At 51.9% G+C, this 121,896-nt stretch overlaps 2 protein-coding genes across 7 annotated transcripts; one reads left to right on the top strand and one right to left on the bottom strand.

Moving 5' to 3' along the window:
• The first annotated feature begins 9,785 nt into the window (after positions 1 to 9,785).
• Positions 9,786 to 87,962, top strand: ABCG1 (ATP binding cassette subfamily G member 1). 6 transcript variants are annotated; one of them, XM_064380174.1, is made up of 15 exons: positions 9,786 to 9,931; positions 16,531 to 16,774; positions 63,693 to 63,810; positions 65,937 to 66,069; positions 69,625 to 69,675; positions 73,684 to 73,829; positions 75,260 to 75,383; positions 76,398 to 76,512; positions 78,391 to 78,575; positions 78,711 to 78,812; positions 80,507 to 80,675; positions 81,540 to 81,640; positions 82,831 to 82,989; positions 85,289 to 85,407; positions 86,888 to 87,962. In XM_064380174.1, exons 1-15 carry the CDS (start codon positions 9,890 to 9,892, stop codon positions 87,114 to 87,116), a joined length of 2,037 nt encoding a protein of 678 aa, XP_064236244.1. In that variant the 5' UTR covers positions 9,786 to 9,889; the 3' UTR covers positions 87,117 to 87,962. The 6 variants fall into 6 exon arrangements, with proteins under 6 accessions (XP_064236244.1, XP_064236245.1, XP_021525102.2 ...); XM_064380175.1 differs by having other exon boundaries at positions 78,391 to 78,539; XM_064380178.1 differs by lacking the exons at positions 9,786 to 9,931; positions 16,531 to 16,774 and adding exons at positions 45,795 to 45,824; positions 50,669 to 50,860.
• A 14,013-nt stretch (positions 87,963 to 101,975) lies between these two features.
• TFF3 (trefoil factor 3) lies at positions 101,976 to 105,646 on the bottom strand. The gene is made up of 3 exons (XM_012445001.3): positions 105,523 to 105,646; positions 103,439 to 103,585; positions 101,976 to 102,198 (listed from the first exon to the last, which is right to left on the bottom strand). The coding sequence occupies exons 1-3, from the start codon at positions 105,599 to 105,601 to the stop codon at positions 102,185 to 102,187; spliced, it is 240 nt and encodes a 79-aa protein (XP_012300424.2). The 5' UTR covers positions 105,602 to 105,646; the 3' UTR covers positions 101,976 to 102,184.
• Positions 105,647 to 121,896: the final 16,250 nt, after the last annotated feature.

Below are 121,896 nucleotides of genomic sequence, written 5' to 3' on the forward strand. Positions count from 1 at the left end.
TGGAAATCTAAGCTCGCTCCTCATTTATTTGCTGGCATGGGTGGATATTTGACCACAGCTTATTCCGGAATGTTTGGTTGAAGCAGAGAAGTCATTGTTGAAAAATTTTCTATCCTCCTAGGTTGCCCCTTTCCTGTTCTTTTGGCTAGAGAGAGCAGGCTTCTGTTGGGACTGTTTTTTTTTCTGTCTGTGCCCATTGGCATTTCCAGGATCTCAGCTTCTTCAACTCAAAATCTGGGATATAAGATGCAAAACAAAATCCCAGGGACCTCACCACAGTGTGGCTCCTTGGGTCCCCAAGATCCTTGGATGCTTTGCCTTCCTTTCCCCATTTTCTAGAGTCTCCTTATGTTTGTTTTGTATAATATCCAAGGTTTTTAACTGTGCTCAGAGGAAGAAGTAGGGAAAAACATGTCTATTCCATCTTCCCACAAGCCTGTCCTATGACTTTCAAAAGATTGAACTGTAGAAATTTGCCCGTTTGCAATAGGTTTGCCCTCTTCACCCAATAAATACTTGACAGAAGTGAAAACGTGGAAAAGACACTTAGCCAGGTGCCAGGAGACCTGGGTCTTTGTCTGGGCTTTATGGCCCCAAGCAGGTTACAAACCTCATGGAATCTCCATTTTCTTATTTTCATGTGGCAGGATAATTTACTGAGATAATTTCTGATATGAATTTTCCCTGCTCTAGAAAGTTTCCTCTCCTTTTAAAAAGTAGTCATGTCTTTTTTTTCTTTTTTCTTTTTAAAATGAGTTGTTTTTCTCCTAAAGCCTTTAGGGAGTTGCAGGGCCTTAGGCAGAAGTTTCCAGGCATGAGGAAGATAATCTCTCTAAACAAACTTTTGCTTTCGAAAGCTTGGGCTCCACAAGGTGACTACGGCAAGCCCTCCTGGAGGGGAGGAATGCAGAGCTGGGGCCCTGGGGGAGGGAGGCAGGAGGGTCAGGAGGAATGTCACAGAGCCTGAAGAGGGGAGCTGTGGAGTCTGCAGGCACCAGGAGAGCTCAGAGGTCTCAGGGAGGCAAGAGGACTTCTGCTCAGGCGATCAGGGCGCTGAGTCCACTGAAGACTTGAGCTGTGGCCTTTGGAGCCATAGAGAGTTGATCTAGGCCTGACCTGGGCATGGTTAGGAGGAGCTGCCTCTGAAGGACCAGGCACAGGTCATTTGACTGACAGAAATAACAAAATGTGGGCTGCCCAGCACCTGGTATGAAAGTGTAAAACCCATGAGGCTCCATCGATGGCACCTGTTCTCCTACCCCACAGGGCGTTCTGAGGCAAAATGCAATTACGCACATTACAGTCTTTTCCAAGGCTTTCAAGGTTGTCCAAACATAACTCGTGGTTCTTATTAAGCACCCACTCCAGCTAGGTTCCATCTGGGAATGATACTGGAGCAAAGAAACTTCAGTGAGATGCTGGAATTTATCATCTCTTTGGGGAGATAATACATGCACTGGGTGAGGAAGACGCTAAGGGTTAGAGGGTCAATCTAGAAATGACTTGTAAGGATTTTCTCAGAAACTGGCTTTGGGCCTCTGACTTTTAACTTCTTGTCAAACTGACGATCTTAATCAAAACTATTTAGCTGCAAGTGACTGAAATCTAATTCATACTAGTTCAAGGTCAGAAGGTAGAGCAGAGGATTCCATAAGAGAGAGTAATAGTAATGATCACCAGCATTTATAAGATGCACACTATGTGCCAGGCATAGTTTCAAATGCTGACTCCTCGAATCCTTGAAACAATCTCACGAGGCGAACAGGATCGATCATCAGCCCACCTAACAGCTGAGGTCACAGGGGCACTGAGAAGAATGAGCTTGTTTAAAGAGCTGCCATCTGGCTCTGGGACCTAGCACTTATCAAAGGTTAAAAGTGGTTACCCAGACGCTTGGGAAGGGCCAAGGATGGACAATGGGCATGAACTCAGGAGGGCAGGATGGAGGGGTTCCAGTGATGAAAGAGCTTTGTCACTGCCTCCATCTTCCTAGCCAGACAAACACTCTCCTTAGAACTTGTCAACACCAGTGGAACAGGGAAAGAAACCTCTGCCTCTTAGGGTCCAGGTCTCACAGCTCCCTGCGAGAACTCTGATGGTCCCACTGGGTTCGTGTGTCTTTTCCAGAACATCAGTAGTGGCCAGAGGGATGGGATGTTCTGGCTGGCTCTGGGTTGGGGTTGTGTTCTACAGTTGACTACATGGAGTCAGGGGCGGGAGGTTCCTTGGAAGAAAGGTGGGGTACACAGTGGCTCCAGTTAATTCCTAGCAGGGACCTGTTCTGAGAGTGATGGGAAGGTTTGAATTATGTGTGAGAAGGAGGCCTCTCGTCATTTTCCGGTGTCTGTCTTGAGACTGTCCTAATTTTCAACTTTGAAGGTCATCCTGTGGCCAGATGTTATTTACTCTTTCTTCGCTTGAAGCAATGGTTTCCCAGATCTTTCCCAGCCACTCTTGGCTCCATGCTAATGGAAGAAAGCAAAAGGAGTCTGTCCGTAATACTTAACGTCTTGTCCTAACTTAATCTATGAAATATCTACTTGCAGTGTTTCCCCTGAAACCATCCCTCATCATCTGTCTTGCCATCGTAGCCTCCAGGCCTCTGCTGCCTCCCTCCCTCTACCCTGCATCTCCCTCTCCTCTTTGGCTTCCCTCATCTCATGACCCCTCTTTGCACTGACCTCCTGGCAGGCTGTGTGTGTTTGGGGAAGAAGGGGTCCTCTCTGGAGCAGGGCTGGCTCACCAGAGGAATCGAAAGGGTGCATCTGGATACTGGAGACAGTACACCATTGAAGTCAACAGTGCCAGCAAAATAGGACACAAACAGTGGAGATGAAGCATTCCCATTTCTTTAAAATGAACCAACACAGAGTTCCTATATGGTGTATCCACCCTGCTGCCCTCCGTGATGACGTGGTCTCTGCATCTGACCCCCTTTCCCAGGCTTGCCCTTGAAGGGCTAAGGCATGGCTTTCCTCTGCACCTGTTCTCCCTCCTTTGTCCACTTGCCTTCCCCTTTCCTCTTTCCTTCCTTTCCCTGTCTCTACCTCTCTTATTTCCTTCCTTCCTTTCTTTCTCCCTGCTATGATCCAAATGTTTGTATCCTCCCCAAATTCATTTGTTAGAACCTAATACCCGTTGTGACAGCATAAAGAGATATGGTCCTTGGGAAGTGACTAGGCCATGATGAATGGGATCGATGCCCTTATTAAATGGTTTGAAACAGGTAGAAGGGAGCCCCTTTCCTTTCTACCATGGAGGGCACAGAAGGCACATCTAAGAGAAACAGGCCTCCAGACACTGAATTTTCTGGCGCCTTGAGTTTGGACTTCCCAGCCCCTAGAACTGTGAACAATAAATTTCTGTTGTTTATAAGTTACCCAGTCTAAGATATTTTGTTATAGGGGTTCAAATGGACTGAGACAGAAATTGGTACCAAGAAGCAGAGTACTGCAGAAACAAACAGCTGCGAATATGGAAGTGGCTCTGGAACTGGGTAATGGACAGACGCTGGAAGAGTTCAGAGGAGCAGGCTAAGAAAGCCTGGACTGCCAGGAATGGACGTAAAGAGTGATCCTGGTGAGGGCTCAGAGGAAGAGGAGACAGAGCCTCCGAGGTTTTGTAAGTGGCCGTGATCAGAATGCTGATGGAAATATGGATGGTAAAGGCCACTCTGTCGAGGTGTCAGACAGAAATGAGGAACGTGTTACTGGAAATGGGAGGAAAGGCCATCCTTGTGACAGATGGCAAAGGACTTGGCTGGATTGTTTGTGTCCTCGTGTTCTGTGAAAGTCAGAGTGGCAAGGGATGAACTCGAATATTTGGTGAAAGAAACACTCTAAACCGTGTGTTAAGGACACTGCATGGCTTCTCTCTGCTGCCCGTGGTAAAATGTGAGAAGGCAAGAAATCAAAGACAGAATTTATACTCAAAGGGAAGCAGACCTCATAGACTTAGCATATTCTCAGCCTGGACAAACTGTAAAGAAGAAAAACACATGTTTGGGAGATTGAGGGTGTAGCCAAACTAGTGTTTCCGGCAAGATTAGCATGGCCAGGCAGAAGCCAGGTGCTGTGCGTGAAGACAGCGAGGGCATCACCCTGAAGGCACTTCCGAGGTTATTAGTGTTGCCCTCCCCTCACAGGCCCAGAGTGCCAAGTTCTGGGGGACAGAACTATGCCCATAGAGGGGCCTCGGGTGCCTGCAGGACCTCGGCACTGCTGTCCAGCGCTGCCTCAAGCCTCAGCTCCCACATTCTGGTGCTGTGCTCATCAGTGGCCCTAGCTGTGGTGCGGGCTGCATGTGTCCCCTCAGAGGGCACCGTCAATCCTTGGGCGTCTGTGCAGGGCCATCTCCATGGGTGTGCACAGGGCAGGAGCTGTGGAGGCATGGCTAATCCATCTGGATTTTAGAGGAAGCTTTGGAGAGATTTGGGATCCAGGCAGAGAACTGCCACAGGGGCAAGGCCACTGCAGAGACCCCCCCCAAACCAGGACAATGCCCATTGGAGCTGTGGGGGCAGGGTCACCTGAAGCTCTCAGACAAGCAGAGCTACTGGCGTGCACCTCCAGCCTGAGAGAGCCACAGGTAGGGCGCTCCAGCCCGTGAGTGCTGCAGTGTGGGCTGTGCCTAGCAAATCCATGCGGTAGGTGCCACCCAGACCCCTGGGGGCCCAAGCCCCTCCTTAGAGTGTCAGGAAGGTGGGAACGTGAGTCAAAGAAGACATAATACTTTTTGCCCCGTTGGGTTCTGGGCTTACTTGAGACCTGTTATCCCTTTCTTCTTTCCTATTTTTCTCTTTTGGAATGGAAATGTCTGTCCTGTGCCTGCCCCATCCTTGCATTTTGGAAGCACATAACTTCTTCGACTTGACAAGTTCACAGCTGAAGGAATTTGCCCCAAGAGGCTGTGTACCTTGAGTCCCATTCACATCTGATTTTAATGATGGGCAGGTGGGACTCTGGACTTTTGACTTTTGATTTGGTGCTGGGAACAATTTAAGACTTTGGGCACTACTGAGATGGAATGAACACATTTGGCATGTGAGAAGAATGCGAATTCTGGAGGACCGGGGGAGGAACGCTATGGCATGAATGTGGGGTTCCCCCTGAACTTATGTGTTGAGACCTAATGCCCAGTATGATTACCACTCTGATAGTACTAAGAGGTTTGGCCTTTGGGAGGTGGTTAGGTCATGAAGGCTTTGCCTCATGAATAGGATGGAGCTCTCATAAGACAGGCTGTGGGGACCATTTCTTCCTCTTCCATCATGTGAGGACACAGACGCATCATCTATGAGGAACAGGCCCCCACCTGACAGCAGGGATGCTGGAGTCTGACCTTGGATCTCCCAGCTTCCAGTACCGTGAACAATACATTTCTGTAGTGTACAGATTTCCCAGTCTAAGATAATCTGTTACAACAGCCAGAATGAACTAAGACACACATACACTCTCTCCCTCCCTTGGTCAGAGAAGCCAACAGAGCAGGGGCCAGGCTGGCCAGAAGGTTCAGCCCAGGGCAAGTTCCCCACAGGGATGCCTCCCGATAATGAGCACCTGCTGTGTCGTCCTGCGCCTGGGATGCCACCGGTGCGGGGTTCACCCCTGTCGGCCAGGACAGCCATCAGCCCTGTTTCCTACTTATACTTGGGGCAGCCTCTTCTGTTCTTAACTGGCTGGGAATTTTTATCTCAGAGTCAGAGATTTGGGCTGTGAAAAGCAGGCAAGCAAACAAACACCTCTCTGCATCCTCCTCCCGCTTCTCTTACCCGGTTTCCAGGCTCTGGGGAAAGAAATCCCACGAACTGTCATACTTCATATCGCCATCAGACAGTGGTGGGCATGGCGCAGAGAGGAGCTGGGCAAAGGGGCAGAGGGACAGCCCTGAAACCGGGAGGCGTCAAGTGAGGGGGGTGTCCCGGCTACACAGTGAAGCACAGAGCGGCTGAGACACAGCAGGCAGGACGGGGCGTGTGCACACCGGCAGGCTGTACGCAGGCTGGCCTCGGCCCTGGTGGGGACATGGAGAGAACTTCGGGGGAACCAGGGATTCAGAGACCTATTGTTGGGGTCCTGCAGAAGATGCGGCAATTCCAGCCACCAAGCCAGTCTCACCCCAATGGCCCGGCTGGTTGCAGAAACTCACCAGGGGCAATGGGCCGGCCCAGCAGGCCCACCTGGACATGTGAGTCCACTGCAGCCGCCCTCACAAGCACCAAGTACAGGATCCTCACGCCAGAGGCCAAGTCCCCAGGGTGCCCCTTTCTCCCCTTCACGTTCAACCTCAGCAGCTGTAAGTCCACAGAAATAAATCAGACACTCCTAAAATGGGACATCAGAGGGGAGGCCAGATGGAATAAGAGTTCTCTTCCCACAGACCTAGACTTCCATGGACTCCACTCAGAGTCGACTGAACGATGCTGTTGACTGCAAGTCAAGGCCAACATGGGCTGTGCTAACAGATGCAGACCCTCCTGCGGGAAGGAGCACGTCACCTTACTGTTCTGTCCTGATCACACTGAATAGGTGTTCTGTGGTGGGCTCTGAATCTCACGAGAGACACTGAGGAAGGGGAAAGTGGGACGAAAGGGCGTCATCTAGGAAGCCACGCTGGAGAGACTGGGGCATTCGATCTAGAGAACAAGGGCCTGGAGATAACGTTGGTGCCATCATTGGCCGGCCAGGGCCTACCTGGGGAGTGACTCCATGTGCTGTGGAGTGCAGAGCAGTCAGGGTGACGGGGAGTCCAACCAGACACAGGTTCAGTTTGCTAATGGTGACAACACGTTAATGGAGCGGGTTGCCTGTTGAGGTAGTGATATGGTCTGGCTGTGTCCCCACCCAAATCTCATCTCGAATTGTAGCTCCCATAATTCCCACGTGTTGTGGGAAGGACTCAGTCAGAGATACTTGAATCATGGGGGCGAGTCTTCCCGTGCTATTCTTGTGATAGTGAATAAGTCTCATGAGATCTGATGGGTTTATAAAGGGGAGTTTCCCTGCACAAGCTCCCTCTCTTGTCTGCCACCACGCAAGACATGACTTTCACCTTCTGCCATGATCAGGAGGCTTCCCCAGCCACGTGGAACTGGGAGTCTATCAAACCTCTTTCCTCTGTAAATTGTCCAGTCTCAGGTATGTATTTATCAGCAGCGTGAAAATGGACTAATACAGACAGGAAGCAGCTCCCCACTGGAAATTCTCAGGCTCAGCCTGGCTCACCTGTCAGCAATGTCTTAGCAGAAATTTCTGTTGGGATTGGGACTAAGCTGGTCCTGTGAAGAGCGCCCCTTGCCCGGTTCACCCTCAGGGTTATACTCGGAGTGCCCTGAATGACCTTGGCTGCCCCGAAGCTGGGCACCCTCGCTTAGTCTTTCTGCAGGCTCCGTTGCGGTTAATTATCCCATGTGAGCCAGGCCAGGCCCACCATGGTTTGGCACCCCCACAGTGCACTGGTTGCTGCCAGCTGACAGGAGCAAGCCTACAGTTGCTGGGGGACTGTGCAGAGACAGCCTGCCAGAGGGGAGACCACCTGCAGAGGGCGGGGCCCTGGAGAGAGCAAGAGACCAGGGCTGAGGACAGAGTGGTACAGGTCCTTGGTTCCGGCAGGCCTGAAACAGGTGCACTCTGAACCTTTCTGTACTTAGCTTCAACCAGTTGGAGTTTCTGTTCCTTACAGCCAAGAGCCTTGATAGGAATGGCACGGATCTGTGCTATGCTGCCATTGGTTGGCTTCTTCCCTGCTCGGGCGCTGGAGGGTAACACAGCAGGGACTAGAGTGGGAAGCCTGCTCGGTGCCAGGCATGGTAGAAAGAGCTTGCCAGGCCTTATTTCCCACGTGGTGGGGATTTTGAACCCGCTGTACAGATGGGTAAGTGAGGACCCTTTCACTTGTCCTGCAACAGAAAATCCAGCAGCCAAAGCCAACAAGGATCTGGCATGGTATCTTCCCTCTCTGACTTCATCCTCATGCTCCACACACTGTCCCCCTGGCCGTTGCCACCAGCCTAGCAAGCACTGTTCTCACCTCCGGCTCCTGACCAGTCACTGCGGCCAGGCTGGATGGGGGCCATAAGCCCACTGAAGCCCATTGCCTATTCTTGAGCTGAAGGTCAGTCAATCCCGCATAAGTCTTGGGGCAGAGAACCGAGGGGAGGTAGAGGAGGGGGAATGTCTAGAAGGAAATTCTGGGCACATTCCTGGAAGTGAGGAGGATGGATATTGGACAGAAAGTAGGTACACATCGCTGCAGGCACCCAGACGTCTCTCACTTGCCCTGGCCACATGGACAGTTCCTCCCTGGCTGTGTCCATGCCTCCTCTCCTGCTCTAGGCCCTGTCTGTTCCTGGAGCAAGGTGGGTCCCAGGGCTGGGCACCAGTCCCCAGGTCCAGCCGTGAGGCACCTTCCTTCTGCATTTTGGCGCAAATGCTCCCCAGGTTTGTGGATCTGAATCCTCTTCCCAACACACTTCGGCTTTGCTGGCCTCCCTGTGGTGTATGTTTAAGGCACCACACGGCCTCCGCGGCCTGGCACCCGGGCAGTAGCACCTGGCAAACACAGCAGTCAGATTCCTTCATCTCAGCCAAGTATAAAATCGAGGTAACGAATCGACTCTTAAGACAACACCATTCAGACAAAGGCAGGGCCTTCTCCCCCTTAAACTCATAACCATGTCTCCTTTCTCTCCTTTGATTCGAGGGGGAGAATTTGGTTATGGTCATCTGACCGGTGGGTGTGAGGTGCACCTGCCTGACGTAAAAAGCCATGCCTCCTTTCTAGGTGAGGAGAAAGACAGAGACCTGCTCCTCTGAGGTGTGGTTGGAAGCGGGGGACCCAGGTGTGCTGGAAATGAAAAGAAATGCATTCCTGTTTTTCGTCCCAACATGCAAACAACTGCACAAAAGCATTCGGGCCCGAGACAGAGTAAAGAATGCCTTGTCACCATGGATACCAGGAAATGGCCCCACTTATATATAATAAGGGCTTTAGAGATGCTGGACCATCTGATATTCCAGCCTGGGGCCACATGGGAGGGTGACCTAGCGTCATTCCTTATGCAGTTCCATGAACACAGCTATGGCCAGGTTTTGAACTGTGCTCTGGAAACACCTCTGTCTGCAGAAAATGAGGCTTTTCTTTTTTGTTTGGGGGTGAGCAGAGGGCAGAGGCCTGGGCATCTTCCCTCAGCACCGCTTTGTAACCCAGCACTTAGCATCATGGCTGACACACAGCAATGTCACACGTGTGAGTGCACATGGTGCCTCACTGCCGGGGGTCGCCCCACACCAGTGCTGTTGCAGGTGCTGGAGTGGTCAGATCTTCTTTAGTCCTCAAGCTTCTACCTGGCAGAGAGCTGTCCAACAACGGGGGTGGGGGGGAAGCAGCAGCAGCAAGAAGGAAGCCCCCTGCCCCTCACCCTCCCTCCCTGGACGCCCCCTCTCTGGCCCCATCACACAGTCGCTTGCAGGCTTGGAGGCAGTGGATTTCCCAGTCTGGGAACCCCGATGCCTGTCGGGTGTCCCCGCAGCCTCACCCGGGCTGTGCTGGTCCAGCCCCCGCGAGTTCGAGACCCAGGGGTTCCGGGGTGGCAGGGGGCTCCCACGGCGCCTGCGAGGCCTCAGCCCGGGCGGCTCCCGGAAAGGCGCCGGGTCCACCGCCCCCCGCAGGAGCAAAACAAGAGCACGCGCACCTGCCGGCCCGCCCGCCCCCTCGGTGCCGGCCAATTGCGCGCGCGGGGCGGGGCCGGGCGCGCCGGAGCCGGAGCCAGAGCCGGATCCCTGCCTGAGCCGGAGCGCAGCCCGCACCCAGCGCATCGGCCGAGCCGGGAGCTAGCGCAGCCTCGGCCCCGCAGCCCAAGCCTCGTCCCCGCCGCCGCCGCCCCCGGGGCATGGCCTGTCTGATGGCCGCTTTCTCGGTCGGCACCGCCATGGTGAGTGAACGCATCCTTCGCCAGCCAGGCTCGGTTTTATTTTCAAGGAGAGCAGGAAACACACAAAGACTCGCACGCTCGACCTGACACCCTTCCCTGGAGCGCGTCCTCTGGGCGCTGACCCAGGGCACCCCATCGAGGCGCCCGGCTCCAATCGCTGCTTCCGCCTCTCCGCCCGGGCCACCTGGAGCCTTGGGATGCCCCTCGCGCTGGCCAGGAACACGGACAAGGTGGAGGAGCCGGGAGTGGGGCGAGGGCAGCGAGCAGCCCTACAAGTGGACCAATGGCCTTGACCTGATGGGCTCCGGGCGGGGGGCGTGCGGCCCTGGGGACCCAGAGCGCACTGGAGACTGGGGAGGGAGCGCAGCTTGGGCCGGAGGGAAGAGGGGGAGCCCCGCGCGCGCGCGCGGCTGTGGGCTTGGGGAGCGGGGAGTTCTCGCGCCATCCCCGGGAACGCCAGGCAAGGTCTAGGGGAACAAAAGAGGGAGCTGCCCCCGGAGAGCCGGAGCCCGCGCCTGCACTCTGGGGGACGCCTCTCCCGGACCCACTCGGGGAGGGGGCGGTGAAGGCCGGGGGACACCGAGAGGGGCGAGCCTGGATCCTGCCGGCCGCCTTTCCGTGCGCGCCGGAGAGAGAGACGCGGTGGCGACAAGGACGCGCATCTCACTTCCCCCCTCCCCGGCTCCGGAGAGGGATGTCGGGGTGTCGGCGAGTTCACTGCTGGACACGGTGACTGCAAGCGCTGTTCCCAGGAGTGGTCAGGAGTCTCCCGTTGCTGGTTTTCTGGCATTAGAAATAAACAACGAACCAAACATCAGGCCCCCAGCCACCCACCTCACCTTATCCTAGGGCCCTTCATGCCTACGCCCAGCACTCCAACATCGCAGAGGCAGCTAAAGAACAAATGGAAAGTCTTCCGTATTCCACGCCGTGTATCTGTGTAGTTACTACCCGGATAGTCACTTCCCCGGGGCTGCAAGCCCACAGTGCATGGCACGCTGCGGGGCTCACCCCGCCCCTCCCCTCTATTTCATTTTTAGCATCCTGTGTTTGAAGTCAGCAGGGCTCAGCAGGATTTGACCGACAGTTACCTCTTGCCTTGAGCGCAAGAGAAAAAAAAAAAAAAAAAAAAACGTAGCCAGGTTTCTGCGCATGCTCCGCTGTGACAACTGCATCCTATGATTCCAAACAGGTTACTGTAGAACATACGGAGCCTCGCCAGCTCATTATATAATGATTTTGTGTAAACGATAGAATGGGGCCGCAGACCCGTCCAGGCGGTGGGTGGAGGAGGGGAGAGCCGGGGCGGGAGACCCGCAGGCTGCCTCCGCTCTCTGGGCTGCCCTGCCGTCCCTGCGTGGCTTCTCCATAGAAGAGGCAGTGAATAAAACGGAAAAGCCATTTCCCTCCCGGTGACACTTGCTTTACTCTGGTTGAATCTTTGGGCCACAGTTGGAAATTCTGCCTTTTGCACTTGTTCATCTATTCAGATTCCTAAATGAGGTTGGCAATGGAAAAAACTAAGATTATTGATGTTAGCTGCAGGTAGAAAAAGTTATAGATCTTGTATTAGATGCTAGGTGATTCTTGAAATCCTTTTAGAGCTGCAAAGGTGGCTTGTACATATGGAAAAGTAATGAATCCGATATTTTAAGATCCAGATTTTTAATACCAAGATTTTTTTAATGGTATATTATGATTTGATACAGCCCCCACAGCTCAACTGTTTTGTTACGTGTAAACTCTAATGGCGGGGCTCATTGTTTTGGAGAACATTGTTTTGCTTTGAAAATTATTTTCCTCCCTGAAAACTTGGTACTTTAAAAAAGTTTCAGCATTTCTAACCATGCAGAGCTGTCCCACCCTGAAAGCACTAGTCTGATCTTAGAAGCTAAGCAGAGTTAGGCCCCAGCTGGTCCTTGAATGAGAGACCACCTGGGAATTCTGGAGGCTGTAGGGTTAAAGGAAAATAAATTTAAAATAAAATAAATTCTGTTCAAGTCATAAACAGCCGTTCAGAGATACCCAGGATCTGAAGCTTTGCTTTTCCTTCACTCCTGCTCTGGGGTCCATCCTGGTGTGGGCCCTCTGAGTTGTGAGTCAAAGGAGGTGCCTAGGACTGAGCCAGGCACTTGGGGGAGCATGCTGGGGTCAGTGGGCACACAAGGGGTGGCAAATGTTTCCAGTGGGAGGGTAATGTTTGGAGCTGTTCTGGGATTCCGAGGAACCCCTCCAGCACAATACAGCCTCTAGCTCAGTTAAGGGTGTGATGCCTTGTTTATTTTCCTCTGGGCTGTTGCCTTGAGGACTCTTGGTCAGTGCATTTTCCTCTTATGTGCTTAGGATGCTTAGGTGGGTACCCAGGCTGGCAGCAGTGAACCAAAGAGAGACGATAGAGAGCTGCATGCTGTGTGCTGCTGACTGGCTCCTCTTCCTGTTCCTGACTCCCTCATGAGGCTGGGAGAAAAAGTTTCTATCTCTGTGTCCCTGGTGCAAATGGAGTGAATGCAGCTCACCATGCCCTGGGGGTGGCTTACTGACCCTCCCCAGCTAAATAGGCATCTCTATCTGCCCAGGATTCAAACTGCAATCACGGGCCACTCTGCTCAGTGCCCAGGAAAATATTCCCATGAACAGCAGCCAGGAATGATCCAAACAGGGTCTCTGTGGCATTCCACATCTATGAATGAACTTACTATGACTTACAATGTATTGTGCCGCACAAATCGTACGTGGCCCGGTGCGGGCGTGGGGGAAGGTCAAAGACAACGCTTCGGTAGGATAGGGAAACAGAAGAGTGAGAGGAAAAAATGAGAGAAGAGGCATTTGCTTTAATTTTAATGAGCTCAGGAGGCTAAGGAGAAGCTCGCTGTAACCTACATTGCCGGCAGCTCTCATCGGAGGATGTGTTTCCAGAGAGCTGGTCTATTTCGGACTGACAGGCCACTGCCTCGCATCACACAGTTTCCATGATTTTATTAATTGGGTGAGGCTGCTGGAGCCGTGGAGGAAAGGTGGTCAGCTGTATGCATTGCTTTGCTGTTGGTTTATTTGGGCTGGGGCTGCATGATTTCTTTGGTGTGGATTTTCCTATAATGGACAAGGGCTGGGAAGACACCGAAACACCCACAACTCACCCAAGGAAGGCTAAGCAACAGTCAAGGGCTGCTACAGGGGCTTGTGGCCTCAGACTTGGAAGCCTCTCATAGCAGGGTCCAGCCTGGCCACACCCTGATCATGGGGTCCTGGGCAAGTCAGACAATGTCTCTGTGCTTTCTATGCCTCCTCTGAACCGGAGGTGGTCGTCCCACCCCGCAGCACCCCTGTCCCTGGTAGAGTTGTGGGGGTAATAAGAGGCATAATCTATACAGGCTACAGTTTGATAGGCACATGATAATTGCTGGGTCAATAGCCACCGTTGTTTATAATCACTTACCCAGCATGCACAAGCCATTATTAATTAATACTTTCAATTACAACTACTTGATTCTGGCTTATCTCTTTCTTACTCCCAGATCAGTTTAGCCACTCAGCTTTGTCCTCCTGGCCTGTCCCCTTGCCTTCAGCCCCACTACGCTTCATTTTCAGGCCAGCATTACCCCACCTGGTTCACAGCAGGAGACACTTCTGCCGTTCTGGTCCTGTCATTCCCTCAGGGCTCCCCAAAGAGCTCTAGATAAAATGCAAAACCCTTAATCAAGTCGGCAAGCCCTTCACCACGGGCACATTGTTTGCCCCTCTAGTCTCATCTTACTCTAAAGCCCCTGCCCTCGTGCCCAAATCCACAGTCCAGCCCCTGCGTTTCTTACAGGTCTCTGAATACCCCACTCTCTCGTGCTGCTGGGACTTTGTGTATGCTGTTCCCTAGCAGAGGCCACCAGGAGCCAGCACCCCTCCCTCTCGCCTTGTTAAACTTAGCTAAGATTCTATTTCTGCAGAAAGACGTCGTCCCGCGTCTCCCCATCTCGGGGTCTGTGTTGCATTAGATATCCCTTCTGAGTTACTCATATTCTGCTCTCAGCCTGGCTTTTGCCTTGACCTATTGTAATTAGCTGGTCTTCCTCAAAATGAAAGAAGCCAATCACAGGCACATACGGGGAAAATGCACTGACCGAGGGTCCTCAAGGCGACTGCCCAGAAGAAAATAACCAAGGCATCACAGAAGCACAGCGGAGCTTCTCAACGATCCGGAGGCACTCATGCTTTCCGCCTGGCTCCTGCCTTGGCCTAGTGTAATTAGTTGCCTGTTTTCTTGCCCGGGGCCAGATCTTGAACTTGAACTTGCTAGGTCAGGGGCCATCTCTGTCGGGCTGACTGCTGACCCCAGGGCTTTATCTGGTGCTCAGTTTGTCCAATGAATAAGTGAAAGAGTGAGTGAGTGAGCAGATAGTGAGTCTAGCAGAGAAAGTCAGGCCCTCATGATAACGTAGATGGGTGGCGTGGGGGTTGTTCACCCCCTATTAGCGTGGGCTTCAACCACAAGAAAGAAGCACCTGTCCCTGGGCTTCAGCAGGGGCCCCATACCTGCAGTGGGTGCCTGGAAAGAGGATGCGGATGGTACGTGGCAGCTGGGCTCCTGGGGTGGAGGTAGAGGGGGCCCATGATGGGGAAGGAGTTGCTCAATCCCCCTATGCTTTGCCCCAACTGCATACACAGCCATTGGGGGTCCCATGGCAGAGCCCGCGTCTGCCAGCGGGATTGGGTAGGACCCAGCACATGCTGTGTCTTCACTTGTGTGGCGAGGTGAGGATGGAAATGGACACTGGGGACCAGGCCTGGAGGGCACTGTCTTTCTCCACAGCTTTCTTGACATCCCCCCTTCAAAGCCCAGATTTGGTGCTTTTGGGGCTCTTTTGGAATCCCAGTGAGCTCTAAACACCTGGGGCAGCAGCACGGGGCCCCAGAGGTCAGGCTGAGGGGCACAGGGCAGCATGGGACCCCAGAGGGCAGGCTGAAAGGTATGGGGCAACGGCTCCTTCAAGAGGCCCTGCCGCAGGGGCAACAGGACCAGCTGGGAGGAGGCTTCAGGGCCGCTCCCTCAGGGTCTGCATCTTGTCATTGCTCCAGAGCCCTAAGAGTGAGGAGTCCCCTTGTCAGACACGCACAGACCCTCCCAGCTCTGCTCGGGAATGCGGTAACCCACATATGCTGGTATCCAATGTATCCTGCGTGTGCAGGGCCAGCAGACCAAGCTCAGCTTTGTCAGAGTTTCACTTGGCACCTGCAGTTTTATCCACACAATATTATAGCTCAGGAGCTAAGTTTTGATTCTGTGAAGGTCCTCAGAGGTAGGCGATGCCTGGGAGGGGTGTGTGTGCTTTTGGCACTGTGGGATGTTCTCTCTCGATTTGGAAGACAGCGAGAAAAAGCACAGCAATTTGCTCCCCAAGGCTGCTTCTGTGTTTTGGAGGTACCTGAGGCTTATTGATTTGCTCACGGTTGCCAGGCCATTAAAAAAGGATATTCCTTTCTTTGCATAGATACTTTTGGGTTCTTGGCAAGTGGTTACAGTTCATTTGACTCCCAATGGAAGCTTTAAAAGCCAATGCTAGCTACGAAAGATTAGGTACCCTCGTGATGCAGTGAAATGAACACCTACCTTTTTTTTGATGACTCAAATTCTGGGATCACTTCTGCTACTCACTTGATTGTGGGAATCCGAACAGGTTCCTTAAATTGTCTGTGTCTCAGTTTTCTTGTTTGTTTCACAGATTTAAAAATATTAACCATTTCAGCTTTACAGTGCTGTTATGAAGATGTAGCAGGAGAGTAGCGTTGTAAGTGATTTGGAAATTTTAAATGCAAGACACAAGGCCAACCCCACAAACCTCAGCTACTCAGGTGACATCATCGCTTCTGAGATACTTTTTATGAGAGTACACAAGAAAGGCGCAAAACAGCTCTGTGCAAATAAAACTTCTTCGGTTATTTATTTCTTAGGCACCTGGTGTGCCTTTATTGAGGTTTTTAAAGTGAGGGGACCGTAAATAGATCATTGCTTATGGTGGCCAGTGTATTCTTCTTTGAGGCAAGTGATAATTCATTTATTATAGTTTTGTGATTAGATTTTATGATTCCAGAGTAAGACTTGTAGCGTAACACTACCTTAAGTGTTTTTTTTTTTTTTTTTATTGGGGGATGGAGTCTCACTCTGTCGCCCAGGCTAGAGTAAAGTGGCACAATCTCAGCTCACCGCAACCTCTGCCTCCTGGGTTCAAGCGATTCTCCTGCCTCAGCCTCCCGAGTAGCTGGGACCACAGGCATGCGCCACCACACCCGGCTAATTTTTTTTTTTGGTAGAGACTGTGTTTCTCCACCTGAGCTCAGGTCATCCGCCCGCCGCCATTGCCTCCCAAAGTGCTGGGATTACAGACGTGAGCTACCATGCCCAGCAGCATTTTTGAATAGAAGAAAAAGTGTGACAGAGATAATAAATTCCTCTAGGTAGGCACGTTTCTCCTGGGGCTAAAGGCACTCTTGCAGTGAAAGAAGTGTTGCTATTAATAACCAATGACCCTGAGCCTGATGGTGAATCTCTCCATGTTCTTTCTCTTGATGCAGGTTATAACATGTCTTGATGCTTCCTCTGGTTTTTCTAGAATGCCAGCAGTTACGCTGCAGAGATGACAGAGCCCAAGTCGGTATGTGTCTCGGTGGATGAGGTGGTGTCTGGCAGCATGGAGGCCGCTGAGACGGACCTGCTGAATGGGCATCTGAAGAAAGTGGACAACATCCTCACGGAAGCCCAGCGCTTCTCCTCCTTGCCTCGGAGGGCAGCTGTGAACATTGAATTCAGGGACCTTTCCTACTCAGTTCCTGAAGGACCCTGGTGGAGGAAGAAAGGTAGGGAGGGTGGCTGCTTTGTGTATCAAGCTGGGTGGAGCCTCTGAAGGAGGCAACAGGTTGTTGGGGCAGAATTGGGGTTTGGAGGTTGGCAGGCTGAGCTTCTCTTCCCAGCGCCGTCCCTGCTGTGGTCAGTTTATTCTGTTGCTTTCTGCCTGAGTTTACCTCACCTATAAAATGAACAGGTTGGATTTGGTGATCTCAGAGTTCACGGTCGCTCTGAAATTCTACAATGTCACTATGGAGAATTTCACAAAGATTGACCGGTGTCCAAGTGTGCTTGTTCCTGGCATGTGCTCAGAGAGTCCTCTTTTGTGGCTTTCATTTATGTCCATCTTTCAAGTTGGAACTGTTTTTCAACCACCCGGAGCAAAATGGGAGACAGATGCCCCCTCCCAAGCATTAAAAAGTTTTAAAAAGTGGCCAGTGACCTAGACTGACCTCTCCAGAGACCCATCTTGAAAGGATTCTTTTGTGGGTGGTTGCGGTGGGCTAGAAAGAAAATTAAACTGTTGTAAAATGAGCTGTATCAATAAAAGTAGAGAAAACAGAGAGGATGGCGCTGAGGAGGTCTCTGAAACGCCACCAAATGCAGGAGTTTGCCACCAGCATACTGCGTGTTACAGGGAATTGATGAGCGGTGGTTTGAGTTTTCTCAGCAACCTTTTCTGGCTCTAGAGTTTGGAAGTTTGTGGGGTTAATGCCACCCTGGGTTGGTGTGTTTTTTTGCCAGCCTGATCTGTTTCTTCTTGTGGAATTTATCCTTCATCTCCTTCTGCTCCATGCACTCCTCGTCTGCTCCTAAGTGGATCGTACAGGTGGGTGGGGGAAGCTGATAGGGAGAGGACATGTCAGACTTCATCAATAAACTGTGGTCCCTAGTTTCTGCGAATCACGGAAAGCAACTTGAAAATCCATGAGGACTTTGGAATAATACAAATGACTGAGGTACCCCTGGAATATTCTAATTTTTTTAGGACTTTGAACTTAAAACTGGATTCGAATCTTCTTTCACTTTGAAGAGGACCAACCAAGACTCCTGTTTTAAATTTTCAGTTGTCTTTCTTCTTTTCCCTATTATATTTTGTTTTTCTACCTTCTTGAAGCTAAGTCTTTGAGACCCTTGGCATGGGCAGTCTAGTCTTCACTGCAATCACAATTTTAGAGCCTCGACAGAGTGGTCCCTGTTGGTGGACCAGTTGGTGGCTGGAAAACTGTATGTCTGTGTTTGCACAACCAGAAACAGATTCTTTACCTTCTCAACAGACAACGGTATAGCATTGTGATGCGATATCTGCATTTTCAGAGCACACCAGCCTGTTTTGTTAAGAAAGCAGCTCTGTGAAAGGCTCAGATGTGGGCCCACTCCTTTGATCCTATTGAAATTTCAGCATAGGGTTATAGCCTTCTCCTTCTCAACTTACAGAAAGATTTTATAGAAAAATGTATCAAGAAACCAGGACACCGTGCCATGTTTTGGCCTCATTTGTCTATAAAGACAAACTGGCAAAGCACTGAGCAACACAGAGCGACTTCTGTCTGTTATGCGTGGCCTTGGACATGTTATGATAGTGGAAAATGCTGGGGAGGGTGTCTTGTAAAATTAAGATGGGTTGTGATGCAGAAATGTAGGCATCTGAAAACTGGTGGCATCTGGGTTTGAAATGTGTTGGCATAAGCCTGGCACACAGGTGTAGCCAGTGTTTGCAAGTGAAGAGTATCACTCCCCTACCCAGTGTACTAATCTGTTTTCACACTGCTATAAAGAACCACCTGAGACTGGGTACTTCTAAAGAAAAGAGGTTTAATTGACTCACAGTTCTGCATGGCTGGGCAGGCCTCAGGAAACTTACAATCATGGAGGAAGGTGAAGGGGAAGCAAGGCACATCTTACATGATGGCATGAGAGAGAGAGAGAGAAAGAGAGAGAGAGAGAGAGAGACAGAGAGAGAGAAAGAACCCACACACTTTTAGACCATGAGGTCTCATGAGAACTCCCTCACTATCATAAGAACGGCGTGGGGAAACCGCCCCCATGATCCAATCACCTGCCACCCACTCCCTCCCTTGACATGTGGGGATCACAATTCAAGATGAGATTTGGGTGTGGACACAGAGCCAGACCACGTCACCCAGAATGTGACCTGTCACCCTTATATTCTCTACGTGTTTAAACTGATCACATGAATCATCACAGTTAGCCAGCAAGTAATGGCTCTTAGCTGGGAGGAGCCCTAACTGTCCATTCTTAGAAGCGCAGCCTGGGTGGGTGGCCACCAGATAGAGACTTGCCCTACAGTAACCTTGTGGGCCCAGGCAGGGGAGGAGCCCAAAATGGGCCCCCAGGGACCTGCCCATGAGTCGGAAATGGGTGGAGCCAGAGAGGTTGACAGGATGTGTCTGGTGTGTTCCAGCTGCTGGTTTCCACCGGGGCCAAGGGTAGTTTTGCTGTCTGGCTTCCTCCTCACTGCCCTCCTAGCCATAGCGGCACCTGCGTCTGTCTTCCCTCTCCCTGCTCCTCCTCCCCTGCATGCCCCATCCTTTCCTCTGTTCCTGGTGCCTGCAATTCGGTCTAGATAGTTTATCATTCCAGCACACAGACTAGAAAGGAAACTGATGCAAAGGGGATTAAGGGACTTGCCCATGCTCCTGGGCTCTAGAGGGGCAGGCCTAGGATGAAGGCAGCAATTTCTAGCTCTGCGCACTCCAACACGGTGGCCATGCCTTGCCTAGCGCAGGGCCTTATGGGGTGCCGGGTCCACAGCCAGCAGGGAAGCAGAGCTCTTCCTGGAGGCTCTGGTGCCCACAGGGTTCCTGCTGTTGGTGGTTTGGTTGCTGCTGCTGAAGAGTTTTTCCTGCCGAAGGGAGTTCGATGCCAAAGTCCTCTCTGTGCCCACTGTTCTCCCATCACCAGCCTGCTCTTGGGTGCTGCGTCCAGTTGGCTGCAAACTTGGGTTCCCCAACTAAAAGCCAGGACAATCAATAAAAGGGCACACTAAATGTGGATCTTGCGTTGGGGCTGCAGGAGAAGCTGCACCCCACTGGACCTCGCCCACACGGGTCGCCACCCTCCTGGTTCGCCTCTGTGTCTGCTGGTCCTCCAAGTCGGCCTCTTTTGCCCCTCCCATGCATGGGTTTCCCCCCTCTCCTGTTTTTGCCCCTCCGATTGCTGGTGGTGGTCTCAGTCCCCAGCTGTGATTAGGTTAGGCTGAGAGCCCAGCCACACTCTGCATTTCTCTCCTCTCATGGTGACAGAGTTTGTATTTGGCATCATCTCTGTGTGACGCTGGGGCAGGGGCTACTTCTCTGACTGCTCTCAGTGTATTCATTTTGCTGTCTGTATCAAGTCCATTGTTTTCAACTTTTAAAAATTCAGTTGGATGCATTGAGTGAATTGTAATGATCACACTGAGGCTGGACGTCCGAAGGTAAGAGGTGAAGGAGTTTTGAACGTGCCTGGTCCCATGCTTCACAATAGGGCAAAGGAGACAGGAGCTCAAGCACAGAGATGATTTGCTCAAAGGCAGAGCCTGGGCTGGGACCCAGCTGTTCTGACTGGCAGTCCAAGTTCCTTCCCATTACAAAGACACTGGACCACTTTAGTTGATTCCAGGAAAGACTCTTTCTCACACAATTTCTCCCAAAATGTGGTGCTGTGATACGAACTCAACATAGAGTGCCATAGCAAAGCTGGGCATTTAGACCAGAATAACTTTATGAACTCCTATGTAATGATTTTAAAGAGGACTTTACAATCCTTGCAAGAAAGGTGATGTGGGAAACAATAGTGGTATTTTTAAGGGGACGCCAAGCACTGATTCGTTAAAAGTTTTGAGCTTGATGATTACTAAACATCGAATATGGCGTTTAACAAAACATCTTGTATTTTCAATTGTAGTTACATTTTCACCATATGATTAATGATGTCTTTGGAGGAAAAACTACATCATATAATAGATTTCTAGCAGAGAACATAATTGTGAGAGGAACTATTCTCAGGAGAGAGAGGTACACCTCAAGGATAATTTCCCCGGCTTCTGATACAGTAATTACTCTCCCTCAAGGAATTCATTCACGTAGCTTGTGCTGATGGGACAAATGGCTCAGAACAATATCAGCTTGGGTGCTGTCACACAAAGTGTGCTGGGGACGGATCAGAGAGGCTTGGTTTAGTTGTTCCTCCTCACCGTTAGGTGTGACTCTTTTGAAAGGGCCTTTGCTTCCTACAGGGTAGACACTATGATGAGAACATTTAGGAAAGTGGTTAAGAGTAAATTCACAGAATAATTTTTTTTTTTTTTGAGACGGAGTATCACTCTGTAGCCCAGGCTGCAGTGAAATGGCATGGTCTCGGCTCACTGCAACCTCTGCCTCCTGCGTTCAAGCGATTCTCCTACCTCAGCCTCCCAAGTAGCTGGGAATACAGGCACCCAACATCATGCCCAGATAATTTTTGTATTTTTAGTAGACATGGGGTTTCACTATGTTGGCCAAGCCGGTCTCAAACTCCTGACCTTGTGATCCTCCTGCCTCGGCCTCCCAAAGTGCTGGGATTACAGACATGAGCCACCGCGCCCAGCCTAAAATTTTTCTTAGGTAAAGATGATGGGGATGAGTGGCTTTTATTGTAAGCTGCCTTCAGAGCACATTTATACAAGGATCTTATTTTATTAGGATATGATTGGCCACAATGAACACATGGAATGCTTGGGTTCTCATCCACTGCCCATCCCCTAGGAGATCCTGGTGGTTTCCATGTGTGGTTGACTGAATGAGAGCCGTTCTTCAATCCACTGGCTCATGGGCCCAATTCAGGAGGGATCTGTGCATTCTCCATGTGGAAAACTGTGATGTAAGGTTCAGAGGCGCGACCAGGGTTGTAGGAGTAGTGAGGAAGGGACTCAGAACCAGGTCTGTGGGATTTCAAGCCAAAAAGGAGCTTAGCAAGTGCTCAGCCCTGACGTGGGCACAAGACTGGACCACCAAGGCACAGCTGTTCCTAGCCCTGTGTTATGAAATGGTGTGGGGTTGCCTTGGCTGTAAACTAATGTATTTTCCTTTTAATTGGCCTGCTTGGATGTCAGCGGCCGTTGGCCATTTATAGGGATTTCCTGTCCCTCTGGAGAGGCTCTGGCTCCTGTTTCCCTACCAGGAAGGAGGCTGATGTGAGTGGCGTGCTTCCTCTCCAACAGCTGAAGCAATTCTCAGAAATTAAACTCACCCCCCAAGATTACCTTGAGGTAAAGTTCAGGTTGAGAACAAATAGAGCATTTTCTCTCCAACCTACAGTCAGGCTGTGGCCTCCACATGGTGACGCTCTGATGGAATGCAACATCGCCTCCTGCTTGAAACCCAACCCTCCAGCCTCATCCTTGCCAAAAACCAGGAAGAGGTTAAACATTCTGGGCAGTGCCAAGTCAGATTATCTGTATTGGTTTGCTTCTAAGCTATAAAAATATTCTGGACACCTTTCTCAAATTTAGGGTTGCTTTCTCTTAATTTCTATAGCCATTTCACAAGGCCTGTAATGACAGGCCAGCTAAAGTGCGTGGAAGGCACCATTAATAAATCCTTTCAGGAATTCCATTAAGGGAAGACTGGATTCCAACCAAGTGCTGGTGACTTGATCCAACCCGCTAGAATAGGGAGAGAAGGCAGCCCAGTTAAAGGCAGAGTGTGGAGACTCTGTTGCTAGGGCTTTTCAGAGGGCCAGGTGCTCAGGCTGAAGGGGGATTGATCATCCCCTAGCATGAATGAATGACTTTTGTGCTTCTTCGAGGCTATGACGCTAAGGTGGGCTTTCTTGTGGACCCATAGGACATTTCTTTTAGTCCTTTGCCTTTATTGGAGGCTATAGCTGATTCCTGGTGCAGTGTGGTGGCCCCAGGCCACTTGCAGGGGTGGCATGCTTGAGGCTGGGACATTTACAAAGAGGAGCTGAAGGCCCGAGTCTGCCTTGGGGAATTCAGAGGACTGGAGAACCCTTCTCTTCCCAGCCGGGGCCAGTTCCTAGGTTCTCAGTGGCCCCCAGGAGCAGGTGGGTGGGCTGCCACTCAGGCCCTGAGGGGCAGCACTTCTTTGATGATGAGGTCTTCTGGAACAGTTCTGACTCCTCTGCCTTATAGGGCCCCAAAGAGACTTTGAAAAAATGTCGAGAATGGACAGACTCAAGCAGCAGGTTCATGTGAGATGATTGTTTAGCAGCTATGTGCAAGACCAAAGGGGTTTGTTACTTTCCTGGACAGCCTTCACATCCAAGGGCTCTAGATGCCCCCCTCCAGCCAGCACATTCCTGTGAGCATGTTGCATGGGAAGCCAAACCCTCACCAGCTGGGATCTGGGATCTGGGTATGTGACTCCTAAGCATGGCATCGTTAGCTGCAGCAGCCTCCCGGAACAAGGCTCAGGCGGCTCTGCCAACATTGGCCTTGGGGTCTTCTTTTTTCTTTGCCACCCTCAGATTGGCAGGTTTTTTATTTGGACATGTTAATGCTTTTGTCGTTTTCCCAGAGAGTGCTCCTGTTCTCGAACCATCTGGCCCCTTCAGTTCGACTCTGTGGGACTGTGCTTTGCTCCATGGGGGTTGGCATCACTGTTTAACTGTTGGAGGACGTTCTTACCACGGTCATTATCACCTGTGTGGTGGGTGCCCGCCTGCTTTCCTCTACCTCCTCAAATAGGCTTGTATCTTGACAAGTTCACATTCTCAAATGGAGGCCCTCCCTGTAAACCAGAACCTAATCCACCAGTCCAAGAAATAACCAAAGGTGATATTTTGATGAACATGACACCGTTTCTTTTGTTTATAAATTGGCAGGGAAAAAATGTTTAGTAATCATACACCTGCTCTTTCTGAGTTCAGTTCTAGAATCAACAGATTAGCTTATGATCAAAGAAAACCATGTGGGTCAGATTAAATATATTGAAGGACTAAATTATAAAACTAGGAATTTGTCACGGAGGTGCATTCTCCATCAAAATCATGTTGATGAAGTTCCAGCACCTGCATAGGAAAGCTTACTCTCAAATAAAATGTACCAGTGCTGACTGTTTTTGCTCATGTTGTGAGAGAAGGCATCAAGATGGGTTTTCAGTCATGGGTGGTGGTGGGTGGGCCTCCAGGGATCCAGTCTGACCTGCAGCCAAGAGTTTCACTTCCCACTTTGTCAGCTGTGTGCTGTTTGTCACCTCCAAGCTCTGTGGGGTAAATGGCATTTGGTGTCAAAAGTAAGACATGCCATGGTGACTTCAGGGCTGTGATTACATCCAACTGAGACCTATATTTACAGTCCAAATCTTGGAGCCAAAAGGAGTCATAGTGTTGCAGTAGCCTGCCCTCCTGCCCCGTGGAGGGAGCCTTCTTGCACCGTTCCTGACAAGGGACAGCCAGCTTCTATCTGAGTACTTCCAGCAACTAGGAACTGACACCTCCCAGGCATCAGGCTATGTTTGCACAACTCTGGTTCTTAGAAAATGCTTGTCTGTTGAGCTGAAATCTGTATTTGGGCGATGTTCATTTGTGGATACAGGTTCTGCTTTTTGAAACTCTGCAGACCAAGTAATCTTGGTCTTGAAATGAACTCAAAAATCAAGGGGAAAAGCCCAGCCAAGTACAGAACAATAACCAAATGCATTACAATCCAGGCCTGCCTTGAGAGGAGGAAATAAGAAGCACATGGCCCTAGCAGGAAATGAGGTCAGAGTCCTGCTTGGGAGGTGAGCATCACAGCGGCAGCCGTAGGGGGCAGGGCAGTGGGCCGGCGCCCCTGCAGGAAGGTTCTTGCTGTCCGTAAACTGATAAGGGTGGAACTCGCTTGAAGGGCAGAACCTGAATCACGTTCTTTCTGTTCCTTTTACTGTTATAAGGCAACTTGGTGCCTTCCAACCAAAAAAGTCCCTCTGTCTTATATCTCAACTGCCTAACTTGAAAGTAAACCTTTTGGCAGGAGTTTTATGGGATTTCTCAGTTGTTATTTCTCTCCTCCCACTGTTTTGGGAGAAGTGATTTTTAAAAAAAAATTTTAAATAACTGGTGTTTACTGAGCAAATGCTGTTTGCTTTATTTGGCACTTTGCCTCATTAAGCCTTAGGGGAGCAGCATGGGGACACACATCAGTGTGGCCATCTTCACCAGGAGGGAAGGAGGGTGGAGGGAGGAAAAAGGTCTGCCCAGGACCCCTGGCAGGTAGGAGGCAGGTCCAGGACTGAACTTAACACCTGGAGTCCCAAATCCCTGCCTCTATAAGGGCCACTGAGAACTCATCTCTGCAATCGCTCAGACCCAGGTAAAATGGCCTTTGTTGAGTTTTCCTTACCCAAGACATAAACCCCAAACCCTGCTGACAAAAGACCTCTCCTCCTGAGGAACGTATTCCAGGGAATTCTTTCATGGGTGCAGGTATGGGGCATCTTTGGCCTCTGTCCTTTGTCCGGAGCTCCCATACCTGGCTGCGGGCTGCGCTGGGCACCTCTGCCCGCCCTGACCCTGGAGTTATCAGGCCACCTGGCCTCCACCCAGACGTTCCCTCCCAGGGCGGGATTCATCCTGGCCGGTGGTGATGTGCAGGCTCCTGGAAGCCCGGGCTGTGCCCACTGAGTGTCAGCTCTAACGCGGGCTCTCCATACCGAGTAAAAGCCCCTCCTTTCCCTGGCTGGTCCAGGCGCTGGCTCTGCAGGCCCCTGGACGCAGGCTGACGTTCGCGCCCTTACCCACGCTGAAGGCCCGAGAGATAACAGCGCTACCCGAACCCCTTCGCGCGCGCGCAGGTGTGGGCGGGGCAGGTGCGCACCGCCGCGCTTGCGCAGTGCTCGCCTGTCCGCCGCCACCGCCCGCGCCGGGGTTACTCCCGGTCAACGCTCGCTAGTAACCTCCGCGGCGGAGCGGCTGCGCGGGGAGCAGCGCGATTGGCTGCCGGCGCCAGGCGCTGTTGCCGACCGGGAAGAGGCAGCTGCAGCCGCGAGCGGGGGTCGCCGCCTCCCTAAGACAGGTGCCGTCCTATGCGGAGGGGATCTCCCGGGCTGTGCAAATCCCAGCGCCCTGCACGTGCTCGTGTTCTCCTCCCCGGGTCCAGGAACGCCAGGCCAGGAAGCCTGAGAGCCCTGGCAGTAGGAAGAGTCCCCAGTGTGGACCTGAGGGTGGAGGTTTTGGCACCCCGGGGCGGCCTGCCCTCCCTTTAGACTTGAGCAGTGAATGGGAGACCCCGGGAATGGAAATAGCGTGCCAGTGCTGGTGTGGTAGGCCCGCGGGTGTGTGGGGTCTGGGCTTCAGGAGCTTCGGGGGACTGCGGGAATCTTCCAGACACATGTTTAAATCTGACAAGTCTGTCCACGAAAAGAGTCAAACTAAAACATTTAAAGGGATTTATCCTGAGTGACCGTGGTCCATGGCACAGCCTCAGGAGATCCTGAGAACACGTGCCCAAAGGGGTCGGGGACAGCTTGGTTTCATACTTTTAGGGAGACATGAGACAGTGATCAATACTTTAAGATGTACATTGGTTCCGTCCAGAAAGGCTGGACAGCCCAAAGGGGGACTTCCAGGTTATAGGTAAATTTGAATTTTTTTCTAATTGGTTGAGTTATTATACATAGAAAGGGATGTCTGGGTTAGGATAAGGGGCAGTGGAGACCTAGGTTGTATCATGCCAATGAGGTCTCCAGGTAGCAAGTTTGAGAGAGAACAGACTGTAAACGCTTCCCGTCAGACTTAAGTTCTATGTTGCTGTTACCGCTAGCGGATAGGATAAGGCATGTCCCGCGGACCCCCACTTCCGATCATGGCCTGAATTAGTCTTTCAGGCTAAATTTTAGAGTGCCCTGGCCATGAGGGAGTTCATCCTCATGGTTGCAGGGGGCCTTTGAGTTTTATTTTTGATTTACAGGTCTTTACTTCAGGTGGCACAGTTTTCCTAGGAGATAGTCGATTTTTGATTCCTCATAAAACGTCCTGGTTTTGTTTTTAGTTGACAGCGTGGGGTGAAGCTGTAAGGGAGGCAGGGCCTCCTGGGGTTGAGTCAAGCAGATCTGAGGCTTCTCCGTGGTCAGCACTGAAAAATGGCCAGGGTGGGGTTTGGAACCTTGGAATTGCCCTTAGGAATCTGCAGCGTGGGCTCCGCTAAGCCCGCTGGAATGTGGAGATCATGATGCAAGGTCACACTTCCCGGCAGCCTGCCGAGTCACTTCTACCCTGGGCAGGTTAGCGGCGAGGACAGATGACAGCTGAACTTTAAGGAGTGTTTTCCAGGGCCTCGATTACATTTTTGTGTGTGTGAACCCACAAATGTGATAAACATCATTTCCACCAGCTGTACTCTGAGAATCTGGAAGGCCTGGGGCTGCCTCGGTGGAGTCGGAGGTGCCACGCTTTGGTCTCTGGGGACCAGGGCCTTCTCTAGACACCCGGCTGGACTAGTTCCTTTGGGCGTAATTTAGGTGTGCTGTGAAGTGTTAAACATTGTCTTTCAGACGCTTTGCTCAACCTCCTGGGCTCCTGACCAAATGCAGAGTCCCAAGGGCTTGCTGTTCCTCAGTCTTCGGTTTTCATTGCCTGCTTGCTTATTTGATCTTGTGACTGTGGAGCTGGCATTTCTGTAAAGCCCACATAGAAATGACAGTTTCCAAGTCTAAACCCACTAAGCCAGTGGGGGGAGGTGGGGACACAGGAAGCCAGAGATGGTGGTGGATGAAAAGCTTTGCTACAAGAAGGAAGGTGACATCTATGACAACTGTGGTGTTACGGTACTCAAAACGGTTGAGGATGTGTGTTGCTAGCACGAGAGTGTACTCTGCCTAAAAGTCTGGTGGAAAAGGGGGGAGCCCTTTCACTCAGTTTTGTATTTATCAGAGCTCACATTGAGAATGACAGCAGAAGCTGCAGGTTTCCTGTATCTGAAGACCTGCAAATGAGTTTGTCCAGAAAGTAGCTGCATCCTGAATGGTATGAGCAGGAGGCCACCCAGCCTTGTGCTTCTAGGCCTCCTCCCCTTCAGTTGTCATAAATGTGCCATGTGCCCTGGCCCAAACCCAGCAGCCTTTCCCTGAATTTCATCTGGTTTAGAGAGGAAGGCGGGTAGCACCATCTTGTCACCTTCTCTCTTCCAAGGGACATTCTGTGCTACTTGAGGACTATACCGCAATCTCTGAGTTGGCTAAGTCTCTGGAATATGAGTTTCAAAGAGCTTAGCCTGGCCAAAAGAGCTCTTGGAGCCCTTTTCCTCTCCTAGCCTTGCTTCTCTGCAGCCACTCCCCATGAGCTAGCCAGGCTGAACTGCCTGTCATTCTAGCGTTTGTGTTTTCTTTGGGCCACACCCTCTGCCAAGAACCCACCTCATCTCCCCAGGCTAGGGGAAGCCTTCCTTCATTTGCCAGGAGTCTCTCCCGGTTACCTTTGTACTCCTCTTCCCCTACCATCATGGGATTATGGCGCTCAGCATGGGATTTTTTGCTTCTCTTCTGAGCTTCCAAAGTGACCCCTGCGTCCCAGCTGCCCAGTCAGCACCTGGCTCAGAGCTGGTGAGCAAATGAATGAATGGAATCACAAAAAGCTAAATCACAGTAGAGGAGCATATGCTTTTACCCCAAAAAAATAGCTTGGTATAGGAGAAGTAGAGAGGAAAAACAAGAGGCTTGAGATACTGGGCTGTTTTGATCTTCCCTTGCTGTGTCAAACCCATGAGCCGCCTCTGACTAAGCTTCATGCAGGTGGGTTCTGAGGACTGTTTCTTTGGCCTCACTTATAGCACCGTGGATGGATGGAGCGGGGGTTGAGGGATGGTAGGGATGGTAACAGCCTGGATTCCGGGTCAAGCAGCCTGCTCTTGAATGCCAGCTCCACCTCTTCTTAAGAAAACTGACCCTGGATCTCAGTTTTTTCATCTGCAGAACAGGGCTCATCGGAATGCCAGACTCAGAGGTCAGAGTGAGGAATAGCAGAGGTCATCGCTACAGCTGGGGCTGGCACACAGTAGTGCTCAAGGCATTTTAATGTTACAGGTCAAATTTTGCTAAACATCGATTTTTGTGTTCTTGGTTTCATGAAGCCAAATATTCCTCCTTCTAATAATAATAGTATTAGCTTGGTATTCATTAATTTGTGAGCGGTAACTTATGCTGTCTTCCCAGCAACCCTGCGGGCAGGTTTTCTCCCCATTCTCTTTGAGGGAGGAGGATGCTGTGGCCAGAAGCAGTCGGGGCCTTTGCCCAGGCAGCACAGAGTGCCCTCTCTCACACAAAATGGGGATTTCGAATCTCAATGCCCTGAGCTCTTCGGGCTACATGCTCCGTGGAGTTGTCCTCTGAGATAATTTTCATATGGTTTTGTATGTTTTGATCTTCCCTTGCTGTGTCAAACCCATGAGACTTCCCCTGGTTTCTTACTCATGCTCGTATTAGGACTAATTTCAGACACGTTAAATGCCTCTATCTTGAGACTTGTGTACTTGCGTGTACAAGACAGGTAACGGTCTTATTTCTGAGAGATCTCTCAAGTACTTTCAGATCACTGGATGACAAACTTTGCATCTTTGAACTATTTATATTTCAGCATCCACATTTGTGAGTTACGGGATGGAAATTTCCACCATTGAAACAAAGCTTGGCAAGCAACGTTACACTTCAGAATTTGGCTCACGGGCAAGGTTGATGCAGGTTATCTTAGGAGGATGCGAGATGTTATCGGCTCCTGTGAGTTTTAGTCTTGTGGCTAGACGGTCATGACTGAAAGTTGAGGATGTGGTGCCCACCGGTCTGGCTGGCAGCTCGTGGCAGAGAGAGGTGACAGCAGCACTGGGGTTGGGGTTGGGGGGAGCCACGGTCTCACACCCATCGGCAGGGTGTGAATGTTGTTCTTGGATTTGCAAATATTTAATGTAAATCCTTTAATGTTGTAGCTTTATAGAAAATGCACTCACTCTCCTTTGCAGTAATTCTAAATTAATATGTAACAAGAAGGAGGTTAAGATGAATTGAACGATATGTGGAGCTTAATTAAAATTTTCTTTCTCTCTATTTCTTTTAATAAAATGATTCCAGGTGTGGCACTTCGTAGCAAGATGCCCTCAGTCAAGAAGGAGGCAGTATGGGATAGAGCTTAGGAACGTGGGCTCCATGGGAAGAGAGTCTGGGTGGGTTCAGAACCAGCTCCACCACTTACTAGCAGGGAAACCAGATGACTTAGTTACCCCTCCTATAAAAACGAAACATTAATAATAAAAATACCCAACTTATTAGATCAAATACTTCGATGCCTATGAAGCACTGTGACCAGCATGTGGCACTTAATAAACCATGGCTACCATTCTGATATGTGATGTAATAAAATCATAATAGCTTAGAATTACCAAGATGGATTACAGCCTTTTAGTTCTCATTCTAAACGTAAGTGTGGCTTCATACCTTAGGCTTTAGAAATGAAAGGGAAAGAGCTGGGACATCGTCAGTGGCCAATGTTGACTTAGCGTTTCCTAGGAGCCGGGCGGTGTGTTCAGAACCTCACACCTGTGTGCTCCCGTGAGCCTCAGTGCTGCCCTTCGAGAGGGGCTGGGGAAGGGGAGGTACAGGGGGCTTGTCTGAGGTCACAGGGCTGTAAGCAGCAGACCCAAGAGGTGACCCAGGCAGCTGCCTCCAGAGCCCCACACTGGTCCCCCGGCTGGGCTACAGCTTGCCTTTGTGTGTCTTTGGGTGACCCATGCTCCTAGAGCTGGCTTCCAGTTGGGGCAGAAGGCCTTCCAGGGCCTGGCCCTGGCTAATAGGATGGCTACTGTTCAACTCTATGTGGTAGATGCTCACGCCACTCGGGTGATGAGCCTTTGTTACGTGGCCTCTTCAGAATCAGCGAGCTGGGCACGGGGCCTAAGCTCCAGAGGGTTCTTCTTCGGTCATTTTTGGGTGTCTGATGATTGATCGCCAGGCTTCCAGTGTATCACCACTCAAACTGGAGCCTCAGTAAGGGAGCATGATGTCATTTCATCCCCTGGGCCGCGGCTGTGGGAGCCCATGGTGCCTTCTGCAGGGCACTGGAGAAAGCTGTGCATGCTCATCTTGGGACAGGCAGGAGAGGAGGGCAGGTGGCAGGAGAGGAGGGCAGGTGGCAGAATAAGGGTGGCTGCAGCCTCCAGGTCACACAGTGTTATACCAGGCCACGGTGCCTGCCACGCTGGGTCTCCAACGGCCACACGGGGCACTGCTTCCATGTTATCAGTAAGGAAATTGTGGCCTAGAGAAAGATGGGCGATGAGTTCAAGTTCCCACTGCCAACAGGTGGGCCCCAGGGCCAAGCCTAGCGCAACTGACCCCTGGCTCCTCCTGTTTGCTCTTCAAGGTCATACGAAACAGCCAGTGACTGCCTAAGGCCATGGTCATTTGCAGTGAACTTGAAACATTAAAATGTTTACTGCCTTCACACTTATGCCTTAAAAAGTTGTTTGTTTTTTGAGATGGAGTCTTGCTTTGTCATCCAGGCTGGAGTGCAGTGGTGTGTTCTCAGCTCACTGCAACCTCCTCCTCCTGGGTTCAAGTGATTCTCCTGCCTCAGCCTCCCGCATAGCTGGGACTACAAGCGCCCACCACGCTTAGCTAATTTTTATGGTTTTAGTAGAGATGAGGTTTTGCCATGTTGGCTAGGCTGGTCTCGAACTCCTGACCTCAGGTGATCTGCCTGCCTCAGCCTCCCAAAGTGCTGAGATTATAGGCGTGAGTCACCATGCCCAACCAAAAAGTTGTTTTTAATGAGAATGAAGCCACATCGTTGAAAAGTCTGATGAGCTTGGGAGGTTGTTTAATGGCAGAGGCTACCAGCCAGGTCTCATGGCCTGGACCAGATAAGCCCCACTGTCCATCTTCTGGGAGAGTAAAGGTCGTGACCAGCATAGGCCACACTCACTCACACCCACCAGGTGTGTGTTCCCACACCACCCAGGGGACCGAGGGCACAGGTGGGCAGTTAGGAGGGAATTCAGGGCATGGGTGGACCCTCTGAAGGAATTCAGGAGGCTTGGGGTCCGGAATGGGCACTCTGGCCTGACAGTCAGCGGTCCTGGTGGACAGCATGTTGGTCTCTGGTGAACAGCATGTTGGGAATCTTATCTTGCTGACTTTCACAAGCACGTAGTGAGAGCACTGGCCACTTTCAGACGTGACTGCCTCTTAGGATTCTGATGGTGATGACCCTGGCTGGGCCACCAGCTTTCAGAATCCATTTATCCTAAAAACCAAGTGCACAGGAGATGCTTTTTCCCCATGACATCCATGAGCTTACCATAAACCGAAAGGGGGAGATGCATCAGAGTGTGTTTCTGTGGGGAGTTCAAAATTCCACAGGGCAGTAATCTCAGCACTTTGGGAGGCTGAGGCTGGTGAATTACTTGAGTTCAGGAGCTCAAGACTGGCCTGGCCAACAAGATGAAACCCCGTCTTTACTGAAAATACAAAAATTAGCAGGGCGTGGAGGTGCATGCCTGTAATCCCAGCTACTCAGGAGGCCGAGGCACGAGAATCATTTTAACCTGAGAGACAGGGGTTGCAGTGAGCTGAGATCATGCCACTGCATTCACAGCCTGGGTGACAGAGTGAGACCCTGTCTCAAAAACAAAAAACAATCCATAGGGCATTTATAATTTTATACTGTTTCCTAAGAGATTCTCTTGTATTAAAAATGCCCTTCTGGGTGCAGTAGCTCACACCTGTAATCCCAGCACTTTGTGGGGCTTGAGGCAGGAGGATTGCTTGAGGGCAGGAGGTTGAGACCAGCCTGGGCATCAGAGACCCTATCTCTCTCTCTTAAAAAAAAAAAAAATAGCCAGGCATGGTGCGTGCCTGTGGCCTCAGTTACTTGGGAGGCTGAGGTGAGAGGATGACTTGAGGCCAGGAGGTTGAGGCTGCAGTGAGTCATTATCACACCACTGCACTCCAGCCTGAACAACAGACGAGACCTGGTCTCAAAAAAAAAAAGAACTCCCTGTGGTGTTTTTGGTTATTTGTTTTACAAACATGCCTGCTGTTGAGAGGACAAAGCGATGAAATCCCATTCTAAAACACATGGGGCAGCCTCAAGGTAGACTCCAGTACATTTTAAGCAAAGTTACAAAGCAAGTGCAGTTCTTACCAGTGCATTTTGATTTCCTAAGTTTCCTTTAGGGAATATTGGCTTTTTAAAAAGACTGTACAGTAGGCCTGGCATAGTGGCTCAGGGCTATAATCCCAGCACCTTGGGTGGCCAAGGTGGGAGGATTGCTTGAGCCCAGGAGTTCAAGGCAGGCCAGCCTCAGCAACATAGCGAGACCCTGTCTCTACAGAAAATAAGATAAGCAGAGCACAGTGGAACGCAGCTGTAGTCCCAGCCACCTAGGAGGCTGATCAGGGAGGACTGCTTGAACCTAGGAGTTCAAGGCTGCAGTGAGCTATGAGCACTGCTGCATACTCCAGCCTGGATGACAGCAGAGACCCTGTCCCTGAAAACAAAGCAAAAACTCAAACTGTACAATGAGAGAGGAGTAGGGAGCTGTATCGTAGATGTGTGGCATCTGGAACAAGCAGCGACCCTGCGGAGGGAGGAAGGAGCATGGGGAGAGGTGGCGGGTGACATGGCTGCTGGAGAACGCTGGTCTTTCGGGCGCGTTCATTCTGTGCCGGCTCTTGTTATTTCACGATTTCCACACCCCAGTCCTTTCAAGCCAACCGTGAACTGGGGCAATGACCTACTGACTTGTTTGTTGTGTTTTTTGGTTTTTGTGCCTCCAGAGGCTGCAGTGCGACGAGGCAATCAAGCGAGCTCCACCGTGGCCCTGAGGGCTTGAGAAAATGCAGGTGGCCGGGCCGCGCTCAGTGGGTGTGAGTGAGCAGGTGTGGGGCGGGCAGGGTTCCGTGTCTCATAAGTAAGGGGCGATGCTGCTGTTGCTGGTCCGGGGATCCCACTTTGAGAACTGCTGAATTAGACTAAAGAGGAGTTGATGGCCATGTAGGAGCCACCCTGGGCGCTGGAAAAGCTGGCGCAGGAGGTGGTGTCACCCGCGTTTGCACTGGAGGCAGGAGCTAGGGGCCTGCTCTCCCAAGGTAGGCAACCTCTGCATCTCCCAGCTCCCAGGGCTTCAAAGTCAGCTTTCCTTGTGAACCTGGATGGTCAGACAGAGATGAAGATGGCTGCTTTGTGAGGGACAGCAGGGCCAGGTGGTGCCTCACAAATTGCACTGTGAATCTGGGGAGACTGTTGGCCCCTTCCCTCTGCAGGGATGGGAGTAAAAGCTCGTGTCCTCCAGGGTACCTCCTCTGGAGCAGTGGACTGCTATATGCCAGGGAACAGGGCAGAAACGCCTGGACTCAGCAATTCATATTATTATTTAAGAGAGTGTAAATTTTGTTTTTATCTTAATCTGATGCACACAACCGTATTTTGATAATGTGTGTGTGTGTGTGTGTGTGTGTGTGTGTGTGTGTGCTGGTTTGCAATATCACCTGGGCGGGATAAAGACGATTAGGTTTCTTTCTGCTTATTTGTGAAACCGGTTCAAGCTGCAGTAAGATTTTCATGATCTCCGGCGTCATCTGATGTATCCCCAGCCAGTTCCTCTGTCAAATCTGGAAAGACGGTAGTTGCCGAGGGGCCGAAACAGAGGATTGGCGTGGGAGTGGAGGCATGTCTGTTGCAGGATTCCTGAGGCCCCGTCCGGACAGCGGCGGTGGAGAAAAGCGAAGAGAGGTGCAGTTCTGTCTAACCTGGTCATTTTCTTTCCTCTTCTGTAAGCCCTCTTTATCTTTGGCTCAAAACAAGTTTTGTTTTAAATTGCTCTCTTCTTGCTAAAGCATCACTGTAAGTGACAGAATTATTTGCAGAGGCTGGAACGTGAGGTTGGCTGGGGGTGCACAGGGCATCCTAGGGGTGGACATGGGGGCTCACAGGGGGTTGAAAGGGACACCCAGACCCTGAACTTCCCTTGTCCCCTCCCAGTGCAAGGTTCTGACGAGAGCCTGCCTGAGCCATTCAGTATTTAGTAACACTCGATCCTAACAGAAGAAGGTCCGGCATTTCCACAGTCCTCTGTGCCAGCTCTAGGGACCGGATGACTACACGGTCAACACAGCCATTGCCTTGCCAATAAACTGATGAAACTAAAAGACCTCAAAAGCTTCTTCTCTTCTGCACTGCATTTCCTAAAGTCGAGTTTACAGTCTTGTCTTACTTTGCAATCCCCACTCTTTTTTTCTGGGTGAAGAAATTGAACTTTTCCTCATCTAAGATGATGGCAGATTTTGAGTTGCAAGCATCGCAATTCATGAATTTTAAAAATTATCCCTGGAACAGGGACATGGCCGTGGTGGTCTGAGAATGAGCTGGGTGGTGCGAAGCCTTCTTGCCACTGCCACTCAGGGACAGGGCTGTTTACATGACATCCATTTCCCAGCCACAAAAAGCTTGGGAAACACCCAGTTAGAGCTGAAAGTGACCTTCACTGTGGGGGAAGCACACTCGCAAATGAAACAAGTATAGGCAGATGAAATCCCCAGCTGCTGATGGAAGTCGAGCTTCAGAGAGGGCTGTTGACTTGGCTGGAGCCATCCATAGAGGGGGTGAGTCGAAACCATGAGTGAGAACTCCATGTGGGAATCCGCCACCTGCTGAGGGTGACCCCCAGGGAGAGGACCTCCTTCCCCAGTCCTTTCCCAGCTCTGCCCCCGCACACTCCACAAGCTCAGGGCCGCAGTGGGAGTTGAGTGTTTGGAGTGAAGAGTGGTGTTTGCCAGACCTTGTGTTCCCTGGGGCTGCATTGGGGGGGGTGGGGGGGTGACTCCTCCAGTGAATCTAGACACCCCACGCTTTGTACCAGGGAGTGGATAAGGTGATATGAACTTCTGAATCCGAGGATGTCTGAAAAGCCACAGATGTCTAAAGAAAACAGGATTTACTTAGAGAGTTGAGCCTTTCCACTGGCTCGGATATAGGTCTGATTACAAGGAATCTGGTGGGTTGCAGTGGTACTTACAAAAATTATTAAGGAACCAGAAAATTGCATTCTTCTCCAACTAGCTTTAGGCATTCAGCCCAGATACAAGGATTATGAAACTTAAAAAACAGCATCTTAAGCCCAACTTAACCCCAAAACCGTATCTTAGCCTCAGTGAAGCGTTCTTGGAGGGTGGGTGCAGCCACACACCCTGCAAACTGGTTCAGACGAGATGGCCTCCCTGGACAACCATGGGGACAGAAAGAAGCAGGACAGAGGGCACAGGAGAGACAAGACCGAGCTGGTTCCCACGTGTGTGGGGGAGGCAGGGATGGCCCAGAGGCTGGCTCTGCAAAGGGGAACCACATCGGAGACAGAGAAGAGAGGGCAGCTCACAGCCGAGATGAGACCAGGAGAGTTGGGGCGGTAGTTCCTTATCTGTTCCTGAGATTCACCCTTTCTGAAAATCATCTGCACATCTAAGCCTCTTGGTGCAACTCCAATGAGGAGGGGACCAGGCACCAGGCAGCAGAAAGTGCTGACTTGGCAGCACAAGACCCCATGGCCGGACCCTTCTCCCTCGGAATGGCCTGGAACTCGATCAAGAACAGCAGCCCCGGGAGCATCCTAGAGAGGTGGGGGCAGGTGGGGGACATGGCGAGGGAGGGAGTGGTGGCTCTGGGCGGGTGGCAAGAGCCAGCTGATGAGGACGGGGAGGGAGGTCCCTTCTCCACCCATCCGCACTGACATCTGGGGTACTCATTTAAGCTACAGATGCCAGCCTTTGGATTCGCAGAATGGCAGTGACTGAATTTACCATCCAAACACTTCAAAGAATAAATGCACCAATTTTTACAGAGGCTGTACATACAAAGCCATTTCTCAAGAGAAATGATAGTTGTCACTGGATATAGGATAGCTTTGGAAAAGAATGACGATGGAGATATTTGTCACCTCTTTAAGATACTGGCAAAACAATAAAGGTGTTCTAATAATTTACCTGTTAATAAATATTTTCATAAAATAATCTCAGTCGATGTGCAAAAGTAATAAATAGTTCTGCTTTACTCAGACGGCTGAGAAAGAGATTCTCAGTTCCAGCTTTGCCTCACTGACACACAGGGATGGGGTGTCACTTCATGAGCTTTCTGGTTTCTCCATCACTTTACCTTTCAGAAAGAAACAAATGTAATTTCAGGATACAATGGCGTATGTGCAGATATATGCGTATGTATGGATTTATGCTTCTATACATAAAGGCATACATGCATCGTTATATTTTGATGAAAGCACTTTTTTAAGTTAGAAAAAGGCCTTAAAGATTCATATAGTCCATTCTCCTCATTTTATGGATTAGAAACCCAAGGCCCAGGCTAAGATTTTTGGTTTAAAATAAAAGTTCTTGAGATTAAATTCTGGTACTGCCACATCTAAGTTTGAATCTTATATGCCTGTGTTTATTTTATTCTGAGCAAGAAGGTTTGAATCCATCATTCATTAAAAAGTCTCAGGTAACCAGATGGGGATAAGTTTTTAAAAGGCAAAAAAAAAAAAAAAAAAAAAAAAAGAGGCCTGGCGAGGTGGCTCCAGCACTTTGGGAGTCGGAGGTAGTCAGATCACCTGCAGTCAGGAGTTTGAGACCAGCCTGGCCAACATGGTAAAACACCGCCTCTATTAAAAGTACAAAAATTAGCCAGGTGTGGTGGTGCACACCTGTAATCCCAGCTACTCGGGAGGCTGAGGCAGGAGAATGGCTTTAACATGGGAGCCAAGATTGTGGCTTTGCACTCCAGCCTGGGTGACAGAGCAAGACTCCATCTCAAAAAAAAAAAAAAAAAAAAAAAAATCCTACAACTAAAATGATGCGACAGGACTTAGAATTTGACTATAATTTTAAAACTATTCTAAAGAAAATTTGTTTTACTTAAGTTAGATGTGACTGTCTAAGGTAAGATATATGAACTATTATAAATTTCCCAGAAACAATGTCTAGCTTGTCCCCTTTCTGTTTCTCGGTGGGTTTGTGTCTTTCTCCAACTGAGTAATTTTCAGGGTGAAAATAGTTGAGATTCTTTTTCTATTTTCATTATGGGGAAAAGCATCCTTTCTTCATTCAACAAACTTGTTATCTGTTATGAGCAAAGTAGTTTCGCTCAGTCTTGGGCAGGAAAAAGTAAAGAAAGCATGTCCCTCAACCCTCAAGTGTTTATAATTAACAGGGACACAGGGAGCTCTCGCTATCGGGCAGCGGTTCTCTAAGACGGTGAACAATGCCTGGAGAACGGTTATAGGAATTGGAGGAGAGATGAGCTTTGGAGGAATCACAGGCTTTGGGAAAGGCCACAGGAGGGGCCAAACCGGGGCACAAATGTGGTTGGTGGAGACCTGAGTGGGTGTGGTGTTTAGAATTTTGGTACTGGGAGAGTGTGGTGATGGGCAGTGTTGGAAATGGACTTTCTGGGAAGCATTTGGGTGAAGATCTTGGGGTAGAATGGTGACTGCGATGTAGTGGGTTGATGGCAACCCTCCAAAATGGTACATAGATGTCCCAGCTCTCAGAACCTGTAAATGTGACCTTATTGAGAACAAGGGTGTTTGCACATAGATGTCATTAAGTTAAGGATTTCCAGATGGGGCCACCCTGGATGACGATGCAGTCAAAATCCAAGGACATGTTTTTACAAGAGAAGGGGAGGAGAAAAAGCCACAGAGACACAGGTGAGGAGAGACAGAGACGCAGGGGAGGAGAGACAGAGACGCAGGGGAGGAGAGACAGAGACGCAGGAGAGGAGAGACAGAGACGCAGGGGAGGAGAGACAGAGACGCAGGGGAGGAGAGACAGACGCAGGGGAGGACAGACAGAGACTCAGGGGAGGAGAGACAGAGACGCAGGAGAGGAGAGACAGAGACGCAGGGGAGGAGAGACAGAGATGCGTGGAGAAGACAGCCCATGAAGCTGGAGGCAGCCATTGGAGTGCCGCAGCCACAGCCCGCAGACACCTGGGGCCAGCAAGAGCTGGGAGAGGCAAGGAAGACCCTCCCCTGGAGCCTCCGGAGGGAGCGCTCTGCCCCCAGAACTGGGAACAGCACATTGTGTGGCATTTTCGTTTGGCTGCCTGAGGCCACTAATATTATACAAAAGTAAAGGAAGCAGAGAAGGGCATGAGAGAGCAACATTTTGAAAAAGAAAAGTGGTAGGAAGCACAGAGAGGAGGCGGAGCAAGGAAAACTGTGAGACGCCACCCGTGGCGGGCGCAGGGGCAGCCACGCAGACGTCACATGGCTCCATGAAGCCGAGTTGAAGGTGTGCCCTCTGTGGTCCAGCGTTTTCATTTTGACCTGAATGCAGTGCTCTCAGCAGCACTGTTTATAACAACAAGAAGACTGGATACGACCCAAACGCTCATTGAAAGAAGAGTGAATAAGTCGGGCAGGTGTGGTGGTTCATGCCCAAAATCCCAGAACTTTGGGGGGCCAAGGTGGGTGAATTGTTTGAGCCCAGGAGTTCAACACCAGCCTGGGCAACATGGTGAAACCCTGCCTCTACAAAATAAAAAAATAAATAAAAACATTTAAAAAACCTAGATGGGTGTGGTGGTGCACACCTATAGTTCCAGCTACTCAGGAGGCTGAGGGGAGATGTTTTTGGACTAGGGAGATTGAGGTTGCAGTGAGCCATGACCGCACCACTGCACTCTGGCCTGGGTGACAGAGCAAGACCCTGTCTCCAAAAAAAAGAAAAAGAAGAATGAATAAATGAACCGTGATGGGTCCCACAGTGAAATGTTACAGGGCCCAGAAGAGACGCGAAGCACAGCTACAGCTATCCACAAGAACAGATCTCAGGGACAAAGCGACACGGAGTGAGGAAGAGCAATTCCTAGAATACACACAGTTCTGTGGCCCCAAGAGGCAGTCAGCTTTGGTTTTTCCAAACATTTTTTGCCATTTCCAAACTTCCAAACGTTCAAGAGTCACCAAAATTGTTAAAGGATAAATATGAATGTTCTACAAGGTAAAGAAAAACAGGGGAGTAATACCATTCAGGAGAGTGGTGACATCTGGTGAAGGCGGGGGACTGGGGTGGAGGGGGGGCGCGGTCTGGGGTGGGGGTGGTGGGGGGCGCGGCCTGGGGAGCGCTGCTGAGGTGGCTGCCGGGCTGGCTGGTGGCACATACAGGTTCACTTCTTTTTCTTCCTCGGATCTCACAATAAGTCATCTGCACAGAGAGTAAGTGTCATGTTGTCTGTGGACTCTGGAGTCAGACCGCTCAGTTTAGGTTCTGTTTCTGCTCAGTTTCGCTTCTGCTTACTGGCTGTGGTTCTTGGGGAAGGTTATTTCAGGTCTCTGGTGCCTCAGTTTTCTCATCTTACAGATTTTATAAATGGGTGTATTGAAATATGGACCTTGCAGGGTTCTGGTGAGAAGTAAATGAGTTACATGGTGAGAATGGAGTGAGTGAATGTGCGCGAAAGCGTGGAATCGTGCCTGAGGCATAGCAGATCTGTATAAGCATCAGGTATTGTCATCATCAGCATCACCATTTTGTAAAACTAAGGCAGTTTGAAATCAGAGAAGAAAAAGGAAGGTAAGGAGCTGTAAAGCAGTGAGAGGGAGGGCTGGGTGCGGTGGCTCACACCTGTAATCCTAGCACTTTGGGAGGCCCAGGCGAGCAGATCATGAGGTCAGGAGTTTGAGACCAGCCTGGCCAACATGGTGAAGCCCCATCTCTACTAAAAATTAAAAAATGCTGGGCATGGTGGTGTGATCCTGTAGCCCAGCTACTCGGGAGGCTGAGGCAGGAGAATTGCTTGAACCTGGGAGGTGGAGTTTGCAGTGATCCAAGATCGCACCACTGCACTCCAGCCTGGGCAACAGAGTGAGACTCCGTTTTAAAAAAAAAAAAAAAAAAAGTAACAGGGAGATGAAGAGTCCTTGCTGGGGGAGGAAGGTGCCCCTGTGGTGTTTGTCTTGGGTCATGTGTCAACACCTATGGGGGGCAGGGAGAGGGGTGTTTAAGGATTCTAAGTCTAAACCACTGAGGACACTTGGGGACAGGAGGAGAGATGAAGTCTGGGAGAGGAACTGAGGGTTTCTAGTTGGGCATGTTGACCTTCTCCTGGGGTGACACACACCCAGTTGAAGCCATGTTCCCGGGGACAAGCAGAGTGGACTCAGCACGTTGGGGACTTCAGTGCTTCCAGTCTTATTCTGAAGGCATTATAGAATAGAAGCCAGATCCAAACCGGTTCATGTCCCCTTCACAGACAGGTGCCCCAGTAGTCTTTGGTTTCCCGTGGGTGCTGTGGGCATCCTGCATGGAGGAGGACTCCAGGGTCCCAGGGATAGGCAGCCGCATGCAGTGGCGCCCAAACATGGGGAGCACACTCCAGCTGAAAATGGGGCTGGGGGCTCCCAGTGAATGAGTCAGGGGCCGCCCACGAGCTTCCCTGCAGGCCTCCTCCGGTGGCTGCTTGTGGTCATTGAGAGTTTAGTTCTTTGGGTCACACATACAGTGAGCGCCGATGGACAGGACTTGCCTGCGTGAGGTCAGGGTCTCTTCCGCGGTGCCCCCCATGTGGGCCATTTCTGAGTCTCATTTCACTGATCAGGATATAACACAAACTTCCTGTGTCTGTCTTGCAGTTACCCCTTTCCTCCCTGGCACGCTGTGCTGCTGGCATGGGGGCTGGGTCAGGAGCCCAACAAGGGGTATGTGGAGGGTATAGTAAGGTGGTCCCCGGACCCCGGAGGGATCAGCTTAGGAGAGATGCACCAGGCGAAAGGAAGCAACAGCAGCGAAAAGTGGCATTGCTGGCAGGAACAGCAGGGATCGCAACACGAGGGCAACAGCAGAAAGGAACACGGGGCAGCCCAGCACCCAGCAGACACCAGCTTGCCAGGACGGGCAGCCCAGGGCCCAGCAGACTCCAACTTGCCAGGAGGGGCAACCCAGCGCCCAGCAGACTCCAACTTGCCCGACAGGGGCAGCCCAGTGCCCAGCGGACTCCAACTTGCCAGGAGGGGCAGCCCAGTGCCCAGCAGACTCCAACTTGCCAAGAGGGCAGCCCAGCACCCAGAAGACACCAACTTGCCAGGAGGGGCAGCCCAGTGCCCAGCAGACACCAACTTGCCAGGAGGGGCAGCCCAGTGCCCAGCAGACACCAACTTGCTGGTAGGGGCAGCCCAGCACCCAGAAGACACCAACTTGCCAGGAGGGGCAGCCCAGTGCCCAGCAGACTCCAACTTGCTGGGAGGGGCAGCCCAGTGCCCAGCAGACACCAACTTGCCAGGAGGGGCAGCCCAGTGCCCAGCAGACACCAACTTGCCGACTGTAGCCCTGTGAGGACTCGGGCTGTCACTATCTCCTCCGGATAACAGAGGCCCACAGCCCGTGACTACCCAGGAGGGAAGCAGGATTCGGAGCTGACTAGTTCAGCTGCACACCTGACTGTTCTGCCTTTCCTGATGGTGAAATGATGAGTCTGCAAATCGAAATAGATGGGAATGGCCCTGGTGCTTGGAAGAAGATGTGCTTCAGGTTTGGCTGGAAAGGGAGGACCTGTGTTCATGGAGGACCTGAGGACCCGTGTTCACGGAGGACCCGCATCCATGGAGGACCCACGTTCATGGAGGACCCGTGTTCATGGAGGACCTGAGGACCTGTGTTGTTCATGGAGGACCTGTGTTCATGGAGGACCTGTGTTCATGGAGGACCCACGTTCACGGAGGACCCGTGTTCATGGAGGACCCACGTTCACGGAGGACCCGTGTTCATGGAGGACCTGAGGACCTGTGTTGTTCATGGAGGACCTGTGTTCATGGAGGCCCAACCAGGTGACAAACGCGTCACAGTCCTGATCTCATTTTGTCTCCTCAGCAGCGCCAGGTGGAGGGAGGTACATATTGTTACCCCAACTTACAGATGAGATAGCAGCGGCTCAGCGAGATACACTAAGTTGCCTTAAGTCCGAAGATGAATAAGGGCTGAATGTGGGATTTGAGCTGTGGCCAGCCACCCTATGAAGTTTACTTGCTTCTTGGGGCCACAGAACTGGCTCAATGAGTGGACAGGACGAGGTTGGGATGAGGATAGGGTGGTAGTTCTCGATGGGATGAACGGCAGCGGCCAACATGTATTTGGAGACCCTGACCAGGCCAGCCTGGAGTGGGGGAAGTGGAGGCGAGGTGGAGGAAATGGGAGACGGGTCTGGAAGGGCCTAATTATAGAAAGAAGGCCTTGAACCCCAGGCCTAGGCACAGAGTCAGTCCTGGAGGGAGACAGTGGGGGCCTAGCCAGAGAGAGCTGGGAGACCGTCGGAATCCCACTGGAGCCCCTGCTGTTCCTGGGCGGGCCACACCAGCACTGGCCCTGGGCATGGGAGGGCCTCCCAAGTCATGTGCGGGCCCAAAGTGCTTGCCGTGTTTTACAAGTCAAGTGCAGAGCCAAGGCCCAAGGCTCGCACGTGGCATCCTCTCGGTGTCTGTCTGCTCTGGAAGGACCAGGGAGTCTCAGGAAGCTGGGTTCAGAGGCATCCCTCTGCTTGGTGGCCACCCTGGCCATGCCACTGGGTTGCTGGAAATCCCAGCTGTGGAAACGGAACCACTGCTTCTGAAGCTGTCCCCGCAATGCTCCTGGGATGTGACCATGCATGGGGGCAAGAGTTTAATGAGAGCATCTCCAGCTCTGTTCCATCGCCTGGATGAGAAGGAGCTGTTGGCTGCCATTCTCTTCAGAAATCTCATTAATGTAAACGTTCAGGGAGAGTGCTAAGGCCTGGTGGTTGTCAGCCAACTCCTGCTTCTGGAAGCGTTCCAAATCTCCCTGCACCTACCATTGTGAGTGTGCTGGATTTCTGCTTCTTTTTCCTTTTTATTTCAGAGTTTGAATTTGCGTTTGTGAGGGTAGTAATTTGATATATTAGAGCAGTGATCATGGCTTTCATTAAGCAGAATGCAGCTCCTCGAGGTCTGTGTGTGGATGGGCCAAGTGCGAGCCAGCGCGTGGGGCTGGGCTGCCCGAGAGTGAGAAGAAACATAAAGCCAGGGCCACCGGGAAGCTGGGGCAGGTCAGGGACAATTCTTTTGTTGTCCTGTTTGAGTCTCAGCCGTGGCTGCTCTGGAGGGTCTCTGGCTTCTGGCTGGCATTAGACTATGATTTTTCTTCAGTGGAGGTGACTCTGATGTCATTCAGATTGGAGGTGTGTCCCAAAGAAACCTTTAATCACAGAACAGGTGCTTCGAAGGACAAGGGGCTCCTTCCTGGCCCAGTGACTGCAGGGTGGGGGTCACCCTCCCATTGCCTGGCCTTCCCTGCTACTTCCCAAGCAACCCCCTCTTGGGTTTGGCATTTTGAGGGTTCCCCACATGGATCGTAACCCCTGTTGGCAATAGGTTTAGGAAAGCCCTCCTCCCTGATGTCATCCCAGGCCAGGTGGTGTTCGGGTGAGTGAGGTTCTGGTGCCTGGGGAAGGTGCTGCTTGAGAACTGAGTGGCAAGAAGTTTCATGCCAGCAGCTGCCAACTCTGTGTTCTGCAGAGCACCTGGCAGGAGTGACCCACCTTCCCAGTCCCGGCATGCCTGGATGCCACATTAGCACGCAGGGATGGACAAGTTTGGAGCTTCAGGACGCAGTGGGTGAGGTGTCTAAGATCCAGATGTTGGCCTTGGATCAGCTGGTGGGACAAAGGCTGTTCCCAGGGATTGCACCTGCCTGGCCCTGCATCAAGGGAGGGTCCTTTCAGCCGGAAGTGCCAGTTGGCAGAGCTGGGGTAAAGGGCAGAAACATAAAAACCAGCTCAGCAACAGCTTCAGCTAAGGCAGATGCCAACAGCAGATTAGAGCGCCAGACCAGAGATGAGCCGGCACCAGTGTTGGGGGAGGATCTCCCCAGCCATCATGTGGGCTGGGGGGAAGCTAGGACCCCACTTGGTACAATTCAACCAGATACAGAAGAATGTGCATTCCATCACGTGGGTTCTGTTTCTCTCCTGAATCCTCTGTCAAGAGCCCCTTTGAGTCTTGGTGGAGAAAAATGCCTTCATTTGGCCAGACCCACCCAGCAGTGGCCGTCATGATGCCATTGGATCCCCAGGCAAGCAGCCCCTCCGAGAGAGAGAGAGGGGCTTGGAAGACCGGGTGTGACCCCCGTGACACTCTGGTTCCCAGGGAACCCTAAAGGGAAACTGCATATGAGGGACTCCACTGAGGGACCCCTGGCATCACCATGCCACTGCGCCCCTTGTCTGCATGGTAACTGGGCTTTGAAAGAGATCAGTGGATCTGCCAGCTGTTACTGTTGGGGTTACAAGGAAGTGAGGAAGTCTTATGTGCCTCCTTGGGGTGCCTCAGGGAGACTGAACATTATTTTGCACCATATTTATTGATGTAACTACTCCCCTTCACTTGTGGGATGCTGGCCTGCGCATAGCACAGTTCAAAATATCCGATCCGAGCGGGCAGGAAGGAGACAGCTGCTGTTGCTTAAAGTTAGGGGCAGAGATGAGACTCGAGATGAAGAAGCTGGTGAAGGAAAGGGATTGGGGCAGCGGAGGAATGGAGAAATGGACAGAAGGATGGACAGGGAATGCTGCCATGAGGGAGACCCCCAAACCAGGATGACGCTTCACAGGGAGGCTCTGAGGAAGAAAGGATGAAGAAAATAGTCCTTGGCTGTGGTCGGGTGACCATGTTAAAGCCATTAAAGTCCAGCGCGGAAAAGCCACACCGATGCTTGCAGCTTTGCCCGTTGTCCAGCCGTCTTCGGAGCACAGCGTCTGTTCGCAATCCAGCAGCAGGTTTTCATAGTCTGACAAATTAAATCAGCTGTTCTCCTGGCGCCAGAGTGGGCCTCCTGCCCCCACTTGCTGCGGGGTGGCCTGGTCTTTGGACACGAGGTGGTAAATGATGCTGTCTTCATCTTAGGAGTGGTTCTTGCTCCCTGTGACTTACAATCCTCACGTGTGTTTTCAGACCCATTTTGATGTTACTAAGCCCAGCTTCCCAGACCTGCTTCCTGTTCTTGTTGCACAAACCCCGCTTCCTGTTTTAGAAGGTGCAAAAAGCAAGAAGAAAGAGGATTGATCAGCGCATGGCTTTGCCACATAATGAAAATGGAGGTGGGTGATGAGAAGGCCCTTGGGCATTAGGGGGAAGAAACAGGCAGGGCTGATAGGAAATGTCACTGGGTGTCATGGAATATGGATTTCTATCCTTTCCCTTAAGCTTGCTCTTGGGGAGGGAGGAAGAGGGGTCTGGGAGAACGAGACAGCCTGTTCTGACCAGCAGCCCCTTTCAGCTCTGGGCTGAGATGAATGGGGAGCGAGGGGGAGGGGAGGGAGCGCAGCGCAGCTGGGCTCATCCTGTCAATGTTGGCATCCAGAGAAAAATCACGGCTTTGGAGGGAGAAACTGGGTCCTGCTGTGGAGTTTTCAGATTGAGGTAGATGTGAGACTTAGAGATCGTTTGGCAACCTTATTGGTGCTGTTGGCATAATTTAAATAATGGGAAGGACTTTTTTTTCTTAATTGTTCCAGCCAGGTTTAGAAGCCTGGAAAAAGACCAGTTCTGCTTTTAGAAGTATAAAAATACCGCAGGGATGGAAAATGCTTCATGCCTGACAGGCAGATGTAAATGATTTCCAGTTATATTTCAGTACCTGTGCTGGGGCAGGGCCCCCATTGCTAGTGATCTGATGAACCAGTCAGCCTGTGGGGTGCGGTGTGCAGGGGGCGTGTGCGTGCGCACAGGATGTGTGTACATGGTGTGTCTGTGTCCGCATGTGATGGTGTGGACATGGTGTGTTTGTGCACGCATGATTGTGCATACGTGATGAGCATATGTGTGTATGGGTGCATGTGTGTGTATGTGATGTGTGTCTGAACACATGGGGTGTGTGAGTGCACACATGTCTGTGTGTGGGTGCGTGTGCATGCACGTGTGCCTGTGTGCCCATGGTGTGTACATGCTGTGGGTGTGTATTGTGGTGCGTGTGCACACGCTGAGTGTACAGGGCAGACGCACTGTCTGAGGGCCCCTTCAGTTGTAATAGGCAGGAGGAGCGCACCAGGAGGCTGAAATGCCAGGTAGAATTTCCACTGTGATCTTTTCTCTTCCCCCTTGGGGCTGGGATGTTTTCACGGAAATCATAGGGCAGCTCTCAGAGATCGCACTCATTGTTTCTGCTGGTTTTATTTGTGTTGACTTGCCCTTTAATCCATGCTCAAGCCCCTCGTCTGTTTAGGGAGGATGTGGCCCCACTTTCAACAAAAATCTATTCAGTTCTCCTGCTTCGGCCTCTCGGGCTCCTGGGGAACAGCACCCTGAGCCGTCACCTTCTTAACTGATGAGTTCTGCAGAGAATGGGGCTATGGTTGGTAGTGTAGTCTTTGGGAGCTTTTGTTGTTGGACAAATGTTCACTATGTTCTCTAGCCCATCTCTTTGTGTCCCCAAGATGAACCAGTTGGAGCCGCGGGGGGCCCTAGAGCAGTAGCAGCCATTGGTGGGAGTCCCCGGGAGTCGGGTGCATTGACTTGGATCCAGGTGTGCACACTTTCTTTCTGAGGCACTCTGGGTGAGCCCCATGGCCTTCCCAAGCCTCTCCCTGTCCCATGAAACCGGGGGGGGGATATACCTCTCTCTTAGGGCTGCTGCGATCATTTAGGCAGATTAACTACACAGGCACAGGGCTTAACCCTGAAAGCATCTTTCCCATACAGGAAAGATGCTAGCCGTGTAACAGGCAGGACACTTAGCTGTCTGCCCTCCTGCCGGGGAGCGGTCTTCCAGCTGCTGTCCAGTCTACCGAGGGTGGGCCCTCTCTGATGGGGCTCCGGGGCATGGTCAGGAGAGGCTGGTCTGTCTGTACCACCCACCGCTTGGCCAGACCGTGGTGTCTGCACCTGGCCCCTACTCACACATTCCCACCAGAGTCTCCAGAGGCCGTGAGGGTTCCACACCCTGGCTGGGTGTACTGGCTAAAGATGGGTGTGGCCCCAGGTCACCGGCATGCCCTGGGTGATGAGAAATAATGTCACCACAAATATCCTGTCTGCATTCTCTGGGACACCGACCCATGAAGAGACAGCAGTTTTCACAGTTATAACAGGCACAGGTCAGCTCTCGGGGTGCTGGGGACAGGGTTCTAACCAGGCAGCCCTATCTGCTCCTCCCAGAGACTGACCTTCTTTGCATTCAGGGATCTGAGAGCATTCCAGGAACAGGCTCTGGCTCTTCAGAAACACTCATGGGCTTAAGGAACCCAGGTCTGCAACATTAAACCTTAAGTCCAGTCTTCATAGTGGGAGCTCGTGCCCTCCCAGGCGCCAGGACCAGTCAGGATTCTTAATTCACACGGGTACATCCGCACAGCTGTCACTCCCTGAAACGAAGAGAGACCTCTTGCCAGCATTCCCACATTGCTCGCATCTTCCAGCATGCCTTTGTTGTGATGTTTTGTTTCTAACTGCAATTCCAGCAACACGTTCTACATGCTGGGCTCAGTATGAGGCATTTCAAACACATTCTCTTGTTCTGTCTTCACAGACACCGTTAAGGTTAAGTACTCATTTTATGCCCATTACCAGATGAAGAAAACAAATTTTAAAAACTCAAAGAACTTGCCCAAGGTCACACAGCTAATTAGAGGCAGAACTCTAGAGCCAGGATTTGGAAAGTTCAGGGCCCATTGGAATCACCTGGGTGATGCCCCAGGTCCATTCCATCAAAGCTGCCCAGGAGATTTCAGTCAAGCAATGTGCAGACAACTTTTTGAGAACCCCGCTGGGCTGGAGGCTATGTAGAATATCTGTGGCACCTGCAGCATCTGCAGCATCTGGTCTGAGTTATTCTTCTAGTTTCCTGGTGCTGTAATAGAGATACAGGACTGGTGAGTACAAACAGCCTTAGCGGGATGTGTACTTGGAGCTCACTTGGCAGTGGGAGTGGATGTGCTGGGGGACATCCCCCTCCACCTGAAGCATTCTTGTCCTAAAGCGTGTGGCTGAGAGTGACCCTGGGGAAGGACCGAGCTGAGAGGTCCAGACTCCAGCCCACCTCCTCACGTTTGCCACATTCCCATGATGCTTACCGCCTTCCACAGTGGATGAAATATTCCAGAACTCAGAACGTGTTGAAATGTGTGGCAAAGAAGAACATCATACTTGAAGATGTGCTTAAACTGGCCACTGAAATGCACACACAGTCCCAAGAGGTCTCCCTGCACCGTGAGGCACGTGCTAGAAAAGGTGTTCTTCAGGGACTGAGTCAGGCTTCGAGAAGATGGAGCATGTCCCAGGCTCCCTGCAATACCTGATTTCAGCCAGTCAGCACCGGCATGCACAGGAGATAATCACACGCCTGGTGGCAAGGTGAACACGACATGACTTGTTCTCCCTGGAACCACTGAGGCATCCCCTCTGCAATGCAGATGGCTTCTCTCCACCTCCTCCTCCACCTCCACCTTCCGTCTCTTCACTCCACTGATGGGCCGTTCCTGGTTTTTATTTTTTTTATTTTTTTGAGACAGAGTCTCACTCTTGTCTCCCAGGCTGGAGTGCAGTGGCACTATCTCAGCTTACTGCAACCCCCCACTCCCAGGTTCAAGCGATTCTCCTGCCTCAGCCTTTCCAGTAGCTGAGATTACAGGTGTGTGCCACCACACCTGGCTAATCTTTGTATTTTTAGTAGAGACCGGGTTTCTCCATGTTGGCCAGAATGGTCTCAAACTCCTGATCTCAGGTGGTCCACCCGCTTCAGCCTCCCAAAGTGCTGGGATTACAAGCATGAGCCACAGCACCAGGCCTGTTCCTGGTTTCCATATCTCTGTGCTAACCAGATCGATCTTTTGATTGCTGTAAATTTCACATCCCATGATATTTGCACTAATCCTCATCAGGAGGATAGGAATGTCTGGCTGCATTTCTACCTTGCAGCAAAGAAAATGAAGTGTCAAGAAAATATACTTCTGGGCGGGTCACTGATACTTGTGGGACTGGGGACAATGCAGCTGGCTTTGGTGGAGTCTCGCCTGGCTCTAGAAATCTGTGAACATTCTGTGCAAAATTTCATCATTAAAAAATTTAAAACGTGCATTCATTTAAAAACAGTCAATGGTCTGTGTTTGTTACCTGGCTCTTTATAATTTGCTTGGGGGCACCTATGTCTCTTCTTACTGGTCATGGTTGGAAACGAACTGAAAATCGTCTACTTGAAATGAAAGACATGCTTCAAATTGAGGGGAAATTCTGCACCATGCTCTGCATGGTGGTAAACTTCAGTCTCATCTCAAAAAAATAACGATCTCCCCACACAAGGAGATGGCCAGGGATTTCCCCATCTCTGCCCCCTGTGCGGGACCCCTTAGACCAGGAGTGTCCAATCTTTTGTTCTCTCTGGGCCACATTGAAATAAGAAGAATTGTCCAGGGCCGAATATAAAGTGCACTAACACTAATGATAGCTGGTGAGCTAAAATAAATTTGCAAAAAAATCTTATAATGTTTTAAGAAAGTTTACAGATTTGTGTTGGGCCACATTCAAAGCCATCCTGGGTTGCATGCAGCCTGTGGGCCGTGGGTTGGACACGCTTGCCTTAGACATTTCAGTAGGATCTCGAGTACTAACTTCAGTTACCGTTTGGTTGTTGAGAGAAATTCCAGCCACCTGTGACTCACGCCTAATAAAGTCTAGTTCCAGAAAAAGCTTTGGAGAGGTGACTTGTTTTACTATGGGGTAACTGAGGCTGAGATGGGTAGACAGCCTACTGTGGCCACTGTCTAGTCATGAGCAAGGCTGGACAGAGGACTTGGGCCGCCTCGGAACTCCCTCCCCCGCCCACTGCCCGGGGCTGCCTTGGGCTCCTTCTACCGTCCTGCTCTTTCCCGAGGCTCCCACAGAAACTCCAAGGCCAATCATTTCACTTCTTACAGTTCTGAGCGTAGATCTGCTTAATCTGCTCCTTTAGCCACGTTATGAAAAGTCTACACTGGGGACCTGTTCTAATCAGGCGTTGTGCCCATCCTGCTACCATGGAAGTTGAAGAAGGACGCTGGATTAAAGACTCCTGGCACTGCAGAATGGCAGCTCCATCTCTTCTAGAACAGCACAAGGCGTCCTTCTCAGAGTAACGGGATATTCCATCAATCTGCCCACGCGTGTAGGTTTGCTGGCTGTGATTTTTATCTGATGTCTGTATAGGAGGAAGGGAAGTAGGTCCTCCCGAGAGGCGCTGGGAGACCGGGCAGGCATGAGCAGGTGTGGGCAGGGTGAGGGTGAGCGTCAATTTCTTGTTGCTGCTGTAACAAATTACTACAAACTTGGTGAGTTAACACAACACAAATTTGTTATCTTATGTGAAAGTCGTCAGAATCAAAATGGAGTCACTTCTGTCAAAATCTTGACAAATGGAGCCTGGGAAGGCCAAGAAGGGAGGGTTCTCACACATGTATGCCTGATAACAAGAACTGTCACAAAAGAGTCTGCAAAAACTACAACCTTGCCCAAAGCCTATCACAAGCGTACACACGCACACACACACACACCCCGCTCTGCAAGGACATCTGCCCGGCAACTGCCTGTCCAAACTTGGACTGACAGCATTCTTGTTATTATCAACCCTTATAACCAAGGATAATGGTCTGAAAATAATTACATCATTTCCTCCTGATTTTTCCTTTAACAGCCCTCGTCTTTCTTCATTTCTCTGAATATGCTCACTGTATTCCTATTGTCCTTTAACAGCCCTCGTCTTTCTTCATTTCTCTGAATATGCTCACTCTATTCCTATTGCAACGCTTAATAGCAAATGAATATGATTTTCCCTCAGCCTCTGCCTGTTGTTTAGCTTGACACAGTTCTGGAGGTCGGAAGTCTAAAATCAAGGTATTAGCTGGGCTGTGTTCCTTCTGGAGCCTTCAAGGAAGAATCTGTTTCCTTGACTTTTCCAGCTTCTTAGAGGCTGCTCATATTCCTAGCTCGTGACCTCCTCCGCCTTCACAGCCAGCAGTGCACTGTCTCCGGATCTCTCTCCATCTGTCTCTGACGTCTGCTTCCATCGCCACGTCTCTTAGCTACCACCTCTGGCCTTCCTCCCTCCCTCTTTCCCTTGTGAAGATCTCTGTGATTATATCAGACATGCTGGATAGTCCAGGACAATCTCCCCATCTCAAGATTCTTAACTTAATTCCATCTGCTAAGTTCCTTTCACCACATAAGGTAACACATGGGTTCCAGGGACTTGGAGGGGGCATGCTTTGGCCCAGCGCACTGAGGTAGAGCGTGAGTTCCTCCACCCATTCCTCCACTCATCCCTTCATCCACTCCATCCATCCTTCCACCCATCCCTCCATCTATCCCTCCATTAATCCTTCCCTCCACCCTTCCCTTCATTCACCCCATCCATCCTCCCACCCATCCTTCCATCTTTCCTTCCATTAATCCTTCCCTCCATCCATCCCTCCACCCTTCCCTTCATCCACTCCATCCATCCTCCCACCCATCTCTCCATCCATCCCTCCGCTAATCCTTCCCTCCACCCATCCCTCCACCCTTCCCTTCATCCATTCCATCCATCCTCCCACCCATCTCTCCATCCATCCCTCCATTAATCCTTCCCTCCACCCTTCCCTTCATTCACCCCATCCATCCTCCCACCATCCTTCCATCTTTCCGTCCATTAATCCTTCCCTCCATCCATCCCTCCACCCTTCCCTTCATCCACTCCATCCATCCTCCCACCCATCTCTCCATCCATCCCTCTGCTAATCCTTCCCTCCATCCATCCCTCCACCCTTCCCTTCATCCATTCCATCCATCCTCCCACCCATCTCTCCATCCATCCCTCCATTAATCCTTCCCTCCACCCATCCCTCCACCCTTCCCTTCATCCATTCCATCCATCCTCCCACCCATCTCTCCATCCACTCCATCAGCCTCTCCATCCATTCCTCCATCAATTCTTCCCTCCACCCATTCCTCTACCTTCCCTTCTTCTACTCCTGTCTCTCCATCTATTCCTCTCTCCTTCCTCCCTTCATATCTTCCTATGTCTCCCTTCATATTCCTTCCATCTCTCCCTCCATCCCTCCCTCCATCCTTCTTTCCATCTCTCCCTCCATCCCTCCCTCCATCCCTTCTTCCACATCCCCCCATCCCTCCTTCCATATCTTCCTCCATCTCTCCCTCCATCCCTCCCTCCGTCCCTCAAGGCATCCCTCTCTCCATCCAGAGTTCACCACACCCAGAGTCTCCAATGCTGCACTCCTGAAATTCACCCTGGGATTTGCAGTTGGGGGTTGCTTTGAACATGTTCCCAGTGTACTCGGTTGAGTTTTGGAAACACCCATATCTCCATCCACTCTGTCAGCCTCCCCATCCATCCCTCCATTAATCCTCCTCTAGAGCATTCTACTAGAGAACAGGCAAGGTCGGCCTTCTTCTGGCTGTCGGGATCAGGTCGCCTGCTGGCAGCTGCTCTAAGACTCAGGATGAGGGCTGCCCCCTGCAGGTGGCTCTGAAGGCTGCAGCTCTGGGTGGTGTCCCCAGCAGCAGCTTTGTTCCCTAATTAGGAGGGCACAGTGGGTGCCTAGCAGCACCCAGGAGAGAGCCGCTCCAGAGCTTTCCTTATCAGCTGAGAAATCACCCTTCTCATGTGAGGGGAGTTTGAGTCATTCACTCCCGAATTCTGGAGAACCACAGGATTCAGAGCTCCTCGAGGGCATAGTCAGCCCTTTCCCTTGTTCCTGGTGGCGATCCAAGCTGGCCTTTCTCTCAGACCTGCCTCCGTTGTCCTGTTCTCATACCCTGTCTTCCCCCAAGAACACAGGGTGCATCCCCAGCCTTAGCTGGATTTCCTTCTGCCTTGCACATACCCCTGCCTGGGAGACGTGACTTGGTGTGAGAGAGATGACGTTGTGTTCCCAGGTGTCGCTGGTGCTGGGCTCAGCTCCAAAGTTCTGGAGCAGAGTCAGCAAAGCACAGCCTGGAGAGCAGACCCGTGCTCTGCCTGAGTTTGTAAGCGGTTTCGTTGCAGTGGCCACAGCCCTGCACGTACAGGTGGTTGCTTTAGCTTCCACTAAACTGGAGAGCTAGCTTAGTGGTTGTGACAGACTGTGTGTTCTGCAAAACCTCAAATATTTGTGATTCAGCTCTTTAGGAGAAAAGGGTGCCAACATCTGGCCTGGAGGGCTCAAGCCTTGACATCAGCCCCCATCCAATTGTCCACTCAAGGTGCATTGACTGAGCTCCCTCGCTGGAGTCGTCACATGGGCCCTCAGACTGTGGAGGCAAATCAAGTGGCATTGCTTTTGAGGAGCTGGCCATGACCTTGTTTCCTAAGTGCCACTCGTTTGATAGAAACTGGCAGGATTGCTAGAGCCACGTATTTGCAAACCACTGGGCACTTGCACGCGCACCTAATCCATGCAGTTACTCGACGATGGGTGTTGACCTGAGGCCAGGCAGCTCACGGATTTGCCACTTGCCACAGGTCATAGTTTAGGAAGAGGCAGAGTCAGGGTGTCTTCTCATTAGCCCATTGCCTCCTCCCTTACGATGGAAGAGAGGAAGGGAGCAGGGGTGACAGAGGCCAATGGGATGGGGCACGGCGGGAGAAAGAAGGCCCCGGCTTGAGCTGCCCGGAAGCTCAGCAGCTGCGGGTTGGACCGTGGTGTTGCCTTGGCCTTCCCCTTCCCTGCTGGCTTCTTCGGGGCAGTGCGGCGTCCTATGTGCGGTCAGTGCAAGTGCAGTGAGGGCCCCATCGCCTGGGGGTGGCATAGTCTTGTCAGTGGCTCAGGGGGCAGGAAAGGCCTATGGTTGGGGTTTGCCTGACGACCCCACAGAGGAAGGTGAAGATGCATTGTGTTGCTTCTAAAAGCATTCAGTCGATGCTCACTTCAACCCTGCAGGTGGCATTGGGCACCCAGCATTTCTAGGACCCAGTATATACCCCAGAGCCGGATGGTGGCCAGACTGGGGCCAAGGCCCCTCTCGAGGGGCCTGAGATGCTGAGACCCGTGACGCTGCTGTCCCTGCCAGGGGCTCATCACCTGTGAAACGTGAGCCGGGATGCCTGAGAGTGGCAGAGTCTTCCTCCTCAGCTTCCCTCTGTGGGATTTGATTTGGGTTCATTGCAGTTGAAAAGATTTTCAAAAGAGCTCACCAGAGTATCTAAAACCATGTTAGTTAAGGAGGAGAGGAGACGCATGGGAGGGCCCAAACTCCCCAGTGACCCCTCCACCAAACTGGTGGCATTGGAGGTGATGCTGGAGCAGGATGGACGTCTTCCTTCCCCTCTCAGTCCCTGAACTCAGTCCCATCCAGCGCCTGCCAAGGAGCCAAGGAGAGGAAAATATCCCTCAGTAGGAAGGAAAGAAAATAGAGGCATCCCGGAAACTGAGCAAGGACCCAGAAAGCAAACCCTCCCCCTGTCCCCCATGAGCTACCCACTTTTCCCCGCAGCCCCACAGCTGTGCGCCTCCCTCTCTCCCGTTTTTCCCATTTTCTGCCCTCTCTCTTCTTCCAGTATGGGAGTGGAAGGGGGGTACTCTTGGAGGGAGAGTCCGTCACCCCCGCCCCTGGGCAGCTCTGGAGTCCCACTGGCTGCATGTTTACTAAACAGAGGCATTCGTGAGGGGATTTCAGATACCCTGCTGTGCTCAGGCCAGGGTGACTGTGTTTTGACATTTCTGGTTGGAAAGCTGACCTCCTGGATGTGGGGTGATGGGAGGGCCGGTGAGAATGGTACTGTCTGCACAGGGTCTTATCCCACGTGACAGAATGACTCCGGCTGAGAAAACAGACAGGTAGGATAGGAAACTCCGTCGAAGACTCCCTGGCCTGGTCGAAGGGGCACAGAATCCACAGACACCTGGGGGAAGCTGGGCCAGCTCCCCACCCCGTCCCTCCGCTGAAACCCCGAGCATTCCTCTGTATATCAGGACTGCCCACTTGTGAGGAGACACATTGCCTGTCCTCTCTGGCCCCCTCGGGAAGCTGGCAGGCGAGTGAATAAGACAAGAACAGCAAAACACGCCACGACCTCTGCCCGCAGAGCTCCGTAGACAGGGATGGCCTCCTGTCCTGCTGCTTATCCACAGTTATGTTCATGGCGCACTTAACTCCCAGAGAGGTCAGAACGCTGAGCTATCAGAGTGGCATTTGACATTTGGACGAGCACAAATCAGGGCCCTGATTCTCTGCGGACGCCCGCTTCGCCTGGCCCCAGCCCCGCCCAGCACAGGTGGACAACACACCTCTGTTGGTGCTGCTGGGAAACAAAACCCAGTGACTGATCTTCCCCAGGATCTCTCGAGAAGCAGCCGGCCCCTTTCCAAACCGCAACTGGTTCGATGAAACCTGAGTGAGCCAGTCACTTGCTTATTATTTTCTGCAGGTAACCAGGACTGGGGCCTAATGGTTCCTTGGCTGCTGGGCAGGGGGCAGGAGAGGATTTCCTCACAGGAAGCGTTAGGGAGTGTGCATTTGCCTGGGGGACGCTCGCTTCCCAGCAGAGGCTGCGAGGAGTCCTTACTGTAAACGGGCTTCAGTCCTCCCTAAAGGACGGGAGACTTTCCCACACCCTGGCAAGAATTCTTTCTTCTGAGGATGTTTCATGGAATGAAAAATAAGTGGAAAGGTAAAGGTCAATTGCACAAGTGCAGGTCTCTCGGAATGGACGTAGGAATTCTTACGGCCGTAGCTTTCAGAGCGTCTCACTGCATCAGTGCTGCGAGCTACCCTGCCCACACCTGGGTGGTACTCTTAGCCTTAGGTGACCCACAGGGTTTCTTCTTTATGAAGGGAAAGGCCTGAAATGCCTTCTCATCCTCTGTTCAATATTTCATGCGATATCAGACTAAATGCACAATTCTGGATTGAGCTGACCGTATTGATTCAGGTACGTGCCCGCTCGTAGGAGGAGGGAGGGAGGGAGGAGGGGAGGGGCCCAGGAACCCCTCTGTAGGGCCTGGCAGAGGCACTGACGGCCCCAAGTGTAAGAGCCACCTCCGGGTTTGGCAGAAGGGGTTGGAATCTTGGATCTTCTGCTGACCTACCGCGTGGCCTTGGGCAGGTCATTAACCCTCTCCAAGCCCTTGTATGTCATCTACAAAAGGTGGAGAAGGACACAGAACTCACTGGCTGGGAGGCAGAAGCAGAGTGACAGGAGCAGGCTGGCGCCGTGCCCACCCCAGTGAGTGCCAGCCCGGCGAGGCCCGTTCTGTGGCTCGTGGCCTCTGCCCGGGCCTGGGCTGGCCTGCCTGAGCTTCTCCTTCAAGGGCACGTTTCTACAAGAGCGAGGAAAACTGCTCCCAGCCCCAAGCGATGCTGCCATGTCCCCTGACTCTTTGTAGGTGTTGACAGGTATTGATTGTCTTGGTGAAGCCCTGTGAGCTGACGTAGGAAATGTAAGCATTCGGTGCCTTCTGCTTCTTGATGGTTTCTGGAAATTCCTTCTAGGCCCAAATCACCTTGTCCCAGGGAGTGTCTGGCAAGTGGTGTAGCTGGCCACAGCAGCAGACAGGACTCATGGGATCACTGGGGCGCAATCTCCCATCTAAGAAAGGTCCGTTGATTTTTCCACAGGCAAAGTGATGTTGCCTTGATTTCCAAGGGAGGAAACTGGCTTTTTTATTGTTTGTTTTGGAAAAGTTGTATTTCTCTGTTTAAAAATCAACACCTTTGGGGGTTTACTTTAGATGTAACAGCAGTTATCCCTGAAGTGACAGGAAGAGGCGTGAGGGAGCTCCTAGGAGTGGGCCACGTCCGGGTTTTGATCTAGGGGCTGGGACACCAGTGTGTTCCATCTGGAAAAGCGTATGGAGCTGTGCATTTATGGGCTGCACACTTTTCTGTGTTCTCTATACTTCGGCAACATTGACAGCAAAACGTAATTACTCGGAAGTGAATACCACAGGTGCATTTCCATTGCCATTGTCTACGGGTTTCCCGATGGCTTCTGTCACATCCACTTGGGGAGGGGTTTGTGCTCATGTAACACAACCCAGAGGGAGCCAGCGACCCTGTAAAAATGCCTGGAGTCAGTCCATCCTGCCGTTAGACCTTGGGAAGGGGCCAGGCTCTGGGCCTGCAGTGTCCTCTAGGCATTCCCTGATGGCTCTGGTCCCAAAGGGGTCTGTCCAGGTAAGAGGGAGGCGTGGGAAGAGAGGACAAGGCCACAGCATTGCCTGAGACGGGGTGCCGCTCTGGGTTCACTTGTGCCAAGAGCCCTTCCTGTCTCATGAGCGCCACAAACATTTCCCTCCAGTAACCGTTGTGCAGGCTCTGTTCCAGGATCGCGGGGCATGACGATCAAGAAGCTGGTCTTGCTCACATCCTCATGGAGCTGACATTCTCAGGGCCTCCAGGGCAGTGACGGAGCCAGAAGCAGAGGAAGATGTGCATCATGCAGTGGGTGTCAGGTGCCCGGCTCATCTGGGGTGTCTGGCTTGGGGATGGCCGGTTGGCCTTTAGGAAGAGCAGCTTCATTCCAACCTTGTCTCCTTGTGCTTGTGATCACTGGAATTTAGGACATCTGCACAGGCTGTCTCTACATCTCTAACATGGCTCATTCTGAGGGAGGGCATAACTCAGGAAACTCTTTAGTATTCACTTAATTTTAAACATTACTAAATGCTTCATCTGAATGGTTTTTAAACATTTGTCCATCTACCCATCCGTCTGTCCATCCATCCATCAATCTGTCCATCTATCCTTCCATCCATCCATCAATTTATCCATCCATTCATTCATCTATTCATCCATCGATTCATCTGTTCATCTATCCATCCATCTATCCATCCACTCATCCACTCATCCACTCATCTGCCTATCCATTCATTCATCCATCCATCCATCTGTCCCATCCATCCATCCATCCATCCATCCATCCATCTGTCCCATCCATCCATCCATCCATCCATCCATTCAGTAACGCTTGAGTATCTGCACTGGACCGGGGCCGAATGTTTATAGATGGAAAGAAGTAGGAAAGTTCCTACTTCTCAGAGGATGCTGGCAAAGAAAAGGGAAAGAGCGAGAGAGAGAAGGTAGAGAGAGAGAGAGAGAAAGGGAGAGAGAGAAGAGAGGGAGAGAGAGGAGAGAAGGAGACAGAGGAGAGAGGGAAGGAGGTGGGGGAGAGCTGGCCACATGGGGGAGGGGGAGGACCTGGAGAGGTGGGATAGAGGAGTGCCGTTTGGGGTGCTGGTTGGTGTGCTCTGGGGAGCTCTCTCAGGGTCTTGCCTGGGGGCACGTGTACAGGGAGGGTTGGGTCTTGGGAAGCCTTGACAACACCAGGACTCCATCTCTGGCCTTGAGGCCATGAGCTCACATGGTTTTGCCCGTGGTGGCAGGCAGTGGGTGTGAGGGTGCTAGGCTCCCCTGTCGGTCTGGGCCCACACCCCTCCCCTTGAGTACAGTCAGGTCTGAGTGGGCTCCTCGGATCCACCTTCTTCTGGAGTCTCTATGTGAGACTTCGGGGGCTCACCGCTCGGGCCCTTCGGCCAGCTCCTCAGGACCAGAGTCAGCTTGTTGGCGCTCGCTCGTTAAGGCCTTATTCCCAAGCGGGACGGCGTCACACCATCTTTCCGCCTCGATTGGTGGGGTTGCTCTTGGTTTTGCTTTGACAGTGGATTTGTTGTGAATTGCAACATGAAATTCAGCCAAGGAGAGTCTGATTAGGAGGGTTTGGGATCAAGGTGCTGCCACGGCTCCTTTTATAGTGAGTAGCTCCGAAGGACCAGCACGCTCTTGCCCCGTCTCTCCCAAGTATGCACCATCTTAGGAAACGAACCGTAAAAGGGGCAGAGTAGACTCTGTGGGCTCTCTTTGGAATGTCCCGTGTTCCTCTCTGATCACGTAGGTGTGCGGCTCCAGGACAGTCTGTTCCCACCCATCGGGAGCAGTCTTCTGTCATTCTTCCATCTCTGTCCTCTGGGCATAGCCATGGCCCTGGGCACTGCTGCTTGTGCCCTTCACTAAGCTCCCAAGTTTTGTGTTAGGAAGCAAGGATTTTCGCAGGCTCATAGAGCATTTTCTTCCTTTCTAGGATCATTAAGAGGACACTAGAAACCATCTTCTCCTGTTCCCTGTTTTTACAGATGTTGACATCAGGACCCCAAGAAGAAACGTAGCCTGCCAGTGTCACTGAGGGAAATAATTCCCGAGCAGGTGTCTGGCGCCTGGGTCCTGCTCAGACCCCTTCTCTCCTCTGGTTCTCCACGGCCCTCGCCTCCCATTTCTTTCCATTTCCCAGCGGGTTCTGGTTGAACTTACAGCTTTTTTGCTTTGATTAATTGACTATGAATTTATGTCCCTTAAAAAAGAGATTAAGTTGCATCATTTCTTCTTAGCAGGCAGTGTTCAGAAACAACATAGCAATTGATAAAGACTTTAGGGTTAGTGCAGGGAAGACTGGGAAACAGGTACTGATTACAGATAAGTGGGGAGCGGACCCCTCCTCCCACCCAGGCTCGCAGAGGCTGGCCGGGTTCTGTCTGGGTCCTGTCTGGGTCTAATCTGGGTTCCGTCTCGGTCTGGTCTGGGTTCTCTCTGGGTCTGATCTGAGTTCTTTCTGGGTTCTGTTGGTCTGGTTTGGGTTCTGTGTGGGTCTGGTCTGGATTCTATCTGGGTGTGGTCTGGGTCTGGTCTGGGTTCCGGGTCTCGTCTGGGTTCTGTCTAGGTTTGGTCTGGGACTGGTCTGGGTTCTGTCTGGGTCTAATCTGGGTTCCGTCTGGGTCTGGTCTGGGTTCTGTCTAGGCTGGTCTGGGTCTGGTCTGGGTTCTGCCTGGGTTCCATCTGGGTCTGGCCTAGGCTCTCTCTGGGTTCTGTCTGGATTCTCTCTGGGTCTGATCTGAGTTCCGTCTGGGTCTGGTCTGAGTTCTGTCTGGGTCTGGTCTGGGTTCTGTCTAAGTTCCGGTCTGTGTTCTGGTCTGCGGCTCTGGTCTGGTCTGGGTCCTGTCTAAGCTCTGGTCTGGGCTAGCATCTGGCTGTTTCAAATGTTGAAACTGGGCACCCCGCACGGGGCTGATAGGGCTTCAGTGGCCCTGGCTCTGGCAGTTTCTGTACTTGTTATCCTGGGTGCTTATGATCCCAGCCAGAAAAACAGCGCAAGACAGTGCACCCTGTGAACGAGAGCCCACAAGGACAGGGAGGCGGGCGCATGTCCAGGATGCCAGCAAGAGGGCTGCACAGAACTCAAGGGCGGGAAAGTGGGGCGGAGGGGGTGGGATGGTCCCATCTTCCTTTTCTATTTCTGTAAGGGGAAGCAAGCGCAGGGCTGTGCAGAAGAATGATTTCCTTACATAAATACAGAGGGGTATGTGTGTGTGTGTGTGCGTGTGCGCGTGCATGCACCCTGGATACTCAGGAAACCCGACTACGACGGGAAGGCTCTGACTGTGCTTCCTGGTCCCCTCAGCCCGGGACTCACTTTTAGACCTGCACAAGGTCACTGCTGCACCCGGGCTGTCCCACAGCAGGGCAGACTAATGTCTACTGGACTTTGTTTCCAGAGCCACTTTGAAGATCCTTAAATCCCAAATGCATGTCTTTTTTTTTTTTTTTTTTTTTTTTTTTGAGACGGAGTTTCGCTCTTGATACCCAGGCTGGAGCGCAATGGCGCGATCTCGGCTCACCGCAATCTCCGCCTCCTGGGTTCAGGCAATTCTCCTGCCTCAGCCTCCTGAGTAGCTGGGATTACAGGCACACGCCACCGTGCCCAGCTAATTTTTTGTATTAGTAGAGACGGGGTTTCACCATGTTGACCAGGATGGTCTCGATCTCTTGACCTCGTGATCCACCCGCCTCGGCCTCCCAAAGTGCTGGGATTACAGGCTTGAGGCATGTCTTTTTTTAAAAAAAAAAAAAAGAAAGAAAGAAAACCAGGTTTGCAATATTAGAGCAGCACAGCCCCAAACTGGGTCCTATGTCCATGGCTGGACCCATGAGGCCCCGTGGAGGGGACCCTGCGGCCCAGTCGCGTGCCCTCTCTGTCTGGTGCATATTCTCACAATTCCAGTTTGGTGGCTCTCAACAGCAAGGCCAACCTGAGACCACCTGTCCCGCCTTTCCCATGAGAGGGCCGAATGCTCCCAGCCTCCCCGCCCTGTCCTGTTCCTGGGGTCCTGGGGGTCATCGCAGCCTGTGTGGGCTTCCTCCAGCCAGGGTGGTGGTCTGGACCCCACCAGTGGACCCCAGCACGGGGGGTCAGCCCCAGGCACTGTCAAAGGTGAGAGCCCAGAGGCTGTGCCCAGCAGGAGAGGGGGGCCCCGCCCTCGATGGAGGAAGAGAGGCTTCTCAGAGCCCAAGGCATGAAGCGCCCTCATGGGTGTCATGACCACAGTCAGTGGATGGCTGCCGGTGAGCACAACGGCCGGGCATCTTCAGGAGGCTCATAACTTTGAGAGGACACAGCCTAAGGGAGGTTTGCTGGGGAGCAGCCCCACTTCCGCCCTGAATAGACGAGAGACACTTATTAGCAGGTACCCAGCGTGTAGTGGTTTCTTGGTGATATGTGGGTCCCCAGGGGCCTGGGTCCGCAAAGTGCCGCAGCACTGTGGTTGGGGAGCTTGCTCCTGTGGAGGAAGGGTCTCTGTGGTCCCAGCTCTTCCATCTGCCTATCCTCCGAGGGTCACCCGTGGCTCAGCAGAAGAGCTGTTCTTGGGGCCCCCGGCCCTCCTCCGGCCCTGCTCACTTGTTTAGGTCTCAAGTTCTGCCTGTTTGTAAGCACTGTCATCCACAGCCCTGTGGTACCAGCTGGTTCATCTGCAGTTCTGAGCTGCTCTCCGGCCCCAGCCCTTTCTTCCTGTGCTTTCCCCCGCCGGGATGGCTCTCCTGGCCCTCCCTGGGGCGACAGCCGCCCTCTCTGTAATGATTCGCAGTGCCAGCGCAGCAAGCTTCCCGGCTGGTTCCGCAGCTCTCTCACTCCCCTAAACAAGGCCTTAGGGACTCCACTTCCAAATTAAGGTGGCACCTGGTGACAGGTTGGCATTTTCATATCTATGAAAGACAGGAAGACAGCAGGAAGCAAATTCCCCTGCGCCAGACTCTCACAAACGACAGGTTTGGGTGCCCAGTTGGTGACCGGGAGAAAGTCTAAAACAAGGGACTGGGCCAAGGACCCCATGGGTCCCTGCCTCTTTAGGTCCCTTGAAACGTGTGGGAGCCAAAATTGCATTCACACGATTCCTGATTATGTAAGCGTGCATTCTGATCTGATACTGCACTGAGAAGCGCCCCTGGGTTGGGATGCATTATCTATGCACCCAGCTGCTTCTGTTTTATTATTTACAGCACATTTAAACAGTCTATTTGAGAAAACATTAATGTGGCTTTGCTTGGGATGTGTAGCTTCTCCCCTTTTGTAAAGCTCTCAGATGGAGACTTGGCAGCAATTCCAAAGCAAATTTGGTGTGGCTGCAAAATGACAGACTTCTTAATTATTAATGGAGATTAATAATGTATTGATTATTTAATTATATGTTGATTATAAATAAATCATGTATACATAATGCATACTTATATAAATATATAAAGCATAAATACATAATTTGTAGATGCAATAAGTGAATTATTAATTAATACAGACACGTGTACTGTATCGGTGTGGGAGCAAACTGGTAGCGGGCGGCTCCGGGCTGAGTTCGCCCACATTGGCTGAGGACCACACTGGCCATTGCTTCCCCACTCTGAGATGGGAATGGTGGATTCTTCATACACTAGACAATGAGTGGGAAGGTGCTTTGCAAGCCTAAAGCATTACACACATGCTGGTAATTATTATCATCATTATAACCCGTGAAATGCAACTCAAGACGTAGACCAGGAAATTAAAAAGACACGAAGTGCATGTTCTCCCTGGAATGCAGCCTTTTCTACTCCTGGACGTCGAAGGCTACTTCGGCCTCAGTCACGTGTGCTTCAACGTTTGCATATTTCCTGCATCGGAGATAAAACAAAATGAAATGAACATGCATGTGATCTGCTTCTTGCAGGATACAAGACTCTTCTGAAAGGAATTTCTGGGAAGTTCAACAGTGGTGAGCTGGTGGCCATTATGGGTCCTTCCGGGGCAGGGAAATCCACGCTGATGAACATCCTGGCTGGATACAGGTGAGCATCCCTGCCCGGGGGGCAAAGTTCTCACGCGGGTGTCAGGCCAGCAGTGGAAATAGTGGGGCTCCTTCCATCAGCCTCCTCACCTGGAGCAGGCTGTGGTCTACAGTGGTAGCTTCTTAAAGCTCTGTACACACAGGCTCCAGCGGAGCACAGGGTGCGTTTCGGATCAGGAAGCTCTGGAATCCGTGAAGGAAACCGGGTCCAGGGGAGAGAATGACACTGAGAGGCTGCACTCGTGCAGGGCTGTGTGCTGAGTGGAGAGCCACGCTCAGAGAGGGGCACCTGGGCAGAGTGGCCACAGAGACAGGAAGAGGTAGGAGGGTCAAGGTCGGGGAGACGGGTGGCCGGAGAACTCGGAGAGAACAGGAGTGAATTCAAGTCGAAGAGAGACAAGGCATTTTCAGAAGAGAATGAGAACTGTTTGGCTGGGGCTTGTGATTGTCAGAGTTGTCTAGAAGTTTGGGCTGGGCGCGGTGGCTCACTCCTGTAATCCCAGCACTTTGGGAGGCTGAGGCAGGCGGATCACCTGAGGTCAGGAGTTTGAGACCAGCCTGGCCAACATGGTGAAACCCCGTCTCTACTAAACATACAGAAAAAATTGGCTGGACGTGGTGGCAGGTGCCTGTAATCCCAGCTACTCGGAAGGCTGAGGCAGAAGAATCGCTTGAACCCAGGAGGCAGAGGCTGCAGTGAGCTGAGATTGTGTCACTGCACTCCAGCCTGGGCGACAAGAGTGAGACACCATCTCAAAACAAACAAACAACAGAAAAACAAAGAAGTTTGGTGACTGTTGTGCCCAGTGTCATTCGTTTGGGAACGATTAGAAAACTTGGATTAGAATCTTTAGAAGTGTTTTTAAAATGGGTTTTATTTACTAACTTTGGCAAAAAATAATAATTTCATTTACTGAAAAAATGGTAAATATCATCCTTTTCCTTAGAGTTTCTGAATTCGACCTTAATGTCAGAAATTAGGATTTGAAAAAATCTCACTTATGGCAATTCTCTACCTGTGAGAGTCACATCTAAAGGTTGAAGTTGAGTTCTCAGAGGGATGCAGGACCAGAGGGAACTGGGTATCCTTGCAGGGCAGCTGTTTCTGAGCTCATCAATGCACCGACAGCTCCTAGCAGCCTGATGGGTGCTTGGCATCCCAGAGCTGCGGAGACAACTCAGGAGGGGGCCTTCAGGCCTGGGGATCCAGGGGAAGCCAGCTGACCCCCGCCTGTGCCTGGAGGAGTGAAGGGATGGGGCCGCAGGCCCACAGTCATAGTAACAAGCTGAGTGAAGCTGGAAAATAGGCGTGTTTTCATTCGTCTCCATAGAGTCTCCTCAGTTTGATTCTCCATTGCATCTAGGAGGTAGGGCTAGAAAAACTGGATCTTAGAGGCATAGAGCGTGGACTACCCGTGTCACCCACCAGCTCCTGGGCCGCACTGATGCACCCGGAGGAATGGCAGGGGGCAGGGGCGCACAGGAGGTCTACAGTGGGCAGATGAAGCAGCCAGTGAATGAGTGTGGCTGGTGAGGCCATGCCTGCCTCACAGGAGCACCTGGGCAGCTCTCAGCCTGCTCACCAGAGAGAATTCTCCCCGCTGGAGAAGGGCCATCTGCTCGGCTGAGCAGGTCCCGGCCCCAGGCTCCAAGCCCCTCTCTGCTGGTGCTCCTTCCCATGCCTGATGTCTGCAGAAGTCTGGCCTTCGGGCAGTGGGCACAGCCTGAGCTACTCACAGAATTGTTGAGAAACCAATCTTACAGACCCCCACAAATCCAGGGGCTGTACATCCCCACCTTGTGGCTGCGTATAGGACTATGCCTGCGTGTCTTTGGTAGGTCAAGACAGAGCTGCTGTCACCCTGAGTATAGACACATCTTCCCACGGAGGCCTGTGTGCCCCTTCCTCTTCCCCCCAGGCACTTGCTCTGTGGAGTTTCTTCCTCCCGATGGCCGCAGTGCTAGCGAGGTCCAGTCCCTTTCTGCCCCTCGGGGTCCCTGTGGCCCGTGGTTCAGCTGGGAAGATGCTGGGAGGTGAACCCCGCTCTCTGGCTCCCCTCTCCTGGCCCGGGAGGCGCAGGAGCAGCAGGAGCCGGCTGATGGCTTCCTCTGACCTTGGCTCTGCAGGGAAACAGGCATGAAGGGAGCTGTCCTCATCAACGGGCTGCCCCGGGATCTGCGCTGCTTCCGGAAGGTGTCCTGCTACATCATGCAGGATGACATGCTGCTGCCGCACCTCACCGTTCAGGAGGCCATGATGGTGAGCTCCCCCCCCGCCCTGCCTGCCCCTGCCACCCCGCTGCCTCCCAGCCCCCACATCACACAGTACTGGCCATGTGCCCAGCTGCAGGAGACCCGAGGGCTCTGCCAGGCAGCCTGCACACAGTCAGCACCCTCCCTCTAGCAGAGTTCTAACTCCAGGCTTGCTTTTTGGACAGGCAGCTTCATCCCCAAACCCCCAAGACCTTGAGTTTAATGGGCCTTGTTTGGCAGGGTTGAGGGTCAAGTTTCTGAGAAGGTCAGTAACCCAGCTGACTTGGGTGATCCGACCCAGGGCAGCCAACATCCCATTGCCCCTGAAGGTCAATGCTTAGGATTCTCCTTCCCATCAGCCATCCTTGAGTCATTCTGTGTCTTTGGCCCAAGCACCCATTCACCTGATGTCTTAGTCAGGACCCCAAGGGTCTATTCCTCTGAGTCAGCTGCCTGCCAGGTGGGAAAATGAAACCAGCAATGGCCGAGCATCTCCTGGGTCCCTGGCCCCAAGCACATAGCTCTACACACACCAGATAGGTCATCCCAAGAAAGTGGGTGAGAAATGGAGCTTCCCCCAGTTACGCAAGGAGCCCAGGGTCACACGGCTGCCGATGGCCACGTGTGGCCAGAGCTGTCTGCCTCCAAAGGTGCACCTGTAACTGGTAGCTCGACTTCCTTGCCGTGCACCTGCTTCGCTCTCACAGCCTCAGTGTCCTCATCTGCAGGACCGCACGAGGTTGGTGTAAATACTGAAAGGGAAGACACAGGGAAGGTGGGGTGGAATTCTGGCATACAGTTGGTGTCTAATCCATTCAACTTGGTGACTGTTTCTTTTCACTCCTAGTAAGCCTTCCCATGGTGTCTTCACTTAACGTTCTCTGTGGATAAGTCCAGGATTTGGGGAAGTTTAAAAATACCTTCCCCTCTTGGGGCCACAGAAGTGTCCAGGAGGTGTTCTATGCCTGGGTTTCTGAAACAGCTGGTTGTGTTCCTTGGGCAGACCATGACCCAGCCAAGTGACGTGCCTCTGGGCTTCCAGGGCCTTTTTTTTTTTTTTTAAGACAGAGTCTCACTCTGTCACCCAGGTTGGAATGCAGTGGCTCGATCTTGGCTCACTGCAACCTCTGCCTCCTGGGTTCAAGCAATTCTTCTGCCTCAGCCTCCCAAGTAGCTGGGACTACAGGCGCCTGCCTTCATGCCCCGCTAATTTTTGTATTTTTAGTAGAGACGAGTTTCACTGTGTTGACCAGGCTGGTCTCGAACTCCTGATCCTGTGATCTGCCTGCCTCAACTTCCCAAAGTGCTGAGGTTACAGGTGTGAGCCACTGTGCCTAGCGGGGGCCATTTTTTATTTGTTTTTTTAAAGGCTCAACTCATGGTGACCGAGACTGCACAGACCTAACTGTGGGCAGAGGTGGCCATGAGAATCCTCCCATTGAGAGGAGATTGAAAATCAGCATGCGGCTCCAGTTGTCAGTCATGGCTGGCTTTGTGTGGGGACTGTTTATTTTTTTGCTTCCTCTTCATTTGCTGCAAAAAAAGAGTCTCCAGGCTTCATGTCTCTCCTGGCACCCTAAGTTCGGTCTGCTCTGTGCTTTGGTCAGTAGATGGGGGTTCGCCTTGGATTTCCACCTGGAGAGATCCTACCTGGCCTTCCTGACTGGGGTTGGGCAAAGCTCCCTCCCTGTGGTGACCAAGAGTGGCAGCTGCCTAGTGTGTCATGTGAAGGGCAATGCCAAGGGATTCTTAGCTCAGCAAAGAGGTTCTTAGCACAGCAAAAAGAAGCAGGTTACATTTGCAGACACGTGATCTGCTACCTAACCTTCTTTGTGGGGAAACAGAAAGAGAGGAACCTGCAGGCCTGTTCCCACTCGTGTTCCCTGGTCCTGCGTGTTCTGTGGGTAAGCGGACACCATTCCCCTGGGCCGAGCCTCCCTAGGCACTGTGTGCCCCGTGGAATCCTGACTGTTGATGTGGCCTCCAAATGGACAGTCAGATGGAGCACAGAGGACCTCTGAGGAGCTGGCAAACAGGCAAACAGGCGCCGCAAAGCAGCCGTGAAGCTTTTCATTACCTGCCGTTCACTGCTCCGTGGATGCCGTAAATGCAAGCTTCATGCACACCCTGTTGATTCCTGAGTTGCTCCTGCCTCTTGCGTAGCGCGAGTTTGGCTTCTCAGTGAGTTCTTGAGTGAACCCCGTGGCCACGTGCTCGAGACCCAATGGCTGCTTTCTCCGCAGATGTGACTAGTGACCCCTGCTGTCTTCTCTGTCCTCTCCAACCTCGCCACCGGACCTGCTGTGAAATAATCTATTTTCAGAATCAAATTCAGTTCGATTTTGATTCTGAGAATTTCATGAGGCCTTCGAGAAATAGTCTGTGGCTATGGTATGGGATATCGCTCAAGGTCCTGTCCCACACGGAGGAGACACCGGCCACCTGCTGGGGAGTTCCGATCCCACGTCAGACACGGTTGTGCATTTTTATGCTCTTCACCCTCGCAGCTGCCAGGCAGACTGAGAAATGATAGGCAGTGTCACATGCAGGCAGCTGGCTCTGCCCAGGAGCGTGGATCTGACTCTGTCCAACTCTGGGACCTAGCACCTCTTTGCTACTCCCCTCTGCACCCCACCCTCTCCTCTGGTCCTCACAGCAACTTCTCTAGCTAATGAGGTGGACAGAGCTTAACTTCACCATTATGCCGGTGAGGAGATGGAGGCTGCGTGTTTGCCCAAAGCCACAGAAGGCAGGAGGGTGGAAGCCAGGCCAATCCTGGGCATGGTGATCTCTGCTCTGGGTTTTCCCAGGCAGGGCCAGGAGCCAGTGCTGTGCTAGCAAATGGGATCTCAAAAAACACGACAAAACGCGGCATCCTGGTGTGTCACCCTTGTAAATTCCTGTGGCATAAAGACTCCCTGTGGATAAGTTCAAGCCTCAGCAGTTTAACATACGGTTTATGCAACTCCTAACTCATACCACTGGTTCTGCCCAGGCGGATCGCCAAGTCCCTACCTCTAAATTGCCCATATCTGACTTCTCTCCTGGGTACAGCAGAGAATTCCACTGAGATAGCTGGAAGCATCGCACGTGGACTGCTCTCCTGCCACCCTACCACTATTAAAGCAGGGGGCATGGGAAGCCAAGAACTCCGTGGGTTTTCCCATGGCGATCAGCAGGCTACACTGTGGCTAGCTGCACTGTGGCTGGCTGCACCATGGCTAGTGGCACCATGTCTAGCTGCACTGTGGCTAGTGGCACTGTGGCTAGTGGCACCGTGTCTAGCTGCACCGTGGCCAGTGGCACTGTGGCTAGCTGCACTGTGGCTAGCAGCATTGTGGCTAGCGGGCTAGCTACACCGTGGCTAGCTGCACCGTGGCTAGTGGCACCGTGTCTAGCTGCACTGTGGCTAGTGGCACTGTGGCTAGTGGCACCGTGTCTAGCTGCACCGTGGCCAGTGGCACTGTGGCTAGCTGCACCACAGTCTGCAGTGCGGGCATGAAGCTCACCCTGCTGATGGTCGTTTGTTCTGCTTCTACACTGCTGTCTTTGTCCCCCGCAGGTGTCAGCACATCTGAAGCTTCAGGAGAAGGATGAAGGCAGAAGGGAGATGGTAAGTGGGTTGTCTGGGGCCCGCAAGTGGTCCAGAAAGTACATGGAGTGCATGTGGAAAGCGCGTCTGCGGGGTTTTTGGTGCCGGCATTTGTTTGTTGATTTGTTTTTGCCTTGCCTTCCGTGTGTGGGACAGGTGACATTTCAGGAAGTGCTGTGGCCTGCAGCAGCCAGAGGCCAGGAGAGGCGGATCTGGCGCACACGTCATGGCTTTGATTCTCAGAGGCAGGAGTCAGAATGTAACGTGAGGGGCGGCAGCCTTGGTACTCATGGGGCCAGAAGATGCCAGCTTCAGGGTTAGACCACGAGTGCTGCACCTTTAGTGTTTAATATGATCTGTATTCAGTGTTTTATAAGACAATAACAATGAAGATGGTTAGTCATTCATTTAAAAATAACCACCCTCCACCCACCTGCACTTGCAAGAAGAAATTTAGTTCTTACGTGTTATTAACCAGCCTTTTAAAAAAGAAAATAAAGACATTTCCAGGATGATGAAGACTTTCTAATCCCTGTAGCCATTTTTTTTTTTTGGCTTCATAAATTCAGGGGCAGGGACGGGTGCATGTGGGCAGAGCCAGGGGGAGCAGCAGAAAGCCACACAGGAAGGAGCCCACCTGTCTGGGCTCACACACCCTCCCCGGGAAGCCCACTGTCCTCTCCACTCCGGCTAGTGCTGGTGGGATTTTCAGCATGAGATGGAATTTGGGGAACCTCCCCTTCTGTAAGATTATCTTTCTCTCCTAACACCCTTACATGGCCGTAGTCCAGCCACTGAGAGTGAGGTTTGCTGGGTTAGTGCCAATGGCTCGACTTGGCCCTTTGTGTTCTGGTTTAAAATGGAGTGATTGATGGGATAGAGTCAAACGTGCTGAGAAACGTCCACAGCAATTCTATTTCCATCGTTTCCCCTCTGCTGCGGTGTGTAACAGCTAATATTAAGTAAATGTAAACCACTTTGCTATGGAGAAAAGAGCTGGACAACCTTCTTAACGCTCCTTCTCCCCGCCTCTGCCCGGCAACTGCACCCTTCGAAACTCAGGATTCAGCCCATGTCATCGGGGTCGGGGGGTCAAATGCCCAGTGCAGGTAGAAAGAGCCCAATGTCTGAGAGAAGTAAAATAATGCTTTGTTGCTACAGAAAATGTTTTGTGTGGAATTCTTGTATTCTGAGATTGAAAAGAAAATGGATTAACGGAACCCAAAAGAGAGAAAATGTGGAAATCACGTGTTTCTGGCCCTTCATGAGGACAGAAGACCCACCCTTGTGACTTTATTGTCTAGGTTGAAAGGCGAGAACCCTCTCTGGACAGGGTTTTCTAAACAACGTAATGTAGACATCCCCCCATACACACACACACGCACGCACACACACATATACACACACGCACGCACACACATACACGCACGCGCGCACACACATACACACACGCACGCACACACACATACACATGCACGCACACACACACATCACCTCCCAAGCCCGAGAGTGTTGATACCAAGTTATGGAAGATGAGTGTTATGGCCTGAGTCCCCCCAAAAAGATGGTATGTTAAAGCCTATGCCCCAGAAACCCAGAATTGGCTGTATTTGAAGATAGGGTCTTTATAGAGGTAATGAAGTTAAAATGGAGTCATATGGGTGGGCCCCAGTCCAGTCTGACTGTGTCCCTGTAAGAAGAGGAGAAGAGGACCCAGACACACCCCAAGGGACGATCCCATGAGGACACAGGAGGAGGCGGCATCTGCCAGCCCGGGAGAGGGGCCTCAGGAGCCAGCCCTGCTGCCCTCCATCCCAGACTCTGGCCTCCAGAATTGAGACAGGAATTTCTGTTGCAGAAGCGCCTGGGATGGGGCGCTAAATAACAGCCTTCATTCTCCATACCAAAGACATGCGGAAGAACACACAGAAAGCCAGCTGTCAGAGCTGAGTCTCAGCGAAGTCTCCCGTGGGAGATGCACACAAATCAACAGAACGGGGTCCCCGGGCTTGAGCCAGGGTGACCTCCACTCTCCCTGTCTGAGGTCAGCTTCGCCACATCCCACCCCTGGGTCCTGCATGCCATCAGCTGCAGGACAAGAGGAGAGGCTGCCAAGAGTGTGCAAGGCCCCCACGAAGCAGAGGTTTTTCCACCCGGAGACTCAAGAAGCTGCTCCTTCTGAAGGCCGGAGGACCGCAGTACCCCTGGGACCACCTCTCAGGGCCCTCCTTCCCATCCCCCAACCTCCCTGCTTTCAAGGGGTGTTGGAAGCACAGTCCAATCTCTTTGCCCTCCTTCAAGGTCCCAAAGACCCCTCCAGATGCTGGCCTGCAAACTGAGGGGAGACAGTGGAATCGGCTCCAAGGGGAGACGGTGGAATCGGCCACTGATGGTCGGTGTGGAGGAGGGGCCGAGAGCTCTGGAGCGTGAGGCACTGGAGAGAGGGAATTCTGTCTCTCTGATCCAAACCAAAGGCCTGAGGACAGAGCAGATGGGGGCGAGGGTCTCGGGGATCACCGGATTCAGGGGGAGCAGGTTTGGGAGGCGGAGGGCGGAGAGCCCTGCTAACGCGGAGAGGCCCTGGAGTGAAGTGGAGCTGAGCACACAGGGAACCCCTCCTGGAACCCACTGATGGCCTTGGGCTACTGCCTGCCACGCACAAGCCAAGCTTCACCTATAACATGGGGACAGGAAGCCAGGCCCCACGAAGCTGTTTCTGGTTTGGTGGCCCTCAGAGCCAGGTGTCCAGTGGAGGCACCAGAGCTGGGGCAAGGGCATCAGCAAGGAGCTCAGGACAGGGCTGGAGCCCAGGTCAGCTGACCCTGCACTGCCACCTGCCCCGGCCTGTCCAGCAGCCACGCCCCGGTTCTTTCTGTCACCAAAGCTGCACTTTGTACTGACCGTGCATAAATAATTCAAAAACCCAGAGTGGAAATTTTCTTCCTCGTGTGTTCCTCCTCCCTTCGATGACTTCATCTCCCCAGAGGAGCCGCTGGACTAGGGTCCGCTGGCTATGGCCGAGAGGGCTGCCCCACCAGGGTGGGGACGGTAGCTGGGTGAATGCTGGAGGGAGGCCCAGGCCGGCTGCCCCCAGGGTAGGGAGGCAAGGATGGCAGTGGCTGACCCAGGCCTGCTTCTGAGAAGACACTGGGGCTGAAAGCAGTGCCAAGCCCACAACGAAATCTGCTGACCTCTGTGTTCCCTGAGTCACTACAGGATCGATAATCCAGAGCACACAGGGAGGTCCCATGCACAATGCCCTGCTTGTATCTTGGCGTGCAGCCTGCTTCCTGGAGCCCGGGAGGAGGTGTGGCTACCGTGGGTCATAACTGCTTTGAGGGGCACTGCGGATCTGTTTCATTGCCTTTTTGGCACCTTGGAGACCTTGCTTTCAAGTCAAACCTATTTATAAGAACAAAAGTGATGCCGTCCCCCTTCCTGAGAGCCCTGGCGCTTGTGACTGTGTCCCTGCCCTTAACGCCCACCTCAGCGATGACAAGAGCTCTGGGAAGAGCCTTCGAGGGCTCCATGCTGCTCCGTGCTCTCTGCATTCACTTTTTCAAGTAACGGTCACAGTGACCCTCCCCTTCGATCTGGGCAGAAACCACCAGAAATCCTGCATCCTCTCATGTGTCCATTCATCCATCCGTTCATCAGCTGTTTACTGAACACCTTCTCTGTACAGGGCACTGGGCTAGGCTTAGTAGTGAGGAATGTGCCCGGAGCACCTGCCAGAGGCCATATGGCTGATGAGGACGCAGGCCCTCGGGTGTGACCCCAGCACTGCTGCACAGCCTCTGGGCAGCCTCTGTCCCTCATCAGGACTGCTGATGTGGAAATGACACCTGCCCCACTTGGCACCCAGCAGCCTGGGGAGGGCTCGACTTGGGCGACCTCCATGTGGACCAGGCACAGTGTGTCCAGCAGGCTGAGGGCGGCCGGCAGGTCTCCCCGCGTGGGCCGTGGGAGGTGGTGAGCTTTGGCTGGCAGCTCAAATAATCCAATGTCTCTGGTTCTGCCGCCCCCCAGGTCAAGGAGATACTGACAGCACTGGGCCTGCTGTCTTGCGCCAACACGCGAACGGGGAGCCTGTCAGGTGGCCAGCGAAAGCGCCTGGCCATCGCGCTGGAGCTGGTGAACAACCCTCCAGTCATGTTCTTCGATGAGCCCACCAGGTAAGTCAGGAGCGTCTGGGCTGGTGTCCAGGAGCAGGAAGAAGCCCCTTTGTTCAGGTGACCCTGACATCCTGATGCAGCCTCAGAGGGGTGAGGTGAGCTCTGCTCGCCCAGTGGCCCTCCTTCCAGCTGGGACTGCTGGGCAGAGGGGCTGACTTATGCCCCCTCCCGCCTCTACTCAGAGATGTCCCTGTGCTCAGGCCGGCAAGGCATGTGTTGAGCCTGGAGATATGGTTTGGGGGTAAACCATATCCCTTTCATGATGCTTGTCTCTCCCATGATGCCAAGTTCCCCATGGCTCAGTCACTCCGAAGGCCAGGGTCATGGGACACCCTGGGAAAAGGTCTGTCTTCAGGTGTGTTCTGGAAACGCCTCGCACTTTAGCACATCAGAGGCTCAGAGATGCCCGCAGGACAGAACCCTCCCTCGGGGACTCACCAGCCCTCTATAGCTACGGGCACCCTGACCCCTTTCCTGGGTGATGCCCTTTACGTCTGGGGCTCCCCTGGGGAGTCGCTGCTCTGGAGTCCTGGCTCTGGTGCCCCCGGCCACGGGTCGAGCTCACCTGACTCCTGCGCATGTCCTATTCAGTTGTCCCGGGCAGGATGGGCTGCTGGGAACCAGGCTGCTCCTGAAATGACTTCAGTCAGACTTTATGTGGTCTCACTTCTGCCACGCACTCACCTCTCCAAAGTCCGGCTAGATCTGACAGCAATGTGACAGCGGCCTTCTGTGGGGAGGGGCTCGTGTGTTTGTTTCTCTTGGGCCTGCACAGTACCAGTCTATAAGACAGTTCAGGAAAAGAGAGACCACAATGAACCCTTAAGTAGCATCTTGCAGGCTAAATGTGTGGGCGCCAGGGGACTTCCTAGCACACACTTGTCCCCCCGACCTGTCACTTCAGAGTTGAGGGGCCAGGAAGTCAGAAGAGACAAGAGAGGTCCCCAGGACCCTGCTGGACAGTGAAACACCTGCCACAGTAAAGCCCACCTGGGCTGCACCAAGGCCCCCTTCTATGGGGTGACACCCCATCACCAGCCCCCTAGATGGGAGATGAGGAGTGGGGGTGGTGACTGCGGAGCACTAGACCACCGGAGGCCCAGCTGCCTGTCTGGATAGTGGAGAAGTCCCCTTCTGCCCAGATGAGTGGGGACCCCCCACCTGTGTCCTGGACTCTGGCAGCAAGGCTCGCTGGGGCTCCTCCATCCTTGCCAGGAATAAAATGCAGCATGAAAAGCCCCACTGTGTGCTCCCCACTGAGCAGCCAAACAAACAGGAAAAGCAGAGTCCAGCCTGGGAGAGGGCAGCTGCAGCTGCGGGCCCCTGATGCCAAGCCCTCGGGGACAGGGACTCCTTGGGCCCCTGGGACCTGGGCCAGTGGCTTGTTCCTGCCGCCCATGGGCGTCTCATGGTGCCTGCTTGACTTGCAGCGGCCTGGACAGCGCCTCCTGCTTCCAGGTGGTCTCACTGATGAAAGGGTTGGCTCAGGGGGGGCGCTCCATCATCTGCACCATCCACCAGCCCAGCGCCAAGCTCTTCGAGCTGTTCGACCAGGTATGTGGGCCCCAGGCCTCCCTGCCAGATCACCGCTGCACTCAGGTCAGCCTGGTGGCACAGAACCCTGGGCACCAATGGCCTTCTGTTACCTCATAGGGTGTCTTCATTTTTGAGAGTGTTTAGGTGCTAGGTTTTGTGAGACTTCCAGACCCACAGGCAGCGAAGGGGGCTGGGGAGCTGAAGTGGCTAAGCAGAGTCCTCTCTCGGCCCCGGTGGTGGGTCGTGGGATCCTGGGTGTCACCAGCATTGTAGGACTTCATCACTTCCCCTGTTAAAATGGGGGCAGGGGGACAGTTGTTTTCCAGAATGAATGAGAGTTTACAGCATTTGCACAGTATCATGTGGTTTATAAATCTTAGGGTTTGGCCAGGCACAGTGGCTCTCCCCTGTAATCCCAGCACTTTGGGAGGTCAAGGTGGGCGGATCACTTGAGCTCAAGAGTTGAAGAACAGCCTGAGAAACATGGCGAAACCCTGTCTCTACAAAAGAAAAAAAAAGTGCAAAAATTATCCAGGTGTGGACACTCCTATAGTCCCAGCTACTTGGGAGGCTGAGGTGGGAGGATCACCTGAGCCCAGGAGGTGGAAGTTGCACTGAGCCAAGATCGCGCCACTACACCCCAGCCTGGGCAACAGAGCAAGACCTTTATCAAAAAAAAAAAAAAAAAAAAATCAGGTTTTGATATTAGTCTGAGCAAAAGTAGTCAAAAAGGGATAAAATGTGTGTAGCTCCAAAATTTTTTCTGAGCAAGTGGTTAGCATGAAAAATAAAAAGCAAGCAATATAATAAAATCATTCCTGGCCATGCGATATTCTGTCTTCCACGACTTATCATGGCTTTCCCTTCAAATTTTAATAGGGCCCTTGGGGGATAATATCAAGCTCTCAGGAGAGGAAGCAGCTGGTTGTTGGGCTGACTGATTGGCTGATTGATTGATTGATTGATTGAGAGCTCCTGTTGCTTTACGAGGAAGGCAGGGCTTGATCCCTTTCTCTTCTTACTTTTTTCCAGCTTTACGTCCTGAGTCAAGGACAATGTGTGTACCGGGGAAAAGTCTCCAATCTTGTGCCATATTTGAGAGATTTGGGTCTGAACTGCCCAACCTACCACAACCCAGCAGATTTTGGTGAGCGGAGCCCTGAGCAGCTTGGGGGACGGGAAGGGGATTTTCCTCCTCTGTGGGTTTCACTTTTAGCCGACGCCCCCAACTCGGAAATCACTTGAATATGCCACAAATGGCTCAAGTATCATCCAGTGATAAAACTTTTAAAGAACAACAAAATAAGTTTCCTTTCCTGTAGACGCTAGGTAGAAGCATCTGGCCAGCCCGTCTCCGCCCTGCTCCTGTCTCTGTGTGCTGATCGCCTCCTCTCCTGAGGACAGCAGTCTTTGGATTTAGGCTCTAAGTCCAGGATCATCCATCTCCAGATCCTAATTACCTCTGCAAAGATACTTTTTCAAATAAGGTTTCATGATGACGGTCCAGGTGGACTTCCCTCCTCCTTCGCCTTCCAGTCATCAGCCTTAATCTGTCATTTTTCTTTAAAATATTTGATTTATGCAATTCCCAGGACTCCATATTTTCTACATTATTTCCCAGATTGTGTTCCATGAGCCTGTTCACGGGAACTGCCTCTCACTCACAAGGGGTAGGCTGTGATGATGAGGAGAGAGGGCACGGGGTGCAGGGAGTGTGGTTTGAGGGGAGACGGGAGCCCCGGGAGGCTGTGGTTCTGGTTTCACGTTCACTCACGAGGGAGAGTAACAGATCAGTAACGGGTCAGTAATGGATGCTGCTGAGTGCAGCAGGGGAGGGGAGGTCCGAAGCCCGCATGGAGGTGAGAAACTGGAGGGAAGGGTGGGCAGGAAGGGGAGGAAAGACACGGCGCATGGGGAGGTGGAGAGGCCCCAGAGAATGAGGATGGTCTCTTCTGGGGCTTCCATTTCCTCAGTGTCATCTGACCAGAGAGTGGGTGGTGGAGTGAGGGAAGTGTGGTCCACTGTAGTGGGTGCGGGTGACCACAGGGGCCTGGAAGCGTGGAAACGCTGCCTGGCAGTGCTGTGGGCTTGTTTGGAGCCCTTGAGGATAACCTTCTGGTGGAGCCAATGGGTCCTGGTTTGTGGCTTGATCTAGGAGGTGTGGTGGCCCCATACCAGCTGGGAGGAAGCAGGTAGCTGGCTCTGCCAGAGGGAAGTACAGAAAAGGCAAGGGCATTGGGAGCTTTGGGCCTTAGCAAGAATATTACTGGAGTCGGGGGCGAGGCATCACACAGGGAGGACACAGAGGCAGGAGAGGGCAGAGGGCTTGGGAGAAAACAGAGGCAGGCAGAGGGATGAGACCAGTTGCCACAGGAGTGTGGAAGGAGCCGCAGGCTGCAGAGGACGTCGAGGCGGGAGGAGACCTTGGGGGAGCGAGTCTGCAGGTAGAGGGATGAGGTGAAGATTGGGATGCGGCAGGGACGGCAGGAGCAGGTGAGGAGTTGGGAGGGCCAGTGCAGGAGATACTCACTGGGCTCTGAGAGATGGAGGTGGATGTTCCCAGGACCACCAAGTCCCCAGGGTGCCAGCCACACGTGTGGCGGTGGGCATGTCCTTCTCTGCGGTCTTGTAGAACTGCTGCAGCTCTCATCACACCCTGCCAAACCACAGGCTCCTCAGGGAGAAGTCCTGCTTTCTTCTTTCTGCTCCCCTCCCCAGCTCCACCTCGGAGGCTGGCACAGAGCAGGCATTTAAGTACTGGTTGGATGAGCCATCAGCAGATGTACCCACCGACAGCGCAGTGTGTTTGTATTTCTAGTCTCCTGACATGATAAACGGCCTGGCTGGGGCTTTGAGAGCCAAATGCTGGTTGATAAATGATTCTGACGTCATGCCGTCAGCACCGCCATGCAGCACCTATGTAATCACTTTAAAACATTCCCACTTGAAAAACGACTTTCGCCTTTGTGCGATTGGGGCGTCTTTCCTGGAGCTTGGGCTGACCCCGCTTCTGTGTCTCCTGCAGTTATGGAGGTTGCATCCGGCGAGTATGGTGATCAGAACGGTCGCCTGGTGAGAGCGGTTCGGGAGGGCCTGTGTGACTCCGACCATAAGAGAGACCTTGGGGGTGATGCTGAGGTGAACCCTTTTCTTTGGCACCGGCCCTCTGAAGAGGTAAAGCAGACAAAACGATTAAAGGGGTTGAGAAAGGTAATGCAAATCCCGAAGCCACCCGGGGAGGCTGCATGTGGCGCTGTCCATCGCTGCATGATAGCTCTTTCCGAGCAAGAAGGAGCCGCGGCTCCAGGCTGGCTTTCACCGGTCCCCTCTTGGGTGTGTCCACAGGACTCCTCGTCCATGGAAGGCTGCCACAGCTTCTCTGCCAGCTGCCTCACGCAGTTCTGTATCCTCTTCAAGAGGACCTTCCTCAGCATCATGAGGGACTCGGTAAGGCTGCCTCGCATCTTCTCCCATGGCTAGGGAGGCCGCGGGTCATTTTCTCATAGACTCATCCTGATGGAATGTGTTCATTCATTCTCATGCTACTATAAAGAAATCCTCGAGGTTGGGCGCGGTAGCTTATGCTTGTAATGCCAACACTTTGGGAGGCCAAGGTGGGCGGATCACCTGAGGTCAGGAGTTTGAGACCAGCCCGGCCAACATGGCAAAAACCCATCTCTGCTAAAAAATATAATAATTAGTGGGTGTGGTAGCGCACACCTGTAATCCCAGCTACAAGGAAGGCTGAGGCAGGAGGATTGCTTGAACCCAGGTGGTGGAGGTTGCAGTAAGCCTATATCTCACCACTGTACTCCAATCTGGGTAACAGAGCAAGACTCCTGTTTCAAAAAAGAAAGACAGAAAGAAAGAAATACCTGAGCCTGGGGAATTTGTAAAGAAAAGAGGTTGCATTGGCTCATTCTGCAGGCTGTATAGGAAGCATGGCTGGGGAGGTCTCAGGAAACTTTCAATCATGGTGGAAGGCAAAGGGGAGGTAGGCAGATCTTACATGGCAGAGCAGGAGAAGGGGGATGGAGTGCTACACATGTTTAAACATCCAGATCTCACAGTCACTCACTCACTGTCACGAGCACAGAACCAAAGGAGAAGTCCGTCTGCCCCCATGATCCAACCAGGTCTCAATTCCAACACCGGGGATTACAATTTAATGTGAGATTCAGGTGGGGACACAGACTGAAGCCATATCACCAAACTTTCAAATTACTTTTCTTCCATTTGCAATAGTCAGCATTGACTATACTGCTGCAGTAACAAACACTCCCAAAATGTCCATGTCTCCCTCCATCAATATTTGTGTCCTGCTTATGTGAGGGGCGGCAACAGTGGGTTGTGTTGTGTCTCTGTCCCATAAGTCTTCTCACATGGGGACAGCGCCTATCTGGACATGCTTTCCTGGAACAGGTCAAAGGAAAAGTGCAAGAGAGAAACCAAATGAGAGCCCTTAAAACTTCCAGTTGGAGGTGGCAGATCGTCACTTGTACTCACATGCCATTGGCCTAAACAAGTCACATGGCTGAGCCTGAAACCAGGGCGCTAGGCAAGTCCATTTCTCCTTCAGGAAAGCACTGTGAATCATGAGGATTGGGGTGGGGAGGTGGACAATTCCTTATAGGGAAGGAGGTGGTGAATACATGGGAACCATAATAATGTCTGCTAGGGAAGTGGACTATCTGGCCACCTGCTTAGGAGGGGCTGAATGCCTGGTGTGGCTTCTGGGACCTAATTTGAAAGACAGAGGGGCTCACCGCAGCCCACACCAGAGCACTTGGAGCCTCTGATACAGACACTTTTCCCTCTCCATTGCTTTTACCTTTCCTCTCTTCGCAGCATAGACTTGTTCTCCATTTTGAATCTTTAACAAAGGATAGTAGTTATGTCTGTTTTAACATAAAAGCCCGATGTGCATGTGTGTGAGCATGCGTGTATGAATGTGTGTGAGCATGCACATGTATGTGAGTTGTCTTAGGGTTTGGCTTGTTTTTCTGGAGGAGAGGGGAGGATGAAGTCTGAGACCCACTGTCCAGAGTTCAGGGTCGCACACTTCCAAACCCACAGCCGGGTTATCCTCCGAGCCGAGGACCGCTGTGCATGCACCGGGTAAGATGCGGCTCTGCCCCCAGGTCCTGACGCACCTGCGCATCACCTCGCACATCGGGATCGGCCTCCTCATTGGCCTGCTGTACTTGGGGATCGGGAACGAAGCCAAGAAGGTCTTGAGTAACTCGGGCTTCCTCTTCTTCTCCATGCTATTCCTCATGTTCGCGGCCCTCATGCCCACCGTCCTGACGTGTGAGTGACGGACTGCAGACTTCCTTATTTTCAATTCCTACCCAAGCATGGGGGCCTGAGGTCATGCCTTGACCAACAGATGAGTTTTCTAAACACAATGTTTTCTTTTTTTTAAATATCATTTTCTGTGTTGGCAGATGCAAGTTGATTGTATTCGCTGTTAGATAAGAAAATAAAATATTTAAGCCAAAGGAATGAATCCCTAGTGGAAGTTTTAAGCATGGTAGAAGGCTGATGGGAGGGATATTTCTCAAAGGTTCACTCATCAGGAGCCCCCCAACTCTACTGCTTAAGCATTACCTAGTCCAGTTGTTAAGACAGCTCTGCACAGCCCGCTTCGGGAGCAGATGAGCTCTCCTAGATGGATCTCCATACAATTCCAGTTTGTTCACAAGGAGGCTGCCCTTGATCACTCTGGGCTGACAGCAAACACAGCTGCTGCTTCTCCAGGACTTCAGCATAAACAGCTCCTGCCTAGGTACCTCCTCCCCGAGCTGCCCCTGATTTCTAAGAGCAGCTTGCAGACTTGCTCACGGGAAGGGACCACACTGATGCAGTTTCAGAAGAGGCAGACTCAGGAAGAGTAAGGCCAAGCGTGAATCCTCGCATTCATCACTAAGATGATGCTTTGTATTCACAGACCTGCTCCCCACCCTGATTCTCCACTCAATGACTCTTCAGGTTATATGCACGGGTGAAGAGTTTTCCAGGATAGTAAAACATGTGCCCTGTTTGTTCAGTCTCTCGGTGCTGCAGGCCAGAACTGAGTTACGAGCCGCAAGGCTCAAGATCGCCTGTTCGGATGTTGAACAGGCTCGCCGCGCGTGGCCGCTGACCCTTCTTTTTCGCTTTTCTATCTCCTAGTTCCTCTGGAGATGGGAGTCTTTCTTCGGGAACACCTGAACTACTGGTACAGCCTGAAGGCCTATTACCTAGCCAAGACCATGGCGGACGTGCCCTTTCAGGTGTGTTAGCCCGGGGGCTGCAATTGGAAATGCGGGCAGGAGTTCTCCTGCACACTCTTTATATCGAGTAAGAGAGCCTGCCGAGGATGCAGGGTAGCGTGGGGAAGGACCCGACTTCCGGAGCTCTGGCGGAAGTTGTGGGGAAGAGGCTGACTTCCGGAGCTCTGGCGGGAGCTAGGGGGAAGAGGCTGACTTCCGGAGCTCCAGTGGAGCTGTGGGGAAGGACCTGACTTCCAGAGCTCTGGCGGGAGCTGGGGGGAAGGACCTGACTTCCGGAGCTCTGGCGGGAGCTGGGGGAAAGAGCCTGACTTCCGGAGCTCTAGTGGAGCTGTGGGAAAGAACCTGACTTCCGGAGCTCTGGCTGGAGCTGCGGGGAAGAGGCTGACTTCCGGAGCTCCAGTGGAGCTGTGGGGAACCCAACTTCCGGAGCTCTGGCTGGAGCTGTGGGAAAGAACCTGACTTCCGGAGCTCTGGCTGGAGCTGGGGGGAAGAGGCTGACTTCCGGAGCTCCAGTGGCGCTGTGGGGAAGGACCGGACTTCCGGAGCTCTGGCTAGAGCTGGGGGGAAGAGCCTGACTTCCGGAGCTCTGGCAGGAGCTGGGGGAAAGAGCCTGACTTCCGGAGCTCTAGTGGAGCTGTGGGAAAGAACCTGACTTCCGGAGCTCTGGCTGGAGCTGGGGGGAAGAGGCTGACTTCCGGAGCTCCAGTGGCGCTGTGGGGAAGGACCGGACTTCCGGAGCTCTGGCTAGAGCTGGGGGGAAGAGCCTGACTTCCGGAGCTCTGGCGGGAGCTGTGGGGAAGGACCTGACTTCCGGAGCTCTGGCGGGAGCTGGGGGGAAGGATCTGACTTGCAGAGCCCTGGCTGGAGCTGTGGGGAAGGACCTGACTTCTGGAGCTCTGGCGGGAGCTGGGGGGAAGGATCTGACTTGCAGAGCTCTGGCTGGAGCTGTGGGGAAGGACCTGACTTCTGGAGCTCTGGCTGGAGCTGTGGGGAGGGACCTGACTTCCGGAGCTCTGGCCGGAGCTGGGGGAGGAGGCTGACTTCCGGAGCTCCAGTGGAGCTGTGGGGAAGGACCTGACTTCCGGAGCTCTGGCCGGAGCTGCTGAAGGACTGGCTGCCCAGGAGCTGCGCTGTTGGCCTGCGGTGGTGGGAAGCGGCAGAGCTGGCGCCTGACGGGTCCTTGCTTCCAGATCATGTTCCCGGTGGCCTACTGCAGCATCGTGTACTGGATGACGTCGCAGCCGTCCGACGCCGTGCGCTTCGTGCTGTTTGCCGCGCTGGGCACCATGACTTCCCTGGTGGCGCAGTCCCTGGGCCTGCTGATCGGAGCCGCTTCCACGTCCCTGCAGGTGCCAGCCTGGGGGACGCTGAGGGCCGGGCTTCCCTGCGCCACCTTGGCCTGAGCTAGGGGGCCCTGCCACGCCTCCCCTACCTCCGCTCTGACCTCCTAGATGGGGTCAGTCCCGTGGGAAGTGCCCACATTGTCGGGTGGTCAGGATCCGGAGGGCTTCCGCGGTGTGCACAGCAGGCGCCCTCACATGTGCTGACCACCTGCCACGCGCTCTTCCCAGCGCCCAGCAAATCTGAGCTCCTGTAGCCCCAAGCACAGCCACGCTTAGGTGCTGTGCTGGCCCCGTTTTACACAGGGGGGCACTAAGGCCCAGAGACACAAAGTGATCTGTTAGGGTCGCACCGCTGGCTGCGGGCCGAGCTCTCAACAGCTGCATCGCTGCCTCTGCAGGGTCCCCTCGGCCTCTCCACCGGCCCCTTCCTTCTCCCACTGCCCACCCTGTCCCCCGACCTGCCACCCACATGCACCTGCAGATTCTCCACCTCTGTGGCTTCGGGCGCTCTGGCTGAGCCTGTCCTTCCAGACAAAAGCAGCACTCCTGGGTGGATTGGGAACACCCGAAGCCCCCAGCTGGGTGCAGTTTATTCCTGGTCACCTCCAGGCCACCATGTGCCAGATTTCTGGCCCCTAGGACCCCGGTGCCCTCACCCTGGGTGAGGATAGCCATCTCACAAGGCTGCCATGGGACCAAAGATGACACTGCAGGAAGATGCCAGGCCCACGCCAGCCATGGCAACTCACGTCCCCCAAAGCCAGCCCCAGAGCACCTGCTTAGCCACTCCAGGGCGCTCAGGCTCCATGGGGGTCACTGATCGGAGCAGGGCTGGGATGCCCCTGTCTGCACAGCTGCATATGGCACATGCACACACACACTAAACACACACCACACTACACACCACACACTGCAGACACACCACACCACACACTGCAGACACACCACCTACACACTACATACACACACCACAGTACACACACACACACCCTACGCTACACACCACACACTACACACACACCACACCACACACTGCAGATACACCACCTACACACTACACACACAAATACTACATACACCACACCCCACACACTGCACACACACACCATACACTACATACACCACACTAAACACAGCACACTGTAGACATACACCACACTATACACACACACCATACTGTATACACTACACACACAACACACTACACACACACAAATACTACATGCAGTACACACCACAGTACATACCACATACCATACCCACACACTGTACACACACACTACACACAAACCACACTACACACCACACATTACACACCACACATACACTATAGACACACCACACTACACACACAAATACTACATGCGCACACCACACAGTACATACCACATACCATGCCCCACACACTGCACACACACACTACACACAAACCACACTAAACACCACACATTACACACCACACATTACACACCACACACTATAGACACACCACAGTACACACACAAATACTACTTAAACACAACACATAATACAGACCACATGCCACACTCCAGACACTGCACATGCACAAACACACACTACACACTACATGCTACACACACACACCACTCACTGCACATGCATATACTACACACTACAAACGTTGCACACTATACACACACCACCTACACACCACACCACACACCACACACTACAGAAACCATACACACAGTACAGCAGGCAGTGCACACACCATACGCACTACACACACACCCCACACCCTCCTATTCCCCACACCCTCACAGCCCCTGGCTGGACCTGTGCTCACTCTGAACCCTGAGTCGTGGCTGTTGGTTCCATCTCTGGGCCGCTCTCCCGGTGGTGCTGACAGGTAGGCACCCATTCCACATGCAGAGGCTGCAGTCCTTCCACTTGGCCCCAACTGCAGGGATGCCTGCTGCACACCTGCCACGGGCCAGGCACAGTCCTTAGCCCCCCACGGACAGCTGTGGAGGAGCAGATGGCAGCCCCTTGAGGAGGGTGTGCCCCCATCTGTCTGGCCCTAGGGACATCCACCAGGTCCCAGCTCACCCTGGGCTGCAGGAGGCTCTGGGGCTCTTGTGTCACAGCAGGACAGCTGGGGGACCTCAGAGATGGTGACCCCACCCCTCAGGGATGCTGCACCCTCTGCCCCATAAAGTACCCTCATTACCATGCCCAGAAGGTGCCCTGGCCCTGCCTGGGGGAAGCTGGGGTGGGCGACCCCCCTCTGCAGGAGGCCAGCCTGTGGGTTCTGCTACAGCTGTCCTGTGTCTCCCAACTCCAGGTGGCCACCTTCGTGGGCCCGGTGACGGCCATCCCGGTGCTCCTGTTCTCGGGGTTCTTCGTGAGCTTCGACACCATCCCCACATACCTGCAGTGGATGTCCTACATCTCCTACGTCAGGTAGTGGGCGCAGGGCACATGTGGCATGGGGACTGAGGGTGATGGGGAAAAACTGTCTCCAATGGCGCGAGGAGCTCACAAAAGCCCCTCTGGACATCTGGCCAAGTATGAATCACACATCTGAGGATCCATGCCTTCCATCTTCCTCCTAGTTCCACCTGCTCCCACCCTCACCAACACACACACACACACACACACACACACACACACACACACACACACTAAACAAGGAGGCCACAGAAACCAGCGCTTCACACCCTGAGAGCCCTGGCAGGCCCTCGTGTTCCGGACTTCGAGAGCAGCCTGCAGTGGAAATGCTTCCATCATTTAGGACATTCTTCCTCTCCGAAGTGAACAGTGCTCCTAACAAGTGCTGACTGTAAAACCTTTACAGGAAATCTGGTGGGGGCTGAGTGCAGTGGCTCCTGCTTGTAATCCCAGCACTTTGGGAGGCCGAGGCGAGCAGATCACTTGAGGTCAGGAGTTCAAGACCAGCCTGGCCAATATGACGAAACGTTGTCTCCACTAAAAACACAAAACAATTAGCTGAGCATGGTGGCACGTGACTAATTCCAGCTACTCAGGAGGCTGAGATGGGAGGATCCCTTGAACCCGGGAGGCAGAGGTTGCAGTGAGCTGAGATCGTGCCACTGCACTCCAGCCTGGGTGACAGAGCGAGACTCCATCTCAAAAAAAAAGAAAGAAAGAAACAGGTCATTTTTAAACATCCTAAACATTCTAACATCTTTGAGTGAGAATGCCCAGTGCCTCGGGTCCTTGGCTGAGAGTTTTGTGCCCTCTGCAGAGCAGGGCGTTGGCACACTGTCCCTACCATGGGCAGCACCCATCTTCTAAGCTGCAGAAGTTCCACGTGACACAAAGATCCAAAGTTGGGAACAAGCTCTTCTTTTCCAGAATGTCAGTTCAGACGCAGGTGTATTGTTGAGGAAAACAATCAAAACAAAGCACTTTGTAGAGTTTCAACAATCTGTGCGTGCTCCAACGCCAGGAAATCAGAAACCGCCGTCTTTCTTCTCCAAATTAGTGCTCTTGTTCTGACAGGGCAGGGCTGGAACAGGGCGAGAGAGGCAGGAATGTTTCGTAGAAATGCTCTCAAGTCCTTGCAAGTTGGCCTGCCCAAGATTCCATCTGACCATTAGAAAGTATGTAACCTTGGAAGTGGACAAAAGATTGTTCAGTGCATTTCACCAGTGAATGAATGTCTCCTGCTCATTCTACTTGGTTTTTTGCTGGGGGCCCCGGAGAAAACAAAATTGGAAGAAAAACACAGTGGAGCTGTTGCGTGTGTTTATCTTAAGAAGGTGGTGGGAGGGGAGGAAGCATTCTGGGGAAGCCGGCTCTTTGGGAAGGAGGGAAAGGCGGGCTGGGAAGCGTGGGGCGGGTGAACAATTTTGACCTTCAGCCGATGGTGTGGCTGGCTGGGAGAGCGTCCTCCCTCACGCCCGACCTTTCCTCCTAGGTATGGGTTTGAAGGGGTCATCCTCTCCATCTATGGCTTAGACCGAGAAGATCTGCACTGTGACATCGATGAGACGTGCCACTTCCAGAAGTCGGAGGCCATCCTGAGGGAGCTGGACGTGGAAAACGCCAAGCTGTACTTGGACTTCATCGTGCTCGGGATTTTCTTCATCTCACTGCGCCTCATTGCCTATTTTGTGCTCAGGTACAAAATCCGGGCAGAGAGGTAAAACACCCGAATGCCAGTAAAGAGGAAGATTAGACACTGTGGCCGAGGGCACGTCTAGAATCGAGGAGGCAAGCGCGTGCCCGACCAACGATGCAGAGACTCTTCTGATCCAACCCCGAGAACCGCGTTGGGTTTGTGGGTGTTCAGCTGCTCCGCCCAGCTCAGTTGGGTCTTCTCTCCACTCCCCTTTCTAGCTTTAACTAGGAAGACGTAGGAAGGTTGGTGGTTTTTTTCTTTTACATACAGAATTTTAAATACCACAACTGGGGCAGAATTTAAAACTGCAACACAGCTGGTGATGAGAGACTTCCTCGGTCAGTCCCGTTCCTCCTCAGCACCAGGCACCCTGGGTCCTGGCTGGGGAACCACAAGCACCCTCTCAGCTGATGGCTGTGCAGTCAGAGGCCTCGGGGCAGAGCGTCCACGCACGGAGCGATTCCATGTTATGACTGTTGTTTTTCATAGTTTCATCTTTCTAAGGTGTGTCTCTTTTCCAATGAGAAGTCATTTTTGGAAGCCAAAAGTTAATACAATGCCTTCACTTTAAGAAATTGTACCTTTTTAGTACTTGTTGAAGAATGATTCAGGGTAAATTGCATATTCTGTTTAGAGAGGAAAGGGGTTTAACTGAATCACCTAGCTGGTCTCATACACAGACAGCACTTGTGAAGGATTGAATGCAGGTTCCAGGCGGAGGGGAGATGTGGACGCCATCTACACTGAGCCATGCAGAATTTTTTAAAAGCTATACAAAAAGTTGTAAGAAGACATTGGCCAACTCTTTCAAAGTCTTTTATTTTCCACATGCTTCTCATTTCAAGCAAAATATATTGTTTGTTTCTTCCTAGCTTTCTGACTACCTTAATTTTGCCTTGGTTGATTTAAAAAAAAAAACAACCCAGTTTTCCTTTCCTCTTACATCACATCAACTACCTCCACTGAACCTGGAAGAACGGGGCTTAGGGAAATTTCAGGTGTGACCTTTGAGGGTTGCAGCCAGCAGTGACTGATGGGCTAAGTGCGCAAGACGGGAGGACGGCCACGAGACGGCATAGGAATCCAAGGGCTTAGGGCGAAATTAGCAGACTTCAGCATGCCGAGGCATTTGAAACTCGATCACACAATGCATTTAGAGTGGTGGGGGATTTCATCTCTGGCTTTTGTGACCTCACAGCCGTCACCACCTCGGTGTTCAGCTTGTGTAAACTTTGCATATTGGAAACTCCTTCTTTCCTGTGACTGAATTGCATAAGTAAAATCCTGCTAGGGCAGGCACAGAGCCTCTCTGGAGGTCAGGTGGCTTCGAATCCATAACAAGGCTGCCTGTGCGCTTGTCAGCTCTTGGAGGCAGTTTGACCTCATGCAGAGAAGGCGATTCCAGCCAAAGACGTCCATCTTTCAGAAAATGCCATTGTATTCTCCTTCCAGAATATCATTATCGAATCAGGACTTCCAATTGAAAGACTGTGTCTTTGTGGGCAAATCAGTGAACCTCTCTGAGCCACGTTTTTCCTCATCTGTAAACAGTTGCAGTACATTGTGCTGAAGGCCACTGCCGGCCCAGAGGTGGCGGGATTCCTCGGTGATGTCCCTGAAGCTCGTTTCCCACTTTGAAAGAACGAAAGGGTCTGAATTTTGTTTACACATGGATTTAGTTTGTAAATTCTTAGAGATTCCTTTTTACTCCTAGATCTTTTTCAGTAAACACAGTTGAGGTAGATATTAAAGGATAATTTTAAGTGTGCTTGTTCTCTACAAATATGGCATTGCCTTCCAGATTTAGTTTTTAACCAGAGTCCAACTTAGCCTTTATGAAAAGTCCTCATTTAATTTCAAAATAGATCTTCTTGTAAGATGTTGTTCATAGGGAAGGCCTACGTAGGAGCAGCCTGGTGAAATACAGAATCGGAAAGGGCTGAAAGGGTCCTTGCTCATGGCTCAGAACTACATCGAGTGAGGTCAGTGTTGAAAGCGCCCGTTCCCTCCGGGTGAGCCTTTCTCATTGTGGATTTGTGTTGTGGGTTCATGGCCCTAATAGGGGTGTGTCTGTCAGGAACTGTGCACGGCCCACAGCCCTGCTCCAGAAGCAGCTTGGTCTCGTTTGCTGAGACCACTTGCTGTGCCTCATCAATTTCAGCAGGAAAGAGTGAGATGCTTCTAGATTTAAAATCTGCTTTCCAAGAGCACCTGAGCCCTCTGACGGAATTGCTTTCGTAGGCGTTTGATCAGGGTACTTCCAAGGGGGAAGAGCTTGGGAACCATGAGTGCTGTTAGGCTGCAAGAAGGGAATGGATATGTGAGATCACGGGGGTTTATTTTTTGAAGGAATGGAGCTGCCTAGCTGGAGCTTGGGGAGCTATGGGCTAACGCAGCAACTAACACCAAGCTCCTTCTACGCCCTGCTCACCTCAACTGGAGTGGGTAAGGATTCTGCAGTCAATGTCCCAGGATGCCTTTGCTCAGCCGTCTCCTGTAGACTGGAGGGAAACCCACAGCCAGGAAAAGAGAGGGTGTGTCTAACCCAGGCGCAGCCGGCCTCCCTCTTCCAGGTTCAGCAGGGGTCCCCGGTTGGGCATTTTCCTCATAACCCTTGGCAGCATTGGCTCAAATGCTATTGTTTAGCTTTCCAGATATTTCCCCTCTGCCTTTTGTGTTAAGGTAGTTTGGTAAAAGGCCTTCCTCAGTGACCTAAGATAACAGCAAGGTGCTCGCTGATTTACTTCCCTCACTGGCCGCGGTGAACAGGCACATGGTGATGTGCTGTCTTTCACACGTTGGAACTTAAACCCAGGCCAAATCCCCAAATCTAATTTGTTTCAGTGATTTCTGAATGCAGTGACCCAGATATTCTTTTCTTCTCTGATTGAGTTTCTTCAATTGGAAGGAAGGATTAAACTTTGGACAAAGATCTGCAGCCACCCCAGTGGTTAGTGTAGGTGAAAATGGGTGTTTGAGTGAGACTGCTGGGGCCTTTCGCCTTTGCCCCCATCCAAAGTATTTCGTGCCTGTCTTTCTTCTCCTCTGGCTGAACATCAACTGGAGATTGAATTCTCTAAAAGTCCCCGCGTGGATGAAGTGGGAAGCTGTCCCCAGGAAGGGGAGTAACCGCAAAGTTTTACACAGTTGATGCTAGAATTGGATTACATCACCTGGGGGAGGTGCCTCCAGGACCAGGAAATTGGACGTGGAGATTTGAGGTGAAAACTCATCGTAGAAACCCACAAACAGTCATTCTCCCAGCCTGACATCAGGGACAGACCACTCCCATGGGGCAGAAACCGGGCTTGGTTGTTTGAGCGAGAAGAGAAGGCCTGGTGCACTGAGCACCTTTCCTCATGACTGGTTCCAGGTGCTGGGCTGGATGCCCTCGGAACCCCTCTGTCCCCTGCCCACTCCTCAAACCCTTACTGACCCACCCCTGTCGCCTGGTGCTGTCCCAGGCCCTGGAGGTTGGGGGTGGGGACTCCAATGTGGGCTTGCCCTCCATTGTGGTGGGAGGGAACCGCGTGGCCACTTGGCTTAGACCTGCTCGTGGTGCAGACGTGGAACGCTGAGGCGGGGAGAGGCTTCGTCACGTCCCCAGCGCCCCAGAGCCAGGAAGGAGCAGAGTGGGAATTACAGCCCGGTCGGACCCCAAAGTCACCGTTTTGTTACTGCCTCCTGTTTGTGGCGTATGAATGTGCCTGAGATGCCTTGTAAGGCATGAGGTGCAATGCTAGCTTAGTGGCTGTTCAGTGATTGATTGTGTCTCCACAGAGGTGGCTGAGATGAGAGGGCAGCCCGAGCCTAATGCCCGTCGATGGCCTTGCATCGGAGTGCCCGAGACAGGCACCTCTCTGCAGAGAGGGGCTGTCCCCTGCCCTTGCCTGCTTCTAGCTTCCTAGTGTAATAGTCCTGTGGACTAGCTTGGGCTTCAGAGGGGCGGGTGTGTGTGTGTGTGGTGTGTATGCGTCTGCCTACATGCAAGCATGTGTGCACGCATGCACACACATACATGCACACACGTGTACATGCAGGTGTGCAGACTTGGCTCCAGGCATGTGTCTGACAGTATTATTCTGTCATGTTTCCTTCATCTCCATAGAATACCAGCCTCTGAATCCTCAATCAGCCCTTATTGCAAGAAGGAAAAGAAAAACCTCTCTCATTCCAGGTCTGTGCAGATGGGAAAAGTGTAGTCAAAACCCATTAAGGCTTTAGTCCAATGCCAGCTGAATTAGAACGCAACGCAAGTTAGACAAACAACCCGACTGGGCAGGCAGGCGAGGAGCGGAGTGTGTAAGTGTAAAGTTAGCTGCTTCTAAGGAATGAAGGCTGCTAATAAAATGTTTTGTATAAACTTCTTACCTGTGTTCAGTGTCAGATGCTTCAGGGGATTGGCTTGCATTTTCCTGAGTGCATGGATTTTTAGGCCGTGTCTGGAGTACATTTGTTGACCCCCCAGGAAGAGCACAGACTGGGCACTTAGTTCTGGTCTAAGACCTGGCTGTAGATGAGCTCTTTCTCAGTAACGTTCATGTTTTATGTTGAATTGTCTTAAAGTTTCATGTTTCCTGTTCTCCCAGAGTCCTCACCCATATCCTCCTGCCTTGTAATGTTGGCCATGACCTCGAAACACACCTGGAGGAGGCTCACAGCAGGGCTAGCGGGAGGGCACTGGACCACACCTTACCTTTGGTCCTCTCCACGCTTGCAGGGGCTCCCCCAACCTGGGCTCTGGCTTGGTAGCTCAGGCAAGGCGACATCGCTTCTGCCTTTCTCTGCCTTGCTGGAAACCCATTTCCCAGGCTCAGCTCTGTAGAGGCAGTGGCTAGTGGGAAAAGCAGCCCCTCTTGAGGTTTTGGTCCCAAAGTTGAGGTGAGCAGGGCGTAGAAGGAGCTCGGTGTTAGCTGCTGCATTAGCCCATAGCTCCCCAAACTCTGGCCAGGCAGTGACCCTCAAAGTGAGGACTTCCTGGGACAGCAATGGCTTAGAGCCGGGCTTTCAAATCCAGCTTCCCTCCCACCTCTGGGACGCTGAGCAGAGAGCCGGGCTGGGTGAGGTCACTGAATCGACACGCAGTGGCCCCTGCACTCCTATTGTAGGCAGGCACAATTGGTGGCTGCCCCAGCCGTGCACGTGAGCTCCTGACCCCCACTTTGCTTCTCCCTCTGTAACCCCTGCCTCTCTGGACTGCCTGGCCACCCTGGGTCCAGCTAACATTAAAGTCATGGTCCTTCCGGGCCACTGTGCTTGGCCTGTCCCATCAGGGAGAGTCTTCCAGGATAAGCATCCCCTGCAAAGGCAGGGGTTTCTGATGTTCACATGAGGGGCTGACCTTTTTTGGGAACATCCCTGGGACCAGAGCAGGGGAGAAATAGGAGACCATGCACCCCATGGCAGCCTAATTTTCACTTACAAGCTCAATTCAGGCTGTCCTTAACATCTGTGCGTCCTGGGCAGGAAGGAAATGTGGTGACGAGCACACATGCACGTCCTTCCCGTCCTTCTGCTGTGCTGGCCTGAAGTGCCCAGTAACCATCCTACATCCTGCCCGTTTCCGTTTTCCATGTTTGAGGAAACAGAAGGTTTAGCCCAGTTTCTTATCTCTGAACAGGCCAACCTGGAATCACCGTCACACAGACATGTGTGGCTGCCCAGTGTGTCCGAGGCTCACCCAGAGACCCTGCTTTGCCTGGGTTGATGCGAATGACACACGTCAGCAGAGGCTGGGGTTAGGACCCTGAGGCTTCCCTGTTCTCAGAAATAGTCTCCCCGCATCAAAAGGAGAAAACAGTCCCTGCCATTGGGTACCGCATTCCAGCCTGGCAAGAGGTTACTGTGTATAGAGGTACCATTTGGGGCCTTTTCCACATAGAATGGCCTCTGTAAAGCTGAAGAGAAAGGAACAGAAGCACAAAAGTACCTTGATTTGTTGCAAACACAGGCGGGGGCTGCCGTCTGGATCAGGGCTCTGCATTTTGAGGGCATGCTGGACAGTGCGGGCAGAGGCAGCTCTGAGGGGCTCCTCTTCATCTGTGGGCTAAGCTTGCCCAAGTCACTTCCCTTTTCCAGAAAGCCACCCCCAGGGGCACCTGCCTTTCCCGGCCCAGTTGAGGACACGGCCACGGGCACATACGTGTTTGTTTCACTGGGGTTCATGGTTTGGGGCACAGTCTTCTAGCCCTGAGATCTCCAGAAAGGCATGAGCCCAAGCCACATGCCTACCAAGTAGCTCAACTCAACATTATTGCATTGAGCTGTTTTCTTTCAATAGAGCACCACCATCCTCTGGGTGTCTGCACTGAGCAAACAGACGAGCGAATCTGGCTGATCACTTTGGGCGCCTTTGGCCTAAACTTTGCACGTGACTTTCAATGTGGCCCTGCCTGATATGCACACAGTAAGAGATGCTTTTTATTTTATGGTTCCTGAGTTACGAGATCAGATCTCTGGAAATGTGTAAGCCTCCTGCTGTTACCTCTGGCCCATGTGGCTCATTACCATGAGGGCAGGTGAGCAGGGAGAGATGCTGGCGTGCCTCCCTAGTGGCCTGTGTGGGGCCAGTCCTCTGTGTCCCCCAGACAAGTCTCCCTTGAAGGAGGTTTCTGTAGCCCTGAGAGCCGGCACTGGGAGTTGGCTCTTCAGTGATCATTGCACCTGTCTACGAGCCTCTAGAAATCAGTTTGCCAAATGGGAGTGTGCTGCAGCCGGGGGACCAACAGACGTGTCCGTTTCTGGGGAAGTCACTAAAACAATCTCCCCTCTTAGGGGGCCCTAGTGTGCCCCCTCCTGCTGGTCGAAATTTGGCCTCGAAGGGGACAGTTAGGAAGTTGTGTAGTACATGGGTTTAGCGTTGACAGCCCTAGGTTCATGGACTCCTGCAGATCCCTGAACGCCGCCTAATCTGAATGGTTCCACAATTTGGTTTGTCTGAAAACATGATCATAACCATGGTAGCAATTTCATTTTTATACCTTTGCATTTTTACATATCTGTCTTTGTACATCTTGGGGGTCTCTGTTCCATGACCTACCAGCTTCCCAAGCTTAATAGTCAATGTCTCACTATGAGGTCCTTGGCCAACTAAAAATAGTAGCAAAACATCCTATCATCCAAATTGCTGATAAGACCGACCACCACACCCACACACTGGGGCTTTCCATCTTTGCAGCCTTATCCTCTCTCCCGGAGGGTGTGAATGGGGATCAGTTTTTCAATCTAACGTGTTTGTTTCATAAGTTAATATGTGTAGCTGACCCCTTTGCCTTTGTTTTCATAGATTTCTATTTTTTCCTTTGTGGACATACGGAGGCAAAACCTGTTCCTAGTCGAATCTGTCTTGAATTGTTGCCTCTTATTTGATGAAGAACTATCTAAAGATTTTCCTTTGTTATTTCTTCTAAAGCAAAAGTCAATGCAAGTAACTCTAATGAGCGTGGAAACGCGCATATATCTGTATATCTGCTATGTAATTGTATAATCCCTGTTTTTATAACGCTGTGTGGATCACTTTGCACTGATTTAATTACCTGACTGTAGGAAGCACTGTTGCTCTGCACGCTGTGAGAGGTTCGTACTGTTACAAATGAAGGCAGCATATTTGCATATGTACATGTATATACATATATATATATTCAAAAATAACGTCGGCTCTTTGGGGCGCCTGTTTCCTCGGTCGTTTCACTCCACTGGAACGTTGAACCTGAACGGACCGTAGGATGTGAGCCTCCTGACTCCACCTTACAGACCACGGAGCCCCACGTCTATTTCCGTAAACCTCTCTCCTTAGATTTGTACGTGCGTTTTTTGCAGACTTGAACTTCGTGTTCTGAAATTAGATGCCATTTATGATGATGTGACATCAATCGAATAAAGCATCATTATTTTCAGATTTCTGCTTCTCTTTCCCTTTTGCTTTCAACAGCCCTGCGGGGGAGTCAGGTCGGGTAGAGCGTCTAGCACTTTCCCCCACCTACCCTTGCTCTGGATGGAGCAGTTCCCTCTTCAGTGTCATGATGGACTCCAGGGAGGAAGACAAATTAGAGTGACAGTAAGGATGCCTGCAGCTCCAGGCTCCATGGAACACTGCGTGGCGTCCCCACCTTTTCCTGTGCAATCTCATGTGACCATCATCATCAGAACTGGAGGGCCACAACTCGCTCCATTTTTCAGGTTAAAAAAGACGAGGCTCAGAGAGATAACACAACTTGCCAAGGCCACAAAGCTGGTGGGTGGCAGAGCTGGTGGGTGGCAGGGCTGGTCCATGGCAGGGCTGGTTGGTAACAGAGCTGGTCAATGGTGTCTCACACAGAAGTGAGACCCTGGCCATCTAGCCAGGGAGCCAGGGCTCCTGGCCACTCCATGGCGCTCCCTTCCTCAGCAAGAGGCATTTAGGAACTGAGACCACACAGGAGGAGAATTGCTTTGTGTAGGAATTGGTGTGGCAGGTCCGACCCTCATGACCTGTGGAAACTTCTCCCAGACACTCGACTGAGGGGTGAGATGATGTGCCAACATCTCCAGGGATTGGCCTTGAGGTCTTAAGGGGCCCCTGTGAGTCAGCGCTGTGGCCTAAGTCCGGGTGTCATCTGGGACCATCACCTGGGATATGGCCCTACTGGGCCCTACTTGGAGGCAAGGAGGAAGCTGTGAATGTATGGGTCGGAATGGGATGGCGCAACTGGTGACCTGGCATGCAGACTTGGCCCTCCCCCGGGCACTGTGCTCCAATGAAGACAACAGCTGCCTCTGTACTCACGGTCTCCCACACTCCCCCACCTCCTGCCCTGGTTCCCCATCCTTAGATGCCATCCCATGCCCCAACCCACCCACCAAGCACAATAGCCTCTCCCCCACCCACCCCATGAGGTCACTCAAGTTGACAACGAGATGACAGTTTGTTGACCCATCCCCTCCACCACTGGGAAAGGGCTGGGCACTGCCCACATTACACGTGGCTCTCCTCCCCTGGCTCAGAATCGCTGCAGGCCTGCAGACCAGAGGCACAGTGCTCCCCACGCCTGCTTATCGGCCGTGGGGCATCCTCTTGTTGGAGTGCTCCAGAATCCATGCAGAGAGCCCCACCCCACATCCGGAGCGCTCTAGGATCCACACAGCACGCGACACCCCCTGTCAGAGCCCTCCAGAATCCATGAAGCACATGGCACCCCCTCTTCAGAACACTCTAGATCCCTCCTATGCAGTGAGCAGCACCGCACACCCACAGCACTCCAGAATCTATGCAGCCAGCGTCCTCCAATGGACCCTGAGATTGTTTCTGCAAAAGGCCATGCCTCCATAAATCTGAAAATTTGGAAAACATCCTCCTACTTACATCCTTACGACCCACCATTCAAGCTGTAGAAGCCTTTCTGGGAACCCAAGCAGAAGGATATCCAAAATGTAAAAATGGTGGGGCCTGCAATCCCACGGAGCACCCCCAACTCTTACAGCGCCCAGGCCGTCCCACTCAGCACAGACATTCTGCCTCCAGCCCTCAGGCCTCCGGGTTATACCCGAAAGAGGTGACTCTTGGGGACGACAGGTGCCATGAACCCTCCCAAAGCTGCAGCGCCTTGGACAAGGAGTCCACAGCGTTGTTGCCAAATTGGCTGCACCCCCTCATGAGGGAGCCCAGCTTCCCGACACCACCCCGCGGCTGTTGGGAAGACACCGTCGCAGTAGGTGTCCCTTGTTAACAACCTCATCCTGCAGACAGATGGTGATGTCAGACACGGGTAGCCTGTGGCAGGGCACTCTGCCTGAAGAATCAGCAGACCCCCCAGGCCCCGCCCCACTATTTTATTGCCCTTCTCTGCCCTTTCCCCGTGTGAGGCGATGTTGGTCTCTGCCTCCTGCTGCTCTGCAGATATTAATGAAGCCACAGCCAGGGGGCCGGATGGTCAAGCAGGGACCACAGCCGGGCAACCTATAAGCTCTGTGACCTTGGGAGCTCTGGGACCTCATTTTTCCCATTGTCCCCATCTGTAAAGAGCCAGGTTGGCACAGTTAACAGCAGGTGTCAGGAGGAAATGGGATCTCGCCACACCCCAGGACTGAGACCATTCCTCTGGTTGATGAGGCCGGGGAGACAGGTCCATGGGATGGAGGAACAGAGGAAGTCGCCTGCACCCTATAAAACCTAAGAGGGAAAGGCTGCAGTGCCCAGGCCAACAGAGGCAAAGACAGCTGCACAGAGAGAAGCAGCGAATGAATCCTGTGCCTGAGTGTGGTCTGGGAACCCTTGAGCCCAGGAGCCACCTGGAAGGGGACAAGGCCACCTGGCAGAACCATGGCATCGAAGACCAGATGTGCCAGTCACACCGTGGTGCTCGCATGCCCTTGGAAGTCAACTCGCAATTCTCAGGGCAGAAAGTCAGGCCTTGTCTAAATGGGCAACTCAACAGAAGCATCAGCACACGGACAGGTGTGTGTGTAATGGAGACGGTGGTCCCACGCCGCCGAATTCACTTTTGAAAAGTGCGTATCTCACTGGGTGTCAGTATTGTTTTTAGTGAAGTGTACAACGTGGTTGCTTTAGCATCTGGTATTGCACAGAACTGTGCAGCTGGTACCGTATGTCATTCCAGAACATTTCCAGCACCCCAAAAGGACACCCCTCACCCATGAGCAGCCACTCCCCGTCCCCAACTCCCCCACAGCCACTGAAACACTTTCTGTCTCTGTGCATTTCCCTATTGCCCACATTTCATGTAAATGGAATCACACAATACGCGGCTTTTTGTGATCGACTTCTTTCACTCAGCATAAAACACACTTCCGTTCTGAAAATAAAGTAAAACCTAAGGAAGAGAGGGAGTGTGAACTCTAAATGCACTAGGAAACCCCGGTCACCCAAGCGGTGCGGCTCTGGCCTCACAGGGAGTGAGTTTCTTCAGCCTGCACCTGCCCCCGCAGCCATCAGCAGCCCTCTGATGCGGTCACTGCAATTGTCCCATTTTGCTGATAGAAACTTTGAAGCCCCGGGGGTCTCTAACTCTTTCTAATGCATGACAGTGCCTCTCGAACTCCCAAGAATGAGGACTGAGGGGAGAATTTCCAGCCTCCACAGCTGTGTCGCAGCCCAGGACCCTGCAGGGCCTCAGTGCAAGCACCTAGTGAGCAGGGCAGTTTCTTGGCTGCCCGGAGATGCACCTACCACTCAGCCGTCCCTCAGAGATGACCTGCTGCAGGGACCTAGGTCACCAACAGCCCCGGGTTCCCCCTCAGCGTCCACCAAGGCATCCACACCAGGTCAGCTTCTCCAGGGCTGCTCCCAACCAGGGCATTCCCACCAGACACAGGGTCCCTTGAGGGGTGCTCTGCTTTGGGGACTCCCCATCGGCCTGCTGGAGGCTCTTCCTCCCCAGTCCTTCCGCCACTCAGTTCAGAGGCATCAGACTCACCGCAAGGCCTGCAACTTCTCAGCCTGTTCTTCCTCCCTAAGGGCTTCCCCAGTATGTCTGCAACGTATGGAAGCCCTCATGGGTGTCTGAGCTTGAAGCAAAAATCCTCGCCATTGCAAATTTAGGAATCCTTGGAATACAGTGATGAATACGAGTGAATATCCAACGTATTGTGGAAAAATATAGAGCTTTCCAGCCGACCCTGGATGCACGGTGGAAAATGAGAAATGCCGCAGCCACAGCTTTCGCCACCAACTCGAGAGGAGGGAAAGGCACACACATCCCTGGGAAAGCCATCATGAGGCATAATGACCGCAGTGTGGGAAGAAGCCTGGTGTTTCCCTCCCCTTTCCACCAGCAGCACACGCCAGCCCCAAGGAAGCCCAGCCACATTCTGGCTTCTTCTGGCAATCAGAGTGTTCATTCTGGAAGGTTCTGGAAACATGGACCATTTCCAAGTCAATGATGAAGGTAATTGGCATAAAAATAGTTCCTGGGTCCTATGGGTCACAATTCGTTATTTGAATTCACCCTGAAACTGATGGATGCCAGTTTCAGATGTGCCCAGACCAGGAGGTGGGAAACGCAGCGGGTGGCGTAGAGGCCACTTGGGCTCTGGACAGCTGTTGTCAACTGATGCCCAGTTCTGGAAATTAAATATGCATGAGGTCCTATGAAAACATGAGAACTGAAAGGAGAGTAATGTTCAATACAGTCCTACTCCGTGTGCCATGCTCTTCATGTCCACACCAGAGGACGGGAGGAAGGAGCCAGGGCTTGAATCCCCCTGGATGGGCCTCGACGAACACAGGCAGCCCCAGACATTGGCATGTTTGAAATGAACCACTCGGCTAAAACTGCAAACCAAGCAAAGGCAGGCTTTTCTTGATTTCCACGCCCTGCACTCCTGGAAAATTCAGGTATGTTCAAGCCATCTGAAACAAACAACCACCACCAAAACAACTGTGTTAAGGTGCAACACGGAAGTGGTTTCTGGGCTTCAACCATCACGAATAGGTTTGCAGCCACCATGAGTGTCCAACAGGAGGCTAGCGCGTCCATCGGGTGGAGGCAGCAGTCTGTTAGGACTCCTGGGGCCATCACAGAGCCCTGCCATGTCTGGCTCAATGCCCCCATTCACATGATTCATAAATGCACCCACAGATTCTCAAACATCCCCGTGGCAGAAGCCTCCACTGGGAACCCTTGGCTTAGATCATGTGTCCTGGGGCCCAGATCCTCCTCACCAACAGGGAGCCCAGGGTAATTCTGGGGTTGGGTATCTTTTTTTTTTTTTTTGAGATGGAGTCTCGCTCTGTCACCCAGGCTGGAATGCAATGGTGCGATCTCAGCTCACTGCAACCTCCACCTCCCGGGTTCCAGCAATTCTCCTGCCTCAGCCTCCTAAGTAGCTGGGATTACATGCACCCACCACCATGCCCTAGTAGAGACGGGGTTTCACCATGTTGGCCAGGCTGGTCTCGAACTCCCGACCTCACGTGATCCGCCTGCCTCAGCCTCCCAAAGTCCTGGGATTACAGGCGTGAGGGTGTCTTAATTTGTATCTAGTAGTAGTACCAGGGCACAACTGATTGGTTGTGAGCTGCTATGACTCCAGCAGCCAGCAGAGGGCGATGTTTGGTCACCTTGTGGGTTGGATGGGGTTCCCGTTCTGCCGTCAGGCTGGTGGGTGGGTGGGTTGCTTTGGGTCTTGCTCCCACATTGGTGTCTGTGATCTCTTGTGAGAATGTCACGGCCCCCAGGTGGGTGCTGTCAGGGGCGCTACGCTCTTTCTCGTAGCATGAACCCCACCCGGAGTTCTGAGAGCCCTCCGACCCTGCCTGGGGCTCCCCAGGCCCACCACCTCCATCCACCCCACCCGGGCAGCAGGAGTCAATGGTGAAGCTTCTGGAATGTGCATGAAGCATTGTCCTGTCTGAGGAAGGCACGGGCTCGGGCTGGAGACAGGGAGCAGCTCTGTGGTGGGTGAAGGAGGGGTCCCACCTGGCTCAGGTTCTGTGCTCCATCTCATGGGCACAGTGGGAAGGAGTCTGGGTGGGGGGACTGCAGTGTGGGGGTGTCTGCAGTGACAGCAGAAGGCAATGCTGGGAAGGGTGGGGTGGGGCGGAGCAAGGAATTCTTTGGAAATGCGGGTGGGTTGTGCCCATGAATGAGGTCCCAGGCAAGGAGGCAGCAGAGCCGGACCCCCGGGGAGAGGGCACCGGGTGGGGTAGGAGGGAAACAGAGCTGGTCACCCAGTCTGCAGAGGGGTGGCCTGAGGCTGAGGCCAGGGCCTGGGGCCAACCCTGCCATCCCTCCAACCCTCAAAGGCTGGGCATGGTCTGTGAGGGAAGCGGATGCAGAGCCCCACCTGGGAGGATGTCCAGACCAAAGCAGCAGAGCCCAGGAACAGGGAACCATGTTTGGAGTAGGCTCTGAGGTCTGGGACAGTCCTGGAAGTTTCACTTCCATGCCTGGCAGCTGATGCTTCAGGGCATTAGAAGGGACACCCTGGGCTTCAGATTCAGAGACCAGGACATCTTGACATTGCCCCTCTCCGTAGGGGCTTTTCGACAAGCTACTTCAAAAAAGTCTCTTTCCATATCTGTAAGACAAGGGCAACACTGCCTCACGTCTAGGAATGTGGTGAGCTCTAGGGGACCGGGCCCCCAGTGCAAGCTCAAAAACAAAGGTTGCTGTTTTAAAGGAGCAGTTGTCTCTTTTCGAATGGGGAGAAATAGCTCAGAACAAGAAGCCACCACTGTGACTGCAGTGCAGGGGAACTGTGGATCTGGCCCTGAGACCGCCCGGCAGTGGGAGAAGCACAGGAGGCCGGGCCAGGCAGCGCTCGCTGGCCTTTGTGCATCCAGAACCATCTTGAGGGGAGTGGAGAGCTGCCCTGTCCCAGAACAGTGCGGGAGGGAGAGGCCCACACCCAGCTCCAGAGGTGGAGAGGCTTCATGAGGACGTGAGATGGAATCCCCGGTGACACCAGCTCACTCATTCCTATAGCTGCATCCATTTTTTAAAAGAAGGCCACCCAATGTGTCAGATGTTTAAACTTAATAAGGAAACAAATACAAAACAGTGCCCGTTTCTTCATAGCTACATTTACTGTACAAAGAAACCAGAACCCAGGAACAGCACGAGTGCGGAACAGCAGCGAGAGGGTTATGAAATAAAGGGCCACTTTGGAAGATGGTTTTATTGGTTTGATGTCTTCACCAAGAAAGGCATTGGTGATTTTTGAAAACTTCTATTTGAAATGAATTTTTTTCTGCTTTCGAGCGGAAGCGGCACTGACGATGCTCGCGGGCTTTCCTGTGACCTGGGCGCTCGTCTGGGGTTCACGACATCCTTCCATGCGCTGCTGCTCCTTAGGGAGTCTTTTCCTGCCCTTGAGGCCTGGGCAGACCCTCCCCGAGCCCCTCCCACCCTCTTCCACGACGCAGCAGAAATAAAGCACGACCGTGGAAAGGCTCAGGCACGAAGAACCGTCCCCGTGCGGAGCATGGGATCTTTATTCGTTAAGACGTCAGGCCCCAGACATGAGCTCTCAGCAGAAGTGCTTGTCGGGAGCAAAGGGAAAGAAAAGCAGAGATGGGCAGCGCCTGGCAGCAATCCAGGCCGGGCACAGGTGCTTGGAGCTTCGCATCCCCTGGCCAGAGCAGCTGGAGGTGTCTCAGAACATGCATTCTGCAAACAGAGCAAAGGCCTGTGGTGAGCAGTCTCTCTCCATCCACGCTGCCCAGTTTCCCAAAGTCAAGGCAGGCTCCAAGGTCAGCGCCCAGTCCTGCCTCCTCCCCCAAGTCACTGGGGAAGCGTTGAGTCCCCACCGCGTGGGGGAATGCCACGAATCCCACCTCGGGTTGCTAAATGAGGGACCCTGGGGTCAGGCAGATAACAAGGCCCTGGGCCTTGGCAGGGCTGTGGCTGGCACTCAGAGAGGAGGGTGTAGTCCCAGGACGAGGAGCCGAAGGAACAGGACCAGCAGTGGACAGTCGATAGACCCTTCTCTCTCCTGCCCTTCTCTGGACCCCCCACCCCCACCCTGGACTTGCTGGGGAGGGTGGCGGGAGGCTCTGGGGAGGGTGGCCGGAGGCTCCGGGCAGGGCAGGGGCCTATCATTGATCAGGGAGCCTGGATCAGCAGGATTCAGCCTCCCTCATTTTCATCCTGGGACAAAGGGCAAGAGAGGCCCCTCTGGATGCTGGTTCCAGGAAGGCACCTGAAGCAGGTGCGCCCTTTGTAGGAGCTGAGCTGGCACTTGGACACAGCAGATGGCTTATAGCCAATCGCCCCACCCACAATGTGGGGCAGCTGAGCCTAGTGGAGCCAGGGCGGCAAACCCGGGTGCAGGGCCATCTGTTACCCACAGAGCACGCAGGCCCTCTGCCCCAGGGAGGGAACCCCCATGGTGGTTGCCTGCACCCCCTGTGCCTGCCCTCCACCACGACAGAGAGAGCAGGAGGAGATGCCCTTTGTGGCGAGGCAGAGTGGGGAAGTGGGGTGGGGCACCAAGGCCCGACGCCCAAGGCTGGCACCGTGTGCCATCTGTGGAGGGCCTGCCTCAAATACAAGACTCTGCATGGTTGGTCTGGAAAAACAGCCTGAAAGCCGGCCCAGCTCTCCACACCTGTGCGTTTCCACGTCTCTCAAGAATAGTTATTAAATTAGCTTCCTCTATATAATGCCATAGTTTTGAACACCTTTTTGAAACAATTGCTTTTATGTTTTACCCCAAGGGGACAGAAGAGGTCAGCCCCTGGCCACAGCTGCCCTGGGCTTGAAGCCTCTGCTGTGAGGCCTTGGTGTGGGCATTTGGCTTCCCGGGGACCTCCCGCCTCCACCTCCAGCACAGAAAGGACAGGGCGGCCCTGAGACCCCCTGCCCTATGGGGCCAGGCCCACAGCACGACGCCGCCCCTCGGCCTTACCTGTTTCCTGCAGGGGCTTGAAGCACCAAGGCACTTCGGGGATGCTGGAGTCAAAACAGCAGCCCCGGTTGTTGCACTGCTCGGGGGTGACCTGGGGGTAGCCGCAGTCCACCCTGTCGTTGGCAGGCACGGCACACTGGTTTGCAGCTGTCCCAGACAAAGCCCTGTCAGCTGCGGAGCCCTCGCTGGGTGCGGTGGGGGCGTTTGCTTTACTTCGCAACTTTGCTTCCTCCCGCTCCCCCCTCCTGGGTTCAACCGCTGCTGAAACCCTGGCCCCGGAAAGATGGGCTTTCCCGGTGAATATTTAAAGAGAACCAGTCTGTTCAATGCTAAACAGGGACTCTGGCCGTCCTGAGCGTCTCTCTCCTTGGCATGCTCTTGTCACCGTCTCAGGAAGTCACACACAGACCTGGGTTTTCCAGCTGGCAGGAACCCCTGGGGAATCCAGGGCCCCTTGAACCCGGAAACAAAGTTCCCCTTCATTGTTTGACCAACAAAAACTTGCCCCTTTGTCTTGAATGAAAAGCGTAACGGGAGGCACACACGCCAAGAGATCACCGCAACGCATGCCACCCACTTTTCATTCGTTTCTGCATCTCCCCACCCCGAATTGTTGTCTGTCCCCCCCTCCCTGGACATCCTCCAGCCCCCAGCATCTTATTTTTCAGGCAAGCCTCTACGTCTGTGTATGCAGCAGAAATTTACTGCCTTTCCTTAATGAGCTGGGTATTTCCTTAGGGAAATGGAAGTCATGTGCAGTCCCTTAAACTCCCTTCTATTGCTCCCAGTCCGAAATCCGCTTTCCTAGCACAGTGGTGTCCAAACTTTGCTCACACTGGAATCAGCTGCAGAGCTTTAAAAATGACTGACATTGGCCAGGTGTGGTAGCTTACACCTGTAATCCCAGAACTTTGGGAGGCCAAGGCAGGAGTATCACTTGAGGCCAGGAGTTTGAAACCAGCTAGGCCAACATAGCGAAACTCTATCTCTAGAAAAAATACAAAAAAATCAGCTGGGCATAGTGGCGCATGCCTGTAATCCCAGCTACTCGAAGCTGAGGCACAAGAATTGCTTGAACCCGGGAGGCGGAGGTTGCAGTGAGCCCAGATTGGGCCTCTGCACTCCGGCCTAAGTGACAAAGTGAGACTGTCTCAAAACAAACCAACTGAGGCCTGGCTCTGGCCCGGAGAGCCCTGATGTAACCGGTGTGCCCCCAGCATTAGGACTTTTTAAGCTCTCCAGGTGATTCTAATGGGCTGCAAACTCAGGAACCTCGGCCTTTGACCCTGCTCAGAAGACAGCGTGGTGAAAGCTGTACCCTAATTCCTTCAGACTTGGGTTAACGGGGCAGCCACACCCCCGACGCAGGGTTGCTGTGCAAAGGCTAAAGGAACATTGCCCTGCATGTGTCGGAGTGTTCTGAGGTCACAGCTTCGCTCCCGCGTCTTTGCTTTTTGCTTTGTAAACGCGGAAACAGGGCATAAAGACCTGTATTGTAATTCGGACGTCTCCGGCCAAGACAGCTATGGGGTCAGAATGGGCTTGGACTCAAACCCGGATGTCAACGCCGACTGGGCAGGGCTGTCTTAGATAAGTTGTTAACTTTCTCTGAGCCTCAGTTTCCTTGTCTGTGAAATGGGGACGATAAGAACCCACTTCATAGGGCTAGTGCAGGAAAAAGTGTGTATGTGACAGCTGGCCATTTATTTATTTATTTTTTTTGAGACAGAGTCTTGCTTTGTCGCCTAGGCTGGAGGGCAGTGTCATTATCTTGGTTCACTGCAACCTCCGCCTTTGGGGTTCAGGTGATTCTCCTGCCTTAGCCTCCCAAGTAGCTGGGATTAGAGGCACATGCCATCACGCCCAGCTAATTTTGTATTTTTAGTAGAGATGGGGTTTCAGCACCTTGGCCAGGCTGGTCTTGAACTCCTGACCCGTTTCGGCCTCCCAAAGTGATGAGATTACAGGCGTGAGCCACCGAACCAGGCCAGAAGGCCATTATTAAATTAACTCAGAATCCTCCCTTATCCCAGGTCCCTTCCCTTCACGCCCACCTGCCACCAGGCAGTTGGAACGATACTCACACAAGCCCACGTACTCCTCGGCAGAGCTGGAGAACACCAAGGCCAGGACCAGCCCCAGCAGGCAGAGCACCCTGGCCATGATGACCACGGTGGGCTCCTGGATGCAGCTCGGGACACGCTTCCCGGTCCGGGAGGCCTCATTTATGCCCCAGTGTTTGCACAGCGCTGCGGCTTGTTTGCCTGGGGAGGGCTCTCCCTCCTGGCTCTGGCTGCCCCTGTTTTCTCCCGCACGCCTTTGTCAAGCTCACAGACGGTTCTTCCCTTGCAAAGCAGAGAGGTCTGTTCAGCCCCCGCGGTTTTGGCAGCAAGCCTGAGGGCAGATCCCAGCTCTGGTTACGTCCTCTGCTGGGGAGCGGACCTGTGTCGATCGCCTTCCTAGCCGGGGCAGCAGGACAGGTGCAGTGTCATCTCAGCCTCCCAGCCAGGAGCCCTCAGAACACCCCTGGTCCCATGACAAGAGAGCCCCAGGCTGCCCATCCCAGATCAGCCTCGGAGACAGGCAGCCTGAGTCAGGACCCTACGGCGCTCTCACAGCTCCTGAAACACAGAGATTCCTTTTCTTTCTTTTTTGCTTTCTCCCCCCAAAATTATTAATTACATCTTAATAAATGGACGAAATGAATTGATTGAAAATATGTTAATAAAAACATGGTACACACAATTGGTTTTTAGATTCAAATAATGCAAAAGAGCCTCTCCCATCAGAGGCATCTCTTCTGACACTTTCTTAGGCATCCTTCCAGAAATTTTCTCTCTGAATCTAAGCACTTTAAAAAACAAAACAAAACAAAACAGGGTCTCACTCTGTTACCCAGGCTGGAGTGCAGTGGTGTGATCTCAGCTCACTGCGACCCCCAACCCCGCGGGACTCAAGTGATCCTCCCACTCCCACGTCAGCCTCCTGAGTGGCTGGAACAGCAGGCATGCGTCCAGCTAATTGTCTGAGTTTTTTTAGACACCAGGTTTCGCCATGTTGGCCAAGCTGGTCTCAAACCCCTGGACTCAAGTGATCTGCCTGCCTCAGCCTCCCAAAATGTTGGGATTGCAGGGGTGAGCCACCACACCTGGCCACATTTTTTAACACAGGTGGAAACTGAGTGTACACCTTTGCCCCGCTTGCCGTTTTAAAAGCTAAAGACTGCCTCTTGGGAATTGTTTTATAACCGCATATCAGATGAGACAGGGATGATTACATCCATTTTCAAGAGGAAGAAACTGAGACTCCGCATTTTAGGTGCCTGTCAGAGGTTTCTCCAGTGTCCCTGGTAGAGCTGGCATTCAACCCACTCCCAGAACCCTAGGGCTCCACCCTTTGTGTCCACAGCACCCCCCGGCCCCCCAAGCTCCTGCAGTGGACTGGCCGGTGGCAGACAAGAGATTAATCTCATTCCAGGGAAATGGGCTCCTGGATTTTGTGTTCTCCGTGTTTCTTCTCCAGGGAGGCATTTTGATGACCCCCACTGACCCCTCCAGGAGCCTCTGTCTGAACATCCCCGGGGTGCACTTTATCACCCTGAGAAATGGGAGCACCTGGCTGCCCGGACTTCACCTCCAGCTGGGGTCCCCGGTGTGCACAGGGCCACCTGAACCACCAAGGGTAAGTCCTTGAACTGTTCTTCCCTGAGTGACCCACGGGAGCCCAGTGGAGCACGTGCTGAGCACCAGGATGTGTCCTGCCCTGTGACTCCGGGCCCTGCCCTCATGCTCAGCAAGCCCGTGGTGGGTAGATTTGAGGGCCCCTCGCCTCCGGTGTGCCACTCCTGAGGCCAGTGAAGGAGGAAGAAGGAAAGAGCATTGCCTGCATTGTTTTTGGGGCACTCCCTTTTTCCGGAAGATGCTGGACCCAGGTTCATCAACACACGACAGGATTTTCAGAGGTTTCAGTTGCTTTTCAAAGATCATTGCAGGGGAAATTCCCGGGGGATCTGGTGAGCTCTCCCTGCCTTTCCACTGCTCATAACACCTGGAGGCCAGGCCAGGTTGTGGTGCAGGGCTGAGTTCCAGGAGGGTGCAGACACCCCAGGAACAGACTGCAGCCCCTCCAGCCCTCACGATCCGGGGGCAAAGGACCCCCTCTGGGAGCTTCCAAAGGTGCTGGGGTCTCCGCCTGCCGCACTCAACGTTGCGTGGAGCAGGAGAGTATCGGTGCCTGGGCCCTGCCCCAACAGGGGTTCTGCTGCCAGCGATTCTTCTGTGCGGTCAGCACCGAGGACCATGCTGCCGTTCATTTCCGTTTAACGCAGAGAACGTTGACTGAGCCCCTGCTGCCCACACCCTGGGTTTAGGGCTGGGGAAGGAATAACAAAGGTGACACATTCTTGTCTGTGATAGAGCTCCCCCCTGCAGGGTGGGGGTGGGATCGTATCAGAGTTAAGATGGTGAGGCCGAGACTGGGTCCCAGTTCTCCTGCACTGCTCAACCTTGGGCAAGTCCCGTCCCATCTGTGCCTCAGTTTCCCTACCTGTCACAGGGTGCTCACCCCACACGACAGCATGAAGTGGTGCTGCACAGCCCAGCCAGGCTCCTGGGACACATGCTGACTGCCTGCCGGGTGTGCCTGATCAGCCACGAGGCCAGAGGAGCAGATTCCTGGTCCCGGCGCTGGTGGGAGCAGGGGCTCTGGCAAGAGGCTGTGGCTAGAGCTGGGTCCCGCCAGGCAGAGACACACACAGGCTTCTCTGAGAAGGGGATTTGGGCTGGGGCTCTAGAGAGGGGGTAGGTAGGCCCATGTGTGCCCCCTCTCTCTGTTCTAGGAGCCCCCTCCCCAGGAGCCCTGGGCTCTGTACAGGAACAGAGGATGGCGCGGGAGAGCTCACCCTTCCTTCCAGAGCCTGCATTCCCCTAGCCTTCCTCAGCCATCCTGTTCCCCTGGGGGAGTTCCGGTTCCAGAGACAGAGCAGAACGTTGTCAGAGCTGTAGGTCCTGGGGCGCTGGGTGTCGGACCCCACCCAGACAGGTGGCTGCCCTGCACAGCCCGAGACCTGGGGGTGAGCAAGACTGGCTCTAAAGGATCCCCTCCCCTTCCTCCTTGGGAGCGGCATCCCAAATGCCTGCAGGAGCCTCCTCAGCCGTGTGGTGTGGGACGTCAGGGGAGCCCTGGGAATCCCTCCCAGCCTGGGCTTTGTCCGCTGGTGTCCAAGGGAATGGCAGGGCCTCCCGGATGGATCCAAGAAGTGGACAGTCTGGTCCCCCGAGCCGCGGCTGCAACCTTTCACCTCCCAGACACGCGGGCATTGTCACATACATGTAACGAGCACAGGCTGAGCATGGGTCCCAGGCCAGGCGCTCGGCCAGCAGATGCAGGAGCCCCAGAACGTTAGGCAGAACCCCGGCCTCAGAGCCTGAATTGTGGTGCAGTGTGATGAGAGCTGGCAGCGTGGGGTGAAATCTGACTAGGTCTTGAGGGGGGTGACCCTCAGCTCACTACAACCTTCACCACCCAGGCTCAAGCGATCCTCCTGCCTCAGCCTCCCAAGTAGCTGGGATCACAGGCACCCCCTACCACACCTGGCTAATTTTTGTATTTTTAGTAGAGACGGGTTTCGCCATTTGGCCAGGCTGGTCTCAAACTCCTGACTTCAAGTGACCCACCCTACTTGGCCTCCCAAAGTGCTGGGATTACAGGTCCACGACACCATGCCCGGCTAATTTTTGTATTTTTAGTAGAGCCAATGTTTCACCGTGTTGGCAAGGCTGGTCTGGAACTTCTAACCTCAAGTGATCCACCCGCCTTAGCCTCCCAAAGTGCAAAGGGGCAGGTAAGGCCTTAACACTGCCTTCTTGGCACTAGTAACTCACCGCCCTGCAGAAAACTCAGCGTGGATGTGGCACGTGTAGGTTACAGGGTCACTGTATATATGGGGTCTGCGTGACTGCTCAGTTTTCTGGTGCTGTTATTGGGTTACTCAAGCAGCAGAAAGTCCGACGGAGGAAGGAGGTAAGAAGTCATGCTAATCAGCACCCTGGGTGGCCCTGGGCTGCACGCCTCCTGGGAGCACCCCGCTGCCCAGCTGTCTCTCGGTCTGCAGCTGCCACGGTGCCGCCCCTCCCTCTGCCCAGAACTTCCTCCTGCCTCCCGGAGAGAGGCTTGCAGAACCCACCTGAGTCATCGCCACCTGAATGTAGGTGCTTTGAGGAAGCAAACGCAGTGACCGATTCAAGGACGCTTCTGTCTTGACACACAGTCCATTGAGGACAGATGGGGGGTGGGGGGGCAGGAGCAGCACAGATGCCATCTCCAAGTGTGGAACAGGAAAGTGGGCACACAGGGCGGCCCAGTCGGCTCAGGGTGGGGGGCGGTCGTGGGCTCCAGTGTCCCTGGTGCAGCCCCAGGAGTGCTTGTCGACATTGCAGCCACTCGTCTTGAGAAGGAGCCACAGAGCCTTTAAACCCAGAGGGTCTATGAGTTTGGGACCATTGCATCAGTCCCACGTGCAAGGGACAGGAAAGGTTCCCAGAGAGGCATGGACCGGTGGGAACAGAAATAAGACAGCTGACCGCCGTGGACCGGGGAGCCTCCTCACCCACAGCCCCACCTGCTGGACCCAGACAGGCCCTTCCCGAGCAGCCAGACAGGCTCTACCAGGAAGCAGAGCCCGGGAGGAGAGTGCAAGGCCCTCGCCAGGCGCGGCAGGGGACAGTGGAGGCATGGGGTCACCTCACCTTCCGTGTGACGCACTCCAGCCTGCATCCCTGCACTGAGCCAGTTCTGGGCGGATGACTGGGAACGCCTCTTGTACCAGACCTAGGCTGATAGCACGCAGCTCTCACAGACTGTCCCTGAGAGCATTGGTGCAGGCAGCCAGGTTCAGCAGCCCCAGACAGCACAGGAGACCCGTGGGGATCCAGGTCCTCCCACCACCAGGCCGGGAAGCTGTAGCCGCTCTCGGCCTCCAGACTTCTTACCAGTGAGCCGAGCCTTTGCCACCAAGCGATTTCCAAGCACACTGAGTTGAAGGACGTCCTCCCCAAAATTCATGCCCTTCCTGGAACCTCAAAACGTAACCTTATTTGGAAGTAAGGTTTCTGCAGATGTAATTAAACTAAGATCAGGTCTAGATGAAGCTTGTTCAGTGTGAGGTCTGCCGGCCGTATTAGGCCCAGGACGGCTTTGAACGCCGCCCAACACAAATCCATAACCTTTCCTAAAATGTTATGAGATTTTTTGCAATTTTGTTTTTTTGGCTCATCGCCTATCATTAGTATTAGTGTGCTGGATGTGTGGCCCAAGGCAGTTCTTCTTCTTCTGGTGTGACCCGGGACGCCAAAAGACTGGCCCCCTTGGTCTAGACAGGTCTGCTCGCCGCCCGGCCTGGGCTAGCTGCAGTAGGGTGAGCACCAAATCCAATCTGACTGGTGTCGTTATAAGAAAAGAAGAAACACGGAGACACATACAGGGGTGCAGACGCGCACAGATGCAGCAGGAGGCCACGTGGTGATGGCAACCACAGCAGAGACCAGAGTGACGTGCCTGCAAGACAAGGACACCAGGGGTTGTGACACCCCCGGGAGCCGGAAGAGGCAGGCAGGACCCTTCCCCAGAACCCTCAGACGGAGGTGGCCCTGCGACACTTGACCTTGGACTTCTGGCCTCCAGAGCTGGGAGACAATAAACGTCTGTTGTTTAAAACACCCAGCTTGTGGTGCTGGTTATGACTGCCCAGGACAGGACCCCCACACATGAGGGGCGCCTGGCGGCAGGCTCTGTTTAACCTCTACTTTCTGGTGTGAGGGCAGGGGAGAGGAAGGACACATTGAAAGATCCCAGGGGTACCGGGCGCGGTGGCTCACGCCTGTAATCCCAGCACTTTGGGAGGCCGAGGCGGGTGGATCACGAGGTCAAGAGATCGAGACCATCCTGGTCAATATGGTGAAACCCCGTCTCTACTAAAAATACAGAAAATTAGCTGGGCACGGTGGCACGTGCCTGTAATCCCAGCTACTCAGGAGGCTGAGGCAGGAGAATTGCCTGAACCTAGGAGGCGGAGGTTGCGGTGAGCCGAGATGGCGCCATTGCACTCCAGCCTGGGTAACAACAGTGAAACTCCGTCTCAAAAAAAAAAAAGAAAGAAAGATCCCAGGGGCTTGTCTCATGGTGACCTCTCCCTTCCTGCCCTGGCCTGGCTCCCCAGGGAGCTGTACAAGCTCTGCCTGGGTTCTCAGTGCCCCCAGCCAGGACCTTGGGTCCACTCGGCCGCCTGGATGCCTTTGACCCCACATCTATCCAGGCCTCGGCCTCTGTCCTCCGCGGCTCCATCCGATTGCTGGTCTCCACGAGTCACTGTTGTTATCAACCACAGACGTGCATCGGAACCTTCTCCACACTCCCGTCACCAGCATTATCCCCAGTGGAGTCTTTCATTCCAATTTCCTTGTCTTAGGGAAGGCTGAGAAAATACTGGCTGGGGAGGGCTACGGGACTCCCACTTCCTGGTGGGGCTTGGGCTGGGCTCTGCCCAGTGGAGGGCAGGGCGTGTGGCAGCTCATGCCCAGGGCAGAGCCCGACAGAGAGGCAGCCCTGTGATAAGGTGTCAAAGCCAGGACACTTTTCAGATGGACTGGTAGGGGTACTGTGAATCATGATGCCAGGACAACAGGTGTGGGCAGGGGGTGTCCCTGGTGAACTGGGGCCAGGACCACTTGCCAAGAGGGCATTCCACAAGCCCCCCACTCGGCTGCAGTGATTTCCTGAGGTTTGAACATGGTGGGACTTGGACAAAGGGAGGATCAGGCACTCTTCCAGCTTTGGAAACAGAGACACAGGGGATCCCGACGGAAGTGTGGCATACCATCATGCTCTGACATACGTGGCTGTATGTGCCTTCCCCATCTGTGCATGACCACGTATGTCAGAGTATGACAATATGCCACATTTGTGTTGGGATTGCTTGGCTGTGTCTCCGTGTCCAAAACTGGGAGAAATGACCTTTACTTTGTTCAGAGAGAAGAAGGGTCATTGTTCACTGCTCACCACTAGAGGAGAAGAAATGCTCTCTTAGATTTTTCAAGGGAATGCAGAAATAGAACGATCAGAATTGAAAGTAACTTACACCTCATAAAATGCAACCAGAGTTGGTGCCTAATCTCACCACATTCTCTGCAACTGTTAGCCCACATGAGTAGAGAGTAGTTTTTAGGGAATTCAAAAGAAATTGAAAGCAGGGCCCACCCTTAAGAAACATGTTGTTTATCAAAACAAAAATAGGTGGGACTATCAGAACCGCAGGGTGACTGTATGAGATGGCCCAGACGGAAAGCACACATGACCTCTGGAGCCTCGCCCTGGGGATTCCCTCCCTGTGCAGGGAAAGGGGTGATTTCTCTGTGTGGAGGAGGAGCCCCTCACAGTCGGCTACCTTTCCAGGGCCGGTGTCCACAGGAGCCTGAGTGGTTTGTGCTAAAGTTGCCCTGTGGACATTTCTTGGGTTTGAAGCAGGGATGCCTCTCACTTGACTCTTCTTACTCACATCAGCTCCATGTTTCAAAGGATGCTTTTTCCCTGCTGTAATGTATTCACCTCATTGACTGTTTAATCCATCCAGGAACTGAAAGCAAAGTGTGACATCAGAAATTTGGCAACATCGTCAGGCCAGAGCCTACCTTAATTGCCAATGCTTCCCCGTGGCTCTTCATTACAGAGGCAGCCCATGTTCTCAAGATTCACAATAGCCCTGTTTTGCATATCAAATGGCAAGAAGCTAAATACCAACTCTCATTAATACATTATTCACACTTCCATAGCACTCATATGATATCTTGTTTTTCAATGTCTTAAGGAGTTTTACCAAAGAGTTAAGATTTGTTGAGTTCCTATAGACAGAAATATTATTGAACAAAGAACAATCAGTCAATATTTATTTAACATTCACTGTGTGCACAGCCTTCCGTCCAGGGGCTGTGGGAGATTACAAAGGAAGAAGATGGTACGTTCACTGCTGATAAGAAAGCTGCAGCCATGGAGGCATCATAAACTCTAACTCAGCCTCTGGCTTTATGAAATCCATGCAGCATCATGTTGATATGGCATGTCCTCAAGCAGCTCAACATATTAAGAGGGGTTGAGAAGGTAAATATGGTCATTAAAAAAATCAATTCACAGATACACATACAGTCAACCGGGAGGAAAAAGTCTGTGTTGTTTAGGCCTCAATGTTAGCACAATACTCCTCCTGACAGAGGCAGTCTCAAAGGGAAAGCAGACTCTGAATTGGGCTCTGCCAGGCAGAGGTGATCTGACTGAGTCAATGGAAATGCGTTACTTGACAGGTGAGAAAGAGGATAAGAAATGGAGCTGCAACAAGAAAATGCCTTTCTCCAGGGCAGCAGGGCAGGGCCAGACAGTCCTGAGACTCAGAGTAGAAGTGGTGGATGGTGCCCTGGACAGCCCCTGGGCAGAAGAGTACTTGGCTTCCAGATGGCAGCTGCTCAAGAATCCAAAGCACAGTAGCCATGACCTGGGCTCTTCACTTTCCTCTACCCTCTTAGGTTCTACAGCTGGGGCCTGCAAATTAAACTTATTAAAAAGGAAGATTAACAGGAGAAAAAGAAAACAAAATTGATTCGATGCTGATACTTTAATTTTTAGGTGCATAGAGAACTTCATAGAAAATAAGTGAAGATCCCAAAAAGTGGTTAGACCTAGGGGCTTATATACCACTTTAACAAAAGGCAATAAACTGTGAAGAAGTGATAAGGTGAAGGGAAAGAAATTTGGACTTCTAGAGGTGGGAAATTGTGGGAAGGTAAATATCTGAGGGAAACTAATGGAAGATAAGAGCTATTTTAGTAAAGATCATTTGTGCAGACCCATCTCAGTGCCAACTTTCAGTCTCCTGATAGGGGAGAGAGGTAGAAACGCCTTAACAGAGGAAAATTTATGCCCTGCTTTGAAGCAGATTAGGGAGGGCAAAGCACTCTTTCTGCATTTGATGCTTCATTGCCTCCATCTCAAAACATTTCTTATTCCAAAGTGACATATCTTGGGGGTAGCAATTCTGAGCTCCTTCACTTTCATCTCTGCTGAGGTGCAGGAAGACTGACAGGTGATGCCCTATAGGGTCTAGAGACAGAAAGGTGAATTCAAGTTTCGTGGGTGTAATTGGACATCCAGCCATAGTTTCCTGCTGGATAATAATGATGCCTTCCCTGACCACCCTCCCAAGGTAGGTGTGAGGGTTAAGCAGTGGTAAGCAGTACAACCTGAAGGGTGAAGCACAGTCCACCGGCTAGTAGCAGAAGTCACTGCTGTTATAACAGGTCAACACACAATGACTATTTTATTGTGGTTGTGACTGTCTTGAGATGTGAACTCTGCAGACAGGCTCGGTCACTTCCTGGTGATTCTGTTCAGTTTGACTTGATCTAACTCACCAGCCTCCTGCGCTGTCTCCCACTAGGGGTTTCATGCCCAGAGCGACTATTCATTCCTGGAGCAGATCCTTGCCTTCACCATCCCTTCCAGCTCTTCTCCTGAGCCTCCTCTGCTTGGGTGGGAGTGGCTCTCAGCTCAGCTCCCTGCTACCCCAGCTGTGGGAAGATAGAAATCATTGATTGCAGTAGGGTGTGTGTGAAAGTAGATGGGTAAATGAAGACAGTAAACTATCTTGACCTGGCCTGAAGCTCACAGGTTCTGAGCCTTGTAGTGCAATGCTGACCCCTGAGACCAGTAGTCTGTTTTCCAGCAAATTGCATGGCTCTGGTGGTTGAATGATTAAAAACCTCCAGCAGAGGAGGCTGAACGCCTGCTGATAATCGTACTTTTATAGATTCTGGGTAAAGCAAAGGCAGAAAGAGAGGCAGGCATTGTTTATTTGCCATCATGACAGTCATTTGGTCATAATTCAATACACTCAATGTGCCAAGGTACAGTTTGCAGAAGAACACAGCCATAAAGCAAGTGAGTTCAGAGAAATCCGGAACTAATACAAAGCTCAGGGGGTTATTGTGAGTGACAAGAAATGCAGAAGCAAGCACTGGGGTCGCCTCTCCCAACTCCCCCGTCCTTTTTTTTGAGATAGAGTCTCACTCTATCTCCCAGGCTGGAGTGCAGTGGCATGATCTCGATTCGCTGCAATCTCCACCTCCAGGGTTCAAGAGATTCTCCTGCCTCAGCCTCCTGAGTAGCTGGGATTACAGGTGTGCACCTCCATGCCAGCTAATTTTTGTGTTTTTAGTAGAGATGGGGTTTCACCATGTTGGCCACACTGGTCTCGAACCCATGACCTCAAGTGATTCGCCCACCTTGGACTCCCACAGTGCTGAGATTACAGGCATGAGCCACCGTGTCTGGCCCCGAACCCTTTTTAACTTGTAAACACATTTCACAGGGACAAAGAAACTCATCTTACCTGTCTTGTTTGGAATTACAAAAAGTTATTTGCAGTAACCTTGTCTGGCATAAGATAAGGTGAACTGATATAAAACTATTTTATTTTAGATAAGTGTTTCATCAAAAATACAATAATTCAGATCATGGTCTTTTTTTTTCTTTTTAACCTTATTTTTAATTTCTAGAGAGACTTTGATGTGCTCTGTAAGACTTTTAAGCCAATCCATCAGATAACTTACCTATTGAAAAGCGTAAGATGAATTGGCACTGTCAGTTTTATTATTATTCTCTTCCTCATTAGCACCTTACATTTCTTTTTTCTGTTGTTTCTTTTTTTCTTTTTGAGATGGAGTTTCACTCTTGCCCCGAGACTGGAATCCAATGACACAGTCTCAGTTCACTACAACCTCTGCCTCCCGTGTTCAAGCAATTCTCCTGCCTCAGCCTCCACACCTGGCTAATTTTTGTATTTTTAGTAGAGACGGGGTTTTCCCATATTGGCCAGGCTGGTTTCAAACTCCAGACCTCAAGCGATCCATCCACCTTAGCCTCCCTAAGTGCTAGGATTACAGGCGTGAGCCACCACGTCCAGCCCCTTATATTTCTTAACTGTATTTCTTTTCCTTTCTGCTGTTAATTAACAGCTATTCTGATGAAAAATTAACCAATATATTGCTAAAACCATAGAGCTTTGAAGCACTTGGTGATGGAAACTGATGTAACTACGGGGACTGAGCTGTGAGCATGGGCTGGAATCTCAACATCAGACAAAATAGAATTTAGGCCAGCATCCATTAAACACGATGAAGAAGGACACTCGGCAGGTCACAGTTCACAATGGAATGATAACAGTTATAAATATTTTTGTACCATGAAAGGGATAGGAAAAGTGTATTTATTTTATAAGCCAGAAAGGGTGTGATGCAAGCAGACATAGACAAAACCCATAACTGGTCATGAGAACATCATTCTGGGGATTAGACAAGTGAACAAAGAAAAAATAAGTAAAAAAATAGAACTTAAGGAATATAATCAATAAGGCAGATCTTTGAATAGACACACTCTGTGTGTGTATGTATGTACACATATGCATATGTCAAAATTTAATTCCCAATACTAATACAACTTCTTCTCAAGTGCACATGAAATATTCACAAAATTTAATGGTACATTTATACACAAGAAAGCAATAAGTTCCATGAAGTAAAAGTATTGGCTGGGCACATGGCTCACGCCTGTAATTCCAGCACTTTGGGAGGCCAAAGTGGGATGATAACTTGAGGCCAAGAGTTCGAGACCAGCCTGGGAAACATGGCAAAACCCTGTCTCTACTAAAAATACATTAAAAAATTTAGCCAGGTGTGATGGTGCACACCTTTAATCCCAGCTACTTGGAAAACTGAAGCATGAGAATCGTTTGAACCTGGGAGGAAGGGGTTGCAGTGAGTCAAGATCATGCCACTGCACTCCAGCCTTGGTAACAGAGCAAGACTCTGTCTCAGAAAAAGAAAAGTAAAAATGTTATAATCACTCTATGATCAAGTGCAACAAAACTAGAAAATAAATTAACAACATTCTTGCACATGGAAATGGCTAAAATGCAAATTACTAATTAAAATTACAGAATATTTTAGAAATCATGATAAAAACATGTTTCTGAATCTATGGGAAATATTTAAAATGGTAATTAGAGAAAAGTATGTCGCTTTAAACACGTCATTAATCCATAAATTGAATTCCCAATTCAGAAAACTAGGAAAAGAACAGCTTGTTGAGAAAAGACTGAAAGAAAGCAAAGGGAAAGAAATCAATGAAGTAGAGAAGATAAAAAGAGTGGAATTAAGTCACAAATTCAATCCCGGTTCTTTTTTAAAAAATAAACAAAATATGCAAACCTCTGGCTAACCCAATCAAAAAAATAAAAAAAGAATCCCCAAATATACAACATAAGAACTGACAATGAAGGAAATAACTATTGAAACAGAAGAAACTTTAAAAACGATAAGAGGCTACACTGAATAACTTTATGCAACTAATTTGTTTTTTGTACTTTAGATTCTGGAGTACATGTGCAGATCATGGAAGATTGTGGCATAGGTACATTCATGGCAAGGTGGTTTGTTGCCACCATCCCCCATCATCTATAACTGACATTTCTCCCCACATTATCCCTCCCCCACCCTCCCTCCCACTATCCCCCCTGTAGTGCCTCCAACGGACCCCAGTGTGTGATGCTCCCTTCTTTGTGTCCAAGTGTTCTCATTGTGAGAACATGCGGTGGTTGATTTTCTGTTCTTGTGTCAGTTTGCTGAGAATGATGGTTTCCAGGTTCATCCATATCCCTCCAAAGGACACAAACTCATCGTTTTTTACGGCTGCATAGTATTCCATGGTGTATATGTGCCACATTTTCTTTGTCCAGTCTATCATTGATGGGCATTTGGCTTGGTTCCAGGTCTTTGCTATTGTAAACAGTGCCATAGTGAACATGTGTGTGCATGTGTCTTTATACTAGAACGATTTATAGTCCTTTGGGTATATACCCAGTAATGGGATTGCTGGGTCAAATGGAATTTCTGTTTCTAGTTCCTTGAGGAATCGCCACACTGTCTTCCACAATGATTGAACTAATTTACACTCCCACCAACAGTGTAAAAGTGTTCCTATTTCTCCACATCCTCTCCAGCATCTCTTGGCTCCAGATTTTTTAATCATTGCCATTCTAACTGGCGTGAGATGATATCTCAGTGTGGTTTTGATTTGCATTTCTCTAATGACCAGTGATGATGAACATTTTTTCCTATGTTTGTTGGCTTCATATATGTCTTCTTTTGAAGTGTCTGTTCATATCCTTTGCCCACTTTTGGATGGGTTGGTTTGTTTGTTTTTTTCTTGTAAATCTGTTTCAGTTCCTTGTAGATTCTGGATATTAGCCCTTTGACAGATGGGTAGATTGCAAAAATTTTTTCCCATTCTGTTGGTTGCCGATTTGCTCTAATGACTGTTTCTTTTGCTGTGCAGAAGCTCTTTAGTTTAATTAGATCCCATTTGTCTATTTTGGCTTTTGTTGCCATTGCTTTTGGTGTTTTAGTCATGAAGTCCTTGCCTATGCCAATGTCCTGAATGGTTTTGCCTAGGTTTTCTTTTAGGGTTTTTATGGTGTTAGGTCTTATGTCTACATTAGTTATTTCTCCTAATGCTATCCCTCCCTTAGCACTCCACCCCACAACAGACCCTGGTGTGTGATGTTCCCCTCCCTGTGCCCATGTGTTCTCATTGTCATTCAGGACATAGGCATGGGCAAGGACTTCATGACCAAAACACCAAAAGCAATGGCAACAAAAGCCAAAACAGACAAATGGGATCTAATGAAGCTTAAGAACTTCACAAAGCAAAAGAAACTATCATCAGAGTGAATAGGCAACCTACAGAATGGGAGAAAATTTTTGCAATCTAGCCATCTGACAAAGGGCTAATATCCAAAATCTACAAAGAACTTAAACAAATTAACAATAAAAAAAAAAAACAACCCCGTCAAAAAGTGGGCAAAGGATATGAACAGACACTTCTCAAAAGGAGACATTTAAGCAGCCAACAAACATATGAAAAAAAGCTCATCATTACTGGTCATTAGAGAAATGCAAATCAAAACCACAGTGAGATACCATCTCCCACCAGTCAGAATGGCGATCATTAAAAAGTCAGGAGTTGTCTTTTAAAGAGAAAGTTCCCCCTAGGTTCCCATGCTGGTCTGCTATGCAAATGAGGGATTCAAACTTGCTAGCTGTGATTGGCTGATGCTGGTTTAGCTCTGATTGGTCGATGTGGGCCACCTTCTCCTGGTGAGCTCCATGGGCCGAGGTGAGGCTTTCCAGCCGCCATTGTGAACAGAAACAGCTGTGAATGTCCCAGAGTGAAGCAAACCTGTGGATTTCCAGGAATGCAGAGTACATGTGTGTCTTGTCAGCAAGTGGCCTCTTGGCTCTGTTTTGAATTTAGCCCCAGTTGGCTGCCTGTGATCCACCTTGAAGGGCTGGTTCTTTCGGGGTTCACAGAAAAAAAGCCATAAAAATCTCCCTGTCCAGATAATTTTACAGGGAAATTCTAGCCAAGCTTCAAGTAACTAATAGTCCCAAGTGCTGCAAAAATGGTTTCAGAGACTTAAACACAAAGGAAAATGCACACATTTATGCAAAAATGTTAACTCAAAATGTGTCATAGACAAAAGCATAAACACTAAAGTTATAAAAGTCCTGGAAGAGAATATAATAGAAAATGTCTGTAGCCTTTAATTAGGCAAAGATTTTTAGGCAGGACACATAAAGTGTGAATCAAAAAAAAATTGAGTTTCATCAAAATTAAAAATGTTTGCTCTTTGAAAAATATTCTTAAGAAAATGAACAAAAAGGTAAGTCACAGACTAGGAGAAAATATTTGTATAAAATATATCTAATAAAGGGCTTATATGCAGAATATATAAAGAATTTCACAACTCATTACTAGGAAGAAAAAAACACCTGACTTAAAACGTGTTAAAGATTTAGACAGATATTTTACCTGAGAAGATGTGAGAAAAATAAGCCCATGAAAAGATGTTCAACATCCTTAGTTATTAGTAAAACGTAAATTAAAATGAAAACAGGATGCCACGTTTCACACAGCAAAATGCCCAAAATGTGAAAGACTAGTAAACCACAGATGTAGTAGCATTCGGAGTTCTCCTCCGTTGTTGCTGGAGAGGCAAAATGGTTCAAAACTTTGGAAAACAATTTTTCAGAATTTTTTTTTGAGACAGAGTCTTACTCTGTTGCCCAGGCTGGGGTGCAGTGGCATGATCTCAGCTCACTGCAACCTCTGCCTCCTGGGTTCAAGGGATTCTCCTGCCTCCGTCTCCTGAGTAGCTGGGATTACAAGCATGTGACACCACGACCGGCTAATTTTTGTATTTTTAGCAGATCTGGGTTTTCATCATGTTGGTCAGGCTGGTCTTGAACTCCTTTCCTTGTGATCTGCCTGCCTCAGCCTCCCAAAATGCTGGGATTACAGGCCTGAGCCACCATGCCTGTCTCAGCTTCTTATAAAGTTAAACGTAACATGCTACTATCCAGAAATTTGCTCATACCTACACATGCAAGAGAAAAGTTATTTCCCCAAGCATTTACCCAAATCCCTTCACATAGCTGTGCGTATTTTTCCATAGTAACGTTATCCATAATAGTAAAAAGCTGGGAATAATCTAGATGCCATCACCTGGTGAGTGGGTAAGCAAATTGCACCGTGTCCTGCTGTGGAATACTACTAAACAATGAAAAGGAACGAACCACCCTTCCATGCAACAACCTGGATGAATCTCAAAGAAAGTTGTGTGCTGAATGAAAGAAAACAGACTCCAAAGACTGTGCACTGTGTGGTTAAACTTACTTGGAATTCTAGAAGAAACGGAACTAAAGTGAAAGAATGCAGATTCTTGGTTTCCTGGCACTAGGGAGAGGTTATTGACAGCAAAACGCACGAGGGGATTTTCGGGAGGCGGGGCGGAATGAACGTTCTGTATCTTGCTTGTGGTAGTTTTTACACAATTGTATACATTTGCCAAAACTCAATGAACTGTTTCATTTACAATGGGTGAGTTTTATTGTATGTGAATTATGCCTCCGTGAAATTAATTTTTTAAAAATCTCAAGGCACATGCATTACCATCGTCAGCATTACTAGTGTGAAGACAGTGAATTGATTAAATGACAGGGCAATTTTCAATGAGTGATAGGCACTGAGGTCTGTCTCTGGACGTCAGGAAGCTGCATATTGTCCAGTGCCGAAGCTGAAACCACTTGGCCGTGTCCCCTGCATGGACAGCAGAGGGCGCTGTGGAGCATCATTTACCTGCAAGGTCCTTTACTGAGAAACACCTTGGATTTAATGAGCCCTGTGCGCTCAGCAGGTTAAATAGCGGGCCCTTCCTTCCTAAAAGCCACATTTCCAGTTGTGCTACATTAAGTGCTGAGCAGTCTTTGGATCACAGAAAATAAACACAGAGGCTGCAGCCA

Source organism: Aotus nancymaae, unplaced genomic scaffold (genome assembly GCF_030222135.1).
Source record: "Aotus nancymaae isolate 86718 unplaced genomic scaffold, 86718_ANA_hifiasm-v0.15.2.pri h1tg000022l_1, whole genome shotgun sequence".
Taxonomy (NCBI): domain Eukaryota; kingdom Metazoa; phylum Chordata; class Mammalia; order Primates; family Aotidae; genus Aotus; species Aotus nancymaae.

Excerpts from the sequence above, each read along its gene's own strand:
- ABCG1 (XM_064380174.1), top strand. The coding sequence starts at position 9,890 with ATGGCCTGTCTGATGGCCGCTTTCTCGGTCGGCACCGCCATG. Across the intron at positions 9,932-16,530 it reads TCTCGGTCGGCACCGCCATG|AATGCCAGCAGTTACGCTGC; the intron begins GTGAGTGAACGC and ends TGGTTTTTCTAG. Across the intron at positions 81,641-82,830 it reads TGGCGGACGTGCCCTTTCAG|ATCATGTTCCCGGTGGCCTA; the intron begins GTGTGTTAGCCC and ends CCTTGCTTCCAG.
- TFF3 (XM_012445001.3), bottom strand. The coding sequence starts at position 105,601 with ATGGCCAGGGTGCTCTGCCTGCTGGGGCTGGTCCTGGCCTTGGTGTTC. Across the intron at positions 103,586-105,522 it reads CGAGGAGTACGTGGGCTTGT|CTGCAAACCAGTGTGCCGTG; the intron begins GTGAGTATCGTT and ends TGTCTGGGACAG.